General features: G+C 35.7%; 10 protein-coding genes and 1 long non-coding RNA gene across 17 annotated transcripts; 5 read left to right on the top strand and 6 right to left on the bottom strand.

Moving 5' to 3' along the window:
• Positions 1 to 4,321: 4,321 nt before the first annotated feature.
• LOC110782658 (ubiquitin-conjugating enzyme E2 36) lies at positions 4,322 to 10,484 on the top strand. Its single transcript, XM_021986849.2, has 8 exons — positions 4,322 to 4,501; positions 4,607 to 4,634; positions 4,753 to 4,839; positions 6,271 to 6,329; positions 8,542 to 8,583; positions 8,662 to 8,735; positions 9,267 to 9,364; positions 9,978 to 10,484. Exons 1-8 carry the CDS (start codon positions 4,466 to 4,468, stop codon positions 10,013 to 10,015), a joined length of 462 nt encoding a protein of 153 aa, XP_021842541.1. The 5' UTR covers positions 4,322 to 4,465; the 3' UTR covers positions 10,016 to 10,484.
• A 660-nt stretch (positions 10,485 to 11,144) lies between these two features.
• LOC110782598 (uncharacterized) lies at positions 11,145 to 13,143 on the bottom strand. 2 transcript variants are annotated; one of them, XM_021986763.2, is made up of 3 exons: positions 12,780 to 13,143; positions 11,987 to 12,034; positions 11,145 to 11,877 (listed from the first exon to the last, which is right to left on the bottom strand). In XM_021986763.2, exons 1-3 carry the CDS (start codon positions 12,966 to 12,968, stop codon positions 11,323 to 11,325), a joined length of 792 nt encoding a protein of 263 aa, XP_021842455.1. In that variant the 5' UTR covers positions 12,969 to 13,143; the 3' UTR covers positions 11,145 to 11,322. The 2 variants fall into 2 exon arrangements, with proteins under 2 accessions (XP_021842455.1, XP_021842456.1); XM_021986764.2 differs by having other exon boundaries at positions 11,987 to 12,028; positions 12,780 to 13,127.
• Positions 13,144 to 19,671: 6,528 nt separating this feature from the next.
• LOC110782657 (ketol-acid reductoisomerase, chloroplastic-like) lies at positions 19,672 to 24,504 on the bottom strand. Its single transcript, NM_001426342.1, has 10 exons — positions 23,970 to 24,504; positions 23,786 to 23,878; positions 22,892 to 22,957; positions 22,632 to 22,772; positions 22,234 to 22,461; positions 21,967 to 22,084; positions 21,740 to 21,879; positions 21,490 to 21,657; positions 21,034 to 21,189; positions 19,672 to 20,218 (listed from the first exon to the last, which is right to left on the bottom strand). Exons 1-10 carry the CDS (start codon positions 24,282 to 24,284, stop codon positions 19,856 to 19,858), a joined length of 1,788 nt encoding a protein of 595 aa, NP_001413271.1. The 5' UTR covers positions 24,285 to 24,504; the 3' UTR covers positions 19,672 to 19,855.
• Positions 24,505 to 28,670: 4,166 nt separating this feature from the next.
• Positions 28,671 to 40,808, top strand: LOC110782656 (uncharacterized). 2 transcript variants are annotated; one of them, XM_021986846.2, is made up of 4 exons: positions 28,676 to 28,830; positions 35,086 to 35,249; positions 35,355 to 35,588; positions 40,190 to 40,808. In XM_021986846.2, the coding sequence occupies exons 3-4, from the start codon at positions 35,406 to 35,408 to the stop codon at positions 40,445 to 40,447; spliced, it is 441 nt and encodes a 146-aa protein (XP_021842538.1). In that variant the 5' UTR covers positions 28,676 to 28,830; positions 35,086 to 35,249; positions 35,355 to 35,405; the 3' UTR covers positions 40,448 to 40,808. The 2 variants fall into 2 exon arrangements, with proteins under 2 accessions (XP_021842537.1, XP_021842538.1); XM_021986845.2 differs by lacking the exon at positions 35,086 to 35,249 and having other exon boundaries at positions 28,671 to 28,830.
• A 1,277-nt stretch (positions 40,809 to 42,085) lies between these two features.
• Positions 42,086 to 47,227, top strand: LOC110782655 (uncharacterized). Its single transcript, XR_002531963.2, has 3 exons — positions 42,086 to 42,374; positions 42,623 to 42,713; positions 45,956 to 47,227. It is a non-coding gene; the product is annotated as an uncharacterized lncRNA (long non-coding RNA).
• On the bottom strand, positions 43,570 to 47,129 carry LOC110782653 (G-type lectin S-receptor-like serine/threonine-protein kinase At1g11330). Its single transcript, XM_021986843.2, has 7 exons — positions 45,761 to 47,129; positions 45,559 to 45,669; positions 45,319 to 45,473; positions 45,011 to 45,221; positions 44,583 to 44,820; positions 44,356 to 44,503; positions 43,570 to 44,109 (listed from the first exon to the last, which is right to left on the bottom strand). The coding sequence occupies exons 1-7, from the start codon at positions 47,031 to 47,033 to the stop codon at positions 43,804 to 43,806; spliced, it is 2,442 nt and encodes an 813-aa protein (XP_021842535.2). The 5' UTR covers positions 47,034 to 47,129; the 3' UTR covers positions 43,570 to 43,803.
• Positions 47,228 to 57,064: 9,837 nt separating the features above from the next.
• Positions 57,065 to 63,298, bottom strand: LOC110782654 (MDIS1-interacting receptor like kinase 2). Its single transcript, XM_021986844.2, has 3 exons — positions 63,073 to 63,298; positions 61,494 to 61,583; positions 57,065 to 57,981 (listed from the first exon to the last, which is right to left on the bottom strand). The coding sequence occupies exons 1-3, from the start codon at positions 63,296 to 63,298 to the stop codon at positions 57,065 to 57,067; spliced, it is 1,233 nt and encodes a 410-aa protein (XP_021842536.2).
• A 1,167-nt stretch (positions 63,299 to 64,465) lies between these two features.
• On the top strand, positions 64,466 to 85,722 carry LOC110782652 (uncharacterized). Its single transcript, XM_021986842.2, has 15 exons — positions 64,466 to 64,805; positions 65,309 to 65,421; positions 65,732 to 65,781; positions 67,078 to 67,311; positions 67,405 to 67,557; positions 68,092 to 68,187; positions 68,283 to 68,315; positions 74,606 to 74,710; positions 77,189 to 77,220; positions 83,541 to 83,641; positions 83,790 to 83,862; positions 83,964 to 83,995; positions 84,435 to 84,525; positions 84,711 to 84,822; positions 84,921 to 85,722. Exons 1-15 carry the CDS (start codon positions 64,534 to 64,536, stop codon positions 85,218 to 85,220), a joined length of 1,797 nt encoding a protein of 598 aa, XP_021842534.1. The 5' UTR covers positions 64,466 to 64,533; the 3' UTR covers positions 85,221 to 85,722.
• A 5,071-nt stretch (positions 85,723 to 90,793) lies between these two features.
• On the top strand, positions 90,794 to 96,083 carry LOC110782651 (uncharacterized). The gene is made up of 6 exons (XM_021986841.2): positions 90,794 to 91,030; positions 92,661 to 92,832; positions 93,101 to 93,812; positions 94,043 to 94,135; positions 95,353 to 95,525; positions 95,709 to 96,083. Exons 2-6 carry the CDS (start codon positions 92,737 to 92,739, stop codon positions 95,853 to 95,855), a joined length of 1,221 nt encoding a protein of 406 aa, XP_021842533.1. The 5' UTR covers positions 90,794 to 91,030; positions 92,661 to 92,736; the 3' UTR covers positions 95,856 to 96,083.
• Positions 95,961 to 99,043, bottom strand: LOC110782650 (protein trichome birefringence-like 40). 2 transcript variants are annotated; one of them, XM_021986838.2, is made up of 4 exons: positions 98,486 to 99,043; positions 97,548 to 97,731; positions 96,674 to 96,858; positions 95,961 to 96,565 (listed from the first exon to the last, which is right to left on the bottom strand). In XM_021986838.2, the coding sequence occupies exons 1-4, from the start codon at positions 98,977 to 98,979 to the stop codon at positions 96,094 to 96,096; spliced, it is 1,335 nt and encodes a 444-aa protein (XP_021842530.1). In that variant the 5' UTR covers positions 98,980 to 99,043; the 3' UTR covers positions 95,961 to 96,093. The 2 variants fall into 2 exon arrangements, with proteins under 2 accessions (XP_021842530.1, XP_021842531.1); XM_021986839.2 differs by having other exon boundaries at positions 95,961 to 96,553.
• A 10,348-nt stretch (positions 99,044 to 109,391) lies between these two features.
• On the bottom strand, positions 109,392 to 116,516 carry LOC110782648 (protein trichome birefringence-like 42). 4 transcript variants are annotated; one of them, XM_056843332.1, is made up of 5 exons: positions 115,851 to 116,515; positions 115,459 to 115,817; positions 114,289 to 114,472; positions 113,543 to 113,727; positions 109,392 to 110,038 (listed from the first exon to the last, which is right to left on the bottom strand). In XM_056843332.1, the coding sequence occupies exons 1-5, from the start codon at positions 116,352 to 116,354 to the stop codon at positions 109,528 to 109,530; spliced, it is 1,743 nt and encodes a 580-aa protein (XP_056699310.1). In that variant the 5' UTR covers positions 116,355 to 116,515; the 3' UTR covers positions 109,392 to 109,527. The 4 variants fall into 4 exon arrangements, with proteins under 4 accessions (XP_056699310.1, XP_056699309.1, XP_056699312.1 ...); XM_056843331.1 differs by having other exon boundaries at positions 115,459 to 115,787; positions 115,818 to 116,514; XM_056843334.1 differs by having other exon boundaries at positions 115,875 to 116,514.
• Positions 116,517 to 116,662: the final 146 nt, after the last annotated feature.

The raw sequence follows: 116,662 nt of genomic DNA, 5'->3' as shown, positions 1-116,662 counted from the left end.
TAACATATATGGAAATTAACTAGTCGTTTAACCCGTGCAAGACAAGGGCTAGTTTTTGAATATAGGATATCTTATATGTGTTTTTTTTTAATATTTTAACTGATATTCCAATCAATATATGATCTATAAATAACTTTTTTGTGCGTACTTTTATCATCCATCTCCGATGTATACATGATGTGATTTGGTTCGTAATACTCTCCGTAGTAATACTAATACGACCATTAAACTTAAATAATTTCACTTATAATTTGCCTACGAAAAATTTATTGAGTATGGTTCAATAAAGTAGATGCCCCAAAAGTATAATTGTGAAAAAAAACAACCTGAAATTGTTTGAATATGTATGTAAATTGTTTTATTCAAATGTTGAAACATCACTTCTTATAAAGAAAAAAGCTAGAAGGTGAACTACTAGCATCAATATAAATCTTGCTGAACTTTCCCCACTTTCTTCCACTGTTTATTGACCCATGTTTCCGTTGATATCTATCTCGACAAAGCCAAGGCAAGATGATGATCGACTCGTATTTTTTTAGCCAATAGTAGTCTTGTACTCTTGTAAATCCGCCTGTGAGTGTCGCGTATGCGGCATTCACTGCCGGTCCCAAGCCCGGATAAAGGAGGAGGGTGCGGTAGGTTGGTGGCGGATCTTGACATGAATCGACAATGGAATATCGTGGGGGCGTCCCCTTCTCAGCGACGCGCTACACCTCTTAAGCCCGGGTATAGTGAAAAATATGTGAGGGTTTCTAGGTCGTCGCCCAGAAGCGTCGCGCCACCCCTACACCTGGGGGTGGTGTCAAATATGCAAGGGTGCGCTACACTTCCTAGGCCCGGGTGTAGTGAAAAATATGCAAGGGTTGCTAGGCCGTCGCCCGGAAGCGGCGCGCCATCCGAGGGTGGTGTTAACTATCCAAGGTTTCATGGTAAGGGCAAGGGTAAGGGTAAGGGTAGTAGGATGCGTTTTGGGACTTGGAAGATTGGCTCTTTGACAGGGAGATCAGTCGAAGTAGTAGAGGTTATGAGAAGGAGGAGAACTAACATATTATGTTTGCAGGAGACTAAGTGGGTTGGAAACAAGGCAAGAGAAATAGCTCCATGGGGTTATAACCCTTTGGTATTTGGGGAAAGCTAGTGGTAGGTATCCTTATTGACCGAGAATATATTGATGATGTAGTGGACGTGTCCCGAAAGAGTGATCGAATTATGAGTATTAAGCTTGTGATAGGGGATGAAGTTGTAACTATTGTGAGTGCCTATGCACCAAAAGCAGGACTAGATGCTTCAAATAGACAAGAATTTTGGGAGGATTTAGAACAAGTGGTGCAACGTGTCCCTACAAGTGAGAAACTGATCATTGGTGGGGATCTCAACGGACATGTAGGCTCGAGTCGCGATGGATTTGAAAGCATTCATGGTGGTTTTGGGTATGGGGATCGGTATTTTGGATTTTGCATTGGCATGTGACTTGGGTATAATGAACACTTGGTTTGAGAAAAGAGACTCTCACTTAGTAACCTATAGGAGTGGAGATAATACGAGTCAGATTGACTTCTTTTTAGTAAGGAATGCTTTGAGACATTGCTACACCAATTGTAAGGTGATTCCGGGTGAGAGTACAACAACCCAACATAGACTTGTGGTACTTGATTTTTGAGGTAAAAGTTATATAAGGAGGAGAAGAACACTAGTGGAGCCTAGGATCAAGTGGTGGAACTTCAAAGGAAGCAACAACTAAAATTCGTGGAAAAGGTGGCAAGTGAAGGTATTTGGGCCGGGGATATGGATTTGGATATAGACTCATTATGGACAAGAATGAAGCACACCATACAGGGAGTGGCGAAAGAGGTCCTAGGGGAATCTAAAGGAATCATGCCACCAAGTAAGGACACATCTTGGTGGAACGAAGTTGTGCAACAAGGTATAAAGAGCAAACGAGAATGCAATAAAGAGTTGGGAAAATGTAGAAGTGATGAGAACTACGAGAAGTACAAGGAGGCTAAAAGGGGAGCAAAGAAGGCCGTAAAAGAGGTTAGAGCAAAGGTGAATCAAGATCTTTACGCAAGATTGGATATAAAAGAAGGGGAAAAGACATCTATAGACTTGCTCGAATGAGAGATAGAAAGACGCGAGACATCGGGAGGATTAAATGTGTGAAAGATGTTGATCAAAACGTTTTGGTGGGAGATAAGGAAATCAAGGATAGATGGAGGTGAAGGAATAATGCCCTTGGTCCAAGTATGCATTCAATGCTAAGTCCAATGAGTTGATCGAATCAATGTCAGGCCTGAAGGTTGGTTCTCATAACAGATGTTTTAAAGTCCAAGAAACACATGTTCAGGTCCTTCGCACTAAACAAAGGGTTGGTGTTCCACTAAGGTTTCATGTAGATTTTATGCTTTCATTATTTGGACGCTTAAGTCTACTAGGATCACCAATAAGCGAAAGGATGGTAGTCTCAATCTTACTCAATTCACTCCATAGTGGGTTTGGTCGCTTTAAGCAACTATACATGAGTGAACCAAGAGAAGAAACAGTTGAAGAGTTTGTTCACCTAGTCAAAAAGGCTGAGATAATACTCGACTGTGAAGCCAAGGATTTACTCAAGGCTAAAGGGAGACCCTTCAAGAAAGGTGGAAAGTCCAAGGGCAATGCTGAGTCAGTTCCCAGAAAGAAGACAAAGCAGGACAAGTCCACATCAAGTTGTCTTTATTGTGATGGAATTGGCCATTACAAGAGAGAATTTTAACGGTTTGGATTAAAACAATTTTTTTTCTTTTCAGACTTCTGTTTCTCTATCCCAATTCCTCTCTCTTTCTCTCTCCTCACTTCCTCTTCTATATTCAGATTTTCTCTCTCCACCACCAACGGTCGCCTCTCGTATCGTCGCCGCCGCTAGCCGCCGCCGATGCTTGCCTCTCGTCGTCGCTTCTGCTCTCCTCTCGCCGCCGCTTCTTCTCCCTCTCGCCGCCGCTTCTGCTCTCCTCAAGCCGCTCGCCGCTGCTCGCAGAAATTCCATCGCCGATCGCGGTGGTTGTGGTTCGCGAATCAGATTTCGAACCAAATATGCTGGTGACCGGGGTTGTGGTCCGCGAAACAGGTTGCGAATAACTGCTGGTGATTCGATTTCGATTTCTTCGATTTCTTCGATTTCGATTTCTGTAAGATTTCTTTGATATCTTCGATTTCGGTTTCTTCGATTTTAAAATCAATCGATTTCGTTTTTCAGAGATTCTAAAATCAATTGATTTCTTTGATTCTAATATCAATCGATTCTTAAATCAATCGATTTCTCAATTCAAAAATAAAAATCGATTTCAATTTTGGTGGTCGCGGATCAGATCTCGTTTGAGCGTATATCAGGATTTAGAACACTGTTGGATGAACATGTTTGAATAAAATTTGAACACGCTTGAATAAATTTAGAACATATTTTATTAACGTTAGAACATGCTTGAATAAAGTTAGAACATGCTTGTATAAAGTTAAAACAATGTTAAATAAATTTAGAACATGCTTGAATAAATTTAGAACATGCTTGAATAAATTTAGAACATGGTTGAACAAATTTAGAACATCGTTGAATAAATTTAGAACAAGCTTGAATAAATTTAGAACACGAGCTTGAAAATTTAGAACATGGTTAATAAATTTAGAACATGGTTGAACAAATTTAGAACATGCTTAAATAATTTTAGAACATGGTTGAACAAATTTAGAACATTTTTGAATAATTTTTGAACATGGTTAACAAAATTTAGAACATGCTTGAATAAATTTAGAACATAGAGAGTGTGAAAGTGTTCTTACCGTAAGAAGTGTTCTTACCGTAAGAAGTGTTCTTACCGGATCCCCCTGTATATATATATAAATCTTAACAACTTATGTAATTATGTTTTGAAATGGATACTATTAAAACTTCATAGTAGAATGAAACATTGCCCTTTTTTCCATTGAATTCTTCTTTCAGTTATTTTGATCCGTTAGAATTAGTAAAATGAAAATGGTACAAATAGTGCTTATCTTTTTTTTTTACTCGAATTATGTATTTACATTTTAAAATAGGGCCCTTGCATATTGTTTGGTCTAAAGAGTAAGGCCCCAAATTGTCAGGACCGTCACTGCTTATTTGCGCAAAATAATAAAACGACGAAGGTGATCAACCATATATTTGAGTTATACATACAATATATAAATACGACTTGAACTATATTCAACCGCGTCATTCAACGTGTACCGGTGTATTCCGTCTGTGCCTGTCCGACCGTCCCATATCCGTCTCGGCCCGGTGACCAAGCCAACTCGACCTAGTGGACCTAGTGGTCAGCTGGTCACGGAAAGACTACTTTAAAGCATAAGGCCCTCCCTCTAGTACCATTACCATTTTTCCATCTCCGATTCCAATCTCTCCCATTTCTCTCTCCTGATCTACCACCCCACCCCCCTCTTTTCTCCTCTCAGAATGGCAAACAGCAATCTTCCCCGAAGAATCATCAAGGTATTATCTTCAATCACTTTTTGGATTTTTGTTGATTAATCTTTACAATTCTCATGCTTGTTAATAATGGCGGCTCCCCTTTAATTTGTTTGGTAAATTGAACAGGAAACTCAGCGCCTTCTTAGTGAGCCAGGTTTTCTCCTTTTCTTTCCCTCAATTTTAGTGATTTGATGTTCAATTCCAGTTCTAATTTGGAGATAAGTTTACTTGTGATTTTTTGTTCAAATTATAATTTTTAACTTTTGATGTAGCTCCTGGAATTAGTGCTTCTCCCTCAGAAGAGAATATGCGCTACTTTAATGTTATGGTTCTGGGACCTTCTCAATCTCCTTATGAAGGTTAAATCTTTCAACCCTTTTTAATTTATGTTGTTTAAGTTATTATCTTTGCTGTTTATTACTTGTTCTTGTTGGTGTTGTGTGTATAGTTTGTGCTATTCATGGCTTCATAGTTCATTTAATTTTCTGATGTTCGAACTCGATGAGATTAGGCAATTGTTAAATTTGTTTCTGTATTTAGTACTCCGTACTTCATTGTGGATCGAATGGATGTGACGAGCTTCGTCATCGCAACATCATCTTTTCGGGACTTTGTGATGCTTGGAGCTTTACTTTCATTTTCTCTTATGTGGATCACTGTATAAGTAAATATCTGAAAGGGCTTGTGTTATTCTTATTATTCACCCTTTTGAAAAATTATTTCACAAGAGGTGTCAACTGAGTGAAAGTTCGGTGTTGTTTCGTTATACATTTAGAGAGAACATTATAAAAGTTAATTGGTTGTTAAAATCCATCTTACCATTCTGATGGTGATATTGAATTTAGCAAGCATTATTAAGAGGAATTCATCAAAGAATTATGAGTACATCTTCTTAAATTTTCTTCTTTCTTTGACTTCTAAACTCTGCACTATTTGTTTAGATTTTAAACTAAAAGTCTAAAACACACCTTCGTTTCAAGTATTTTTCACATTGTCCAAACCTCAAGAGTCAAGTGTCCACTATGGTTTCGCCTAATACTCTTTGTAAGAACTGTTCCCACCCCATTCTCTTACCACCATTCATTTCAGTGGGTTATATTTGAAATTTATAAATATTTGTATTTTTATTTTAGTTCAGGAAATCTTAGAACTTCGACATCAATCTGTAGTTATCCAGAAGGAGGGAGTAATATTTACTTTCTATAGAAAAATAGTCAAGAGAAACCTGGTAATCATACAGTCATGCATAATATTAAACAATGCTTTTGACTCTGCAAAAAAAATTAGGCTTGAAATTGTAAGAGTATTCAATAATAAAGAAACCAAACCAAATCTTTTAAGTCCCCAAGTAGCTTGTCAACAGTCAAAGAAAAAAGGAGAGGTCCCAAATTCTTTGCTAAAGCCAACCCTTTCTTTTCCTTTTCACTATCCCCAAATGCTACATGTCTCTGGTATCACTTATATATATTTCTCGACTGGAACCCACTAATTCTCCATGTTCCTCCACCTTTATGAACTTTTCTTGTGTATCTATCATAATGCTTTCCTGGGGAAAGTAAACACAACATGATATGTAGACCCATAATTGCTGTTATGGACCTACTTTTGACATATCAGCATGATAATTGTGAATTTGTGAGGATATAGGTGAAGAGTTCAATGTATCATTATCAGCAGTCAGCATTATTCTTTTTCATATTATTTCACATATTTTGTAACCCTTTCGACATCAGTTGTCCACTTGTTTTACTTGGTTCTTATTTTAACTTTAGAATTTGTCTCATGTATAGGGGGTGTCTTTAAGTTGGAGTTGTTTCTACCAGAAGAGTACCCAATGGCACCTCCAAAGGTATTACAAATCTCATGATTTTTTCGGTGTTCGATAAATTGGCTTACAATTATAATGGTTACTCCGTACTTCTTGTTGTATATTGAATCAACCACTTTCCACAGGGAGAGATGGGGGTGGAAGGAAGAAGATTGACTGTTGGTAATGTGAAATTTGATTATATGCTGTCAAGGACTGTGATACTTTTAAGAACTCATATACAGATATAATCCATAAGTTAATGATTAGTCTTCTCATCATTGATGAATTCAGTTAATGTCATTTATGTCTTGTTCCCCGCCCTCTTCCTTGCGCTTCTCATCTTGCCAATGCTTATGAGTTGTGAGTGACGATCTTTCCCTTGCATTTTCTGACCAAGAATCTTTGTTTGCTATCTCAAAAAGTCCAAGGTGATGGCTGAATGGCAGCTAGGTCCTCATTTTTTCTTTGTTTTTGCATTATGGCCTTTCATTTTGACGGATCATGAGAACTGTAGTTATCTCTTTTAAACCATAGAAACTCATTTTAAAAATTGTATGGAGAGGTAAAATGTCACTAAAGTTGTTACTGTTTGATAATCCGACTTCTTTCTCATATGGGCCCCAGAAAGCGAAGGTAAAAGGAAATGATTGGTCAGTGATTAAAATATGTAATTTCAAACATTTGTGACGGAAGTCATGTGGGGAACTGACTCTGAGAAAGACTATTTCAACTCAACTAGTCTTGAAATTTCCTTTCTGCTTTGCTATAGAACTAGAGCCTATGAGTAAACTATTATGTTTTCAAATTGACAGTTTTGAGTTGACTAAATGTTGTAACTATGTGAAATAGCTATATCGATTTCCAGATTTTTTTTTTCCCTCCAGTCTATGTCCAGTTGTCTTTACTGCATATAAAATCTTGGTTTGAATTATTTTCTTTCCTTGGAAAGAGTAAAGGATACTTTACCGAATTAGTAATTTATGCCAAAGTGGTGGTTCTAGCTCAACCAGATAAATAGTTCAAGTGAAAAGGTTTCCCATCTGGCTATCTGCTCATCCTAGCTGACCGCGAAACCAAGTCTTGACAGTAGTTGGTAAGATTAATAGACTGAAAGCTAAAACTAAAAATCTAGAGTACCACACCATTGAAATATTAGTTTCTCAGTTACTTGTCTGGTTGACATTGCATATTTTCCTGTTATTTTCTCAGTTATGAGTCATGACTGTTTATTGATACCATTTTACTGGTTCAAGGAAGTCCTTTCTATTGTAGATTCCCTGTGTTTGCTCTACCTGCATCTGTTTTTTTTTTTTGTCTCACATAAGCTTCATGCAAACCTTTTCATCTAATGATTGCTACATTATTGGTGAAAGGAACGGCAAGACAACGAACTCATGTTATTGCTGCTTAGTGCTTACATCCATTTGTTAAAATACAATTTACCTCAGTAATACTGTTTGGATCTGCATGCCATGGTACCTGCAGTTATCATTAGCTTAATACTCCGTATTAATGTTATATTGTTATGACGGTTCTTCAAATTTTGAAAAGTTGGGGACAAAAGATGGGACATGAAATGGAATATATGATCTCAACTCCCTCTTTTTTTTTTGTTGCTGCTTTATCTTTATATATCTGTTGTGTATCCCTTGGGGTTTAGATATCCTCTCCTATGATGTTTGAGCATATTACATGGACCCGGGTGCACCGTGCACCCTCTCAAATTTTCTCCTTACATGTGAGTAGAAAATGTGGTAGGGACCACCGATGGGCATAAAAATACCCTTGGGTGCACCTAATAATTTTCACTATGCTGCGGTATCTTGTTGTACTTGTATATCTCTTTCTTCCTGGTTACATCATCGGTTGGTATTATGTACACCAGACTTAACCTATAGTGAGCTTGATGTGACTTTCAATTGGTATAGTACTGCCTAAATTTTGGCGACAGGAAAGGCTGTAGATGGTGTAAAGATTGGGTTTCAGTTGCTGCACTATTCTCCTAGGATAGTTCTTTAGTGCTTAGTCTTCTATGGCAAATTGAAGTTATTGTTGTTCTACGTTTGTTCATTTTATCCATAGACTGTTGGACTTGTATGTGATGTAAGATATAACAAATTGAAAGTTGTGATGTAAGCTAATATTGCTGTTCAATTTCAAGCTATAAAGTTTACTGCTGAACAAATTGATTTTCTTTCCCATACATAATGGCGTTCTCATTTTTCTTATGATCCATTTTATTTTGGAACAGGTCCGTTTCTTGACTAAGATTTATCATCCGAATATTGATAAGGTGTGAACCTACTCTTCTGACTCAGGACGTGCTACAGTTTGATTCCATGCAAGCTAATATGAGAATTTATTTGTGCAGCTTGGAAGGATATGCTTAGACATCCTTAAAGATAAATGGAGCCCAGCCCTGCAGATCCGAACAGTATTACTAAGGTAAATTTTTCATAATCCGAGACATGATGATTTTATGTATTGATGTATTCAGTAGGAAAAAAAATTTAAACAGCTAATACTAGTTATTTAACAACAGTTTGGAGAGAGTGGGCGTTGTTTAAAAATGGAAGAAAGAATGTGAAAGCAAGGAAAACTCTGGCTTTTAATAATGTGTTTGTAACTAACTTATATTTGTTTTGTGAGGGTGTGGGGGTTACGGTGGGGAAAGATTTGATTGAATTAAATAAAGCATTTGGAAACTAATAACATTGTAGAAGTCCAAGCTTTATGTCTTCTGACCAGATTTTGTGAAGTTTTGCCTCCCTCTGTGAAGTGCGACAAATTTTCATTTTATAACAAGAATTATTTGCTGGTCTTTATCTGTTCCTGATTGTCTTTAAATCCATCTGTATACATCACTGGAATGATGATTTTCTGAAACTTTTATTGTAGTGTGCTTGATTCAGTTATCACTTCTGAAAGAATTCTTGTTTGTAAATTATTCGAAAAGTTAAAATTTTCTTTAATCAGTATCCAGGCTCTTTTGAGTGCTCCCAATCCAGATGATCCACTTTCAGAGAACGTTGCGAAGCACTGGAAGAGTAATGAAGTTGAAGCTGTGGAAACAGGTTTGCTATAACCCTTCCCTCTTAACACTACTTGGACCTTAGATACCGCGTGCATATATTCAATCTCAATTGTCATTATTTTGCACTTGCTTTCTTTTTCCTAGTTTTGAAGTTTAAGGTAAAAAGTTAATCATGAACATCTGTTAGCAAATTGCCATTTGCTTTCTCCATCCGGAATCAATACACATACTATTTCAGGATGTCTTTAGAACGTTGTCACATTTCCTATTATACTTTGGAGTGACTGAATCTCCTTAAGTGACGAGGAGGGGATAAAAATGACGCAACTATTATGAATGCTAATTTCGTAAAATTATGTCAATTCCTCCATTGAATTAGTGTAATAACATAGTAAAAAGTTGGCAATTCATTTGGGACAGAGGGAGTAATATAAGTGTATTAATATGAGTAATATTAAATATACCGATGCAATAAACCTATGAGTAATATAAATATACCGATGCAATAAACCTATGAGTAATATAAATATACTGATGCAATAAACCTATGAGTAATATAAATATACCGATGCAATAAACCTATGAGTAATACTTGGTATAAATTATAAGATTGATTGGTGGACTAATACTTGTTCGGAACACTCATGTTGCAGCAAAGGAATGGACGCGCTTATATGCAACAGGTGCTTGACAGTGGGAGCTTATCACACAATTGGATATCCCCATTGTAATTTAAAACCAAATTACAATTACTACTGGATTTTTCATGGAAATGGAAAGTGATGGTGTTTTGATGATTAGTATGATAACCCGAAGGCCTCCAATTGCTGGTTGTAGATGAATCTCATCATAAAACTGCTTCAATCATGCATTGTCGATTTGTTGTCAACATTTGTAATTCTTATTTCGTACACTTACAATCGTGTTATTTTGGCATGTTTTTATCGGGTGTTTAAGAGGGGCTTGGAAGGTTCACAATGGTTGCAAATTATTCCATGGGGCTGTAGATGATATATGTCTATATCGGGTCTTCAGTCATCCGCTTCCATTGCATTTAATCAAGCTTCTAATGCTATTTTTGTCAAATTTGCTCCTTGTTATGACTTGGTGAATCTACCCAAACGTTTTTCAATATTATCTTACATTCAGATTGTATATAAGTCATACGCATCCAATTTCTCCAATAGGTCCCTTTTTCTTCTGTTTCATTACTGTCTAAGGCCCTGTTCTGTTCACCTTATTTCCACTTATTTCAGGAAAAATAAGTTAAGTTAAGTTAAGTTAAGTTAAGTTCAGATAAGATAAGTTCAGGAAAAATAAGGGTTGGCCAAGTACAATTTATAACTAAAATAAGTTTTGATAAGTTCTAATAAGTTCAGATAAGTTCAGTTAAGTTCAGGAAAAATAAGTGGAAATCAGGTGAATAGAACGCAGCCTAAAAGAAAAGTTTTGGTGCAAGTTGACTCGGCAGTGTCACTTGTGCAAATTCTAGTTAGAACTTAGTAGTTACTTTCCATTCATCTAATACACAGTAAGAGGGTCGATAAGGAATTATAACTTCCAGAAAACACGATTCTAACTATTCAGCAAAACTACACATAATTTCAACAACATAATGATAAGGAATTATAACTTCCAATAATTTCTTCAAAAAATCCAAAATAAAAGTCTGATGCATATAATAAAAAAGAAATGAAATGCATAAAATCTAAATCACTGAAATTAAACAAAATGAACGCATATAATCAAAATCACTGAAATTAAACAAAATGAATGCATTAATCAAAATCACTGAAATTAAACAAAATGAATGCATATAATCAAAATCAAAATGCGTATAGAATTACTGAAATTAAACAAAATGAAATGCATATAATCAAAATCAAGTACCATATATTCCCTCCAAAATTCAAATCCGCCATTAAGAAACTAGTTACTGTGATTAGTAACACTAAAATCACCATATATAGCTTCAAATGAAAACTCAAACAACCACGGCTAAGTAGCCGCTGGACCTAGACAGACAATGGAATGAAGCCTTTTCTTTCCACCACCATTCTTTCCTCTGGCGACAAACGAGGACGATGAAGCATCACCTGAACCGCCACTGTCGGCGTTGGTCGGACCACTGCAGGAGCTCTCTGTCAAGGATGATAGCTTACGCCGCTTTATCGTTTTCTGCATTTTGGTGGCTGCTGTGGAGGGGAAAACAGGGGCATCAGAATTACCGCTGTTGTTCGGACCGTTACCGATGCTCAGCAACGAAGCTAACTTAGACTTCTTTACCGCCTCCAGAGATTTCGGCTGCTGCACAGCCTTCACAGATTTCGACTTCGTGGATGTCGTGGAGGGAGAAACGAGGACGATTTTGTCATTCTCTGGTTTGAGTAATTTGATCGAAGTTATGGAGCACTCTTGCCAATTGAGAATCTTAAGATCCTTGATTGCTTCAGTGAAACCAATGGTTGCTTTGATTGACGATGAAATGTCTTCCCTCAGAGTTGATCGCGCAGGATCTATTGGCTCAATTGCTTTCACTGCTTCTTCAGCTTTCTGTGATCAATTTCGTCAGTCAAAACATAACTAGAGAGATGAAAAGAGAGACGCGAAGAGAGGGATGAAAAGAGAGACGCGAAGAGAGAGAAGAAGAAGAGTCCAGAACCTTCCGCTGATTAGGCTTCTTGAAACCATGGATTGAAACTATCTGCATCTTTCAGAGAAAAAAAAGGCAAAATCAGAACGATTTATTCGTTGCTTCTCTCCAGACAACGATTTTTCAGATCGGCCAAGAATTAATGGAGAGAGATAATTAATATACACAGAAATGTTATACTCTTTACGAGTATAAATTGAAAATTTTCATCGGAGTTTAGCGTAAACGAGATCGGAATAAAAATCAGAAGGACTGAGATTTTTTCTTTTGGAAAATTCTTTGTGAAATGGATTTGATTCACAACAATTTTCAGCTCAACCAGTAACCAAAGGAAAAATATGAAATTAAATCAAAATGTCTCATCAGAAATTAGAAAATACGAGTTTGAAATTAAAATCACGACTGATGTTTAATACACAACAAGTTCCAGTAATAATTGAGAGAGAAAAGATTAACAAATTACGAAATGAGGTTAAAATATAGCGGAAACAAGTTACGACTATGAAATCAAAATTACAACAACCGAGATGAAAATTTTGAGAAATTATTCGGAAAACCAGGTTTCAGTCGCAACATTCTCCAGTTCAACCAGCAATTAGTCGACAGACATTTGATTCACAAAAGCAGGAAAGTAAACCAAAAATTTCTAATCGGAGATTAGGGAAATGTGTTCGAAACTCCAATCAACGTTCAAAAAACAGGGAGAATTAGGTTTAAGTCAGGATTTGAACAAATTAGCCACAAAAACACTCCCCCCAATAACCTAAAAATCAAGAGAAAATCGAAGAGAGAGAGAGAGGACCTGATTGATTTCACCGACGGTGAACTTGGAGAAATCGCGAGATTGAAGATAGTCAAGGTAGTTCTCGAGAGAAAGCTGTTTCTTCTCTTTGAGCTTGCAATTCATCACTTGCTCTGTTATAAGCATACGCTGCTGATGATGCTGATGAATCTGCTCTTCAACTGGACTCGCCATCGCTGGACACGCCATTCTTTCTCTCTCTAACTGTATTTCTCTCTCCAACTCTCTTCTCTCTCTAGCTGATACTGAGAGTTGGTTACAAGAGAAGGCGTTGGTATTTAACTATTTAGGGTATATTTATAGGAGAAGTTGATTTGAATTTGGGGATGGACATATTTTCGCGGGCATTCTTACTCTTACGATATCTGAATTTTACGGGTACTTCTTCTTATCTACCGTAACTGAATTGTGTTTGGTAGAGTTTGTTTAAGACGTTACTAGATAAATAAACAATCAATTTTGGACCATGAAATTAATTAGGTGAAGCCTTTCTAAACGATATTTCCCTCTTTTTTAAGTTTTTAAATTTAAGGGCAAATAGCGAATAAATTTCACTTATATGACACTGTATAATATTCTAATAAAATTAAATTCAAAGATTGTGTTAAATGATGAGATATATCTACTAAATAATCAATTGCATTTTGCGTGTCTTATTCCTAGAGTTGGCAATGGGTTGGGTCGGAATCAGGTCGACCATGAATAAACGGTTTGAGATTTTTGCAACCCAACCCGACATGTTTACTTAAACAAGTTGAGATTCTCAACCCAACCCAATCCGTTAATAAACCGGTCCACCCAAGGTTGACCCATTAAAAAAATTTCCCCCTTTAAATGTAATTCGACTTGACGTTAAAACTAAAGGGGTAATTTTTGTGAGGCAAATCTTGTAGTAATAATTAATACTCCAATATGTATTTGCCAGGAATCAAAACCACAAAAAAGAATTCAACGTTGAAGGAAAAAGTAAGAAATAAAATCTTTAAAATAACATTCTACGGATGTATACTAATCCTTGCTTGAATCTTGAATAGATGGTTAATTAATTCAGCATAATTTGTAATCTATCTATACTAATATATTAAAAGGTATCTCTGATAGTGTATGTGTGTCACATAGAACTCTCTAATCAAACATGCCACGTGATCTTCTTAGCAAGGAATAATATGTACCGCATATAACATATGTCAAAATTTTCTTACAATAAGATTCGAACACGAGACTTGTCACATGAAAAGTAGACATCTTGTCATCTTAGCCAACCATTAGATGTGATCTTCATTGCACATAAATACATATAACTTGGAACATGATATACACCAACTTTTTACGTAATGCACACTACATGTATGATGTTCAAAATAGTAACATCGCTCGGGCCAAACACTAGTAAGTGAATGAAAAAAAGTCAGACGAATAAGCGACACTCATAGGCTAAGAAGGAGTTCATTATTTACCTTTTCATCTCGTCTTTCTTCATTCTTATTTAGGAAATGACCAAATTTCTGATGCTTTATTTGTTTATGTAGAGACTAAAGATTACTCACATATAGAATAAATAAATCCAGGTGAAGAATTTTTGGCATGAGGTAGAGAAGATAGATATTGAGAGTGAAGAGTAGGTATTCTCGATTGCTAGGTGGCACTAATACTACAAGGTACTCTCGATTGCTAGGTAGTGAAGATAGATATTGAGAGAAATGAGTAGGTACTCTCGATCAGTAGGTGGTATTGGGTCAATATCAATCCTCATAGTATTAGTAATTAATTAATATAAATATCTACGTGGCACTCGACTTTTTTACTCCAAAAATAATTCCGAAATCTTATTTTTCATTGCACAAAACCATTAAATTTCCTTCTTAGCTCTCTAATATTGGATCATTGTTTGCTTTGGATTGAATTTTATTTGAGATTAGTGTTCGATTTCAAATTAAATTTAATATTGGATTTATTTTTTAATTATTAGAGTGTTTGATTTTGAATGGAGTTGTATATATTAGTAATTAATTAATTAAAATATATACATATCACCTAATTATTTATCTACGTGGCACTCGATTTTTTTTTAATTCACATAAATCTTATTTTTTATTGCTCAAAACCATTAGATTCCCTACGCCTCTCTAATAGCACAGTAAATATGTCTGCTTTAATTATATAAATATATTAGATTATCAGGTCACGATAAGTGGGTGCCTTGCTAACTTGAAGTTAAAACATTGAATAGTCTTTTGAGTATTGACCATCCTTTAGAACTACTATGATCCTATCTTAGCATCCCCATTCGGCCGCCCTTTATTATTCCAAATTTGGGACGATAACTGGTCGGTTTGGATCGGACTTTACAAGTTCTACATCAAATACAATTTTTTTAAAGTCAGATACGATATCTGGTTTTATTTATCAGATTCATGTCGGATTATTTTGTCCTGGATCAGGTTAGATTCAGACTCATACTCTATTTTATTTATTAGATTTATGTCAGATTATTTTGCCTCACATAGGGGCGAATTGAGTCAAATTTGATTTATTTTATCACCTAAAGTCACAAACGTATTGTAATACCCTATATTTTTAAGTAATTATGAATATACTTTATTATATTTATAAGCATATTTTTTTAGATTTTATAAATTAAAGTCGCATTTAAATATTTATTTAAATGTATTTATTAATTAAGAATATTTATTACTTTTAAATTGGGTTTTGAATCATCAAAAAGATTTTAAACATACTAGCCCAATCCAATTTCAATTATTAGCCCAAACAAACCAAGCAAGCCCAATCTCGTTTAATGAAGCCCGTCTTGAGTTTCCTAAGCCTAGCCCATCGAGGGAATCAAAACCTATAAATACTTCTTTCATGTTTCATAAATCCCCACATTCATAATTTCATTAAACCTTCATAAACTCTCCCTCACTTTCTCTCTCCTTCACTCAACCCTCTCTCTCTTCCTTGTGTTGAGCACCCCGCACGCAACAGCATGCCCATCAGCACACCCCGATGCTCGCCTTCCGCTGCCCTCTCCCCCTGCCTTCGCCCAACGCCAGCAAGCGTGTAGCCCCGCACAAGAGCAACAGCAACACGCGGCCAGCGCTGCTGCACCGCACTCCCTCTCCTCTTTTCTCGTGTCCGGTTGTCCGACCACCACCATCATTGTTGTCGTGCTAATTTACCAGCCATTATGATTTATCTTCTTCCTAATCTATCTCTATTTAAATTATCGTTTTTAAATTAAGATTATTTATTTTGATTGATGATTTGTATTATTTTTGGGATTGGTTATGAAAACCAAATTATGGCCTTTTGATGTTATTGGTGTTGAATTTGATTATAGAGTTTGTAATTTTAAGATTTAAATTATATAGTAAAACTTTGATTTTTATGAGTTTAATTGATTTTAATGATGAATTAGGGTTAGGGTTTTAATTAAACTTATATGATAAATAGATTAGAATAATTAGATGTTAATTTTGATTATGATAATCAATATGAATTTTCAGATTCGTTTATGATCATTAAAGTGTCAATTTTTAAGGGTTTTATGCATGAAATTAAGCAAATTTCATGCTAGGGTTTTAAACGATTAATTAGAATTATTATTTTAATTAAAAACGATTAATTTCTAGCGATTTAAAATTCAATAACGTTGCTGGAAATTTAATGAAGATGAAGAATAATTAAGTTTTATTTATTTCATATAGGAGGTTGATGTGGCATAAATTATTCTCCATCTAGGACCAACCGTGTCATGACATGTGGAAATGAGGAATAAGATATATGTCCAACCAAGACCAACGCAGTCTTGACACACGTGAAACGATAGAGAAGAAATCGCTTCAGCCATAGTCATGGGCAAAACGCCAAATGAATGAGCCCAAAGGCCAACAGTGACCCAAAATATGGAGGCCCATTAGGTCCTCTAGATAAATGACACATGTCCTCATATGAAAAGCTAACTAACTAGCTATCTAGGTTTTGAGGAACAATTTCCAAAATCCTAGTCCTATAAATAGTCCAATTCCCAATGTAAAAGGACATTCAATACATTCTTACCTAACATTCTCATTCTACTCTACCTTCTCTCTAGACACTTTCTCTCTCTAGCAAATACTTACTTAACCGTCGGAGGAAATATTCTTATTTTGCAGGTTGGAAGAAGATCGGGCCAGCGCATTCTTGATACCTCCGTGGAAAGGTGACACATCAACACCATAAAAAAGTCCCACATCATTTGGCGTCGCCTGTTGGGAGGTACGATAACATGGCAGATTTCCAATCTGATCGATACAGACAAGCCTGGCAATGACTCTAGAGAGAGGCATCCACGGGAAAGGATCCCGTCACGAAACAACCTTCATGTTGATCCAGAAGAAACTAATCGTCTTGCCAATGCTAGGCACACACCACACCGCATCTTGGAAGTCGAAGTAATTAGTGAAGAGGATCCAGACGTTGCACTACCTTCTCATGGGGGACACCTCAGTCCAAGTGTCAGGGATGCAGTGTTAGATGAGAACCTGAACCTGTATTTCCTATTTGTTTTGGCTTGACCCTGTTCACCCTTTTGGTGAGCAGTTTTTAGGAACTGAATGTGATGATGTGGCATGCTTACATACAGGATTAATAGAGAGTTTCACCTAGTTAGGACTTTGTTTAAGTTGGTTTTATTTAAGGATTTCACTTATTGAAGTTTTAATTTCAAATTTATTTAAGAAATACATTATTATTGTTATTTCAATTATTATTACATATTTTCCTACATAAGGAAAATTCGGTAATATTAATCCAACCTTTTGCCGATTTTCTTTTATTAAGCCCACCTACGACATATTTTTTAATAATCCCACCTTTACCACCCAACGTCTTTTATTGGGCCCAACACGTCATAAACCTATTGTCGGCGGTAATATATCCCTACGTGGAAGTACTCTCTCTAGATGTATTCAGTCATCATCATCAATTCATCACCATCTCGATGATTTTTTCACCAGTTATCGGTCACTTAAGCCCAATAAAAGTCGTTGGGTAGTAAAGTTGGGATTATTAAAAAATATGTCGTAGGTGGGATTAATAAAAGAAAACCGGCCAAAGGTTGGATTAATATTACCAAATTTTCCTACATAATAAAGAGAAGTACTTTGATTTATCACAAATTCTTATTTATAAGTGGTGTACAATAAATATTGTACACCGGAGTAAAAGTTAACTCAAAATGCTTAAAAGTTACATTTATATATGTAAAAGTTATCTATCTTAATGATAAATTTTTCCTTTGAATACAAATTATTTCTTATAAATCACTAATAATGTATAAATTAATCATTTAACCCTTTTAAAATATTTATCTATCAATTTTTTATTTTTATAATATAAACGTTACAAAAAAAATAGGTTAAAGTTACAAAAAAACTGCATAAAAGTTATCTTGATGTACAATAAATTTATTGTACACCTTGTGCACGCAAGACCTTTTGTTCATTTATTCTGATGCATTAGTTGAGTTAGTTAGCCTTTAACGTAATCACGTGGCTGTAATACTCCTAAGTTTCTCTCAAGGTTGGTTTTATTTAATTAAATATTGGTTTTTAAAGAGAGAAATTTGGGGGTGTTACAAAGTTACATTACAGAGTGTAAAGATGGTGATTAAAGAGTTAATGACAAATTGGTCGAATTCGTACTTGGATTTCATAAATTTTTGATATTTATTACAGAGTAATATTTTCTATTACTCCCTCCGTCCCTTAATACTCGACCTGTTTTGACTTTTTGCACTATTCACATAATTCACTTTGACCCTATTTTATTTCTATTATATGAAAACAAATGTTAGTATATAATATATTGTTGGCTTCATCTTAATATATATATTCAAAATATTAATATTTTTAATGTTTTTATAATATGTAGTTAAAGAAATTGGTGGTCAAAGTTGTGCAAGCGTGTCCGGTCAAAACAGGTCGAGTATTAAGGGACAGAGGGAGTATTCGATAACATAAAAACATAATGATTAATATAAGAACTAAATAATAATTGCTTTATTCATTTATATTTTATTAATATTTACAATCAACAATTATCAATATTCTAATGGTCAAAAATTTAGTAATAAAAATAACCAATAAGGTCTTATAAAGTCTATATGGTCTTATAAGTTCTTATACGTTCAGATAAGTTCAAATAAGATAAGTTGAAGTCTTACAAATGGAAGGGAACACACCCGTAATCTTTCTCTTACGCCACCTAAAGGCCCTGTTCGACAAAATTAGCGGTAGCGGGTAGCGGTTAGCGGTTGAGTAGCGGGTAGCGGTTAAAGTAGCGAGTAGCGGTGAATAGTAGCGGGTAACGGTTAGCTGTCAAAGTAGCGGTAACTACTATGAATGTTCGGTAAAAGTAGCGGTTGATATTATAAAAATAAAAATAAAAGCAAGAATATTATTTAAAACTTTATTATAAATTTGTCAAACGCTACCCGCTACCTTAAACGCTACTAATTTTAACATTTGACAAAAGCTACCCAACCGCTACCTCAACCGCTAACCGCTACCTCAACCGCTACTTTACCAAACACTTACAAATTTTACAAGTAGCGTCTTGACTAGGTCAAAACGCTACCCGCTAGCTCAAACGCTACTGCCGAACACGCCCAAAGTCCAACTTTAAATAAGAGTAATCCCAAAAATAGTGAAAATATACTAGCTCTTAACACTAGCTTTTATTTTCTCTTACCCTCTTTTATATTTATTTTTATGCAAAAAAAATTTGAACCATTTGCAATAACAAGCAGACAATGTAAGAACTAAGACTGGTATATGACAAGCATGCATTTTGCAGAACTGTGTGAGGGGAGATTTTTATTTCCTAGAGCACCACATGAACCAAGAACAGCTGATAAGATGGGCCATTGCAGCCACATATTATAACATTACAACATACGAGTTAGACAAACCACTCTTCCAAGTCCCAAATCAAACACAAAACTCTAGCCAAAACTTGAAGAAAATATCAAGCATCTCGGACAGGACAAGCTAAAATTACAATAACCTTGGAGTTAATATCTCCATGCCTAATACTTATGCCTGGCGCAACTCTGGGCGAACAAAATCAGCATCAGCAGTCACGGAGATATCAACAGATGGTCTGAGCTGTGCGCAAACTCCAATAGCTTCATGAACAGGATCTGACAAGAAGTTGCTGATCAAATCTTGGTTGATTGGAGCACCATTGTCAACAGCTACCAAAGCTTGTTGGCTTAGGATGTAATCGAAACGAGGGGCCCATTTTCTTGATCCAAGCCTTGCTGTGGTTGAGCAGTTGTCAACCATAAATGAGACACCCCGGGCATGCATGAAGGGGTTCAAGGAATCCACTGCTTCAATCACACTCTCGTTGATGATCTCCGAGTACGAGTGACCCTTCTTCCTCAAGATCTCTATCTGATAACATTAAATCAAGTGTTAAAGAGTATGCAATCACCAACAGATGTGCCAAAACAAACACTAAGGAATATTCTCTACTCCGTTCAAGATTTGACTTACGCCAATCCTGACAAACGTCATTTTAACAACAAACAAGACTATGCTTTCCTCAATTGAATTGCAACATTGATAACTAAAATGTGAGAAATATGCTAACAAGGCAACAGGGAACTTGTAATTGGCAATAGTTAAGCACAAGACTACGTTTATACACAAACCCTCACAGAGCTTTTTGTAAACAAGTGGGTTCATTTCATATTACTTCGCATTAATAGTGTATTAAAAAAAATTACATTTCTACTGCTAGTTCGCATGACATCAGTGATGGCACAACAAACAAGCCAGCAGAGAAACTTGGTAAGGCATTGACAAAATGACAACAGTTTCATAGACTAAATATTATACCCATACACTTCAGGACATCCAATAAAAAGATGGTATATTGCTTGCTATAAGTGGTATTTAACAGATTCAAAACATCAAACTTTACAAGCTTGATGTAAATTGCGCAAAAACAAGAGGAGCCAGAAGCCAACAGAAGCTACAATAAGAATAGAGAAACATGACAGGTTATACCGTATTAGGTAGAAAAATAACCACCCTTGAGAAGGAAAGGCAGGCTTTCAACTTAAAGTATCTTTGTATGCATGTTTTGGGGATTACAAAGAACAATGTGATTATATTAAGCAGAAAGAAAAATTAATAATAATTTGAGTCTCTGATACATGTGAAGCAGTCATAAAAACTTGTGAGCCATGAGCAAACAGTCTTACCTGGGCCATCATTAGAGCAACATAGACACCAGCAGTGAATGGATATAATGGGCCCAAGTCACCTGCAGGTCTGACTGATCTGACCTTCTCACCCACCTTCCACATTCTGGTTTGATCAATTTTACCCATTGGAAAAGCTGGGAGGCCTTCCTTCTCCTGCAATGAGAAGCATAGAGGGTCAACTTGCATATTTATATTTATAAACGATGAAACTTGGCAGAACTGCAACCAGCATCCTTCCACAATAAGCATGCCTCGGGAGTGGACTAAAAAACATAAAATACTAATATAGAAATGAATCACGCCTTGGAAAGAACAGTTATGTAAAAATGTAATTCAACAATGACACATGGAAATTTGTTTAGAGAATTGAATTTCAACATCAAAAATCTCAATCTTACAAAACATTCTAAATAAAGGTATAGAAAATTTTATAGAGGGGTAAGAACGACATACATAGAAGCGCCGTCCAGCCAAAACAACACTTCGGATCTCACTACCACTAGCAACATCTTCATAGCACTCGTACAAAATGTCCATTGAAGGGTAGTATGAGGCGCTGTAAGCAGCTTGGAAGTCCTTTTTGCCTTCTTCTGACAAAGAATTGTACAAGGCAAGCATTCCCTGACATGATCAAAGCATATCAGTAGCCATCCACTACACCTTAAAGCAAAAATTTGACAAATAATTGCTCAAAATAGTCAACCTTTGTTGATATGGTCTTTGATATGACACCAGTGATGCACTCAACAGTGTTCTTGTAGGCTAAATCTTCGCTCATTCCGCTTTCTGTGTACCTTCTGAACAGGCACTCGACAATTCCGTGAACAGCACCAAGCAAGATACCTACAAAGTAGGCAGCAAAATTTCTTATTGTCTCAAAAACCAATAAGGTGGTAATACAAGAATTATAAAAAAAAAAGCTATATCTACCTCGCTCCCCAAAGATGTCACTCTTATATTCCTGCTCAAGAGTAGTAGCAAATGTGAAAGGAGATCCAAGAGCAATTGACCAGCCAAGTGCTACATCTGTAGCCCTACCATCAACATCCTACAAGCAAAAATTGACAAAATTGAAATAAATACGGGGTAAATTCAACCTTAAAACGGATACAAGCAAACAAGAAAATTTAAAAAAAAATAAAAAATAAAGTATGCCGCCAACATTGCATGTACAAGAATTATAGAAAAGTGCTAGACCTGGTGAACAGCAAAGCTAGAGTTGATTCCAGCGCCATTGACTTCTTTACCTTGAACATACAACCTTCTAACAGAAGGCCCCATTCCCTTGGGGCATACAGCAATCACGCTAATGTTCTTGGGGAAGTCCTGCCCCAAAGATTGCAGGTGCCCCAAAAGAAATCCATGTGACAACCCAAGAATGCTGTTTGGTTTCATGTGGGAGAATACCTTTTCGTAATTGTCAGCCTGAAATATGGACGAAGAAAAGGTGAATATAATTCAACAGCAAATAACATTCAGTTGATAGGTACTCTATGTAAATACAAATCCATAACTAACAGAACTAATGTAGGTACATGTTTAAAACATGTGGAAAAGAAAGTTCCGTGCTAGAGCAAGTTTGCAGATATATAAACCTGAGCAGAATCAGAAATCAGCAGCAGAACAAGGTCACTTCCAGAAATGGTCTCCCACATATCACCTAAAGTGCCATTCTCTTCACTGAAACCAGCAGCACGTGCCTCGGCAAAAGAGTTAGATCCTTTGCGAAGACCAATCTGCATTATGCAAGCCAAAAAAAGAACTAAATAAATAAACTTGAAATCCCCCATTATCATTGCATACTGACAGAAGTTTAGTGAAAAGTTACTTATTAGAAATATAGTTTCCAATTAACCTTGACAACAACATCAGACTTTGCCTCTGTCAGAGAATCCTTCAAGTTCTGAGCTTGAGCTGGGGCCTAGAAACAACCGAGCATGATTAATATGAATCAAAAGCAAAGTTTAAGCTGCTAAAATCTGTGGAGTAATATCTAAAAAGCTTCAACAAAACCGCTTCATGATAATCTCTACGCATGGTTTTGTCCTAGGTGCCAGACGGGCTCGTAACCACTTCAATCACTTTATTAAGCACAAACCGGTGAACATAAAATGAAGTATGAAAACAATCACAAGTAAATCACATGATATAGTATCCACCGTCATCGCTTGAAAAAAAAGCAGGCCTAGTCACATTCTATTACTCCTCCTCCATCATTCATCAGTATGAGAAAATTGCAGAAAGACAATTAATTAGCAGGAAAATAAAGGGAAATGTTGTTTATAACCACCTCATACATTACACTTGTTAAAATTAAGTATCTTCTATTTTTGTTTTTACAACAAATTAACTAACTTATATATTTGCTTTTACAAGAAATTAAGTACCTTCTATAAACATTTCTTATTACAACTACTTTTTCTGTTTTTCATGAATTTTTTCTCCAGCCACCATTACAATAAAATTTATAAATGACCTTCCATCAATTGCTGTTAACCTTATCGGTCAATTCATAGCAGGACGCTGTTGTATTAAGAATATAAGAGTGAAATCAGGTCATTCTTCATAAAAATAAATATAATTTCAATTGGAAAAAAACCTCATTTGCTAAAAGGAAATGATCAATTTACCGAATAAGCGACCATTAAAACCCTAGAATTGGTGAATGGAAAAGGGTAAAATAAACATTGTAATTCATTTCGTGGAATTTACCAACAATACAACCGAAACCTTGCAAATAAATCATCACCTGAGAACCCCATCCGATAACACCAATCTGCTTAATACCCTTAAAAGCATCCGGCAACAATGGAAACAAATTCCTCCCTCCTCTCACAATGTACTGCCAAAACAACACAAACACAATGCATCAAACATTCAATCTTTTCACAAATTGAACAAAAAAATAACTGATGAGAGAGAAAGAGATATACCTCGTCGTGACCGGAGAGAGTAACCTTCTCTTTCTTGAAAACAGAGCTATCAAAGTCAAAGGTGGTAGCAGATGGAGTGTTGATAGACGGCGCCGAAACCATTTGAGCAGAAAGCGCCGATCCTCCACCGTTAGCGCCGCTAGGAAGAACACGAGCAGCCTTGAGAGACCTACATGCTTTGATTGTAGAAGAAGAGCCGAGAAACCCTAAGTTCAACGCGGAGGGTTTAGGAGACTGTTTCAAGGCTTTAGATGCAGCGGCGGAAGTGGAGGAGGAGGATGAGAGAGAAAATGTTGTCGCTGCTGTGGCCGCCATTGATGGATGGTGGTTAGGTGAGAGGAATAGCAGAGGGGGAGGACAGAGAGGGGTGGCGGAGGGTTAGAAGAGTGGGTTTTATAGTGAGGGGATTTCAGTGAGGAATCCGAATGAGGATGGCTTTTGTGGAATACGAAAACGTAGATATGAATCACATGAATTCAGACGTTAGCCACTTGATAATATTTTAACTTTGGAGAGAGCGAAGTTTGTGTCATACTCCGTATCAGACTTAGGAAGTACTCCCTCCGTCTCTTAATACTCGCACCGGTTGAGTTTAAAACATGTGAATTGACTTATCAATTTAATGGATATTAGTTGATAGTAGGGTATTTTTTTAATATAGTTAGTGGGAAATGTGTAAGGGGTGGGAAGTAGTGAGTGGGGGTGTGGATTTTTAAATGATTTTTTGTAGGGAGTAGGTAAGTGTGAGAAATAATATAACATTGGTAAAGATTTCCATGTATAGAAACGGTGCAAGTATTAAGGGACGGCCCGAAAAGGAAAGCGGTGCGAGTATTAAGGGACGGAGGGAGTACCTCATTTCGAAATAATATGGACAATTTGACACTATTTATAAATTTTAATTTGACTATCATTTATGATTTATGGGCGTGTGGGGTCTTATTTGATTCGTCTCGATATGTACTTTCGGAATATCAACTTTTTATAATTTTTACGACACAAAATTAGAGATATTAATGTTCAAACATTTATATCGACAAGCGTGAAAAGATAAATTGTCCCCATTATTTCGAAACGGAGGGAGTACTAATTTTGCTCAAATAATTGTATGTTTTTTTTGTTTTTTTGAAAGGGAAAAGTAAGCTAGTTGATTAATTTGGGGATAAAGTGTCCATGAGTACATAAGGAACAACTTGTTGGGGAAAGTGGTATTCCCAAATCTCTTCTACTCCGAACGGAACTAGCTTAGCAAGGTGATGGGCCACAAAGTTCCTTTTAACATTAGACCAACTAACTGAATTAAAATGCGTACATAAAGAGAAAATATCGCCTAGAATATAGTCAAAATCGGCAAGATATGTAGCACCCTTCGTGAGACGGTTGATCAACACTTGAGAATCGAATTCCATAATAACATCCTTCACTCCATACCTCTTTCCAAGTCGCATGGCCATAGCCTACTTCAGCAATTTCCGGGAGCCAATAGGCTCGTGTTCTTCGCATAGCTGCAAAGATCACTCGCCCCTCCTTGTCTCAAGCCACCACCAAGACTCACACGACCTTCACCCGTCAGGGAGGCATCTGCATTATCTTAATCATACCTGTCAGGGGGCTTTCCATTGCTTCGAACTACGGCATGTGGTCGAGCATTGTACCTGTCGTGTTCCTCTACTAACCTTTGCACACGCCCAACAATTACAACATTGGGGGTTAACTTGTTTTAAAAAACATAGTGGTTCCTTTCTCTCCAAATACACCACACAAGAAACACCCTCTTTTGCCTTGTGTGCGCATCAAGGTATGTCTAACTTACCACCAGATCCCACATAGTGCATGCAACCCTCCAACCTATCATCGATACGCAACCACAATCCTCCCAAGGATCCTTAACTCGTAAATAATCAAAGAGTCATGGCCTACCGTTTCTTCCTCCGCACGACACCACGGACAAGTCGCTTCATCCACCATGTGACGTGCATGTAGCAGCCCCTTGACTGGTAGAGTACTTGTGCAATGTCTCCAAAGAAAGTGGCGAACCTCCGGGCTCGCCTCCATCTTCCAAATCTCAACAAAGGCTCTGTGAAAAGCATCCATATTACAGCTCTTTCCCAACATGTACAACGTTTTCACCACATAGTTATCGTCATTAGAGTAAGCCCATGTGAGCTCATCGCTTTGTGCACGCCAGCTTAAGGGAATAGCTAGTATGCATCGGCGGTTGCACGCATTAGAGTTCTTCTCTACCACGTCAAGTTTCCAATCCATGCTACCATATCAATTAAATAACTTACATAGTTAAGGTCCCCCTCCGTGTTGCTCGTGATATACCTCCCTTCTTCATCTGCTAGCAAAGGATCACTCCATAAGTTAATGCTCGACCCGTTGCCCACCCTCCATATGATGCCTTCCTTAACAAGAGATTTTGAACTCCATACTCCTTTCCAAGAAAAACTACACGAATAGCCCAGGGCAGCCTCCAGAAAAGTACAATTTGGGTAGTAACTAGTGTAGGGGGCTAATTTTTCTCGTACCTTGTACATTTGTATATTTGGATTTTGTAATTTTGAGCATTTATGGATCCCATTTAGGAACCACAAAAAACTCAAACTTGGCCGATTTATCAAGAAGCACGACCAATAGGTTTGGCTTGATTTTTGACAATCCAACCCCCAAGGGAGAGCGAAAGCCTAAGTTCGCGCTAATGACATTAATCAGTTTGAACATTGTAAATTCGAAGTTTAACCATGCAAAATGCGTAAAAATTTCCCTACGTCTTAGAACGTTGAATTTCGATGGAGTCGCCACCAAACAAATATAAGGTTCCGGTTTGGAAAGAATATGACTCGGGATAAGGCATTATATAGGAATTGAAACTGAATAGAGATTCGGGTAAGGGAACGAGACACTTATTTAGAAAGATTATTGAGTCTGGTTTATTCAAGACAAGGATCGTTTTCGTAGGACAAGGATCGTTTTCGTATGAGAAAATCCTATCAAGAAATCTCTCATACACTGCCAGAATGCAACTAATCAATTATGTTTTGCGCAGTTTGCATATGTATTGGGCTCAGATCTATGTCATTCCTAAAACTGTTCTGCAGGACATTGTGAAGATATGCAGAGCATTTCTATGGAGTGGAAAAGCATTCAGCCAAAAACCAAGCAATATAGCTTGGGATAAAGTTTATTGTGACAAGCAGCATGGTGGCCTGGGTTTTAGGGATGTTGTTTTGTGGAACATTGCTTTCATGGGAAAATATGTTTGGACTCTTGTTAAAAAGCATGACAATATATGGATCATATGGATTACTTCAGTCTACCTCAAAGATGGGGAATGGTGGGATTACCAACCTAGCTCTTCTGCTAGTTGGTATTGGAGGCAAATTTGTATCACTAAGGAGAAATTCAAGAAGTACTTTACTCTGGCAGATCTGGAGGGCATGGCTCATTATTTAGTGAAGCAAGTTTATGAGAAATTTTTGGGTGTGAAACCTAGCTAGAGTGCCTTGGGATAGATTGGTTAGGAATAGATTGATCACCCCTAAGCACAGATTCATCCGCTGGCTTGCTGTTCAGTGCAGGCTTCAGACCACAACTAAACTGGCTAGAATTGGCATTAGCCAATCTGCTCTATGCTTGATTTAAACTTCTAATACACTCAATCAATGATAAAGAGAAAAAGGGAGATGAGAAAAACTATATTGATAAAGATGAAGAAAACTACGGAGTATATGGCATATGCTAGGATTATTATAAAGGGAAAAAAAAACTAATCTAGAAATTACATAAACAATATCAAAAACAAAAAAAACAAACTGAGTGCAATCGTAAGAAAACCAGACAAGGACGTAATCACAATAGATGAACAAAATTGACCTCCGCCACATACTATACTTTTTATAAAGATTCAAATCATATTCAAGCTATAAATATAGTTACATATTCCGTACTTATTAATAATCTATTGGATAAATTAATATCTACGTACGCTTTAAATTAGTATAGACATACCTGCGGAGACTAGCATCAAATTGGTTTTATTTTAATGAAGCAGGATGGTAGAGCATTGGTGCTGATAACGTGTTGTGAAATAAAGAGAAGATAAGAGAAATGGGAGAGAACGACTGTGTGTTTTATTCCATGAACAATATGGTATATATATATATATATATATATATATATATATATATATATATATATATATATATATATATATATATATATACACACACACACAATAGAATAAGGTTTGCTTGGAGAACAATAAACCATAGATGTAGAATATTCCAGAAAGATATTAGGGGTATAATGGACATCTACATAATATTCAATGTTCAAAAATAGAAAGTAGACATTTATAAGAGAACGCCATTTATAGAAAAACGACATTTTTTTAGGAACGGAGAAAGTACTTCCTCCGTTCCACAATAGATGCATCATTTCTCATTGCACGTATGCCAACGCGCTTATTTGAACATTAATATCTCTAAATGCGTATAAGTAAAAATTATAAAAAGTTGATATTTGAAATCCTTGCATTAATACAAATTTAACAAGATCCTCACTTGACTATGTTTTTTTCTTACACAACAGTGAAAGAAATGTTGTCAAAGTTGATTGATGAATAGTGCACAAATGAGAAATGATGCATCTATTGTGGAATGGAGAAAGTAACAAATTAACTTACCTTTGGAAAAAAAACAAAACAAATTACCTTACCTTGCTTTTCCTTCATTTTCGCACAACAGAGGTTTTTCCCTCAACTTCATTTCCGTCCCCACCGCCCCCACATCTCCGCCGCCCCACATATCCGTTGCGGCGTCACTACCGTCATCTTCTCCAGCACCGTGCTTGCGCCCAAGTAAGTCTAAATTGCCCACTTTACTGAATTTCGTAGTTTAGGGTTTGGAAGTAAAAATTGAGTTATTTTTATGCAAGTGTTGGAGTGAATTAGAGTCGTCCTAGCGTGAATTTGGGGGCCGGTAGTTTGGAATTAGACACAAGAACTTTGAATTTAGAGAATTTAATTAGCAGCCGACTGCAGTGAAGGATCGTTGATAAACTGAAAAGGGTTAGTAAAAACAGTTGCAGAAAATTAAGTGTACATGTTACCATCCCCATATACCTCTTTTAGCAGAGTTCGGGTAACATTTATTTTTACATTTGTATTCTGGTTATAAACACCATCTTGACTACATAGAGCTTTTCAAATTTGGCAGCGGGTTAGTTGAGTAGATTTCTGGGTATTAAGGCAAATATGACTCGTATTTTAGTTGGTAGTGGCTTTGTTTATGCATTTTATCACCTTACTAAAGTGGTGACTTCAATCATTTAGGTATTGTATAAGGTTGATTAGGTATGATTTACTCATGTACAGGCATCCTAGTTCAAGAATCCCCAATCAAATTGTGAAGGATATATAAACCAAGTCAAAACAAGCTGGTGTACTACTCTGTATTGAATTACTGATCTTGGGTAAAAGAAGTACTCCCTCCGTCCCATAATTATCTTCCTGTTTGACCAAAAACACGGATTTTAAGAAAAGTGAAATGTAGTACATGAAAATGTGGAATAAAGTACAAATGATGATTGAGTTGTATGGAAAAGTGGAATAAAGAACATGTGAAAGAGAATATAGTAAATGGGAAAAGTGGAATATAGTACATGGGTGGGGTTTTCAATTCAATTTTAATTAATATAGTACATGAGAAAGTGGGGACCTTAATAGCCAAAATTAGAAACAGGAAGATAATTTTGGGATGCTCGTTTAGAAAAGCAGGAAGATAATTTTGGGACGGAGGGAGTATCTGTCTAGGGTGGAGTGTGTATTTTCCAAATTTCTCAACTGGGCATCAAAAGAAACTTCTGAAGCTCAGTGAGTATAACCAGGTGCATCAGTTTAGTGTCAGTGTCTTATTATCTTTGATTAGCTTAGTGGTATGTCCTTCAATTTTCCGGATCTCGGACACTTCAAAAGCTCCAATTCTTTTGTTGTAATATTATCTTGAATAATTCTGTTCTTATCAAGCCATAGAGGTCAGGATGAACAAGTAAATACTGATAGGGTTGAAACTGGAAGCTACTACTTCCCCATCGGGCCATCCCCAATTATAAAACAAAATGATAAATATCTCAAAGGTATTAGACACAATGTATAAAAAGGCTCAAGGCGCAACAAGGCGATTTGGGGTTCCCAGCGCCTTAGGTGCGCCTCGGTGCGCCTCATTGAAGTGAGGCGCCCTAATAAAAAGTTAAAAAAAAAAGTGAAAAAATGGTGTGTGCCTTGGTAGGTGCGCCTTTTTTGCGCCTCAAAGTGCGCCTTAGGTGCGCCTCATCGAAATCGCCTCGCCTAGACAATAAAAGGCGCTGGCTCCAATCGCCTAGCGCCTCAGAGCCAAGGCGCGCCTTTTTATACACTGATTAGACAATAAACTATTTTGTTTCACACCACCTTATTTGCTAATTGCAAAGTTTATGCCTGCATGTGCATCAGCATACATGATCAACAACTTATCGTGTGAAGTTGAAGACGAAGGATACTACTAAGGGATGTTGCAATTTTTTCCATAAATTCATACAGTAACCTGAAAAGGGTTAGTAAAAACAGTTGCAGAAAATTAAAACACAAAACAAACTCAAATTAGCCGGGGAAATGTGTGCTTCTATTTCAAAAGAGAAGGCAAATGAAGTAAAGTAGCTTATCCTACAGCAAAATATAGCTGTATAAATCCCAAAATAACAGCAAGTTAACTTCTGTTCATACAACCATTTTCCAAAAATATCCATTGTAAAAGTTAAAACTTTCAATCAAGCTCAAAATAGTAAAATTGTTCAAACTCTAATCATTTAGAAATCTAATAATGTACTTTGTATGTATTTTAACCAACTCTAATCATTAGTATATGGAAATTACATGTACTTGGATGCATATGTGTTGTTGTTGCATGTATTTCTATACGTTGGTGTTAGCTTGTTGTTGGCTTCATTTTATTAGGTAGTTCATATACTGATGTTGTCAAGCTGGTTTCATATATGATTATATGCCCACTTTAGTTTATTAATTTCTTGTCTATGTAGCTTTACTACTTGATTTTGTATTTTTGGAATGGAAATCATCTTATATGTAAGACTTATACTCCTTCCGTCCCAAATTACTCGTTACACTTACCTTTGCACCAAGTTTTAGGTGATAAGTGGTTGTTTGGTTATCAATTGTAATTTTATTGAAAAAGTAAATGTGATAGGAGTTAGTGGAGTATTTTTTTTAATTGAATGAGAGAGGGTGTGAGGACAAAAAAAAATTTAGTGGGAAGGGACAGACAATATAATAATTGTGGGGTCATTCCTAATTTAGAAGTGTAACAACTAATCTTGGATGGACGAAAGAGGAAAGTGTAACAAGTAATCTGGGACATAGGGAGTACTTTATAGTAGTAATTTTACAACTTTTATAATATACTCGTTTTTACTTAAAAGAACAAGTCAAGTTTTTTTTGTTTTTATTTAAATTTAAGCTAGTAGTTCATAATTAAATATATACATGTTTTTTAAAATTTAATTAGTTAATGGGATGGTCTAGATTTGATTTCTATCTTGTAATTGGTGGAAACTATCAAGCTAATTTATATATTAACAATATACTACTTCTAAGGGAAAATGTCATATTATGTTTTATAATTTATTATGTCATTTTAGAGTCATGGAGAGGTTGGATAGAAAATGGATGTATGAGAGACGTAAAGGTCGATTACTAAGAAAAGAGTTCATAGATGGCGTGCGAGGGTTTATTGAGTTTGCTAAGCAACACCGTGATTTTCAAGAATCTTCAAAGATTAGATGCCCATGTTCTAAGTGTAGAAACATTGCATTTTTAGATCTTGATGGTGCTAGACAACATTTGTATAAAAATGGATTCTTGAGTAACTACTTTGAATGGGTTTGCACGTGGAGGATTTCGCTTCTTTAAAACCATCTTATGAGGCACCTAATCCTTACGTTGACATGGTCCAGATCAAATTGATGGTAATGCATTTCCCGAAGATCTACATAATGTTGAAGAAGAACCCAATCCTCAGGCTAAAAACTTTTTGAGTTGTTAAGGGCCGCAAAAGAACCATTGTACGAAAGAAGTCTATTATCTCTTTTAGAGATGGCTTCAAGGATCACAACCCTAAAATGTGAGTACAACTTGCTCCATAGATGTGTTGATGGGTTTTCATCTCTCATTAGGGAAGTAATTCCTGATGAGAATTCAATGAGGAAAACATACTCCGAACTCGAAAAGGTGGTTAAAGGCCTGGAACTTCCTCATGAGAAGGTACATGCATGCCCCAAAGGGTGCATGTTATTCTGCATGTTATTCTGAAAGGATAAGGCACACCTTGAGAAATGTTTAAAATGTGGCAGAGAGCGTTATAAGATGACTTCTCGTGGAAAACGTGTTCTGGTTAAAGTGTTGACCTACTTTCCAATCACACCAAGGTTGCAAAGATTATATGCGACCAAAAACCTTGCAGATGAGATGACATGCAGTGGCATTCAAAAAATCCTAGAGTCAGCGGAATACTAGCTCATCCAAGTGACGATGAAGCTTGGAAACATCTAGATGACGCATATGAGGATTTTGCTAATGAGCCACGTAATGTTAGGTTAGGCTTATGCACGGATGGGTTTGCACCACATGGAAAATCCGGGGCAGTACTCTTGTTGGCTGTTATCATTACGCCATACAACTTGCCTCCATGGTTGTGTATGAAGAAGTCGTTTATGTTTTTATCCTTACTCATTCCCGTTCCTAAAAATCCTAAAGGGAATCTCGAAGTATACATGCAACGTTTGATCGATGAATTAAAATCCTTATGGGAAGTGGGTGCAATGACATTTGACGTGTCAAAAAAGCAAAATTTTAAGATGTGGGCTGCCCTTTTGTGGACCATTAGTGACTTTCCAGCTTATGGGATGTTATTTGGTTGGTCTACTTCAGGAAAGTTGGCTTGTCCGTATTGCATGGACAAGACTAGGACTTTTTGGCTCGACAACGGCTCCATCCAAAATCTAGTCGCTTCAGTCGCAATTTAATTTTTGCGACGGAATATAGGGATTCTGCGGCTACTTTTGTCAGTCACAAAAACTCAATTTTCTTGTAGTGCCGGGGTGGCCTTGCACAAGTTGTGGAACAAAAAAAGAAGAATATTTGTGCAAATGTAAGCAACCCTATTTTCTTTCTCTACGTCCGGAGAATTAGATAAGGAGGATTTGGGCACGCTTTCACATATCAAGTCTCTCTATGAGTCACTCTAACAATGTTATGAGTGGGTGCATTTATCTTTCACATATTCACTATTTAACAACAACAACAACAACAACAACAACAACAAACATTTTACATGTAATTAACTTACGAGACATATTTATGAAAAGTGATGAAAAGTGGCAGTAGGTTAACCGCTTTTCTACCAGCCGCTTTCTCATCCTCTCCCCCTCTCTTCTTTTTTAGGGTTTATTTTCTTGGTCGTCGTAGACCGGAAATAGTCTAAGAAATTAGACTATTTTCAACCCTTTGATTTCCTTTAATTCAGTTATTGTCTCTTATATTCAATAAATTTTCACCATATGGGCGAAGTTCGTTCTTGTTCGTTAGTCTCCTTATGGTGGAGTTAGTTTTAGTATGTTTGGTTTGTCGTTCACTCGTAGTGGATTTATGTAGAATTGATTCGTTGATAAAGTTTTATGCGGGATCGCAACAAATATCAAATTTCCGAGTACATTCAGATGAATCAAGTGGAAATCATCTTCGCGGGTACAACAAACCGTTAGACCCTCTCTCTGAAAATGCTGCATGTTCAGCGTTATGTACGGGAGACGTCCTATAGTGCAAGATATATTCAACGATCGTAGTTTTGATGAAGAAAACATTTATTTGACTCAATTTGTCATGTACTTGTTAGATCTATATTTTTCTTGTAGATGTCGTATGCCTCTTTATTAATGAATTAGTTTTCCTTTCAAAAAAAAACTTATGAGACATGATTGTAACTTATCTGAATTTATAAGAACTTATTGGAACTTATCTTAACTTATCTGAACTTATTGGATCTGAAACTTATTTTTTTTAAAGGTGAACTTATTGGATCTGAAACTTATTACCTCATAAGTTTAGATAAGTTACAATCAGGTCTAATAAGTTAAATAAGTTACAATCAGGTCTAATAAGTTTCAATATTATCATAATATTATTAATAGTAATTGTTTATTATTATTATTACTATTATTTAATATTGTTATTATTATTAATTATTATTATTGTTATTAATAATAATAATAATTATAATAATAATTAATTATTATCATTATTATTAATATTATTAGGATCCAAAAGGTAAATCAGGTTTGATCAGCTCTAATAAGTTCAGATAATTTCCAATAAATTAAGATAAGTTCAAATTAGATAAGTTATGGTAAGTAAGTCGAATATAACGCACCCTAAACGAAAAGGCACGAACGAAGAAAAGAAAAAAAAAAGAAAAAAAAAGGCAGCTGGAAAGGTTTGAACTGGTTTGAACTGTCGACTAGGACCACACACTCACACAAAAGACGCCGAAGCTCCAAAACGGTAAAACCCCAAATGAAATTCCCGTCTCCTCAAACTCCAACCCACGACCACGCCAAAGCTACTCTTCATCTCCTCCCTCCTCTCTCCTCCTTAAACCCCCATGCAAAACACCATTTCTGGTTGTATCACCACCTCCAGTAGGCGGCGCCTCTGCCATTATGGATTTTCTACCTCTCTTTCTCTGCCGTTGTTATTCTCGTTATATTCTACCATCTCTTATGCATTTTCTTTACTTTTCTATTTTTTTTTTGTGTGGATTTTTTGTTGATTTTATTTGTATTTTTATATATAAAAAATGGGTTTAGACGCATGTGGGGATGATATTTTGCCTGATATGATGTCTCAGGCGATGAAATCTTGTTGTTAAATATATTCTGTTGAGTATTTTGTTGGCCTTGTTCTGGTGGTGTTTTTTGTTTAATTAGTCTATACCCTGTTCATAATTGTAGTTGAAAATCATGTTATTCTTTTTTCAATTTGCTTTTGATTTGTTTTTTTTTGAAGAGGAAGCAGAGTAGAAAAGAGAAATGATTGAAGGGCATCAGGAATTTTTTGAGTTTGATTGAATTCAAATAGCAATTTTTTTTAACAAACTTTTAATTTGAATTCTTGAGCTTGAGGAAATGTAGGCCGGTGGTGGTTTTGTTCATGAGAAGATAATGTATTAGGTTAGATTCGATCCCCTGATGCCTTAGAGTTTGATGATTAACAAGGCCTCAATACCATTTGTTTTGACCGCAATTGATTTGGATTTTTATTATGTACTTGTGCAGATTGGAAGTATTTCAGTAGTGACTGAGGATAATTACATCAAGTAATTAAAGATGCCACTCTATGACTGTGTGCTATTACTGAAACCTCATGTGAAGCGGGAATCCTTGATGGACTTGGTTGCTAGGGTGGGGAAACACGTTTATGCTCGAAATGGTGTGCTGGCGGAGATAAAGACCTTTGGAACTGTTCATCTGGGTTATGGTATTAAGAAGCTTGATGGAAGATACTTTCAGGTAATGACATGGACTGTCCGTTTTCTTTCTATTTGTATTTCAATCTGAAACTGTTGACTATAATTTTATGTATCAGTTTGTCGAGTGATCACACTGCCGTAAGCTTTTAATCATCTTTATATGCTTTATATGCTTTATCTGTTGCTGGAACACCTGCCCACTTCTCAGCTTTCAGATCAATGATTTTTTGTTTACTTGTTGCCGTGTTGGGGCTAATATGGGACAGTTGCGTTTCTCTTTTGAGTAGAAAATTTCTGTCATTACTCATTGAACTGAGGGCAAAATTTCCAGGAGTGAATATAACAAATGGTAAGAAAAATTCATGCTTTTGTCCAGTTCTTGTTGGACTATAGGATTGACCTAGAATCATTTATTTGGTTAGAATATCAAGGAAGCTGAAACCTGAAGGTGGAACTGTGGAAGTATCTGCTTTTCTCCTTTCATGAATATTGCCTTAATTTTGCATACTATTCTGTGAGCTAACTTCTCACATGAAAGGTTATTATATAACGGCAATATGAGGATCACAACTATTAAAGGAGGGTATTTGTTAAAGAAAGAGAACAGGAGAAGCGATTAGAATCAAACTGGGAAGGTTAATTATAAGAGGGGTGCACCTCACAACCTTATTGTTCTCCACTGAGTTCAGATCTCCAGGATTGTCCTAAGGAAACAAGATTGTCACTTTGCTACTGCACAGTGACATCGTGTCATTAATCAAAGGAAGACAAAATGTGTATTCTTGTTAGGAAGAATTCTAGGCGCTTAATTTGTGTTTTGTTTCTCCGCTTCTATCTCTTGTTCGTATCCATCGTGAACATTTTTTTCCTCGTTCTTGAAGTTTTTTCTGGGGGAGGGGAAGTGTTGTGGGTAGTGGGAGTTATTCCACAGAAGATTTCCATTTTAGGAAGATTGCTCATGAGTTAGATCAAGTGTATTAGGATAGCTTTTCAATAATCTGGGTTTATTACCTTGAAAGATACTGAAGACAAAACCATATGGTTAGCTGATGATATTTTGTCTTGACATTTTTCCTATAGCTTTTTAAAAAGCCCCTTAATTTACAGCTTTCCCTATTTCCGACTTTGTTGGGAAGGCCTCTTTTACTCTTTCGGTTCTTGTGCTTTATTATTTGCGAACTTGTAGGCACTCTAGGCAGTTGTAGGTTTCAAGTTAAGGATATAAAAGGAGTGTGTTTTTCCTCCCCTTTTGGGTAGTAAGGTTATCTGCATTTTACCTCTCCTTCACTCCTTGTCCTACGTGGAAATGTGGGAGCCTCATTTGAGACACTAGGTAATGATCATGATTAAGGATTTAGGGTGTATGTGTATATTGGGACCTGAATGGGAAGACCTTTTGGAGTTTGTTTTCTTTGTCTCTAGAATTTGCACAGGAACGTCGTTTGTATTTGGCAGTTCATATACCTCCTTCACGAGCCATGAGTTACTGGTACTGTGGAAGGAATTGACTATTTGTTACTACAGTTCTGGATTGACAGATGAAGTTTCTGGGCAATGCTGTGCTTGAATCCCATTTCTCTGTTGATTTTCTGTTTAAAAGATTTGTGTTGATACTACTCAGTAATAAGATCTTCTTCGAGGTAATCTTTATTGTTGAAAATTCTGCCACCTTTAAGGTTGCTGCTGCTATTATCATTTAAGGTTTTTGTATGCTGTTTTTGCTGCACAAGTTTTTGCATTCACATAGGGGGTGAATAGAATGCAAGAGTGATGTGGATCTAAAGGAAGAGAAAGAGAGGGAAAGGAAGAGAGCAAGAGTGATGGGGATCTAAAGAATTTTTTACATCTTAAGAGACACTTAGATAAGAATCAAGCTCTAAGCAATGAATATATGACAAAGGTTTAGTTTCAAAGACTCAATTAGAATATTTAGTACTAATGATGAATAGATATAAGTGTTTAATTTTGTGGATAGGATGAATACTCCCTCCGTCCCGGAATACTCGACCCGGTTTGACCGGCACAGAGTTTAAGGGACTTGAATTGACTTATTTAATTTAATAGGTAGTAGTTGATAGTGGGTATTATTTTAATGTAGTTAGTGGGAAATGTGTAAAGGGGTGGGGTTGGGGGAGAGTAGGGGTTGAATTTTTAATTATTTTTTGTATGGAGTAAGGGGTAGGTGGGTTAATAGGGATGGAGTGAAAAATAATATAATATTGTTAGAATATTTCCATTTTTAGAAACAGGTCAAGTATTAAGGGACGGCCCGATAAGGAAAACAGGTCAAGTATTCCGGGACGGAGGGAGTAGATCTCAAATCTCGCAAATTTAAGGGTCTCTTTCTATTCGCAACCATTAAGATCTACACAAGTCACAACAGGTGGTGATAAAACTGAATTCAAGCCAAAAGCTCTCAATTACATTATTCAAATTACATCTGTAACAATTAGTATCCCTTAGGCTTTTTTATAAATATAAGACCCTAAAATCTCCCGCTAGCTTTCCCATTAGGAAACATCTTTATGCTATATTCTTGCCCAAAAAAAAAAGCTAGAAACTTGATTCTAGATCTTTTGAAAGCCAGTCAATGCATTCTATGGTTCTCCTATTTCAGATGTGACGAAGTTCACATAATGTTACCATATCTTCACTCTTTCTTCAGCATCTCCGTTAGCAAAGACATTAATGTGTTTGGTGTAGCTACACATAGTTTGTGTTCCATTTTTGCTCAATCCCACGAGCATCTATTTTTTCAATGTCCTTTCGGTTCTCAGTGTTTGCAAAGCATCAAGGATTGGATTAACATCCCGGGGCAATGGGTTTCTTTACCCGAAGCTTATATGGTACATAGAAGAAAGGCTAGCCAATTCCGAAAGGGAGTGTGGTTGGCTGCTGTTGCTGCTGTAGTGTACACAGTGTGGAAAGTAAGAAATGCAGTGGAATCATAAGGTCAGCATCAGAACAGTCCAGAATGCAGTGCAGGAAATTAAAGGGGATATTAAGGGTAGGATGACCTATATCATGCCTAGGAAAGTTTCTGATCTCGATGGTTTGGTTTGCTAAATTGTAAATTTTTTGTGGTGTTAATGTTTTGTTCAGGCTTTTTGGACTTAGTTAGTTTCTTTGCTTGTTTGGAGGACATGTCTTCCTTTAAAGCTTAGGATGTAAACAGTTCTTGAGAGAAATGATATAATTAATAGCTTAATTACCCCAAAAAAAAAAGACATTAATGTGGCTCTTGATGCATATTCAGCAATGTATAGCATGCAAGTAACTGACAATTTGACTAAAGAAGAGAGAAATGCTGCAGCTCAAGAACAAACAAACGTGATAGAAACTTTGTTATTTGGGTTTGATGCTTCAATTAGCTTAATTTAACACACACGAGACATAATTTGAAGAATTTTGATGCCCAGCAGTTCAGGATTGGAATTGAGCACATTCCAGTATTAATTTGAAAGTTCAAATGCATTTGGTCTAACAAGCATATTAAAGTCCTTTAGTTGAATTGGAAACATGAAGCGGAGTGAAATTCATTTTTAGGCCTATCAAGTGCTCAACCTATTTTGCAGCTAACCCCATTAATGACCCGTCATATTGACAGTTAGTATAGATTTATATGGATTCTTGATCTGTATGTATTATCATTAGAAATAAGTTCATTAAGCATATCAAGATGTGTCTGGTAGCACATAGCTAAAATTAAGTATGTTCAGATCTTTAATTAATGATTTTGCAAGATTCAAGATTCAAGGGTCAATGAAGTAAGGCTTGATGGACAGGTAGGCTCATATACTTGTTGCAAACTTATGGCATGGCTAGTAGATATCTCCCCGAGTCTAATTTTTTATAGATGTATTGCACTCTGAACAGAGCTAGACTAGCGCACTCTGAACAGAGCTAGACTAGGTTTTGTTTGAGCAGTATCCTAGCGAATCCATTCCTTATCTTCTTAAATTTACGTCTGACCTAGAAACTTAATAAAGGGGCGTTTGGTTCGCAGTTGTTTGGTATGAGTATGAGTTTGGAATGGGCAAAACCCATACCTTGTGTTTGGTTTATAAAATTTCATTTTCTAAACCCATACCTCAAACCCACAAGGTATGGGGTTTAGAAACCCAAGGGGGGAGGTGGGTATGGCTCATACCAAACCTTTAGGTATCAAATAAAAGAAAATATGCGTTCCAGGATATAATCAAACACATGGTATTAGGAATCAAGTTCCATACCCATACCACCATGGTTTCATTCCTAATTCCAGACCCACCTAAAATTGATCTGGTTTGTTAACCAATTTTGTAGCATAGCTTTCTTTGGCTATTTAAAACCTCAAAGTGAATCATAATGTTTGAGTATGTACATATCCTCCATCATAAGGCCAAATAAGGTTAGACTCGTTAAGTTGTTAGAGGGCCTATCACTGAAGCTCAGAAACACTCTCTCTCTTCCCACCGAGGTTGTAGCCTTGGAGGGTATATCTTGTTCATGTGCTACTTGTTTGTTTGGAAGATGGTTAATTAAGTTCAATCCCATAAATATAATGTTCAGATATTTTCTATTTATAGCTGTTGTGCTATATGCAGGAAATATGGGCTTCTCCGCAAACAAAGACAATGCATAATTTTGTTTTTATTGTAGGGACAACTAATGCAGATGACCATGATGGCAACACCCAATATAAACAAGGAGCTTCATTACTTGAACAAAGAAGACCGACTTTTACGATGGCTCATTGTGAAACATCGAAACACAAGGTTTGGGCTTGACAGCATGGATGATGAATATTTAAGAAGTGAACTAAAGAAATTCGATGAGCGTAGCATATATGATTTAAATAAAGATGAAGACAAAGATGATGACGAGTATGATGACGAGGCCGAGAAGCAAGATGGTTGAGGATCATGGGATATTGCAAATCATATGCAACTCTCTACTGATGTTCTTTTAGGTAGATTTGCTGCTGTTTTAAACATTTGTACCTTTTTTTTTTGCTTTTTAATCTAAAGACTATCTACTTCATCTGTCCGAAATAAGTCATATACTCGGATTATCTCATTTTCCTCAATTTTTTAGGATTTTGTGGGGTTTTGTTAGAATGCCTTTAGAACTTAATTGCTGTCAACTATTCTCATCCAAATTGCAGTCATGTGCTTGTTGAAACCTTCAATTATGTACAGCTAGATGACCTGGAGGTATCTCTTAACTATCATTTGTCAGTATATATAAAAGTGTACCGTTATTCGGCCCTTCTTTACTACTCCCTCCGTTCCATAATGTTCCTCACTTTTCCATTATGTGCGGTCTCCAATGCACTACTTTGACCGTTAATAATTTTAATTTTGTGTTAGTAAAAATTATAAAAAATTGATATTTAGAAAATTATATTGAAACGAATCTAATGACATCCCACAAGTTAACATTTATACTCTTAATCATACAATTAATCATGGTCAAAGTTTTTAAACTTTGACCATATGAATAGTAAACATGAGAAACATTATGGAACAGAGGGAGTATTCTGTATTAAACGCCCTCAAATGTGAGTTAAAATACTGTTTTTACCCTTTTAACATAGTGAGAAGCTCACTCTTTCTCACCCATCTTCATCGTACCCACCACTGGCCAACCACGATCCGGCAACCATTATCAACCACCACCACACCACCATCACCCTCACAACCATCTCCCTCGCCATCATCAACCACCACCACTACATGGGAAATCATCAACCGTTAAACAATTCTTTAAAAAAATTCCAAAAACAAATTCAAAATATACCTGGTGTCCGCACAGATATCACGGGGACGACATGGAGGCCGCGAACATGAATTGCGCCGGTGACATGGCGGCGGCACACATCTTGTATCAAATATTTAAAATATTTAAAATTTTAAACATTTTAAATTCAAATATTTAAAATTTTAAACATTTTAAATTTTGAACTTTTTAAATTCAAAAAGTCTTGCGCGCACAAGGTGTACAATAAATTTATTATACACCAAGATAACTTTTACGCAGTTTGTTGTAACTTTAACCTTTTTTTTTTGTAACTTTATATTATAAAAATATAAAGTTGATAGATAAACATTTTAAAGGATTAAGTGATTAATTTTACACATTATTAGTGATATCGAAAAAATAATTGTTATTAAAATAAAAAAATTATCACTAAAAAAAAAAAGATAACTTTTACATATTTAAAGGTAACTTTTGAGCGTTTTTGGTGAACTTTTATTCGGGTGTACAATATTTATTGTACACCCATTATAAATAAGAACTAGTATGTAACCCGGGCGTTGCCCCGGGTTTTGACTTTTATTCGGGTTTTTTAAAAAAACATGTGCACGTAGAGAAAGTGTCATCATCAAATTACGGTGGTAACATAAGATTAGTGGCCGATCAACAACCTCCCCGATTAAACCCCACATCCAAAAATATAAACAAAGTCGGACCATTTTCTTCAAAGTAATAATTGTACATTTATGAATTAAGTAATCATTTATTTTTTTTGCATTCAATTTTATTCAATGTATAGTTTATTGTAAAAAGAATATATAGGTTTATATGGATTTGTGTTTTCAATTTTGTTTCTAAACTTTACAGAATATTAGTTGGAAAATTCTCATAATGTCAAGTTTGAGTAATTTGCAAAATACGAGATCACTTTAGAAAATCAAAATTTGTTTTTTCTCTCCTTTGTAGAATTTTTGCGAAACATGTCCGACTATGGCTTTGTTGTTGTTGTATAAGAATAAGAACATGCAAAACTGCTTTATTTCCTTTTGATCGATCATTGTCAAACAAGAATGTAATCAAAAGAACGGTAGGTTTAATTTGCCCACCATCTTTAATTTGTGGGTTAAAATTCCTCAGATCTTTTACTGTTTATATCATTGAGTTGGTTAATTTTCCATTGATGCACATCAACTGTTCGACGAATTGCCAAAGAGAGGAATTCATGCTTTGTTTTTCCTCTTAATTCAGCTCATATCAGTTGTGAAACGAATGAAGAAAAATACATGAACAACTCTGAACTATTTGTTTTTAATATTTTTCTGTTAATGTTTGCAGGACAGTTTCTATGTTGACCCTCAGCAATATCTACATTGTCTTGTAAACCTGTAGGATACCCCCATTTGCTCGTTCTCGGTTATTACTTCAGGTCAGCTTCTATATCCCAGAAATTGCCATTTTCTCTTTCAAAGCCTATGTGCAGAGAGTCCATCATGTTTGATTGTTTGTATTGAGCGATCAAATAATGATATTTTCTAGGAAATCTTTAGCCTACTGTTGGTTAAAGCACGTGTAGTTTTGTACAGTATCTATCTGCAAGACTGTGAGTAGCTGTGTGATTTTGGAATTAGGATGAAAATGGATTGTCTTATTTCTGTTGCTTTCCATCATACTCCGTACCAAAGATTATTTCATGTCATATTCATCTCAACTGCCAAAAAGGTGCTTGTATACACGCTTGGATGTCGGATCTTTAAAACCTTGTTCGTAATGAGAGGACATAAAAAAGTGTTGGGACTTACCATTCTTCATACTTCGTATATGCATGTTTTTGGTAGAAATGAAGGGTACTGTTAAGTGTCTACAGCTCGTCTGAATGGTAAAGTATAAGATAGAATGATCAATTATTTATTTTATGTTTAAATGACACATCCAAACCCAATTTTTTGCAATCTAGTTTGAACAAATGCTTAACTTAACGAGTTAACGATGTACCTTCATCACTTCCATGAGTTCCATCCTTGTTAAATGTATTTCAGCATTCTCACTTTCCTCTAGCTACTGAGTCTTATTAGATTGAGTATCTTGTATTCATGAGGAGGGCTTAGTGAAGTTTAATCTAGTTTTCCTTTTTTAAGTTCCAGAACACATTTGCTCGAGCCTAATGGTGATTGATGAGTAAACAGTTAACCTTCGGCCTCTCTGTCAGAGTTGTCATTCTTGTTATGCTTTACTTTAAGAGGGTGCAAGAGAAATTACTTCCTTATTCAAATGAAGAAAAAATGTCTAAAGTTGAACCATCTGTGGTTATTTATACTTACAAAAGCGTAATATGTAACAAACACCAATGTCGAATCCAATTCATAATGGGAGAAAATGCACATGTATAGTTTCATTTTTATTGTTTTATACCGGAATTGATTTCACTTCAAAAAGATGATACTTTGAACTATGCTAGACTTACAAAGAGGAGAGGCCATCACACTTTACCTCTGTCTCCTATATGCCGAGAGGTCATATTACCGACCCTGAATAATTGTAGTGGAATAAGTGTTAGTGGAGCTGCTGAGGAGTGAACTGCTTTGCTGATCCTCTGAAGAAATATCCCATTCTGTGAATGGGGGTTTGTTGGGATGTGGTAGGTGTTCTGCATCAGTATCGAGCATGGATATAACAGTTGAGATGTTTGGCCTATCTTTAGAAAGTTCCTGGACGCACAATAGTCCAATCTGTATGCACTTTAAAATGCTTCTCTGAAAACATGGCTCTAGAATAGTAGGATCAATGAATGAAATCATATCCCCCTCATTCCACAATTTCCATGCCTGAAATCATAACACACTTCGTTAGACTGTGACTACAAGGTGTACAATCTATGTCACTCGTACCCTTCATTATTTCGTGTCAAGTACTTAAACCTTGAAACTCCAGTACCGGCTATTTCATTTTGGGCTAAATTCATCACAAAATAATGCAGTCGGAATATGGACTATAATACATTATTTTTATCTTTTATACAAGAAAGGTTTAGGCATAACCAATGTAAAGATTTTTTAGATTTTGTCACTTACAAATCCCATTAGTGTAAGAGACTTCTCATCGCGGTGGAATGTGGAGTTTCTTCTGCCACTGACAATTTCTAATAGTATGACTCCAAAGCTGTAGACATCAGATTTTTCAGAGAAGTGCCCCATTGTGTATTCAGGAGACATGTAACCGCTGCCATACAAAACAGTCAGGCAAGTTGTTAGAATAATTGGCCTCAGTTTCTTTGAACAAAACAAATGCCTTTACTTACTAGGTTCCGACCACTCTTCTAGTGTTTGCTTGATCTTGGTTACCCCCAAATATCCTTGCCATGCCAAAATCAGAAATTTTAGGGTTAAGATCTTCATCCAACAAAATATTACTTGGTTTTAGATCCCTATGAACAATCCTTAATCTTGAATCCCGGTGAAGGTAGAGGAGACCACGACATATGCCCTCAATAACACTGAACCGTTTCTCCCATGATAGATGTTCTTGACGCTGAGAATCTATTTAAATGCAATATTCAGGTCAGGTATTGCAAAGCTAGTGTTAATTATGTCTAAAACTGTCTCTTTATGTGTGTGTGCCGGGGGCGGGGTGGAAAGATAGGTTTTAAAAAAATCTTTAACATTAGAGAAAAAGGCATAATATTGTACAAGCAGTGCAAGAAATGAAGCAACATAACACAATACTTACTGAAGAGAAAAGCATCTAAGCTTTTATTAGGCATGTATTCATAAACTAACATTTTCTCCTCTCCCTCTATGCAGCAGCCAAGAAGTCTGACAAGATTTCTATGCTGAAGTTTAGAGATCACCTTCACTTCTGTCATGAACTCTTCCAGGCCTTGTCCGGAAGATTTTGAAAGTCTTTTCACTGCTATTTCCTGTCCACTTTCCAATATCCCCTGAAATAGATATAGAACATGAAAATAAATTAATAAAAAACGTTCTTTGGTGGTGTCACATTCCAGATTGATTTCCATATGATCAAACAAACATTACCTTATAAACTGGACCAAAGCCACCTTCTCCAAGTTTGTTACTTTCGTCAAAATTATTTGTAGCAATTCTCAGCAAATCATATGTATAAAGTGGTGGCTCGTGTAGTTCAAGTTGGCCAACTTCGAACTTGTATCTATTTGACTGCTCTCTCTTTCCTAATTGATTCGAGTCAATATGAGAAAATCTGACATGCTAATATAACTGATGTTAGTGAAAGGTGTTTAGCAGCATATAGATTACCTCTCTGCATCATCTGCCTTCTTATAAAGTATATGGAAATAGCAGCTACTACTGCACCTGTGATAGCTACTGATGTTATAATTGCAACCTTTACATGACTTTTACTTTGCCCTGAAAGTAAAGTTTACCTCAATTATCATCATTATCATGTTTATGTAAAAATCAATGGGGGGGGATGCTTGTTTTATGTTTTATTTTTTACCTAGCTCTGATGCTGCTAGACGGATGTAAAGATCCACTCCACCAGCGGAAAAACTCTGAGTGTCGATCAAGTCTTGATACCATATCATACATCCAATATTCAAATGATATGCATAAGCTAAACACGAACAGTTGGTCACACACTTGGTTTTACAACCATCTGAACTAAATGCTGATATCTGCAACGGATTGTCAGGTACTTTGATAGTCTGCAGCCTCAAAAAGTTGTCTTGATTGCCTCCTTGGATGCCACACCGAAGTTTTGTCCGTCTTACACACCCACTGCTGGTGTTTCCCTTTCTCCATTCCTGATCAAATTTGGGTTTAAAACCTGGCAAGCATTTGCAAGTCGCAGAGTCATGAATACAAGAACCAAAAGGCCCACACTTTCCATAAATCTCACACGCAGATGATGGAGCTACCCACCCTGGTATCCAGGTTTGATCATTCCAATACTGTTCTATGATAGTACCGTTAGTAGTTACAAGATAGTTGAACAAGAGAGATGCTTCTTCTGGCTCAAATGACATGTCATATGTTCCATTTCCATCATTTTCCTGGAGAACAAATCCGTCCTTCAAAGTATTGTCGACATTTGGAAGTCCTATGAAGTTGTTTCCATCGAATGGACCACTTCGCCAGTAGTTGATACCGTCTTTCCACGTGAATATTTGTGGAAGCCCATTTGGAGTGCCAATACCAACTGAGATGCTCCCCACAGAGGGATCCGATGGGGTTTTCCATGATTGGAAAATTATGTTTTTCTTATTAGAAGTTTTTGGAACTGTAGGTTCCATACCAGGTAAGAATGTATTTGTGGGATGATCAAAGCTTTGCCATACTTTTCTTGGTGTATCAGTGGAGTTAGACTGCTGTAAAATCAGGTTCCCTGTATCCAGAAGTTGAGCAGTGGAATTCTCAGCAGCTAAACTTGTCACATTTGTAGACCAAATAATCACTTTCTGCCCGTTAATCAACTGCAGATTTCCGTTGTCAGAAATCTGCAGTACACCGGATGAATCATCCAGAGGGTTATTACGGTTGGCTACCCATACGACGGTCATACCAGGAACTTGGTTGAACCATATGCCAACATAACGCTTTGCGGAGTTTGGTGGGCTGAAAAAACCCAGCTTGAAAGTAGCATTTCTTGAAACTATAGATTGAGAATCCAGTAGGAATTGAGTTGTCGTGATGCTGTTGCTGTCAATGGCGAAACAAAGCTGACTGCAAAAGTAATGCAGAAAGAATACAAGGCAGTACAGAAGAGCCATAGACAGATGCTTTTGGTAGCTCAATTCTTCACCTAATTTATGGATTTGTATGAATTTTATGAATATCCCATTCCTTAATTTGGTCTCATTGATTGATTATGACGTTGACAACAGGTACATTCTTTATTAGGAAGTATTATTATTATTACCTTTATTGGAGTCAATAATGAAGTTGATGGCCGGCTAAATGAACACATTCATCTTGTATCCGGGTATGTTTAGGGGTGTAGGTGGGGTTAGTAAGTAAGTGTGAGAAATAATAATAATATTGTTTTTTCCGACCGTGTTTATTTAAGAGATACACTTTTCATTTTTAGTAACTTATCAACCCCACCCTCAAATTAAATAATACATCTAGTTTACTCTATGATCCACCATCCTATTAAACAAATAATTTTAGAAACCCATTCCACCTCCCAACCCCCTAAAATGACATGTTATTTACTTACTCCCTCCGTCCCTTAATACTCGCACTGGTTTGACCGGTGTGGAGTTTAAGACATTTGAATTGACTTATTAATTTAATGAGTGTTAGTTGATAGTGGGGTATTTTTATAATATAGTTAGTGGGAAATGTGTAAGAGGTGGGGAGTGGTGAGTGGGAGTGTGAATATTTAAATGATTTTTTGTAGGAAATAGGGGTGTAGGTGGGGTTAGTAAGTAAGTGTGGGAAATAATATCATATTGGTATAAATTTCCATTTATAGAAGCGGTGCAAGTATTAAGGGACGGCACGAAAAGGAAAGCGGTGCGAGTATTAAGGGACGGAGGGAGTATTAAAATATCTATCTAACCTCATTTGCTTTATTATTTTATTTCATTCAATTTTTTCTTCTTAATACCCGTGCTAGGTCAAGTGTATCTCTTAAATAAATACAGAGGAAGTATTTGTATGTAAGAGTTCTTTTTACTCATTTGAAACATCATTTTTTATGAAAATATACACCTACAAGTAGGGGTGTGCAAAAATGGTCCGGACCGAAAAATAGACCGGACCAAACCGACCCAGATCGAACCGGACCGGAACGAAGGCAATCGGTCCGGTCTTCGGGTCGAGAAATATCAATTTTCGGTCTTCGGTCTGGTCTGGTCCGGTCCGGTTAAAAACCCGATTTTGGACCGGGTCGATTTTTTCCTTAATAAAATAAAATGTAATTCTCTCCTTTAATATGTTGTAAATATTACTATATTGTTATATATTTTATTTTAGCTTCCGAAAAAGGTCTTAAACAATTGCCTTTTTATATATATTTTTTTCTTTTTTACCATAATTTTTAGAAAAAATAAAAAAATATATAGAAATAGGTCTACAACCGGTCCAAATCGGTCTTGTTCGGGTTTTGGACCGATTTTTTCGGTCTGGTCCGGGTTCGGTCCTAGCATAATCGATCTGGTCTTCGGGTCTTGAATTATCAAAATTCGGTCTTCGATCCGGTCCAGATCGGTTCGGTCCGGTCCAGGTTTGGACCAATGAACACCCCTACCTACAAGTGATGTGATTGGACTTTCTTGCTTAATTTTGTAGAAAACGCTATAAAGACTTGTTTATATTAAGTGGAAAACGCTAGTTATAGACTTATAGCCTTTAAGTCTCATTCTAGAAACATAGGAAAATTTTGTATACGTTAATTAATATTTATCCTAAATAATGGTTTTAGACTTTAAGTTGCATCAGAATTGTTCAAATGCGATCTTTAGTACCCGATTAGTGTCCAACTAATGTTAATGTAATTGTTTTTTAGTCGAAATGATTTAGTAGAACATTACAAAATATAAATAAAAGGATCAAAGACTCGAACTTGTAATATACTTCTTGCAATTTTTAATAATTGTAACGTTGGTAACTTTCATGCATGCTTATGTAAAACTTTGATCATTAATATCTTTAATTATCTTTAAGCAAAAATTATAAAAAGTTAATATTTTGAAAATACAAATTGAGACGAATTTAACAAAATCCTACATAATTATGTTTTATCTTACGTATAGATCACCAACAATAGTCAAAATAGAATATGTGAATAGTATAAAATACACAAACGTTCCGAATATTAAAAATCGGATTGTATTGTACACACCTTATACGTAGTACTCCGTAGCATTTACCAGCCGTCCAAGAATTCATTTGTCTTTTTTCGTACTCCCTTCGTCCCTTAATACTCGACCTGTTTTGACCGGACACGCTTGCCAATGCACAACTTTGACCACCAATTTCTTTAACTACATATTATAAAAACTTATAAAATTATTAATATTTTGTAAATATATATTAAGATGAAGCCAACAATATATTATACACTAACATTTATTTTCATATAATAGAAATAAAATAGGAGTGAATTATGTGAATAGTGCTAAAAATCAAAACGGATCGAGTATTAAGGTGCGGAGGGAGTAATATCCTATTAATGTCATTGTGCTAACCTGAGTTTTGAAATTTTTTCTAGTTTTCACTTCACCTTCGTTATTCCAAGACTACGTGTGGACCCAGGAACACTCAAATCACGATTTTTTTTAGTTTTTCTTTTCCTTTTAAACAAAAAAAATCAAGTTAATTGCAATATGTCAGCAACTTTGTTTGAATGCATATAGATGTGTGTATTCGCCTCATAAGTCAGATTCAAAGCCACCTTTTCCCCAATCTAGTGGCATAAATAAGTGGGGGTTGTTATTAGAGATTATTTTTTATACCGTCACACTATATTAATACTTGCATATAAAATTTGTATAATTTGTATAAAGTGTGGAGTAATTATAAATTAATACTTTTTTCGTTTTTATTTAGTTGACATAATTTGATTTTAGCACAATTCATACTCCGTTATTAAATAAGTGCCCACTCTTCTATTTCGGATGTTCCTTATTAGGTATCTTGTTTTTATTTTTGGACATTCACTTTTCACACTCATCATGATTGTTTTTCTTACACATTCTACAATTTTCCTACTCTTCCATAAATCATAATTGTTTTTCTTACGCATTCTACACTTTTTCTTCTTTTCCGAAAAAGGCTAAGAGTACATATAGTGTACAAGAGTATATTATATACACACCACTCATTTTTTTTACACCTCGCAAAACCCACTAAAAATTGAGAAGGAAAACACATTATGAATACTGAGTTTGGGCGGATTTTTTTTCCACATGATTGCGCTTCTTTGAGAGGTGGGCAAGTGAAATTGTAAATGGATTTCATCTTCTTTCATCTCCACTCATCTTTTCCATTGTTAATCAAAGAAACCTTTAAAGATAAACTCTATTATTAATTAAAAAAATCACAAAATAAATTTTTTGTCATTTTATTTCATCATCATTTACAACAATTATTTCGACTCTCCCTCAATACCTCCATTCCTCCATTAATAACAAAGAAAGTTAGCACCATATTAAAAACCTAAAATTCTCCTCCATTTTTTCCGTATTTTGTTAAAATTGATTAAAACAATATTTTCAGGCAAAATTCACTATTTTCGGCGTACGCTTCAGATTTTCATTGATGGGTGAGTTTGGATTCTCCGTAATATATATTTTTTGCATTGAAGGAGGATTGTAACTGCACACAAGGTGTTTGACAAAATGTTTCAATAAAAATGTCTTTAATTTATTTTGGTTGTTCAACCATTACTATCGTTTTTTGTTTTGGTTTCGATTTTGGGTTATGGAATTTGCATTGGAAGTTGCTTTGAACGCTCCCTTACTCATTGATGTTGTCAGAAGGACACTTGTTTTACTTGGTATGAACTAACATTATACCTTCTACATAACGTTGCAGGACACGGGGTGAGGTATTTCTTAGCAATGCTACTCCTATTTAATTTGTGGATTTACTTAGTGAACTCCATCCAAGGTATTTCCCTCGACAATGATCTTCATTCGCCCCTCTGAAGGTTTCGATTCCCTGTTCTGACTTTTGAGGACACTAACTGTATGTTGAGGCTGATTCAGTATTTTGCATACTCTCTCAATATTATTTTTGGAACACATTGTACATTCTACATTCTACATTCTACTAAAGCCGAGTAGGAGAATAGAAAGAAAGTTGCACCTATAGTTAAAGAAGTAGAGACCAAGGTGGATGCAAAAGGGCGTGAAAAGCGTGTCCTATCTGCTCCTAAAAGAAGTAAGAAATCGGGAATAGGTGTTCTTCTAGATCATACACAGGTTTGTTGGGTCTTTCATAACGGGGCATTTCTAAGCCACTTGTTAAGGGACCTCTATTGGATGTTCATTCCCAATGAAAGCTATAATACCTTCTGGTGTGCTATAAATTCTAAGAACACTCACATGTGAGGTGAGTGTTGAAGCCCTATGGTGTCCACATGTGAGTTATCTTACATTGGAGAAAGATGAGAGAAAATACCACCTTATAAGCTTATAGGGTCACTCCCACTATTACTTGTTGGTTTTAGGATGAAAACACGTGAGGCTTATATACGGCCAATCTCTTCTCATGTACATGCTTGTATTCGGCCAGATGAGTTTATCATGGTATCAGAGCCAAATTCCTGGGCCAAAGTCAACACACAAGTAGGAAGGGTCCAGTGAATTGAAGAATGGAAGATGTCGAGGATTTGAATATCTGTTAGGAGCAGAAAACCCAATAAACCGATTGCCCCAAGTAGGGGCCATTTGACCTCATGTTGGAAGACCAAAGAAGGCCCAACGAGGAAGTAGTGACCTAATCCAAATTGCAAAAATATAAGATGGGCTCACATGTGTGGGGGAGTGTTGAGAAGATTAACTCACACGTGAGTTGGGACTAGTTGTCCCACATGGAAAAATAGAGTTAGATTGACTATAAGACTGGTGGACTACTTCATCTATCACCAATTGGTTTTAGGATAGAATCCCGTCATGTTTATATTAGTCAATCTCTTCTCTTGTACGAGCTTGTGTTAGGCCCGATGATGAGTTTATCAAATTTGACCTAAAATTTACATGACCTCTAATATTATACAACAGCAACAACGAGGTTTCTTTCTATCTATCACCAACTTGTCTATGCTCATGCTGAAGAAATCCGTCTCACCAATTAAAAACATGATTGGCGGTATGTGTTAGGTTATGAATAATACAACAATATAATTCATGCGGAAAAACCATAAAGCCATAATCCAAATTAATTGTCACATAGTCAATTAGCATAATTTAGGTGTCATACAATGTGATGCGTGTCTTCCCTACCTGCTCCCGAACCGAACAAGAACAAGTCTTTAGGGCCCCAAACGTTGCCCCTCCGTAGAAAGGCCACAACACGTTCGGATCCGCCTTAGGTTCAACCAACTAGGATTTTACTTAAGGTTTTATGTATTCGGGTAGGCTTGTATTATGTTCTCCCTTGAACACAATGGGAATAAAGAATATGTTTTCAATTCAATTGATGTGTATAATTATGAGGCCATAGCCTTATATTTATAGTGTAGGAAATAAGCATTTGAGTTTTACTAGGAATAGAATTACCAAACCTACCAGGATTGAAATTCTTATTCAATTAGAATTGCAACTATAATTAAACTCTTAATTATTTGAATTCTAGTAAAACTAGGAATACTTAATCCAAGGTTACTTGGGAATTAAGCAATCAGATATTTCTTGGAGCCCAAGACGAACAACCCAACGCAGCCACAAGGGCCCACGTGGGTTGCTCGAGCTGCCTCGGCCCACGGCGCTGCGGCCCATGCCTCGCAGGCCTCGCAGCTGCTGCACGCAAGCTGGGTGCAGCCCATGTGCTGCTGCCTTGCCGCATGCTTGGCGCGGCCTATGAGCTGCTGCCTTGCTTGTAGCTTGGCGCGGCCCATGGGGCTGCTGCCTTGCTTGTAGCTTGGCGCGGCCTCATGGCTGCGGCCTAAAAATACTACTCATGGTCTCTAACCATTTTGTGGATCTTGGGCTCGTCATAGCTTACTTGTAGGTTTTCAGCAATATCTATTATGAGAGCTTCTAAGTTTTCAATCAAGAGGACACCTGTCCATCTGTCCGGCTGAACCTTAGTTCTATGTGACTTACGAGGGGCAACAACGTCTTGAGGAACTACTCCCACTTGCTTTTCTGAAGGCCTTGGAGGTTCTTCACCTTGAATTTCTTCTAAAGAGTTCTTGGTTCGTTGTTCGTCTCGAATCTCTTTGAGGTCTATTATTCTCCCACTTGTCAATTTGAAAATGTGATTTCTTTCAAAAAGACATCGTCACGAGCAACGAATACTTTGTTCTCTGACTGATGGGCCTTCCGTGCTTGCGCGCTTGGCTCGTCGGGCTGGCAGCGTTGCCTTCTCGTATTTGCGTCCAATGCCTTACGACGATTTATTTATCGTATAGTGCTTGACGATCCAATGTCGTGCGTATACGATTATTCGTTTCGCCTAGCTTACGAATATACGCAATACGATATACGATTCCGATCCAACGTCATGTCGTATATTTATGTTTTTTCGAACTATATTCCCGAAAATCGATTAAATGAATTTCCGGTGATCCGTTACATGCTAATGGTGTGACCTTATCGTATAGTGCTTGACGATCCAATGTCGTGCGTATACGATTATTCGTTTCGCCTAGCTTACGAATATACGCAATACGATATACGATTCCGATCCAACGTCATGTCGTATATTTATGTTTTTTCGAACTATATTCCCGAAAATCGATTAAATGAATTTCCGGTGATCCGTTACATGCTAATGGTGTGACCTTATAGGTTCAGTCAAGAGTAAGCTGTGAGCCTAATATAGATTAGAACTCACTGGTCGGAAGCATTGCTCCAGCCAGTTGTTTCGATCACTTGATCTCAGTGAATTAATTGTTCGTAATTAATCTGAACCTTGGTATTAGACTAATGCACATTGAGGGAAGGACATATTTCCTTCAGCCGGTACCACCACTTCAGTGGCACCTATTGCTGATGAAACACAAGCTATACTCCTTGTATTTCATGGATCAATGTGAGGCAGTGGACATGGGTGACTATTATTTCTGATTGTAAAGTACAGTTGATAGCTTAAATGATGAAGAAACAACAACAACATGTCTTTCTAATATTTATGGAAAATGCAGGGAATTGCTAAGAAGCCAAGGAAGCCTTTGTTTGAAGTCAAGAAGAATAGAACAACTGAAGGATGTGGATCATGTGACAAAGAAAGCCAAGACCCAACTAACTCTGTTGCGTCAATGAGTTAATCTTATCCCCCCCCTGCAAAACTACCATCATCTCATCCTGTAATGACATTTAATTTTTGGAAACATTATCTTTAAGCAGTGCTTGTGCCTTTGATGGCTGTAATTTTGTTCCACATGGAGTGGAAGCTAATGATATTAGCACAAACTAGTTGTTGTATATTCTGATGGTTTATTTTAAGTAATGCATTTACTCATTTTGACCCAAAAAAGGTGATGATAAAGGTTGCAAGTTGCAACAACTAATATGTGTCGCAAACCTATATGTCGCGCTTTAATGGTATCACATAGTTTCCATGTATGTCACGACCCATCAAATTATTTTTCCTATCAACATTATATTTTTTTACTATGAGCATATGTAAATAAGATAGACAATAAAATAAGGGAAAAAAATATTTATTATATTCTTATAATGTAATAATTTATTTAGTGAAATTAAAATAAATACATTAATATTTTTGTGTAATTTAAAAATCATTAATTTGATGCATTAATTTAAAAATCATTAATGTAAATACATTAATTTATACTACATTAATTTATAATACTTTTTGTGTAAAAAAATTAATTAATCAATACACCCTCCGTCCCTTAATACTCGCTCCGCTTTTCTTATAAAGTCGTCCCTTAATACTCGTTCCGTTTCTATAAATGTCATACTTTTACTAATATTATATCATTTCTCTCACCTACCATGGACTCACATATATTCTTACTTCCTAAAAAAAACATTTAAAAATTCATCCCACCCCCAACACTTTCCCTTTATTTGACACATTTCTCACTAACTATAATAAAAAAAAAAATCCTACTATCAACTACTCCCTCCGTCTCTTTTTGTTCTTTACGTTTGGTATTTTTCACGCGTTTTAACGAATAATTAATTTGCATTGAGATTCCTCAAATTTTTTATTTAAACAAGATAAATTACGTTTATTTATAATGTTTTCACTTTTATCAAAATTCTGATATTGGGAAATGAGAAAATTTTAATGTCCCACTGGAAAAGTGTGAGAGATTAAATAACCCAATTAATTTAATTGGTTAAAATAATAATTGGACACAAAATTTGATAGAATACTTAGTTATTTATGTGATAATATAAAAGGAAATGTAAAGAAAATTTTGAAATACCCAAAAAGGAAAACATAAAAAACAAAAAGAGACGGAGGGAGTACCACCTAATAAATTAATAAGTCAATGAAATTGCCTAAAACTCTGTTCTGGTCAAAATGGGGCGATTATTAAGAAACGGTGGGAGTAATATAAATGACAATGGCTATATACAGGCGAATCAATTGAACTAAAAAAAACAGGCCCGTCCTAGGGGCAGGGCATAAGGGTCGCCGCCCTTGGCCCCAAGGAAAAAGGCTCAATGTCTATTAAGTCAATGGAAGTAAGACACAAATAAATTATTGTGGAAATATGTTAGCAATAAGTGATACTTCGTACTTCGTATAGCCTAGTGGTTTGGTTTCGTGTAGAGCTGATCAACGATGGCCCGGCCTGAAAAATACCGGTTTTGGACAGACTTTTTCGGCTCGGTTTTCGGGCCTGGCCAGGCCCGACCCGAACTTTTTAAAAAAATTACGGGTTTTGAATAACGTAAAACAACAATTTTAGTTATAAATTAGGCCCGACCCGAAAATGGCCCGAAATAGCGGGTTTTGGGCACAAAAAAAATCGGCCCGAAGTTTGCCCCGGCACGACATAATGGGCAGATTTTTATAGCCCCGGCCCGACCCGCCTTTTAATCAGGTCTAGTTTCGTGTCAAACAACCTGCTAGCGCGAGTTCGATTCCACACGATGTTATTTCCTAACTTGTTTTTTACTTTTCCTGCATAGCCACGGACAATCCTATTGTTTTCTTCTTCTTCTTTAGGAGATCCTATTGTTTTCTTCTTCTTCTATTAATATAATCTCATTAGCTTCTTGTTTTAATTTGAAATTTAGAAAAAATAATTGAATTGAAATAGGAAATCCTATTGTTTTCTTCTTCTTCTTCCATTAATATAATCATATTAGCTTCTTGTTTCAATTTGGAATTTAGAAAAAATAATTGGTACTAAAAATCTAGGTAGTACTCCAATATTTTATAAGTTTTTATAATATATAATTAAAGATATTGATGGTCAAAGTTGAGGATTTGCAAGTGTGTCTAGTCAAACCGTTGCGAGTATTCCGGAACAGAGGGAGTAATTTAGAAAAAAAAGTTCAATTATAAATATATAGTGTCAAAATTTTAAATTGGAACGTTATTGCTGGATAGAGGGAGTAAATTTTACGTTTTTCCTTGAACAACATTGATCAACAACCTTCGTTATCATAAGTAAAAGGAAAAAATAAAAATAGATTCTTTGAATATATAAATCGAAAATATTCATACAATGTACTCCCTCCGTCCCGGAATACTCGACCCGGTTTGACCGGCACAGAGTTTAAGGGACTTGAATTGACTTATTTAATTTAATAGGTAGTAGTTGATAGTGGGGTATTATTTTAATGTAGTTAGTGGGAAATGTGTAAAGGGGTGGGGGTTGGGGGAGAGTAGGGGTTGAATTTTTAATTATTTTCTGTATGGAGTAGGGGGTAGGTGGGTTAATAGGGGTGGAGTAAGAAATGATATAATATTGTTAGAATATTTCCATTTTAGAAACAGGTCAAGTATTAAGGGACGGCCCGATAAGGAAAACAGGTCAAGTATTCCGGGACGGAGGGGAGTATTAATTATTCCGTACATGGGTATTATTTTGCTACATAATGGGATAAACAGAGAGTGATCAATATCGTAAAAATTCAAGTATGTATTATTTATGGATCGGAGTTGATACTAGGATTTAGTTGATAAAATTCAGAAATCAACGCTTACAAGGAGGGAGTGGAGAATCACAAAGGGCAACATTACCCGAAAATGCTGAAGCAGGAAAACTTGAACTGTGAGGAGGAATTCTTCCACTAAGCTGATTATTTGACACATCGAAAACAATCAACTTCTTCAAATTCAACACCATTGGCGGAATACTTCCAGTGAGTTTATTATGATCGAGTTTTAAAGTATCTAATTGGGAAAGTTCGCTTAACGAATCCGGTATCTTCCCTGTAAACTTGTTATACGACAATTGAATAGATGTGAGGTTCTTTAATTTGCCAATACTAATTGGAATTTCACTGGAGAATGAATTATTGGTGAGGTCAAGTCCCCCGAGAGAAATCAGATTTACAATCGAAGACGGTATTGAACCCGATAGCTTATTTTGTTCTAAATATAAATTCGAGAGTGACTTCATGGACTGAAAAAGAAGGTAAGGAATTGTACCGGACAATCTATTATAGCTAAGGTTGAGAGTTTTTAGGCGACGGAGATTAGCAAATGAAGCGGGTATTGAACCAATAAGCACGTTTTGAGCTACAGAAAGGTAGGTTAACTGTGATAATTTACCTATTTGGGGTGGTATTGGACCTCGAATTCCAGCCGGATTATCAAGGTAAAATTGTTGAAAATGACCAAGGTCAAGTTCTGTTAGAGAAGTAAGATTGCCTAGAAAAGGGGAAATTGTACCATTTACGAAGATAGAGATATCGAGATCCATAGGGTTTGAAGGGCGGAATGGGGCGATTTTAACTACTCTTCCGGTATTAGCATCACAATTGACATTGTTCCAACTTGTACAACAATCGGTGTTTGGATTCCATGTGGTTAGTTGCCCACTGCTATCGTACTCGATCCCGCGCTTGAATTGAAGTAACGCCTCTTTGTCGACGGCGTTGCATGATTCTACAAATGTAGAACTCAATATGATTGTATCAGCCAATATTATGAGGAAAATGAGGGTAAGGTTATGTTTTATAAAACTTTCCATTATTGGAGAAATGTGAGGTTTAATTACCGTGATTCCGTCAACTTCTATATATACAGTTTGTTGATATTCCCTCCGTCCCTTAATACTCGCACCGCCTTCCTTTTCGGACCGTCCCTTAATACTTGTACCGCTTCTATAAATGAAAATTTATACCAATATTATATTATTTCTCACACTTACTTACTAACCCCACCTACATCCCTATTCCCTACAAAAAATCATTTAAAAATTCACACCTCCACTCACCACTCTTCACCTCCTACACATTTTCCACTAACTATATTAAAAAAAAAATAGCCCACTATCAACTAACACTTATTAAATTAATAAGTCAATTTAAATGTCTTAAAATCCGCACCGGTCAAACCGGTGCGAGTATTAAGGGACGGAGGGAGTAATATTTTCAGCTATGGATAAGTTTAGTAATGGATCTTGCAATTAAGACTGTGTGAGGTGTTATCATATTATTGGACCATACCATTCCAATTTAATAAGTTGTTCAAAGTTGGTGAGAGTGTGAGACGTCAAGATTGAATATGGCATGTCCATTGAATTAAGAGAAGGCAAAATCTAACACGATACTATTGTTGGAGTGTGTTCCTTCAAAAGAAGGAAAACTTAATTGTCCCCATTGATAAAAAAACCCCACATGCTTCCTTATTTAAATATCTCATTATCCTTTAATAATTTGTTAGAAGATTAGAGAGGTGGGTTTAGTAGCCACACGCGCGCGCACGCGCGCCGGGGGAGGGCGAGTGGCGCGTTCGCGGGTGGGGGCACCTTTAGCTTAACCGTTATTATTTTTGGTCATGTAATCTTTGCAAGATTGACGTAACGGTTAATTGATTTCTTTGACGATTTGATTTCCGTCGAAGATATTATTCCGATTTATTGCTTCAGTTACGGAATCAATCAAGGACTAATTGATTGTGCTTCTGTTTTTAGCTGAACCGTTTTGGCTATAAAACACGACATTCCCTTCCAGAAAAATACACACAGAAAAATAATCTCTTCCTCTTCTCCGAAATGAAAACACAAAACCACCATTGTTCTGGGCATTGCTTAAGGGTGTTCTCAATCTAGTTTTTCGTTGTACACCGAAGGATTGGAGTCGTGTATCCCTGGGGGTCGGTTGCTACGAGTCCGCGTGTACTTAGCGGGGCAAATTTGACTTTAGGGCAGTGATGGGTGTCACGCCACGACATTGTTACAGATAAGCTTGTTCTAATTATTGTTCTTATTAGTCATAGTTCCTACAACTATAACCCCACACCAAAAAAATCGGGTAAGTGTCAAGATTTATGATCCGTTTAATTAAAATGGTCAATCATATACGACACGTTTAATTAAATGAGTAGGTTAGTGTTGCGATTTTCAACACGAAACTGACACCACCTAAACCGTTTAAAAAAAACAACCAATAATTTAATATATTGGGATATATACGTTATAATGGAACCAAATTTATTGAACAAACGTGACAACACCACATAAACCGAACACGAAAAAAACAGGTATAGTGTCAAGAGCTTCCGACACGATTAGTTAACGGGTCAACACGACATGACACGTTTATTAAATAAGTCGGGTTAATGTCGAGGTTTTTCAACCCATTTATATTCGACACAAACACGATCCGATATGACACGTTTACCGGCTCTAATTGATCTACTAAATATCCGTATCATTTTTTGTGCAAACTACATTTTAAATTTAACCTGCCCACGGTCCCGAGGTCCCCGTCGATTAACCTGCCGCTATAGCCTGATTTTAGAGAAGAATATTTGCTTAAACTCCACTCCTGCCCACGGCCATATTCCCATGATCCTTGCCATGCTATAGCCTATATAGGCTGATTTAGAAAAGATATGGTATATGTGATATTTTATTTAGATTAATTCTCACGAGTGCTTTCTAAATATCAAAAAATTTTACAATTTTTTACATATTGATAATGTATGATATTATTCTATCAAGTTTTTAAAGTTAATTATGTATTGACATACATGAAAATACACAAAAAACGCATAAAGTTAAATTAGGCATCGCATATAAATGGTCGTGGATCATCCTAAAATGCGCGCATTTTAATAATTTGGGGGATATTGTTGATTTCTAAGATAAATTCAGGAACAATGCGGACCCAGGTCGCAAACCATTTTAAAGTCAAATCATTCATATTACATTGACATATTAAGGTTCTCTAAGACACTCATTTTCCCAAATAACTTATCAGGTGTAATAAATACGGAGTATATGGCCAAATCCATATTACTTTTAACAATTAATTTCTTTTTAGTTTTAATGTAAGAGTATGATTATTAAGAGTATGTCATCGATTTAACTTACACCTTTACGTTAAAAACATTTTCATCTCAATAATTTGTGTTGGATTTTAATTTGGAAATTTTGTGTTTTACCACCTAAAAAAAATCCGAATATGTGTTTTACCACCTAAAATTCTCAAACTTTTAGATTACCACCTAAAAATATAAATAAAAATTCATTTTACCACCTTTTAACGACAAAGTTAACGACAATGTTCGTGAAGCCCACAAATTAAGTTTCTCTTTACCCAAATTATGTGATTATCTTTTTTACTCTTTCTCATTCAATTTTTCACCTTCTTATTTACTGTTCTTAAATTCTCACCACCCATTTTTGCACTTTAAATCTCCAAATTAATCAAAATACAAACTTATATTATACAACATGCTCAAAACATAGTGGAATTTTATAAGGGATATGCTATACTAACCGTTGAAGTGGGTTCAATAACGATTTCGTTAACTTTACTATTAAAAGGTGGTAAAACGAATATTTTTAACTTTTTTTAGGTGGTAAAATAAAAGTTTGAGATTTTTAGGTGGTAAAACACAAATTTGGATTTTTTATAGGTGGTAAATCACAAAATATCCTTTTAATTTTGTAATATATAATTAAAAAATTAGGCTTTTTTTTTTCCAGATTTGGTTTTTGAAATTTGGTTTGGTTTGGATTGGTTCAAGACCCGGGTCGGTTGGGAATCAGTTTGAAAAAAGCAAAACCAAATTTTTTCAGTTTGGATTCGGTTTAGGGCATAATTCAAACCGAATACCGAACTTTCCCCCCTAATTATAACGGCAAGACAATTTAAACAAAACTTATGGAAGATAGCTTGTACTCTTCAGAGTATCCATTATAATTTTGGTACAGGTCACAAAAGTATTCATCTTCATAATGTAGTGTTGTACTCATGCTCATAAAGCGAGTCAATAAGATATGAACAAATATTTGTACCAAATCCACCATCGTTGTACTATAATCTTGATCATATACTACTACTTCTTCTGTCCCAAATTACTCGTTACACTTACCTTTGTACAAAGTTTTAGGTGATAAATGGTTGTTTGGCTATCAATTGTTATTCGGATTTTTCATGAAATACCCAGAAGTTTGACTTTATTCACCAAATACCCTCGTAGTTTCAGGTGTTCACCATATACCCCTGAGGTTTCTTTTCTTGCATGACGTGACCCTGCAGTTAAATGATCGTTAAGTTACTGTTAGAAACTTTCATTTTTCCACCATATGCCCCTCTGATATCTAAAACATTCACCATATACCCCTGTTAATTAAGCAACGACTAGTTTTTCCAAAAAAAAATAATCTTTAGCCAATATTTTGAAATATTTCTATAACTTTTGAGGGTCTTAAACACTAGATATATTTTTATATTTTTATAATATTGAAAAGTCCTGGGGGCCTTGAAACTCAGGTAAATATTGCTTTTCGCTTATGTTACAAGAGGGAGGGGAGGGGGGCATATAATACCAATGGCTTACTATATTCATCCTAAAAAAAAGACAGAGTACTTGTCTTTTCAAGGAGTCTTGCTCTTTTTCACACTTAATTAATCTCTCTCCATCTCTACACTTTCTCTTATGTTTATCTCTCTACTCAATATTCTTAATCTTTCTGCCAACCCTAGTATGAAAACTAATTAAGAATAGGAGTATCTGTAAACATCCGTAGATTACATTTGATGCATACATATAGAAAGACGAATAGAAAACCTCGAGAGAAGAAGATATTTAATTTTTCAGTATTATAAAAATATAAAAATATATCTAGTGCTTAAGACCCTCAAAAGTCGTAGAAATATTTTAGAAATATTGGCTAAAGATTTTTATTTTTGGAAAAACTAGTCTTTGCTTAACAGGGGTATATGGTGAAAGTTTTAGATTTCAGAGGGGTATATGGTGAAAAAATGAAAGTTTCTAACAGTCGATTAACGGCCACTTAACGGCAAGGTCACGTCATGCAAGAAAATGAAATAACAGGGTATATGGTGAATACCTGAAACTACGAGGGTATTTGGTGAATAAAGTTAAAGTATTTTATGAAAAATCCGATTGTTATTTTATTGAAAAATTAGATCTGATAAGAGTTAATGGAGTATTTTTTTTAACGGTTTTTTCATGAAATGCCCCTGAGGTTTGCAATAATGCACCAAATACCCCTGCGCGTTTCAAAATTCATATAATACCCCTATTTTTTCCGTACTGTTCACCAAATACCCCTATTATGATTTTCCGTTAGTCCTCCATTAAGTCATGTTTATAATTCATTCAATACACCTACATATAAAGTTTTTGCATATTATACACTTATTTATAAAGTTTTTTGCACCAAATACCCAATCTTGGAAGAAGATGCTCCATTCCTTCGTTATGGCTATTTGTCTGTTGAGAATTCTGTTGTAGTAAGACAAGAGGTGATTAAGCTCTGCAGTGCGTCCTCACACCCTTGCATTGGTCAGTTCTTTCGGCATACCAGATGCGTTCCTGAGTCCTATTGCGTTTGATTGGATAGATGCAAATTCATGGTCCTCGGTTCAACAGTGGTTCAACTACTCAATAATGATTTCAGTTGGTTACAAATGTTAGTCTGCATTATGTATCTTTTCAATTAGATTGAAGGTCGTTCATTCAATTTGATCCATGCCTCCCTCGCGATGCAATTACAGCAGCATACAATTAGGTAGACAGTAACTGCAGAAACCTCCTCATTCTTTCCTTGAAAAACTGTTGTCAAGTAATTGTACATCTCTACAAGAAACTTATTCCCAATAAGAGAATTATCAAAACACAGGCTAATAACCAGACTAGCATTTACAGCGTTCTTCTCTACCTCAATTTTTTCCCTACCAAGCAACTCCATCCACACTTCAGGGCTCACAAATGCACCCATGTTCAACATCTTTTGAATTAGTAATTGAGCCTCAGAGCCATTGATTTCACGCCCACCTTTGCCTTCCTCCACAACACACTCACGTAACTTCCTTCCTATCACCAAGGCCTCACATATGTCAACACAAACATGCCCAAACTCATCAAAGAAAACGCAAGACAAACCCAAACAACCACAAACAAAGCCCAACTTATTTCGTGTCGTTTATCAACATTCATCCAACTAACAATACTCATAATTTTGCCCATATAGCTGTACTCCAACAATTTATCATTCAAACTCAAACTGTCCGATTTTAACAAGACCCACCACCTGATTTTCGACTAAACGACACCGCATAATTGCGGACGGCAAACTCAAATCCATAAAAGTTGAACCAATTCTAATCGTACTAGTAGTAGTAACCAATCCATCCTCCGTCGAAACCGCACCATCGGGCAGAATCCAGTCCTTCCCAGAAGCATAGAGCTCCTCCGACCATATTCGCGGCGAAAAACGATGTATGAGAGAGGAATTGACATTGAGTAGCGGGATGTTGGCATTTTCATTTAGGGGTTTTGAGTTGGGGTCTTGTTGTTGAAGGAGGAGAGAGAAACGGAGAAGGTCGATGTTCTTGGGGAGAGCAGTGGGGCCATGCGCATGGGGGTACTTGACGAGCTGAGTGCAAGATGGGCAACGCAGGGTGTTCGGAAGGGTAGAAGGGCGGAGTCGAGTACGCGTGAATTGCAGAGTCGCCGTCGTAGGATTGCAAGCAAACTAGACATTCCGGTGGCTCTATTGCCGGTGGCGAGGTTGAAGAACAGGGCAGAGGAGAGAGAAAGAGGAGAAGTTGGGATTTTTTTTTTGGAATTTCTGTCACAATTGTTGCCTAAGTCGCACCAAATAAGAATTAAGGGCAAATTGGTAAAACACAACTAACGGCAAGCTAACGTCCGTTAAATCCAGGGGTATTTAATGAACAGTACGAAATTATAGGGGTATTTTATGAATTTTGAAACGCGCAGGGGTATTTGGTGCATTATTGCAAACCTCAGGGGCATTTCATGAAAAAACCGTTGAATGAGAGAGGGTTTGCGGACAAACAGAACCTTACTAAAAAAAAAAAAAAAAAACCGTTGGAAGTGACGTAAGAAAACACTGGTGCACCCTTACACGGTGGCATATGACTTGGCATAAACCAAGCCTCTCCTTTCCTTTCATCTCTTCCCAATCACCTCTCTTTCTCTCTCTCAACAATGGCGCTGTGTTCCAGAACTCTGACATCCACATCCCTCTACTGCAACGGCAATGGCAGCTCAATTACAAACCACAAAACATCAAAAAGAGAAGCTCGTCATTCACTCAGCATTCACATGATGGCTTCAACCATGGAGTCTTACGAAGAGGGTAACCTCGAAAGACCCAAATGGAGTGGCGAAACCCCTCTTTCTCGTCTCGTTGGCACTCTCATTTCCTTCAAACCCCTCTATGCTGTCATGAAGTTTGGTGCTAGACAAGCCCTTATCAGGTGGTGTACCCTTCTCTTCCTACTCTATTCAATTTTGATTTTTTTTGGGATTTATTAAAATGGGTTTTCGAATTATTTTGCTCATTTTGAAGTATAAATGTTTCTGTATTGTTGTAGAATTGTACAGGAATGATATTGTGGGATTTTATTTTTATTGCTTATAGTGTATGAACTATAGTTTTGAAAAAAATCGATAATTGAGAGCTGGTGAGGGAATTTTTTTTATGCAGAAAAGTGTAGGAACAATTCAATATTTTCTGGATATATCATGATAAATTATAGTTTTGGGAAAATACAATACTCCAGGTTATTGATTAAATATTGAATATGTTCACATCATGATTTAGGCCATTAACCAACTAAGTTTTTTGACACCCGCTATTAGAAATTGTTGTTTAATTGGTTTTGTTTACTGTTTGATTTTTGTTATTTAAACATAAACATAAACATTTGGGGATTTCTGTTGAAGATGACCGAATTTGAAGTTGTGGGATATGAAACAGTACAGCTGAGAAAACAAATATACCATGGAGGGAGATGACTAAGGAGATATTGGAATCGGAGGTCTACAAGGAGATGGAGAGCGTTCGAAACCCTGCCATTTTATACCCAGATTGTAATTTCTCTTTTCTCTTTCATCTATAGGGCTTTACATTTTACAATGAGGTTATTTTCGTATTTGGTGTAGTTTAGGTTCGAATATTAGGCAGTGTTATTGAAACTTGGAATCGTAGGAGTTAATCAGAAACTTGTGTTATTGAAACTTGGAATCGTAGGAGTTAATCAGAAACTTGTGGCAGGAAAGTTGGGAATCAAAATCTTGGAATCCATTTAAAGATCAAAGATGTTGTCAGGGGATTTTCTTTATTTTTCTCTTTTGAGAAATTAAGGATGATAATGATGTTACTATTATATTGCCAATGCAGATTATCTGAATCCCTTCCATGCCTACGATGAAGGAAACCTTTCATGGCTGGTAATTGCTTATTCCTGTTACAATTTCTAGTTGAAATTAGCCTTCTTGATTGTTGTGCTTTTTTCTGTTGTGGAAAATATATTGGCAGTGATGTGAAAGATTTAGAAGTGTGAAAACCACGCAAAAACCATGGATACGTATTAGATTTCTTGTAAATTGGATTTGAACAAGTGTTATGAGGACCCATTTGGCTAATGGTTTCATTACTGTCATATGCCTCTAGAGAAACTACAGACAATGGAGTAGATATGTAAGCTTGAAATCATGATTTTATAGGAAGATAAAGGACACTTGAAGAATTTTTGGAGTTATTGAATTGTTCTATTCGACAATTTGAGTTATGTATTTAACAGTTCCATCAGGGAAGCCACAAAGCTGTATTTGGAGCCTTCTCATCACTAGCTCTAGTGTCAATTATCCAAGATTTGCATCGAATTCCCTGTTAGAAGAACAAGCATCAGAGATTGAAGTTATACCGTCAAAGTTCACATTGGATTGGAAACTGTTTGACAGATTAGAACTCTCTGCATCATCTTCATCACTCCCTTGCAAACAGCTTATCTTTATTCATATCTTCATTCATGGAATTTTAGTTAGTTACAATGAATTTAAGAAGTATTACGGACATTTACAGCCATTATTTTGACTCCTTTGCCTTTTAGATTAGAATACCACTCGGGATATCCTACCAACTTGAAACATTGATCCTTGTTGTGTCCGACTCCTTTCATTCTTGTAGTTATAGAAAAGAATCAAAACTTTCCTTGTTGTAATCTCTTCTCTGAGCATCTTGCTGGGATGGTTGAGGTTTGGATATTTGAGGATTCTTTGAAGTCTTCGAAGCATTCTCCTCAACGGGCTGAGCAGAACTAGTAGGAGAATGAATTGTCTTTCAATTTGCTGTAATAATTGATGAGCTCTGAGCACAATAGGTAAAGGGTTCATAGCTTAGAAGATTCACCTTGACCTGATCATAATTTTTGCTCAAACCAGCGAGAAACTACTCTCCTCATCCCAATTTAGTGTGTCACTTATAATGACATAGTTTTAGGAGATAGGTTGATGTTTGTTTATCAAATGTTATTTTTATAAAAAAAAAGTGCATGTGATGAGAGTAGTAGGAGATTGTTTTTATTGAATGAGATAGAGTGCTTGATGTAAATGAATAAGAAGAGCAGCAATATAATATGAGACGAGAAGTCAAACATGGTATGGTAATTATGTACAATCTTTTGTTCTAATGTGAATCACTCCAAGATCAGTAAAATTCGTTAGAGATTGTATGTATTGATGTAGGCTGCAGCAGAAGCAGAGCCTGCGACTATGTCAATTACTAGAAGAGCTATACCTGATGCGTCTTCCCTGGATGAGGCAATTGATATAGTACGTGGGAATTGGCTTCGAGCAATTGAGCAACATCATCAACAATACTCTGTTAACTCCACTGTTGAAGATATCTTAGATATAGGATGCTCGGTTGGTTGGAGCACAAGATTTCTGGCCAACACATTCCCTTCTGCTAATGTTATTGTGAGAATCTGTTCCTATTCCCTTAGTATATCATCAGGCATATTTCATCAAGTTATTCTGGTACTAAGATGGTTGAGAAATTTACTGCTACAGGGGCTGGACTTGTCACCTTATTTTTTGGCTGTTGCTCAATATAAAGAAAAGAATATACCTTCAAACAGCAACTGCATAAAATGGGTGCATGCAAATGGTGAAGATACGGGCTTGCCAGCCAAGTCATTTGACGTTGTTTCAATCGCTTATGTCGTATGTGTCACTTGAACTTCTTACTCAAATTATGTGGTAATATGAGTCTGACATTGGATGCCTTTGATAACTGCATAAAAACTTCTGTCCATTCATTACATTTATTTGTGTTTTTTTCTCAAATTACGGAAATTTACAAATCAAATATGAGTTGTCTATGCCGCTCACATTGCTTGTTTTCTAGTGTCCCGTCCTTCTCTAGATAGGCTGTACCTTTTAGTCATTTCTTCAGTCGACAATGCGCTGAAGATGTAAAGAAATAGGTTACTCAACAGCTGCATGTTTTACAGTTGGTCAGTTGTTTTAAAATAAGAAGGACATCGTCAATTTTTCATTGGATCAATTTCTGAAGACTGATACTACAATGACATGGAAGTCCATAACTGGGTAATTCTGCAATGGAACTAGTTAAATGACAGCAACACTGTCAGTACTATAACTTCATGATTAGTTTGTTGCTCTCTGGTTGATTTAAGTTGAATGGTACCTTTGTAATATAGTACGCCTTAGCTGACTATCTGCTCATATGCCCAGCTGCATGAATGTCCAGCAAAAGCGACAGTTAATTTGGTGAAAGAAGCATTCAGGCTTCTTAGACCAGGTGGTACCCTTGCCATCACAGATAATTCGGTATGTGATACATTAATTACTCTCTTATCAGTCCAAAATTTGTTGCCACTATATGACTTTGGGATACTAACATTGATGATTCTTTCCTTGTGCAGCCCAAGTCAAAGATCCTTCAGGTAAAACATCTAGCCTGCTACTAGTTTGTGGCTAATGTGTGTTTAGAGTCTTAGTTAAGATCCTCAACAGATCAGATCAGATCAGATCATGGTTGTTGCTGCTGTTATAGTTTTTATAGAATTACAATGAGACTGGCCTAGAACTAGAACAAGTGAGGTTGTTCTAAAGTGGAGTATTTTATTTTTAGAATATTGAGGCATATTGCTGTATCTTACTTCTGACATGCTTCCTAAATCCTCCCATTATTTCCTTTTCTCTTAAAATGTTGCCTCGTTGAATACCCAATCCGCTGAACTTAAACTGATGTAAATTTTCATCTCTGTGCATGCAGTTGAATGATACCTTTGGTTTGGAGAATCATGAGTAATTGTTATGCAATTTTAATTTCAATAAGTTGGGAAAACTCAGTCGCAATTTGCGTTTAAATGTTTCAGTGTGTGTGGGTTTCATTTCAGGAACTGTCTCCAGTACTATTTACATTAATGAAGAGCACAGAACCATTTCTTGATGAATACTACCTGCTAGATTTGGAAGCCGCACTACAAGAAGCTGGATTTGATCACGTTCAGACGATTCTTACAGATCCCAGACATAGGACAGTCACAGCAACAGTTCCACACTAAGCTTTCACAATGAAGGTATAATCGGTTGCATGTTTTTTGTGTAATCGTTACATATATTTTGTGCCATTGACATTCAAAAAATTGAATACGAGTAATATGGAAAAAAGATAAATATTTTTCAAAAAAGTAATGTGTCTTCATCCTAGTGCTCAGAAATGGCATTACAAGAGGAAATAGGCCTGCCCTGATTTGGTCTTTATTATTTATTATTTTTTGCCTCAACTGCAAAATTGTAGTAATTTTCTTCCACAATCATTTTGGCATTGTGCTGAATTGTCATTTCATCTAAAACAGAAGAGCAGAGTGGAATAAATTTTATAAGTTGTAACTCGCAGACCGACCCTGAGATACCAACGAGCTTTACATTTCTAAGGCGGTGAAGGATGTCTTTGCTGCATAGTCTACTTACAGTTGCATAGAATCAATATCACCAACAGAAACTAGTACATGTTCAGCAGATCATTTTATTTACAGTACAAAAAGTCCCGTAGATAGGTATACTACCTCCGTTTCAAAAAGATCTTTACACTTACTATTTGTACGGACTCCGGTACAATATTTGACCATTAATATATCCAATTTCGTATGGAAAAAAATTATAAAAAGTTGATATTTAGAAAATGCATTTCGAGATGAATCTAACAAGATATTTCATGATAATTTTTGATAGATATATAATAGTGAGAATTTATGGTCAAAGTTTTGATTTTTGGATACATTTTTCAAAGCGTAAAGATCTTTTTAAAACGGAGGTAGTACGTAGTAGAGCATTTGGAATTCAGAAATCAACAAATCTGGATTGAACTTCCAAAATCTCTTAGAAAATTTATATGTGGGATGTGTGTGAAAATCCGAATGAAAAAAGCGGACTAAATGGATAAATTGATGTTAAGTGAATCATATGTAGGGGTGTTCATTACCGGGTACCCGGCTAAACGGGTATCCGAAAATGCGGGTACCCGGACTTCCGGATAGTGAAATTTTCGGCCCATGACCCGACCCGGAATAACCGGGTACCCGCATTTTCGGGTACCCGTTTAGCCCATGTACCCGACCCGGAATACTCCATCCGTATTTAAATATGAGATACGCTTAACATTTTCCAGGGCCGGCTAAAGGGAGGTCCAGTCGGACCTACATCACCGGGCCAAAAAATTTGGGGGCCCAAAAAAAAAGTTATGTTGGTTAAACCCCCAAGAACAAATATTATATATTTAACAACTGCTTTATTATACATTATATAATCTTTATCCCAGTTGGTAAGGACTCATAAGTATGATAGTTGAGACCAAGGTTCAATTCTTCACTACCTTTTTTATTTGCTTTTTTCATCTCCATCAAATATTTTCATCAATTTTCTCAAACCATCACACATAAAACATTAAACCATATTATTAATTTGACTCTATATTTTGTATAAATAAAATAATATTAATATAATAATTATGTGATTTACATTAAATAATTGCCCGTAAAAATTTGTAGGGGCCCAATAATTGTATTTAGCACAGGGCCTCTGAATTGCCGGAGACATCTCTGCCATTTCCGGCCGTATTTAAATAAGAGATACACTTGCCATTTTTAATAATTTTTCAACCCCACCATCTAGTTAAGTCATATACTCCCTCTGTATTTATTTAAGGGATATACTTGTCTTTTTCGGACCGTATTTATTTAAGAGATACACTTGCCATTTTTAGTAACTTATCAACCCACCATCTAATTAAATAATCTATCTAATATCCTATGTCCCACCACTCTATTAAACAAATAATTTCAGAACTACACCCCACCCCCACCCCTCTAAAATGACATGATCTCCACTTATTTTACTTATTAAAATATCTACCCTAACCCCACTTGTTTTATTACTTTATTTCATTCAATTCTTCTTCTTAATACCCGTGTCCGGCCAAGTGTATCCATTAAATAAATACGGAGGGAGTATCTAATTTACCCTATGACCTACTACCACATTAAACAATTAATTTCATAAACTTCACACCCCTCCAAAATTTAATGGTCTCCACTTATTTATTTGATTAAAATACTTACCCAACCCCACTTGCTTTATTATTTTATTTCATAAATTTCATTCAAATATTCTTCCTTAATATCCGTGTCCGGCCAAGTGTATCTCCCATTTAAATACAGAGAGAGTACAAGAAAGTGTCGGCTAGCAGTAGCACGGAGTGGATCCTTTCCCCTAAAAGTCTAAAACAAATTGATTAAGACCCTGTTCTTTTGGATTTTATTGCAGTTTCATTCAGTTGAGTTCAATTCAATTCAGTTCAGTTCAGCTCCATTCAGTCCAGTTCAGTTCAGTTCAGCTCCATTCAATTCAGTTCAGTTCAGCTTCATTCAATTCAGTTCAAAAGAACTAATTCATCTTTCTTTGTAATTTTTTTATTCTTGATATTGCAATTAAAATTTACGATTATTACTTATATATATATATATATATATAAATTATTATTATCGTTATTATTACTTAAATATTACTATTATTATGTTAATATTATATATAATTATTGTTATTAATAAATAATTATGATTATTGTAGTTTTTTTTTTTGAGGGAATGATTATTGTAGTTTTTATTTATTATTATGAGTATTGTTATAAATATTAACATTTTATTTATTATTTATTATTACTTATATATATAAATTATTATTATCGTTATTATTACTTAAATATTACTATTATTATTTTAATATTATATGCAATTATTGTTATTAATAAATAATTATGATTATTGTAGTTATTATTTATTATTATGAGTATTGTTATAAATATTAACATTATATTTATTATTTATTATTTATTAGTAGTTATTAATTATTAATTATTTACTATTTACTATTTATTATTTCAGTTCCATTCAGTTTGGTTTAGTTTAATTCAGTTCAGTTCAGTTTAGTTCAGTTCAGCCAAACAAAGTTCAGAAGAACAGGGCTAAGAGGATAAGTAAGGATTAAAGGATTTCTTTCGCATTTATTAGACCCGGTCAACTTGAGTCCAACCCGCTAGCTCGGGTCGATCTGATCCGAAAATTATCTAGTTTTGGGCAGAATTTTTAAGCCCGTTTTATGGTTAGGCTCGATTTTTAAAATTTAAACAAGTATTGGCAACGTAAAACTACACTTTTAGGTATGAATTTAGCACGATCTGAAAACAGCTTAAAATAGCGGGTTTTGGTCACACAAAATCGACCCATAACTTGGTCCGATCCGACCCAACATAATTGGCTGATTTTTAGGTTGCGACCCACTCGAACCCGACACAATCCACCTTTTAATCTAGTCTAATATTTACCAATTATTTTTAAAAAATAGTTATAAGGTTATAATGGGGATAAGTGTTAAAATCATTACTCAATTAGTTATGGAAGATTATAATAGTTGATTTTAACATTTTGGAGTGGAGTAATCTCGCACGAAAATAATTAAGAAGATTAGGGAAGAGATTACCGCTTCGCAGATTATTCGACGCCGAGAACTTGAAACCGATGTTAGAATAGGATTGTGATGGAGGAATAAATCATGGGTATGAGGTGTTTTGATAAGGATTCTAATTATGTCGATCCTTGGTAATACATTATATTGTGTATTTCAGTTTATGTAATTCTAATTTTATTCTAAACTATCTTTATGGGATGACAAAGTATCATTATCCACCTTTTATTCATTTATTTCCTAGCGGGGTACAATGATATATTATCCGAGCTCGACTAATTCGTAATTATGACTTTAGTTCAGTCTGAGATTTTAATTTTTTTGTTGTGATAAGTTAGTTGTAACAACACAATTTTAATTTTTTTTTTAATACTTTTACACGCATCGCGTGTATATTACGGGGATGAGATTCAAGCCTAACTATTATGGAATCGAGGTATGGGGATTAAATATATGGATAATGCATAAACACTACATAAGTTAGATGTGGACTATCAATGAATTAATTTGTTCAAAAAATAAAAATGGATATGAAATATTGACTAACACATAACTTCCAATCTTTTATATAAATTCAAATTAGGGTAGAAAAAATAAGGGCTCGTTCGATATCATTGCAAGTTTCCAGTTTTTAGTTGTTCCAGTGTTGAAACAATGGGTTTCGGATTGAAGGCCCTTTCGTTGATGTGGAAGATCTTGCTTGATGGATTGTGTGTAGTCTAAATATACTTTCACAATGACAAAGTTACTGGCCTCGGGGGTGTTTTCGAAGAAGCCCCTTCGATTCCTGAGTAAGCACTTGGTTCGGATATAGAGAGAGTTCTCTAGAGGACTGTAAATGTTAAGGTAATAAATTGGGCGTACCTTGATATATTCGCTTTGACGGCATATATATAGTGTTTGCGTAATGAATGGAACTAGAGCATTTATTGTTATTGGGCCATGGGCCGCTGGAATAAGGCATGGAGCCTTTGTTGGGTTTGAGTTGTATGTTGTGTTTTAGCCAAGTTAGCTTTTGGGCGGCAGACCCAATTATGAGTCAATTGGGCACCCAAATATTAGTTTTTTGGTTTTGAAAGTTATATGATACAGATTAAACATGAACTAAAAATAAATAGATTTAAAAGCTGACAACAAAAAAGTGAAAACCACTTTGTATGATGTCCATATTTTGGTTTTTAATTTTATAAAAAACAGAAAATAAAAAACGATATCAAATGGACTCTTCTCAACATTTCGATTTTCAAGCCCGCCAGACCAAACATCACGCAGTGACGCCTTGACCCGACAAAACTGACCCGATTGATCCAATGTGTAATCCAAAATTGATCTGAAACAACAACCCGAAATTAACCCGAAAACCAAATAGAACCGACGCGAAATCGAAACCGCCTCGAAAGTGATTTGACCTGAAATGACCCGATACCCGAATGACCCGAACCTATTTTCACCTGAAATCGGACTAACCTGAACCGAAAATAACTGTAAAATTAAATCAACCCGAACCGATCCGAACCGAAGAGCAACTCGAATTTACCAATTAGTTTTAAATAATTTTTTTTAACTTTTCATATTATTATTATTGTTATTATTTTCTTTTTTATTAATTATACTCTTTTGTGTTATAGGAAAAAGTTTTGATAATATTATGATAGTGACCACCAAATCTAAAGAGAAATAACCTAGTCAAAACTCGAAACCCGAGATATATGATCCAACTCGAAAAACTCGATCTAACCCGAAAAACCCGAAAAATCCGATCCGATATGAACCGATCTGATAAGTACTGATTCGATATGACCCGAACTGACTTTCACCCAAAACCTTAACCCAAACCAGACCCGACCTAATTATAAAGAAACCAAAGTTACCCAAAACCCAAATGAACCCGACCAACCTAAAAGAAAATAACCCGACCCGATCCGAATTCGATCCAAACGACCCGTTTGCCAGTTCCACTGACGCCTAACTTCACCAACTCGAGTCAATGACCCCCGAGCTAACTTCAATCTTCATCGACATTTCCCAAGCGAAAACCAGAACACCCCCAATAGTCCAAAAACCGAAACTTTCAGCGACTTTCCCAAGTCCTAACCATAACCACCACCTGAATCCTCAGCAACCACCTCACCGGAAAAACCCATTACAAAAAGTTTCTATTTAGAACTTTGAATCACTCTCATTTTCTCTCTCTCAACTGAAGAAAACAATGGAGACAGAGAAAATCCCATCAAATTCAAATGGCGAAGAGAAAATTGATGAAACCGAAGATGACGACGCAATTCAGCTTGTCCTCTTTCAAGTTCCTGAATGCTATGTCTACATCGTAATTTCCCTTCCTTTTCTTCAATCTCTCTGAATTTTGTTTCAGTTTTATTTGATTTAGACGCTAGGAGTATTATTCAGTATATCGAATTTGATGTTTTTGGTACTATCTTTGATGAAGCATATATTACTTAGAATCTGGAATGCTAATGTAAATGTTGTGGTAGAAGAATGAACAGTTGATTAATTCTTATTGCTGTCTTGACTGATTATAGAATAGTGGGGTTTTCAATTTCAGTGTCAATATTTGGGCTATGATCTTTGACCTTTAGGTGTGTCATTTGATTTTGTAGGGTTTATTTGCTGATTTATGAGCTGTGTAATTGTTTGGGTGCTTTGAATTAGCTTGTCTTTAGCATACTGTGGATTTAGCTTGGTTTTGTCGATCTTGGGTTTATGATATTTGTTAGAGACCTGAGATGCTAGTACGCATCAGAGCCCCCATTTTTTGAAATAATCAAGATTTAAAGAGGCTTTCTGGGGATTTGCTTGTCATCTTTGTTTTAGCTTCGCTAGCTTTCCCTTTTCAACTCGAAAGCACTTTGCCTTTCCAATAGCGTAAGTTGATCCAGCTGATGCGAGAGTTCCAGCTCAAGTATTACTTTTGTACTTCATTCAATTCAAATATCAGATAGTGATTGCGACAATTCTTTCATTAAAGAAAGGTTTTTGCTTGAGATATTAGAGATATAGGAAAATATAACCTAAAACCCCTCTTACCTCCCTCCCTCCTTTATCCCTTGCCCTCTTTCTCTTCCCTAAAAACCGCCCCAGAAAATCAAATCCGAACCCCTCCTCCCTTCTCGACCTCTCGAAGATGTGTGACCTTTTGAAAACGATGTTGATAATACCTACGAAATTCTTGACGATTTTGTTCGTGTTGTCAATAAAGCCGCTGACGTTGCCGGTACTGTGGTGAAGAAGTTCTTTGGAAAACCTCAATTGATCCAAACCTTTGATAAGTGTGACGAAGATGGGCGCATTGTTGAGCAAGACACAACTGCTGACCTAGCTGCCGAGGCTGCTTTGATTTCTGTGATTTTATAGAGTTTCCCAGATCATTGAGTTTTTGGCGAGGTAAGGGGTTGGTTTCTGGAAATGAGGGATGCTAATTATGTCTGGGTTCTAGACCCGATTGATGGGACTACCAGCTTCAAAAATGGAGTTCCTTTGTTTGGCACGCTCATCGCTCTTCTATATAAGAGCAAGCCGATTTTGGGAATCATTGACCAGCCAATACTGTGCAAAAGATGGGTCGGAGTGCAGGGAAGAAGAACTACAATGGATGGTATGCCTGTTCAGACCGTCCTTGTCAGCAGCTTTTGCGAATAACACTATACACATCTAGCCCATAGCATGTTAGTGATGAAGAATGAGAGGCCTTCCACCGTGTCACAGAAAAGGTTCAAGAACCATATGATGCTGAGTGCTTTACTTATGGACTCTTAGCTTCTGGGTTTATCGATGTGATTTGTTTTCTTGGTCCATATGATTTTCTGCTTTTATACCATTCATAAAAGGTGCTGGAGGTATTATAACTGATTGGGCTAGTCAGAAACTTAAGTGGAAAGCTTCTCCAATTCCACAGGTCCAACTTATTATCGCATAATTGCGGCCGAAGACGACCAGGTCCTCCAGGTTGCTTTGGAATACCTTACAAACGCATGAGTCGGAGCTAGAGTTTATTAGGATATGCACCGGTCATGTTTAAGATTTTCTCGTTAACTTCCTCTATCACAAATAATCGTTACATTTTCCTCTTATAGAAGTTTACTATTAGTTTCTACATACCCATTTTAGTAACTTTTATCTAACTTTTGACATGGTATTGGAACCATCCGTAATTTTGGATTGATCATACGCTTCAACATAAATTTTTCACAGTCGGTGGGTGTCAATGAAAAACCCACCAGCCAGATGTAAGCTTGTGTTTGTCTTATTTGGTGTGCTTTAGATTGACGCGTTGAGCTATATTTCGGCCGGACCGCCGGACCTCGCCTAAGGTATCCGTACCGGAACAGAGCTTACCATTAAGTTGGGATCGATTGGTGTGGTTCCTTATTTGATGCGTCATAACCTGAAATTTTGTTGTTGTTCTCTCTGGAAACACAAGCTTCCTTATTTTTGAGTCGAAGATTCTGCTTGATGTGAAATGCTATGTGATAGTGTAAACTTTGATCAAATTTTTTTTGGCTATCACATAGTGTAAACTTGCTATTTGATCAAAGTCACCGAGATATTAGATCAAAGTCACGGTTGATTTGGCTATCACATAGCAGAATTTTTTTTCTTTTTTTCTTTTTTTCTTTTCCGAGATATTACATGCAGATTTGATCAAAGTCACGGTTAATTTGGCTATCATGTGAGCAATGTCATGTGAAATGTGATAACTATTCACAAAAGCACAAAATTGCGTTAAGATGTCTTTCATTGTTTTTTTTTTTTTTTTGCCTTCTTATTGTGCATTTGTGTTCTACAGATACCCCCAAGGAAAAGTGCTGCTTCATACAGGTACTTTTGCTAGTACCTTCAATTTTTGAATTCAATTAAATTATTAAGATTTCCGCCTTCAGTCTTCTTCTAGAACCATGCCATGCACATTTTTTCATTGTACCCAAGTTTTGGTTTACTTAACTGTTGAAAATGTTAAAGCGAGAAGACCAATACTTAGAATTCCATAGGTGCTTATCTCCAAAAAAAATTGTTCAATAGGAACCCTTCAGCTCTTGTTGAAATCTCTACTGTTATAAAAAAATCACGACAGCAAGAATTGCATATTGTCATGACTCATGGCCTTTAGTACAATAGTAATATCCTAGATCTCGTTGTAGAGAGTAGTTTGTGGGTTTAAATTAACGCCACAATGTTATTTTTGAGGGAAATTAATGCCCACAATGTTTTTAATTCGAAGGTTTGAGAACTTTTGTATATTGCTGAACACACGAGGAATAAATGCATATAGGTTTATTTACGTCCACTGCATTGCGCATTTGCGCATATGTAACTACACCTGAGATTCATATATATTAGGTTAGGATGTTCATGTGGAGGGTTTAGCTCCTTCTCCGATGCTCGCTGACACAGCCATTTATTCCTTTCATTGATGCTTAAAGGCATTAGAGCTGGTGAAGTATTTTCTTCTGCTGGCCATACTTGTTGCTTACGTAAAGATCTAGAAAGTATACAAATAGCTGAAGAATGTTAGTCTCTAATCCAGCTAACTTGCTGTTCACATACCTTGAGATTGTAGGTGATAAGTCTAGACTGGTTGTGAATCCCTTAAACTAATACAGAGGCTACTTACACTTAAGCATGCACCTTGTCTTATACAAGCATGTGGTAGACAGAGTATCTGAGAAAAGTCAGATGATAATTTTATTTACGCTCACATAACAAAATCCTGTATTGTAAGAGAGATGAAGATATATCTATTGATACAGAACAGGGTGTCGTAGTTGTTTCTTGAATTTCTAAAATTTTGTGTTATCATTCCTTTGTGAGCTTCTCAATGTTTATCAACCCACTCTTTTTCTCATTAGGCTGATTTGCCCTATCCACCATTGCAAGGGAACTTTTCCGTGGAAGTATGGAGTACTTCCACTTTGGCAGTGTAAATTCGTTGTCGTTGTGTCAGTGTATTGGGATGACATTTTTATCACTGCATTTGGCAGTTATTTCGGTGCTCTCAAATGGGAAAATACACCTGGAGTAACTAGGATAGATTTCTCACATCCGAATATTACTAGTTTGCCTCCTAACATAGCGTTATCTCTCTTGTGCTATACTATGATTTGACATACTCTTGTTTTACAAATTAGTCCCCGATATGGTATGCAAGACCGTGATTGGTTCCTCTTTTGGAGAACTTCATTTTTGGTCTTTGCTTGAGATAACAACCCATTAACCTCACTGTAAATGTGCCACTTGACCTTGTTAATGTAATATAAATTGGGCTTCTTATCTAGTGCGCTGTAATATAACTTGAGCAATGAAGAATATTGTAGTTCTTCAATTCCAGACTCTGCCAGGTTGAAATCATATTCTCATTGAGCGAGATTATCTGATCCTTCTTTCTGGTTGTTATCTTTACTTAAAGCAATCTAGCTGCTTTTCATATGCACCTTAGAAGAGATTCGGGGCTACTTTTTGTGATTGTGATACTCAAGCTTCTATACGGAAGAGAATGTTTATCATCCTTGCACATTGAATATTTGATTCAAATACTTGGATTAAGTTTCTTTCAGTTGTCATTGTAGTCTGGAATGTTCTGGTTAGCATAATCTTGCATTAAAGTTTAAAAAGACGGGGGTAGATTTCAGTAGCACTTTCCTTGCAAATGTTTCTGACTATCTTGGTTGTGTCACACCAAGTAAGCCTGCTTTGTGGGCTAAGTGGCAGGTTTACTTATATTGTAAATAGATCGATGAAGTAGAGGTGGATAGTCTAGAGACAAGTAAGGTCCTTGTTTACCGACTAGGGCTTGTGAAAATTGCTAGTATATTCGTCACTTTTTTGTTCTGCAACTGAATGTTGTGATAAACATTAACATGTAGAAAGTACAAAACAAGAAGAAATTTTTGCTGATTGCTTGAATCTTTTCATGATTCTTTTTTGGAAATTTTATCAGAAACCACAGTTTAAAAGTCCAACTTCGTGAGAAACCACCTTATATGATTTTTTTAGCAAAAAGAAACCTGATTGTATTTTTTTTGCAAAAGACCACTTTATGCCGGACTCTGACCATTAAGTTTTTTTTCCGGCATTGACCATCCATGTGCGTGGCACATGACCATCTAGAATACCCATTTCCTCTCCTCCTTCCGCTCAGACTACCGTTACCTGATTTGTGGCACCCCCCAAACCGCCAATTGGTTCGTTCATACCAATTCGTGGTACGACGACGATCCAATTCGTGGTGTTCGCGATCTGAATCGCTGTCATCGGCGTACCGAATCTGTAACCCTAAATCAAGTAATTGAAGGCCGGGGAAGGCGAGAATAGAAAAATTAAGTTGGGGCTTTTTTTTGGGCAGGAAATCCGAGATAATACACTATATAATTTTTTTTTCCTTGGTAAAAGAAAAACTCAGCCATGGCTGCTGTGGAAGTTCTTCTTTCAGACATTTCTTTCGCTCTTGTGCTGTCTTCGGTCCAAATTACGACAAAGCCTTCTGTTATTTTTTATTTATTTAAAAGAAGCCTTTCATTGTTTTATTGTTTTTATTGTTTCAATTGGGTTGTCTCCTTTTTTTTGTCTTTTGAAAATTGGGCTTTGTCTGCTGTAGTATTTTGTTAGAGTAAATTGAAAATGGTTACGTACTATGACCAAGAACAAACTTTGACAATTTGATAATTTAGTTGGACCAAATATTACAATACTCCCTCCGTCCCTTAATACTCGCCCCATTTCTATAAATGGCATACTTCTATTAATATAATTTCTCTCATTTACCATGTACCCACATATATTTCTACTTTCCAAAAAAACATTAAAAATTTTCATCCACCCCCACGCCCACCCCTTTATTTGACAAATTTCCCACTAACTATATTAAAAAAATACCTCATTATGAACTACCACCTAATAAATTAATAAGTCAATTAAATTGTCTAAAACTCTTTGCCGGTCAAACCGGGGCGAGTATTAAGGGACGGAGGGAGTAATTCGAACCATCATACAAAAAATTGTACCAGAAAGTACCCAACGATCCTGAAATCAACTCACTCGCGAACCGCGAACCCGATCCCGAACCAGTACGATGTACCGAAGCAAACCGAGAATTAGGTTATTCTGGCTCAGACAATCACTCCTCTTTCAATTCCGACAAACTCTCCTCCTCCCTTCCGTTGACTTCTCCGTCCTCGACTCTAGTCCTCAAGCCCTCAACGACAACAACTCCCTCACCCCATCAACCACCCCTTGAACCTAAAAACGAGATGCAAGGATGAAGAAACAACAATAACACTTTGATTCTTTGTTGCTACCTTTAATTTTCTACCAAAAAAAATAAGAATTCTTATTCAACTTATGGGTTTTGTTTAGAATAATTTGGCAAATACAACCTAATAAAGTTTTATATTTTTCAATTACAACCTCAAACTTCTAAGTTTGTCAATTACAACCTTAAACTTATACATTAATTTTAAATTACAACCCGAAATTATTTTCTGGCAAAAATCACCGGAAGATGATGTCATAATGTTATTAAAAACACAATTACTTAATTTCTATCATTATCATTACCCCATTGCCTCAAAGAGGCTCCCACAAAAAGCGGGGTAAGGGGGTCAGGTGTACCCAACCTTACCCCTGCAATTGCAGAGAGGTTGTTTCCAATTGACCCAAAAGCGATAACGGGACGACAACGGGACGATCATCTCCTACTTCATGGAAAGCAAGCGAATAGGTATTAAGAGTCATTTTGATTTAGTTCATTACATCAAACAGCCAAAAGAATAAATGAATCTTTGGCTCCATCGGAAATGGACATAATTACATATTTCTATATATAAAAAAAGTTAAATCGAAAAATAATAAAACAAAATAAATTAAAAAACAAGAATTATAAAAAAGCGAAAAGTAATTTTTTTAATGAATATTATGTAACTGTTTTTTTTATAACATTATGGCATCATCTTTCGGTAATCTTTACCAGAAAATGACATCGGGTTGTAATTTAAAATGAATGTATAAGTTTAAGGATGTAATTGACAAAATTAGAAGTTTGAGGTTGTAATTGGCAAATAGGGAACTTTATTAGGTTGTATTTGCCAAATTTTCCTTTTGTTTATTGCTACAAATTTCATTTGGATTTTGATTTTGGTGTGGATTTAATTTAGTTTCTAAATACAATCCATATGGCTGTTTTGGTATTTAATTGAATGATTGATTTGGGTTTATTATCCAAGCTCTCTAACTCTACAGTCTACCCTTGCCGCCGATAAATGCCCATCAGAGATCTTAAGGTCTCTTCGAAGAAGCCGAGGAGAAAAATCTGGAATGCCACCCCTCCTGATGCTGTTATTGTACATTTTTGTTCGAGGTGAGGAGTTGAAGAAGTTGTTTCGGTGGTGGCTATGTCGTGAAGATGAGAAAATAGGAATTTTCATGGTGGGGATTTAAGAAAGAGAAATCTGAAAGTTAAATTGGCTTTTGAATTTTCATGGTGGAGGAAAGCTAAGAGGCGGTAGCACAGCCATGGCCTTGAGAGAGAATGGAAATTGAGGGGTGGTCAATGCCGGAAAGCAAGTCAATGGTCTGAATCCAGCATAAGGTGGTCTTTCGCTAAAAAATTACAATCAGGTTTCTTTTTGCCAAAAAATTTATATAAGGTGGTTTTTCACAAAGTCGGACTTTTTTATAAGGTGGTTTCTCACAAACTCGACTTTTAAAAGCTGGTTTCTGAAAAAAATTCTTCTTTTTTCTTTTTGTTGAAAAACAAGAGTGTAGTGTATGAATTAGCCTTTAACCTTGACCACCGGGTCAAAGCCTCCACCACAAGTTCAACTTTACTCACTTGCACTTTCACTGACACTCTAGTCTTATTTCTAATCACCTCTATGTAAGTCTTGACTAGTTAGGGACTTAGGGTTAACTTTGTGTACGCCTTAATCTCATTAGACCCTTTTGGTGGCTGGATCTATGCTCGGTGATGCTGCTTAAATAGTAGCATTCTGTTGTCATTTATTATTACTTTAGCATATGGATAGTAGCAATTGGCAAAGTACAGATTTCACATGTGCTCTGGAATATGAAGAGGTTGACAGTGACTTATGTCTACCGCCTAAAACCATGAACTACCCATTATCCTATAGACTTTTTTTTTTGATAATTGTCCTATAGTCTTCTGCACAAGTTATAACTAATATTGATCTCTCCTCCCATTACCTTGTAAAAAATTCTGGGGCTTGTTTAAGGGCAGATTACAGCTTCTTTAATAGATAGGGCTGTCCGCTGGCGATTTAAGAGAAATGGAAAGAGAATCAGAGTCCTAAATGAGAAATAGCTATTCTTTCTCTCTTAATCTAGCTGCTGCTAACCTATTCTACCCAATAAATGTCTTTAATTGCTCTTTCGCATTATTTCCGCATTGCCGATCCATCTGCAATAGCATTTGACTTTGCTTTGTTTTGGATTTCACAAAGTGGAAGCTTGTGATGTGCATCCGTACCTGATTTATGACAATTTAAACAACCATAACCTTTTTTCAAAAATCATTTTAACAGTATTCTTCATATCAACTGAGTAGTTACTGTCAATCAATTACAAATTGTTGCTCTGAACTGTTCAATATATGACCAATTGCAGCTTTGATTTATGACCCCGCGCCAGTTGGAGCAACATCCATTGGCCAAGTACTGACATGCAAAACTTTAGAGCAGCTGCTGCTAAAGCCTTGTAGTTTTTTGTTCCGTGATGACCTGGTCGGCACGGATCTCGACATCTCCTGACTATCTATATCCGTCAAATTTTATAACATCCTCGTTGCTCTCTGGTCTGTTAGTTTGATGAGAGCCATCAGGTGTTAGTTTAGAGGTTAATAATGCGTAAATAGGAGTACATTTTTTCCCCAAGATTTTTCAAAACTATATATATAGAAAGTTTAGTTTAGTTTCATGAAAGATGCAGATAACCTGGTTAATTTTTGAGGTGTATGTTAGACCACTGATTCAATTCTATATTCTCTCATACATTTTTCAAAACATGCTTCCGTAAACGACGATCTCATTATTTTGATGTTAATTCCATGAATTCGTTGCTCGTCAGTTTTGCTGAGGAAGTTTTATCTATGGTCAGTGATGGTTTTGAAATTGCCTTGTGTTTAATTGTAGAGCTGATGAATGGGATGTAAATAAATGGGCATGGGAGGGAGTCTTGAAAGTTATTAGCAAGGGAGAAGAGTGCATAATCAGACTTGAGGATAAGTCAACAGGTAAAACTATATATATATATTCAGCAGTAGTTGTAGTGGATAATCTATGGAGTATTATTGTAAATTAAGACTTGGGAGAGGTTAGTAAGGGAATATTTTTGTTACCTTTTGTTCAACATTTCATATTTCTTTGGGTGAATTGGTTCAGGTGAACTCTATGCTCGGGCTTTTTTGAGAAAAGGAGAGCCACATCCTGTGGAAACTGTAATTGATAGTAGCAGGTTTGCTACTTTGCTGTCTTTACTTAGGAATAACCTTCTTTTAATATTTTGTTTCCAGTTAAGACCTTGTGTAGCTTCTAAGTTTATGTTCCCTTATGCAGATACTTTGTGCTTCGAATAGAAGAGAACATAGGTGAGTTACAAGTTTTTCTCTGATTGAATTTTAAATATTTGTATTAACATTTTCATCTCTTGTCCCATTGCTTGATCAAGATGTAGCTGATTGATTTTCATGTCCTTTGTGAATTTGTGCCAAAGTTATCATCCTTTGTTGGTCACCTGTTTCTTAGTATGATCCACATTTCCTGAATTTGTCCCAAATTGTTTTTCACATTTCTTTTTTCAGATAAAAAACCCTACCTTATGAGCACAAAACTCGAATGATGCCTTTATGTTCCCCCCCTAATAACGGCATGCGTTCCACCACCCATCTTTAAGAAAATTAAACTATCACATGCTATTCCTCATTTATATCTCTTTATAAGAATTATGTGCAAAAACCACGAACAACTATTAATTTATTCATCCCTTGCTTTGAAATTGCAGTTGAATTCTAATATGAAATTGTCCAGGTGGTCGTCTTCGACATGCTTTTGTTGGGATAGGGTTTCGTGAGAGAACTGAAGCTTATGACTTCCAAGCTGCTCTGCATGACCATATGAAGTATCTCCCTGCTTATCTTTTCTGCAATTAGAATTTCTTTCTGTGTTAGATGCAACAAGTAAACATATAAACAGTAGTTTTCTGCTTCATCAACAATTTTCAGATGCATGTTGTCTTCAAACAATTACCTGAAAGAACTGAGGCATTGAATAACTGTGTGTTTGATTTTCAAATTTCTAATTTAGGTATCTTGATAAGAAGAAAACTGCTGAAGAAATGGAACAACAATTCCAGAATTCTTCAGCAATTGATTATAGTTTGAAAGATGGAGAGACCCTTGTTCTTCAGTTGAAAAAAGTAAGCTCGTTATTTGTTTGTTTCCTCACTGATTAAATAATTTGCTACTCGAATGAATGATAATCTGTTTATGCTCAACATTTTATTGTCATTGTCAGAAACCTGGTGGCAATATAAAGCTGAAATCCATTGATGAGGGTGTGAACAACCTATCAATAACGGATAAAAGTAAAGCTAAAGAGCCCTTACTTTCTATCAGACCACCTCCTCCTCCGCCACCAACCCTCTCACCAACTTCTTCTCCTAAAACTCCTAGATCTCCAAGTTCTAATCCTAACAAAACATTCGAAGAGGAGAAAGAAGATCCCAGTAAAGAGCCTGATTTTAATTTTAAGGAAAATCAAAGTTCAGAAGATACAGCAGATGAGGACTTTGGGGATTTTCAAGCAGCTGGCTGATTTGTTATCATGTATAAATAAATTTCTGTTCATAAATGAAATTTCTTTCGAACAAGGCTCGTGAACCGTGTACATGGTGGGTTTAAGTTACCTGTTTCCGAAATACTCTCGTAAGCAGGTCCAGGAACAGGAACAGGAACAGGAACGGAAGTGAAATGTTCGAGAATCAGTACAAAGTTGTCTTCTCTTGTTGATAAAGGCTGTTTGGGTCCTTGTGTGATACCGTGGTGAGTAAGACATTTTATTTGGAATTCAGGATTTCGTTTTGGATGTTTCTTTAAAACCTTCTTTCCTTTATGGGAATTTCTTTCCTCGTTTGTTAAAGACAAAAGGAAAGGTTAAGTGTAGTAGTGGTTGATGCCTTTAAGCTACATACATAGCTCCATTACCTTGCTTCATCAATTATTAAAAGTTTGTCAATTATTAATTGGGTTGTAAAAAGTACGGTTACTTGATTTATTTTGGACTATTGAGATAGATAAACAAGCAAAATTATCCGAGAGATTGATTTTATTAAGGAAGCGAGATGGGTAATAATTAGGGGTGCAAACGAGCCGAACCGAGCCGAGCCGAGCTTTATCCTGTTCATGCTCATGTTCATTTAACTTATGCGAGCCCGAGCTCGAGCCCAAGCTTTTAATCGAGCTCAAAAATTTGTTCAATCTCGGTTCATTTAAAAGATTTTGTGTTCGCGAACTGTTCGTGAACGACTCATTTATTAATCGAGCCGAGTTTATAAACGAGCTTTTTCATGAACGAGCTTTCTTAAACGAGCTTTAGAGTATAACCACTTGAAAATCTAACAAATTATAATCATATCTAATAATAAAGATTAAAGTACATTACTTTATTTGATAAACAAACCAATAATTTAGAAAGAGTCAAAAAGCACTAATTTAGCAATTTATTTTATTTCAAAATATTCTTATTCTACTATAGATTTCAAAAGTCAAAAACATGATTTTTATTTATATTTGAAAAACGTAAATATGGTAAAATATGATACATAACATAACTAGACGAACTTGTACACGAACATAAATGAACGAGGTGTTCATGAACATAAATGAACGAGTTGTTCATGAACTTAAATGAACGAGCATACCTATGTTCATGTTCAAGCTCGTTTATTAAGCGAGCTTCAAAAGTTGTTCAAGCTCGGCTCGTTTAATAAATAAACGAACATGAAGGAGCTTTAAACGAGCCCGAACCTGAGTAGTTTATTGACCGGATCGGCTCATTTGCACCCCTAGTAATAATACCTCTTCAACACACTCTTGGAATTAAGGAGGTGGAGGGCTGATTAGAGCCTCTAATTTAGAGGGCATAGAGGCGAACTTCATGTGGCCTTTGCTCTGAACGGCGAACTTCATGTGGCCTTTGCTCTGAACTAAAGCCGAGCTACTAATGAGAGAAAGATACAAGAAAGAGAGAGAAAGGAGCAGTAATGAGAGAGGATAGATGAAGAGAGTAATGTATAGAGAGGGAAAGAACAATTGCATGTGGTATTTCTTAGTCCTTGCGAGTACTTCTTGTCAGCCCTCAGTCGACATTTTTGTTTTTATCAACTTAGTGCCGTCAGTTATATTGACTGTACCTCGGTTCTCAGGCCGTAAGATTGGAACTTCTGGATATGGTTGCTTAACATAGTTGACCACCATATTCAGAAGTTCCAACCTTACGGCCCAAGAACCGAGGTACCGTCAATATAACTGACGACACTAAGTTGATAAAAAAAAATGCCGACTGAGCGCGGACAAGAAAAGTATAAATTAAAGAGTAAGTTCAAACATAAAGCATGAGGGTTTACCTTGAAAAATGCTGGAGCAGATGACTACGAAACTGGGAGGCGGAAAAATGAACCGAACGGCTGTGAGAAGGGCCTTCGTCCTCCTTGTTGACTGCAAACCTAGGGAAACACATATTTCTCTCTAGAAATTTCTCTCTAAAGATGGGGAAGTAAAAAACGTAAAAGTGAAAAACTTTTTACCCCCTCTATATATAGGGAAGGGAAACAAGGACAAAAGTGACCACATGGCCCACTAAAAATGCACCGGAAATCATGCATGGGAATCAAACGGTCAAGAATGAGCAATAATGATGATTTTACACTATTACCCTTCTTGAGGGGCAAATGATGTGGGTAATTTCACCCGACCTACGTGGCCCAATCAAGACCCGCCACGTGGCATTGCTCAGACATGTAATTAAGCCACATGGTAACTATAACTTTCTCTTAATGACTAAAATATTAGGTAATGAGTGTTTTATTCTTTATGGCCCATGAACCAAGAAAGGAACGTCTTGACAAGGACACATGTCTTCTCATTATAAACCAACCAATCAGATACTTTTCTCTTAGGGTTTCCCCTAAAGAGCCAAATAGTATAAATACATCCCTTTCCAAGAAAAGGGGACACAAGTTTCAAGGCATTGAATACATCACTATTCATGACATTAATCTCTCTCTTTTCTCTCTCTACATTAAGCATTTCTTCTCTCTATTAAAAACCCTAATCTTACTTAGGCATCGGAGGAAATATTCCTACGGGAATGTTCTTATTTTGCAGGTGACGTTACCAGTCGAAACTCGGACTAGGCGCTACGTGGAATCGAATACCTGCTCGTCATCATCTATTGGAAAAATTCCCACAACAGTCATCAATTATTATCATTACCCCATTGCCTCAAAAAAAGTCCCGCAAGAAACGGGGTAAGGGGATTCGAACGTACGCAACCTAAAAATTCCCACAACAGTTATTATGAAAATATCCTATTTTTAATATCCTTTCAGAAAAACTCAAAGAATTTTGCTCAAAGATATGTCAATTTACATCCTTGATATGCTTAGTCATTTTTTTTTCTTTATATTGTTTTTGAAGTTATCATAAAGATTATATTATTCCTCTCCTTTTATTCAATCAACGAAAACTGTAGTTATGAATAATAAAATTTCAGTACGGAGTAGTCATTTTCCCAAGAATAAGTCCTAACCTAGCTAGATATATGCCTAATTGCCCGCCCCAACAATTAACTAAACACAACAAATAGAGCTGTCAATTCTCAACCCGAATCGTTGAATCTGTTGGGTTAATCCGATCGTTAAGAACCCGAATCGTTAATAACCCGTGTCTTGGAACCCCGGAACCCGATCCGATCCGATAATATTCAACCCGAACCCATCTCGAAATATTGACCCGATTAAGACTTGAAACCCGATAACAAACCGCCATGTGGCAACCCGAACCGTTTCTACCCGAACTGAATGGATTCGAAAACCATTAATGACCCAATTTGTTTCAATCCGAGCCGTTTCAACCCGGGAAAACCCGTTTACAACCCGGACCGTTTCCAACCCGAATTGTTTCAACCCGAACCGTTTACAATCCGAACTACTTCAACACAGACCATTTATTATCCGAACTGTTTCAACCCGAGCCGTTTACAACCAACAACCTGTTTACAACCCATTTAATCCAACCCGTTTATAACAAAAGATATAATTCAATGTACGTTGTTCAACCGCGTATTCGTACAATTGTTTATCATCCGAGTAAGTAGCCAAACATGTTATCATCTAAACTTATTTAACATATTGTGTTTTATCAGATGTATTTCCAATGGAGCTATATTACTGTATAATTATAGTCTTGTAAAATTAGATAGATGTAAACCGATCTATAATCTCATAAAATTATATAGAATTAGATAGTTGTAAACTAATAATCTCACAAAGTTATATACTTATATAATTACACAATTATGTTGTTATACATTTATATCCTTATATAGTTATAGTTAGTGTAGGGTTTTAGTTTAAACTAGTTATGCTCATCAATTCATCAGTTATTAGCTTATTAGAGTAATCAAATGTAGAATGTTATATTTGTTAATTGTTGACAATGTTATAAAACTTATGAATTTGTATTATTTTATTAGTCTTGCACTCTTTTATTGACTCATATACAACTGATTAATCGATTACTACACTAAATTGATTTACTTCAATACGTTACAATCTTATTATAAGTTATAACCAACGAACTAATCGAAAAACTATGGTGTTTTAACTGAATCGACTTAATTCATTAACAATTGAACTTGTTTGTCTCGTTTCGTTGTTGAAAAAGTTAGTCTCGTTGTTGTTTAAACCAATATGAATATATGATAAACTTATACTTATATTTACAAACTTTACAAATTCATTACATATTGATTCATCATTATTGATTATTGATTACTACGTTATTAGTATTGATTCATAAATTATAAATGTTTCATGAATACGAAGTGATAAGTTCTATTAGTCATTAGAGATAACTAAGTCATATACTATATAGTATATACTCACTAACTCTACTGTTCTTAAATTGTTAACACTTTTAAAAGTTAGTTACCTACTCACTAACTCTAATGTTCTTAAATTGTTAACACTTTTAATATTTAGTTACCGCCATTGTCTCCTAATTTAAGACATCAATATAATTTGTATCCGGATTGACCTGACCCGACATGAACCCGACCCGATATGAACATGACCCGATATTAACCCGACCCGATATGATATGAACCTGTTACAACCCGTCTAACCCAGTTTACAACCCGATGTCTTCCAACCCGAACCGACCTGACCCGACTATAATCCGACCCGACCCGACTATAACCCGACTCGTTATGAATCCGACCCGACATGATCCGACTATAACCCGTTTACAACCTGGTCCAATATGACCCGACCCGATTATACCCTGACCCGATATTAACCCGACCCGACATGAATCTAACCCGATATGAACCCGTGTCAACCAACCCGAATCGGAACCGAACCATTATTTTTTCAATTGACCCGAAATCCAAACGAAATGTTTCAACCCTAACCGATAAATCCGACCCAAACCCAATCTGTTTGTCCGAATTGACACCTCTGTAAAAAAAAAAGCATTTAAACTATATTGGATAAATACTAGGTTAATTGAATAATTCAACAAAATAAAAAAATATATATATTTATAATTACATTAATTAATTATACATTATTTTTTTTGGTGAATATTACTCCCTCCGTTTATTTTTGTTCTTTACATTTTCCTTTTTTGGTGTCCTAAAATATTATTTACATTTCCTTTTATATTATCACATAAATGCTTTAGTATTCTATCAAATTAAATTTATGTCAAATTATTATTAAACCAATTAAATTCATTGAATCATTTAGTGTATCACACTTTTCCATAGGGAAATTAAAATTTTCTCATTTTCCTAATATCAAAATTTTGATAAAAGTGAAAACATTATAAATAAACATATTGTGCCTTATTTAAATAAAAAATAGAAGAATCTTAATGCATATTAATTAATCATTAAAACGTGCGCAATGTACCAAATATAAAGAATAAAAAGTAACGGAGAGAGTAAGTAATAACTACTCCAAAGTTTTTATTGACATTTTGCTTGGATTCTCTACATCCTCCCAGTTACCCTAGGTTACACACACGAGCAATAATTTGCACACGTGTAGGAGACTTGGAGTCGAGAAAATTAAGGTAAAGTTTCAACTCTATGTTTTCCTTTTGCCGTTCCCCTACTCAACAAACAAATCACTTATTTGCTTTTTCTCCCCCTATATATTTTCCGTCACTTTTTTGCTCTTAATTATTCGTTAAACCTTAATTTTGTTGTACTTATTCTTAAAAATTCACCCTTTTCTTTTTCTCTATCCTCGTTTCTTTTCTGGGTTTTGCTCCTTTGAATTAGTTCCGTATTGGGTTTATCATAATTATTGATTTTCTCGACGCTTTGTTTTCAAGCAGGTATGAACCCCTTAAGCTTTAATATTGTGTTTGATCATCATATAATTTATTTAAAATTTTCAAATTTCTGGGTTTTACATAATGAGCAATATTTCTAAGGGTTTTGGGTGTTGATCAATTTTGTTCTTTTCCAAAATTGGGAATTTGTCATGTGCTAATTTTGTTTGATTAATGGAAGTTTATGATGAATAAGGTAATTGGTGATCATATAATAGAGTATACAGTACAATTCTGTTTTGTTTTGAAAATTTCTCAATTGTTTGCTTTGCGGATATAATTGATTGTGATTGGCACGTTTATGGGTATCTGTTTTTGTTTTTATGTTTTTGGATAATTGGTTAGCTACTTTATGGATAATGTATGAGGTTTTAAACTTCTACTGGTTATATGTGTTGATTGCGATTATATGATTTCCGACCTTCCTTTCGACTTCAACATTGTAGTCTGCAATAGTGGGGAGGGGGGAGGTTTTATGGACTTGAGTTTGTGACTATTGAAAAGTTTTAAACCTCTCTTAGCTTGGTCTATTAAGCGAACAAAATTATTGATGGGGTTGAATGTGTTTTAATGTGTTGGGCATAATGGTTTGAGAAATTTCAAAACAATCCCGCATTTTCGTAATTACAATAAACAAATATACAATCTAGAAATTGCAATGTACAACATATTTGATATTTAAAAAAATTAAAAATAAAAGAAAATAATTTTAATAAAAAAAGATATTGTACACTTAAATATGTAGATTGTATATTTTGATAATTTATTTACGAACATACCCTTTGATATGTTTATTTGCCAATCAAGGGTATTGACTGGTTGGAGCTCTAATGGTTTTGACATGACTGTTCTGTGTCAAAACCATTATCGTAAGGATTTTTTAGTTGATGATGGGATAATTCTCATTACTGCTTACAGTGCCTTCTCTGGTCGATGGGAATTGGGAAGTTTCAGATTTCCATTCCATCTTCCTTTGGCTCAGGTTGTATATTTGTCAATGTCTCCCATAGGGAAAGTGGAGAAAAGGAGGCCTGAAAGTTGATTAGAAAGATATGAGAAAGGATTTTTAATGCGAATATGGATTTAGAGAAAAGTAATACTCCGTACTAAGTATAGGAAATTAAAGAGAAAGAAGAAGGAAGGGCAGATACAGGACAAAAAAGGAGGGTTGCGGGAAGGAATTAAGGAGGAAATAATCCACTATGTTGTGATTGGAAGAGATATCAGCATATTTTCCATAAATTGATCTCGACCTAGTGTCACAGCTCTGTAGAATAGGTTAGGTGTAAACTGTGAAAGTAAGAATCCGAGAGGAAATTATATCTCTTGCTGTTAGACTGTTGAAATCATCAGTGATCCCAGATTTCGTAATTTGAGCATCTTCGTTTTTCTTTGGTTTTTCCATTACTTGAAATAGTTGTTAAGTAAACAGTTTCTGATAATCAAAGCAGAATACAGCATTAAGGCGATCTAGCCTTGCCTTTGTCCTGCTCAAGCTTATTGACCGAAACATTCAGGCTTTCGCCTGAAGTGTTGATTATCCATGTTTTTATTTTCTACATCTCCATCTCCATCTCTATCATCAGCATACTTAATGAGTAAAGTTTCATAATAACTTGTTATTTATTTGCAGATGAAAGTATAGCACAGTCAGAGACCGATAAAGATAAACCTTATAATAACAATTGTAAGGTGATTGTTGATCACTTATGACCATGATGAATCTCAAAGGTGGATCTTGGGTTGGTGAATTGTATCAAAAGTTTGAGGCCATGTGTGCCGAAGTGGAGGAAGTTATTTGTGAGGTACTTTTCAAGATCCAAATTTTGATTTTTATTGTTATGTAAAGTTTTCGCGCTTGGTAGTGCTCATCAATCTTTTAATCTGTTATTGAGGAAGAGACCAACAAAAAAAAGGGTTCTCTTGCCTTTTGATCAATTCAAAAACAAAAATTTAAATCTGGATTTTACAAGATCTCTCTGTTGGACTTTGTCCTACCTTCCTCTCTCTTCTATCCATCTATGTCTTAAAGTTTTGTTTTTGGAAAACTGAAATTTCCCTTCTGCTGGACAGGATACTCCCAAATATGTCGAGAATCAGGTGCGGACTGTTGGAGTAACTGTTCAGAAATTCTATGCAGATGTCATGCAAGATTTGCAGCATCCATCATCATTGAATTCAGTAAAATCTGGGGACACCGTTTTGAGTGTTGTCCCCGATGGTGATGGTAAAATATGTACGAACCCAAAAGTAGACGGTACAACTAATCTTGTTGATGTTGCATCTGAGAAAACGGTCAAAGATTTTAATTGCGGTGCTGCTTGTGATGACAGTATAAAATATGTGTCTTGTGATTCCGCAATCTGCAGTGTAATTAAGCCATGTAAACCAACATACAATAACTCTGCTGGAGATAAGGGTACTAAAGTAAGCTATGAGAGCCATGGCACTTCACAGGCTATATCAAATCAATCTACATATGTGGCAGAAAATCTGGACAGTACAAAAGATTCTCAGAACAAGTGTCTCTCTAATTTTCCAAGAATAAATGCCACTGTAACAAATAATTCTGATGAAGTCACATTTATTGCACCCCATGACGAAAGTGATGAACCTTCATCTGTACATAGGAATGTCATTTCAAAGGAAGCTTCTGAAGTAAGTGTCAATGAAGATGATGTAGGAACCTCCTGGGAGATGACAGATAGCCATGAAGTCGGAAATGCTGTCAAAGAAAAGAAGACAAGGTTGTTGGCTGGTGGGATCTTGTCACCTAACTTAGACAGTAAGTTTCTTTCTTTGTTACATGAACTGGTTTTCTGTATATATAAGCACCCATTTGTGACTGTTGGTATACAACATGACCTCTGGACACAAGTGGTATAGTTGAGTAGAATGAAAACTCCCCTAGCCCAGTCAGAGTGTGATAGCTGCCTTGGGGTCTATATACTGGATTATACTTTTTTCCAATTCCTAAAATATAGCCTAATTATATCTCTGCTACTATATTGTCAGCGTCGTTAGTGAAGGCTGATGAGAGCACCGCGGTCACCAGCAATGCGAAGAATTCCTTAGAAGCTGACAAGGAGCTCCCTATGGATGATAGAGGTAATGGGCCCTGACTGTTTATAAATTCATAGTATAATATAATATGTCAGAAAAAATAGACTGTAGTGTGTATCTGTCATTTTTAGCATGAGCAGATCCTCTTCAGTGAAATCGATGATTTGCAGATAAGGGAGAGGGAGACTATAATGTGACAAACCATGGATGAATCTCTGAACTTATAGCAGAGGGACTAAAATTTGGCAGAGAGAAGCTTGGGGGGGGGGGGGGGGGGGGGGGGAGGGAAGGGAAGGGAAGGGGTAGGTAGGGAGACAGGGAGAGGGAGACTACAATGGGGAAAAGCATGGATGAATCTCTGTACTTTTAGCGGATGGATCGGTGGTTTAGTTTATCTGAGCTTTAGGGGCTTTTGAAGTCCAGCTCCAGCTACGTTCTGGGCATCTGGTACTTCTGCATCAATTGTGCACGCTTCTTTGTTTGTCTCTGCTATTTGTATATTGCAAACATAATTAGGTTTTTCGGGAGGTTTTTATACCAATGCTGTGTTGTTGTAGTATACTCTCTGTTGATTATTTTGGGGAGAGGGGGTACTGGGGAAGGAGGGGGGCGTTGTGGGTGCAGTTTCTTCTATGAGATGAATTTACTAATTTACTATGTTATGGCGGTCCTGGATCAAGAGTCCTGGGCTCCTGGCTTGTGATCAGCTAGACCAAATATCATAGCTGTTGCCTCTCTTCAAAAAAAACTTTTGTGAAAGGATTGGATATAGAGGAAACATTGTTGGCCACTAGAAATAGGTAAAATTGGCTAGCATTGACTGTAAGTTTTGGACTAAACTAGGATGTAGAAAGTAGGAACTGTCCAATTCCCCTTGCTTCCTGAGTCCTGACGTATGCTAGAAGAAGGAAGTAAGGTAGCTTGGACATTACTCATGAAAGTTTTTTATAAAAAGTATTTTGTCCAATTCTCTTGTTAAAAAAAGAAGGAAATTGGAACAAGAATTTTGAGATGCTAACAGCAGATGCATGATGGCCGAGAAGGGCGAGAACAACCTGTATGTAGTTTCCATTTGATATTGTACTATTTTTCTTTAAACAGATTAGATTGTTTGGTATGTGTTGTTTCATTTTGACATTTTGCGTTCTCACTGTGCTGTATCCTAGAGTAGTTTATTCCGCTGTTGCTTCCCAGTAGAAGTAAAATTTAGTTGAGTTGAGTTTATTTAATATATTTAACCTGATATTGACTGTATCCTGCAGGACCATTAATTCCTGTAGTTGCCTATGAATTCAAAAGACGTTATGCTGATAAACAAGAAGTTGTCGTCAGTAAACAGGTGACTGAGGTCAAGCTTGGTGAATCTTGTGTTCTGGTGGAGAAAAATGATCATTCTTTTAAATCAGACGTTGGACACGTACAAAAATCTTATAAGGTAACTCAATTCTAAGCCCCTCTTCAGAGTCTCCCCCAAAACCTTACAATTAGATAAAGAGGCAACAGTATGATTCAAAGATGAAAACTTTGTAATTGACAACAGTATATCTGAGTGTTTGTTAATAACAGTAATTTAGATAATTGCAAATCTGCATCATGTTTCTCCTCTCCTTTTCTCCAGAAGAAAATCCAAGATGTGTTCTCCCCAAAGAGATGGTCAAAAAGCAAGCGAGATCAAGAGCAAATTGCTATTTGGTACGAAGAGCAAAGTAGAAACAAGTTGTTGTCTACTTCAGAGTCCTTTGAATCAGATTGGGAACTTCTTTAGGACTGTCAAATTGATGATGATCGCCCCTTTTCTAAAGGATTGCGGTGGTGTTCAAATTAATAATAATGTCAACAATTGCAGTGTTCTGCTATCAAGGTATGGATATTTATGAAACAAAAGCTGTGGCCATTGAATTATACTAAAAGTATGATAGTCTCAATTATACTGTTATTTTTACTTACGATGACTTAAGCGTATTTATAACATACATGATACATTGCATCTGAATTGTTATCAATTAAGTAAAAAACAGAGAAGCATACAATAATCGATTCCAAGTATCTGGCAATCCAGGAAGGCACCAATGACTACAATCAGCATATTGTGTAGGAAAAATCTTCCACTTTTTGTTCCTATAAATGGAAGGATGTGCATCATTCCTATATTTAGAAAGCTTAGTGATGTTCAAGTAGTTCACCTTTGGTTTGTTCATCTTAGTTATCAAGCTTTCTATAACATTAGCCATTAATTTGGGGAAGGCATTTTCGTATAACTCGTCCGTGACGGGGCGGGTGGAGTTGTAGCACCAACCCTTGCCAACATTGTGGTTTGTTGAAATGCTCCTAAAGAAGACGGTTGTTTTCACCGGGTCTACGTTTTCTTGGATCCATTTTGCCCAAGTTTTCATGCCCTTATCATATGCACGGTGTGTGGCCATCTTCTCCATTAATTGTCCTTTGTATTGGAATAAATCCCACCTGCATGATTTTCTGGAATTGAAATTTATGGACAAATAAATGCTACTAAATATATTTGTTAAACAAGTACGAAATTGAAGTTTTAGGTAGCATGATGTGCAGATTGAAAGAAGGATTTACGTTCTGAATTTTCCTTTGTGAGTCCACCAATGTCCTGAGTTGAATACCATAACATCAGCCCCTTTCCACAGCTTAGAATTCGATGAAAGCTTATCCAACACCAAAACTTTCTTTCCACTTTTATGATTTTCGTCGAATTTGATTAGGAGTGGACTCCAATGAAACTCCACTGTGGTGTTATAGTCCTTCAAAATAAAGTAACATAAGTAATAATTGGAAGGCAAGTTTGTCAAAAAGGACCTTTTATAACACAAATTTTGCGAGAAAGGATCTTATATTTTTTTTTTGTGAAATCACACTTTAATGTAAATTTTTTTTGCGAGAAAGGACCTAAGGGAAGTTTCCGGCATTGACTAAGCTTTTTCAACCATTGACTTGCACGTAAACAACACGTGTGGCTTAAGTTGGCTAAAGACACTGATTTTGTCGAGTCTAGAATTTTCAAACTTGATTTTATTTCGATTTTTTTTTTTCAACTTTAGGTTTTAAAGCTTAGAATTTTGGAGGAAAATTGGGTGTGGTTAGCAAAATAAAGCCACACGTGCTTTTCACGTGCAAATCAATGGCCGGAAAAACTCAGTCAATGCCGGAAACTTACTTTTGGTTGTCTTTCGCAAAAAAAAAATTACATTAAGGTGTGATTTCACAAAAAAAAAATTATATAAGGTCCTTTCTCGCAACATTTTTTTACATTAAGGTGTGATTTCACAAAAAAAATTATATAAGGTCCTTTCTCGCAAAATTTCGGTTATAAAAAGTCCTTTTTAGCAAATTTGTCTAATCGCAAATCTATTTCGACACACAGTTAAGATGTTGCAAAATCATTACACTTTTTAAATGAATGTTACATATTCATTCTTGACTCTTTGCATACCTTTGCTTTGAGCACCTTGTAGTCACGAAATTTAGAATGAACTTGAATTCTCATCCTTCTAGAGCGAGGTACTGATGTGTACAAAAGGCAAGATAGAGATTCCCACATATTTCTGTTCAGTGAATCGCCGACTATTATCACCCTCTTGTTTCTAAGCCTCTTTAACATTTCTCTTCCATTAAACCTAGCAATAAACACATAATCAACTTCAATAATTCAATTCAGATAAACGCATACGAGTTGCTTTTTGTTTTTTTGCGCGAATGAGCCACGACCACGAGGTAATATAAATTACAAATAGAGATCATGGATATTCGAACTTGAGACATATCGGGGATATTTTGTTGTTTAGTACCAAGTAATTATAAAAGATATGCATTGCATATGTTTATTCATGTAATTATATTCCCTCTGTGTCATGTAAATAAGAATTGAGGAAGTAATATTTAATGAGACGACCACAACTTTAATCTCATACAAAAAATTAGTTGTAGTCTTATTCTCAAGACAAATTTGATTATGAACCATACTACGTATCATTAATGATTAAGCTAAAATCATTGCAGTTAAAAAAAGTCCAAACAAATAAAATTCCAAGCAATAATAAAACAAAAAAATTAGACCTGATCAAGACTAGCCCGGCCCCGCCCGAATTTTTTACGGGTTTGGGCAGAATTTTCCGGCCCGGCCCATCGCGAATTTTTTATTTTTTGGGGCGGGTTTGGGAAACACAAAAATACACTTTTTAGTTATAAATTTGGCCCGCCCGAAAATGGCCTGAAAAGCCCGGTATTTTAGGCCCGAAAATAGCTGGTTTGGGCACAAAATTTTGGCCCAACATACGGGCTGACTTTTTATGTCCAAGCCCGGCCCGAACCCGAACCAGCCCGCCGTTTGATCAGGTCTAAAAAAAATAGTGAAAATAAAAAAAATCTTACAATGGAATGTGGCAATGATTAGGTTCCCATCTCCACTTCTCATAGTCCAAATCCGGCCGGCCATTCTTTCGGCAGCTCATCTTCTCCTCAATGAATGGACACTTAATGTGATCATACTTACCAAATTCTTCCGGCTTGTAAACCCATTTCCCATCAAACATATCACATTTCTTGTTTTCACCGACATTATCTTTTCCGGGTTTATATACACTAACATTCGGGTTCGCCACCCTGACACGGTTAATTGGATTCAAATATGGTGGTGGTGGAGTAAATGTGGATAAGATAGATGGTTTTGGAGGGGCCAAAATCATGCTAGAAATTGGTGATTTTTTTGTTTGGTTTAATGGGGTGAACACTATAATTGTGTTTTTTGTAGCTGAGATCTTTAGATTTTGGTTATTTTGGTAAAGAAATAAGAGGATTATGCAGCAAAATATGGTCCCTATTCTCATAGATTTGCATTTGCTGTTAATGGCGGAACTCAATTTCATGGTTTTGGAGCTTTAATTAATTCGAAGCTGGTCCAGCAAAAAGTTGTTCATTTTATTGCATGATAGATTAAAAAGTCCTCCTTCTGTACTCCCTCCGTCCCTTAATACTTACTCCGCTTTTCTTTTTGGGCCGTCCCTTAATACTTGCACCACTTTTATAAATGGAAATTTATACCTATATTATATTATTTCTCACACTTACTTACTAACCCCACCTACACCCTTATTCTCTACAAAAAAATCATTTAAAAATTCACACCCCCACTCACCACTCTCCGCCTCTTACACATTTCCCACTAACTATATTAAAAAATACTCCACTATCAACTTATACCCATTAAATTAATAAGTCAATTTAAATGTCTTAAACTCTGCACCGGTCAAACCGGTGCGAGTATTAAGGGACGGAGGAAATACTTATTTAAGAGATACACTTACCTTCCTTTTATATACTTGTGATTCTTATATTTCGTTTTCCATGGTCTTTTCTATACAACTTAAACAAATTAACTTTCACTAACCGATTTTACATCCCTTGGGAGATTGCACACGCTAGCGCGTGGTCCAATAGCCATGGTCCAATAACTAATATTAGAAAAAAAGGAAGACCATTTTTATGGTATGCCGTAGTTCTACTTATCTCACTATTACTCTACTCAGACTGGAAAAGAGAAAGTATTTTCGTTATTTTTAATAAGTGCATCGCTTTTTATTATCGGCTGTTTTTTTAATAAGTGCATCATTTCGGGCATATTTTGAAAATTTTCTAACATTATTTAAATATTTCTCTACTATCCTATTTTCCGCTCCCTATTAAGTTAATTTTTCTTTTTCTTTTTCAAAAGGTCTTGCGCGCAAAAGGTGTACAATAAATTTATTATACACCAAGATAACTTAACCCTTTTTTTTGTAACTTTAACCTAATTTTGATTAATTTTTATATTAGTAAAAAATGATAGATAAATATTTTAAAGGGTTAAATGATTAATTTTATACATTATTAGTTATTTTGAAGAAATAAGTTTTACTAAAATGAAAAAATTTATCACTGAAAAATAGATAACTTTTACATATATATGCATAACTTTTAAGCATTTAAAGTTAACTTTTACTCTGGTGTACAATATTTATTATACACCCATTGTAAATAAGAATTTGTGTTTCCTTTTTGGTCATACCACATACTCACACCATCAATTTATTACAACATTTATTTTTCCATTATCATTTTCCTAAAGAATTCACGCATCTACTTACTTGGGAGAAGATAATCCTTGGGGCCATTTAAAGCCCAACCTCTAATTCAAGCCCAAAAAGTTTTTAGCTTAGAAGCCTTTTTAATCCTTTTTATTGACTAGAGAGGTTTAGAAGGCCCATTAAAGAGCATAGTACATGCAACACTGCTAATTTTAAATAGACTGCTCTCTTTTGCACTCCCCCACACTGCACGCATTGCACATCTGACAATTCCCTCCCTCTCTGTTTAGCCAAAGTGACATACCATACGTTTAGACAATTAACCCGCAATTAGAACTGTCAATTGTCAACCTGAACCGTTGAACTCGCAAGTCAACATCTAGTATCCATCAAGATGAGAAGTTTGAAATAGGAGCTAGAGGAAGAAAGAAGGCAGGATGTGGCATCGGAAAGAAGGTTACGCGGAACCATGTGGCTAAGAGGAACAACACTACTGTATCTCAAACTCACTCTTTTTTATGCAGGATCAAAGGAGAAAAGAAGAGAAAGGTTGTTGCCCCGCCATCTGATTATATACAACGTCCAAGGGAGAAGTTTCCATATGCGTTTCTTTGCAATAGTGTCGAGTCTTGTGTCAGTAGTGTCGAGTCTTGTACTAGCATTGCAGAGTCTTGTAATAGTAAGTTCATAGGTGTGTCCCATGACATGGTCAGTGGCCAAGAGTAATGGGTGTATTTGGTGTCTTTTGCCCATTCGTTATAGCTGCCAAAAAAAAATATTAAAAATTAAAAAATATAGAGTTATATAGTTGTAATTAATCTTCAATTAAGAAAATCAACCTCAAACGTAGCACATGGGTTAGCATCTCTATGGTAAAAAGTCTTATTAGTTTTGATTGAAAATATGTCGGCCACTTCGACGAGTATAGTTGCTGTTAATTTAACAAAAACAAATCACGGTCGAGAATACTGAGTAGATACTTCTCCATCTCTAAAATATTGCCCCGTGTATTATACTTATTCCGTTCATTTTTATTCGTAATGTTTGTTACTTTCATGCATGTCAACGCATAACTTTGATCAATAATATCTTTAATTCTCTTTAAATAAAAATTATAAAAGTTAATGTTTTGAAAATACACATTAAGATTAATCTATCATGCAAGATCCAATATGACTATATTTTATCTTACGTATAAATCACCAACAATAATCAAAGTATAATATATGAATAGTGTAGAAATCACAAACGTTGCAACTATTAAAATTCGGAGGAAGTATATATATGTCACTACAAAAATTTGTATCTTTAACGACAACCTAATTACGACGGGTCAAAAATCCCGTCGCAAATGTCTTTTACGACGGTTTAACGACGACCACTTTTATGACGGGTTCGGGACAGGAAATTCCGTCATTAATCAATGATTATTGGCCTTTAGCGACGAGATTTTCCGTCGTTAATGGTACAATTTTTTGTAGTGCATGTGTATATCACTGTTTGTTTGTCCCATGTTTTTATTGGTTTGTAATCTTCAGTCACATATCTCTCATCACACATTATTATTTAATCTAATTAAAAGATAAATACACCTACCCATAACCAATTCTTAATCTTCCCTCAAAAAAAAAAAAAATCTTAATCAAGTGTATAAAAATAATTACATGAATCTTTTAGACGAGGGAGTACGTTAGTATATATCTCATCAGGACATCAGGTAAATAGAGTAGTAGTTTAAGAAAATCTCCTTTGAGATGTCCAATTAGGGGCTCAAAAAGAAAGAAAAGAGAAAGCACTTATTAGCTCTCTTAATTTAGACCGGAGAGAGTAATTAGACAACGAATTATATTTTCATTTTTAATGATTATCGGAGGAATAAATTAAAAAAAACACGTATTTCTTTCGTTTACTTTTAATTGTAACGTTTTAGAGTAAAAATTGCGACGTTTTAGAGTAAACATTTATGCATTTTTCCCGGACTAGATTTAACTTGATTTGCACTCCATTAATTTCTTTTAAAAAAATCCTACTAGTAATAAATTAGTAAGACACTCTATTGCGTATGTCTCAGTCGTATTACCATTAACGATCGGAAAATGTTTGGTTGACTCTAAGGGTTGGCAACCCCTAAGATACATATAACATAAAATAATATATAAACATAATTAATTGGAGAGAGAAAGTGTTGTATGTAAAGTTTCAATGCATTTGTAACCAATCAAAAATCAATATTGAAAGGGTTACCAACCCTTAGGGTTACTCTATCATTCTCCTTAACGATCACTAGCTAATCCTAGTTTTTCGGGCATCAGCATATTTATTGGGTAAGATTTAATTTAATGCAGAGTACTCCATAATTTAAGTTAGAGGGTGATGATAAAGGTCGCAAGTTGCGACAACATTTGGTTGACGCAATCTTACGTGTTGGAATTTAATTGGTACATATAGGCGCCACGTAGGTTTGCGTCATCACAATATTTTTACTATCAATACAATATTTTTACTATGAAAATATGTAAATAAGGTAATCGATATAGAGAAGGAAACAAATTAGAATATTAAGATTTTCCTACCTTTTTTGAAATATATATAATAGGTTATATAATTTAAATATTTTAGTTTCCAATTTAAATCACGACACATAAGCATGACATGTCATCATTGTGACATTGCTTAAAGGTCGCATGTTGCGACCTTTAATCATTTTCGTTTAAGTTAAAGTTATATATAAATAGATATGGGCGCTGGTTCATCTTCTTACCACATCTATATCCTTGATAGTAAGAGTAGTAACTGTTACTTTTCTCCAATGATGGTAACCTTCAAAAATAATTATGTTACACTCATTTTCCTGATAATCTTGGCTAATTGTACCTTTCATCTTCACCTAGTAGAATCCTGTAATCCTATCGATGAAGAGGCATTGCTTGAATTCAGACGTGGTGTCGAGTATGGGTCGCAGTAGCGGACCTTGAACGGTTTTATGAGGGGGGCCGGTAGAGAAAATTAAGCATTATACTATGTAATTATACAATTATACACAAATTTTAGGGGGGGCCGTAACTAAAAATACACTACAAAATTTTTCGGCACCCCAGCCATCACAAAGATCCGCCACTGATGGGGCGGAGTCCGAACTAGCAACTTGGGTCCCTAAAACCAATTGTTGTGCAACATGGTACGGCGTCGAATGTGATGCTTCAAACGGAAGGGTTGTTCAAGTCTCTCCATTCCGGCCTCGAAATCCCATGGATATTGACATTACCGTCTTTGTAAATGGTACTCTCTCCCCTTTCCTTGGCAATCTTACCTTTCGTAGAATACTCGACCTTTACCATTTTCAAGAGTTTTATGATATTAACCCGGATGGGTTTAGAGGTCATATTCCACCTCAACTAGGCCGACTATCACATTTAACTGAGCTTACGTTGAATGGTAATTTGTTAAATGGTTCAATACCTAATACGTTTGTAAACCTCCATAAGCTAGTATATCTCTATCTTGGTTACAATAGACTCTCAGGAACCATACCCGACGTTTTTAGATCAATGAGGTCATTATCGTCCTTAAGTTTAGGTGGAAATTATTTTAGTGGCTTAATACCATCTTCCATTACAAATTTAATCTCACTTGATAATCTCGTACTAAACGACAATTTTCTATCTGGGGGAAATTCCAGCTAGTATTGGAAAACTTAAGAAACTTAGATTTGTGGATTTGTCAAATAATCATATTACAGGGTTGATACCTGTTTCCCTATGTCTACTAGACCTGGTTATCGGGCGGGGAGGGTCAGGGTCGGTGCGGGTCAAAAGAGGGTCGGATATTGAAAGGGTCATTTTTAGCGGGTCGATAATGGGCGGGTCAAAAGCGGGTCGCGGGTCAATAGCGGGTCATTAGTGGGCGGGTCAATAAACGAGCAATGAAAAATGAAAAACAAAAGTGCCATGTAGGCTCTGTCCAATAAGAGCCCTGCCCAATAAAAGCCCTATTAACTTGACCCTAACCCTATATCTATTGGACTACCCTGTCCAATAACCAGGTCTAATGTCAACTCTTTCAGTTGGAACATATAATGTTTGATAATAATACACTTACCGGACCCATACCGCATTATGTAGGAAAACTCTCCCAATTGATGTCTATGCATATTAGCCACAATAAACTCATTGGACCCATACCCGTCTCAATAGGTAAACTCTCTAAGTTTTTTTTTTTTTTGACGGGGAAGAACAATATCCATTAATAATAAGCCATACGGCATCTATAATGATAAAAAGTATCTGCATACCACAGATTCAAAAAAAATACATAACTGTTACAATCAAAACAATTACTATTCTGCATCCTAAAGCACATCTCGTACTCCACCGCTTCTAACTTGACGCGAGCAGTGATTTTCGATGATTTCACATCTTTCCAAGTAGAGCCCTTCGCAATCTGCACACGAATTGTTCTGATTGACGAGTTGATGATAAACCCTAAACCTGTATGAATCCAAATCTCCTTCCCAATTATTGAAACCCTAAAAAAATTCTCATCCATGAATGAGAATCAAGAACCTAGAAAACTCCAGGAAAAACCCAAATAAATTGAGAACAACCCAATAATAAATTGGGAACAAATCAACAGAAAAGAAACCAAAAACAAGAAAAAACATAAAAAGAAAACAATGAAAAGCAAGAAAAAGGGTCGGAAATAGTCTAATTTCCGAAGAAATTAGACTACTTCCGACCTAAACGGCCAAGAAAATTAAAACCCTAAAAGATGAGAGAGAAGAGAGAAAAAGGAGAGGGAGAGAGGAGCGGCGTTCATTATTAAACTCTCTAAGTTACAAACGTTATTCCTCAATAATAATAAAATCAATGGACCTATTCCTTCTTCAATTGGAGCCCTTGTTTCTTTAATATTTTTGGATTTTAGTCATAATAAATTGGGTTTTGGATCCTTTAGAGTTCTAAAATAACTCTACAAGGTAGAGTTTGAGCATATCAACCATTGATTGAAAAATCAATGGTTCATATATTATCTTTCTAAAATTCTCCCTATTTTTTCTCATCAATATGAGCCATATATTGATTTTAAAATGTATGATTTAGATACAACTCTACCTTGTAGAGTTTTATTAAAACTCTAGAAGATTCGGGCTCAATAAATTGACCGGTGTTTTACCAGGTTCCATAGGTAATCTAACCAAACTCTTGAATATTATCTTATATAGCAATATGATTACGGGAAATCTACCCTCAACATTAGGAAAACTTACCACAATATCTACAATATTATTGTCAAATAACCGATTTGTAGGTCAAATACCTTCTAGTTTCGACAACTTTAAAGAGCTACATACATTAAATTTGTCAACCAATCAACTCACTGGCGTCTTACCTCCTCAACTTGCTTATGCAAAGATACGCAACATTGATTTATCAAGAAATCAACTTACAGGAAAGTTGCCTTCAACCATAGGAAACATGATATATTTAGAGTATCTATTGAGGATAAGGCAGTTATCCTATATGATAGAATATCGAATATAGTAGAGTTATGTTATAACTAGGCTATATGATATAAGATAGAAGTCTATATGAATTAGGAAACCTATGAAGAGTAGGAGATCTAGTTTGTATTATAAATAGAGGCGTATGCCCACGTATAACAGAACACAATACAAAACACAATATTATATTTTCCCTATCAATAATACTTCCTCCGTCTTTTAATACTCGCAACGTTTGGACTTTTGCCACTATTCATATAATCTAGTGCTTTTTATATAAAATAAAACATAGTCATGTGGGATCTTGTTATATTCGTCTCAATGTGTATTTTAAAAATATCAACTTTTTATAATTTTTGCATAAAGAGAATTTAGGATATAAATGATCAAAGTTGTGCATTGGCATGCGTGAAACTAACAAACGTTGCGAGTATTAAAAGACGGAGGAAGTATATTTTAACAGTATCTTAACTTATCCAATAATAAATTTTACTCGACCACCCCGTTGATGTTTAAGAATCTTTCTCAACTTCATACACTTGATTTCTATGGGACATTGGAAACGTTATTTAGTAAAACTGGATCTTACTACTCCATTGACGTGTCTTACAATAAGTTTAGTGGTGGAATCCATGAAGTATTCCGAAGAATCTGTTAAACTTGAAGGACCTGCAAGTGTTTGATGTCTCTAGAAATCAACTTAGTGGAAAAATTCCACCCCACAATTTGAATATTCCTGCTTCTGCATTTTCGCGAAATCTAGACCTTTGTGACGCTCCGCTCCCTCCTTGTAAAAATTTGTAATAATTGTAATAACTTAAAAATTGTTATCACGCCAATGAAAAACTTTGTCAAAGTAGTGAAGTACCGTACCATTCTCTTGAATGTACGAGTATTTAAAATGTCTTTTAATTGAAGATATGTTTCCTCTCCCTCGGTTCTTTAATACTTGTGACGTGTGCCTCGAATTCTCCTACTACTACAAAAATGGATAAAGAGACCCTTTAAAAAAGACCCCTTGGTCGACATAACGGCTCTCTATAATATAAGAGATCTATTATTATAGATAACGGCTCTCTTATGTGTCAAATGTTCCACTTAGAAAAAAAAAGAGACTCGTTATCTGATTTAACGGGTCTCTAGTGCATAAATAGGACCTTTTATTTTCCGCACAAAATAAAATAAAAGAAACAACATAGAGACCGTTATTGATAGTTCAGTAGGAACACTTGACAAGAGGGGGGTGAATTGTTTCTTGGGAACTTGAGTAAGTTTCTTGCGGAATTTAAACAATAAAGAGACTGAGAGTAACGAGCAAATAAAGATATAAAACCGAGGAACCTTCTTGATCCTAATCAAGAAAAAAACCTCACAACTCTTTTGTATTAATGCAATAACTCTATTACAAATACACTCTTTAACTCGATCGAGTTACTCTCGAACACGAGTTCCCCACAGCAATCCTCGTCGATTACTGTGCTCCTCTTTCTCTCTCTGACTTAACTTTAAGTCACTATTTTTCTCTTTGACTTAACTCTAAGTCGCTCTTTTTCTCTTTGACTTAACTCTAAGTCACTCAAGGATCACTCAACCCTTAAACCCAAAATACAATTTGATAGATAGACTCTAGTACATAATAAAGCTTATAGCAATAAGGAACTCAAGGAACACTTTATTTTGCAAACTGATTCTTTTAAAATGTTTAAGCTCTTTAAGATATATTTTGTAGAAATCAGTTGTGTTTTGAAAAGCAAAAACTCTTTTCCTTTTATAGAGGAGTTTTACCTAAGGTTGAATACCCATGTTCTCCTCAACTACCCACTAACCGTTACTGCTCAGTAACATGGGCATAGTTGGAGAGAAACAGGGGAGACCAAATCAAAACAATAATTGCACGTTTAAACAGAAATATGTGGGAGAGTTTCAAGGATCATGGAAAATCGTTTGCTTGAGAAACAAGGAGAATGAAAACAGAATCCTATGTTTACATTTATTAATTAAATTCATTTTATTTATTAAAAAGATTTTCTATTTTAAAACTCTTTTATAATTACAGTTAATATATTTCAATTTAAAACGTACCAAAATACTTAGGTTCCTTTCGTTCCAAATTACGTATAAACATTATTAAATACTTACATAAATCCTAAACATAATCTCATATGTTGTAGTTTTCATGTTGCACCTGTAGGAAGCTTCACTCGAAGTCTTCACAGTTTTTTCCTTCTCTGGAACATCGAGGATCCACATAATATATGAGGATCTCGCCTTAGGAACTCGCCTAAGGATCTCGCCTTTGTAAACTTGCTTAATGATTATTTCTTCAATGTAGTGTCTAACATGGATCAATTACTTGCTTATATTCCACGTTGCTTAGTTTATCCAACTCAGGATCTCCTTAACTTAGCATTATCCATCTAAGGATCTCGGAACCTATTATGCAACATAACTTAACCAATAGTCAAGAGTTTGCTTTGTCATCATCAAAACTTTAGGGTCAACAGTTATGTTACTTAACAGATCTCTTATGTATCAAGGACTCACCACTCTTTCATAAAAAATAAAAGTAAAATAACAAAAGACCCGTCATTTAACATAAACGGGTCTCTTTTTTCATTCCTGGCGCCAAATTTCCGCAAAACCCGATTTCACCCCGGCTTTTGTTTTTACGACGGGTCAAAAATCTCTTTTGCGACGGGGCTAACAACCAAACAAAGACGGGAATAACCGTCGCAAATGTTTTTTACGACGGGTTAACGACGGGAATTTCCATTAACGACGGCCCTCTTTTATAATGGGTTCACGACCGGAAATCCCGTCATTCAACAACGATTATTCGCCTCTAGCGACGGGATTTCCCGTCGTTAATGGTATAATTTCTTGTAGTGATGTCTTCCTTTGGTTTTTAACTCTCTGTTAAACTCTTTTAATTTATTAATCTAATGATTGCCCATCCGTTTACTAAAAAGAAAAAAAGAATTTGAAATTTTTCCGTGCACACTAAACTTCTCATATTCGAGTTGATTTATAATTAAAGTAAAGATATGCGGCATAACATTTCCATCGTTCTATATATAGAAGAGAAACTAGTGTGTAGCCCGGGCGATGCCCCGGTTGCTACTTTGAATAATTTAAAATTCGATTTTTTTTTTCAACTCAATATTTGACTAAGATACATGTAGACCATAAAAGTGAAAAGATTCATTAAGTTCATCATCTACACATGTACATTACCTTAATCATGCAAAGTAATTTTTCTAATATTTTAATTGTTTAATTCACGGCTTTCCTAATATTGTAATTTTTTTTATTCTAATATAGCCCATACGAAATAAGAAGTAACATAAAAATTTAGTTGTTTTAGACTTCATGTTAACATGTATTATAAATTAACGTGCATGGATAAACAACAATTAGTGGTTGGTTAAGATGGTAATGAAACTTAACTTCTACACATGAGGTCTTGTGTTCAAATCTCATTGCATTAGTTTTGGTTGTCTATGACATGGCATAACACTTGGTGAGTGGATGATGTGGCGTAAAGGAGAGAGTACTATGTGGTACATATACATTTTTCACAACGCCTTTTAATATATTATATAGATAGAATATTGATTAATAGAAACACAAAACACATGAACAAAAAGTACTAGAAACAACGTCGACAAGTAATTCTAAAAAATAATTATTTTTTTTTGTGTGACATAGGCTCAACTTACGATATTTGAAGTAAAATTTACAAACATAAGGTACGAGTGTATACATTCATTACAACAACAAAAACAAAAAAGGAATTAATATTTTTAATTACAATTCATCAAATAGGTCTATAAACATTTTGAATCTAGAACCTAAGAACTAGATACATCCCCATAGTTATCAAAAAACAAAGAAGCATATACCAATCTATTCCAAGTATCAGGTACTCCAGGAAGACACCAATGACCACAATCAGGAATAATTGGTGGATAAAGTTTGTTATTTTTAATACGAATCTTCCAATCATTAAACCTATAAATAGAAGGATGTGCATCTATCCTATATTCAGTCAATTTAGTAATGTTCAAGTATTTTACCTGTGATTTTTTCATCCCTTTGACGACGTTTTCGGCAACACGAACTAAAGTCCTAGGAAAAATAAATTTATAAGACTCATCCATGAAGGGTTCTGTTCTAGTTTCGCAACTTTGTTTATGAAAGGAAGATATGTGTTCGACGGAGAGGCTTCTAAAGAAAACGGTTGTTTTCTTTGGGTCTGTTTTTGTTTCCACCCAACTTGCCCATGTTCTCATGGCTCGTGTAAATGCTTGGTGTAGTGGCATCTTTTCTATAAGCTTCCCTTTGTATTCGAATATGTCCCACCTGTAAAAGTGTGGCAAATCATTATTCATTAGTCTCATCTAGACCTGTCAAACGGGTCGGTCGGGTCGGGTTGTAAATAATTATTTCCGGGTTCTCGGTCAATTTCGGGTTTACAAATGCTTGTTCAAGACCCAGAACTTTCGGGTTCGGGTCGACCCAACGGGTTGAGAGATTTTAAAACGCGCATTATATTTTCATTCATTTAGGTGATAAATATACAAAATATGAGCAGAAATTAACAAATTTTCCTACACAAGTTTATATTTAGTCAAATTCAACCATAAAATGACGTATAATTCAATTTTAATTCATATTACACACAACAATAGTAAAAACAACGTGTTTATTATGCTTAAATTTTCTCATAATCTCATTTTTTTTTAGTATAAATACAATGATTTTCAATCGGTCGGGTCCAAAACGGGTTCGGTCGGATTTTGACCCATTACTTTTCGGGTTGCTCGGGTTCGGATAAATCGGGTTACGGGTCACAAAATCTTGTTCATGACCCAGAACTTTCGGGTCGGGTTCGGGTCGATTTTCGGGTCAGGTCGATTTTTGACAGGTCTAGTCTCATTGAAATTATACTAGTACCATTCGTTCGTCGTCTAGTAATGTACGATATATATCGCATACCGTAAACGTTTTGTGCAATAGCAGATCTTGAACACTTTAGCCGTATTGTATAGTAGAAAACCAGAAATTATAGGCAATTAGTGTGGACTTAAATCTTTAACCACATTTAAGGGGTCCAAATAAAAGACCTCATAGCTAAAACTGCATGTTATACCCAAAATACACCATCAATTATGGAATCAAGGGAATCAAAATTATCAACTTACTATTGAGTTTCATGGAAATTACTTCCATTACAATTCTCGACCCTATCTATATGAACTCCTTAAACTCTAACCAATAAAATTAAAATCAATTGACCTATGTAAAATTAATTCTCTGACTTTTTCTATAAATTATGTTCCCAAACTTAGGGTATCAATTAATACCCACCTACATTGCAAATATAATGGTGGATATATTTAACGTGTGTGTGTCATAAACTGATGATGCAAGTAATCAAGACGAGGGTACTACGAAGTACTCACTCTGTCCCTTAATATTCGCACCGTTTTGACTTTTTGCACTATTCACGTAATTCACTTTGACCCTAATTAATTTATAGTATATGAAAATAAATGTTAGTATATAATATATTGTTGGCTTCATCATAATATATATTTTCAAAATATTAATATTTTATAAGTTTTTATAATATGTATTTAAAGATATTGGTGGTCAAAGTTGTGCATTGGCAAGCGTATCCAGTCAAAACGGTGCGAGTATTAAGGGACGGAGGGAGTAATAGTATGTGGTACTCCGTATTGACCGACACCGTTTTGCTAGTCCGTCCACTATCGAAAAGTAATCAACTACTCCGTATGCCGTACAAGTTACAACTCTGCTTTTCTGGCTATTTGTTTTTCCCATGCATTTGTCAATATCAATTATGCTTTTTACAGTACGACAAAGTTAATTGAATTTCACTCATTTTTAATTCAACCACCCACAAATTTCCAAAATTCACCCACTAGGCCACTAACCTTTATCCTCACCCCTGTTTTCCCTTTGCAATTACTCCGTATCCTTCTGCAGTTATTTATTCATAAGACGGTGGGTTTCCCTTAATTATCTTCGTTAAAGGCCAATAATTTTGTACTTCACCGTTACTTGTTATATTTATCGTTGCATAAAATTTTAGATGATACTTCCTCCATATTTTAAAAAAACAATTTTCTTAGGAGTACTATGAATTATTCCCTCTGTATTTTATTAGGAGTCACATGTTAACTGTCACGCATATTAAGAAAAGTAGTTAAATCTAATAAAAATAATAATGCAAGTGGGGGAAGGAGTAATAAACAAATAGAAAAAATATAATGGAAAGTATTTAATCAAATTAGAAAGGGAGTTTATTGTAATAGTAGTCCTTCAAAAATTAGACATATTAAATGATAAGAAGGCGAGGTCGAAAAATAACTAATATAAAAGTATGACTCCTAATAAAATACGGCCGAAAATGGTAAGTGTGACTCGTAAAAAATACACAGATAACATAAGACTTTCACATTTACTCTCATTTGGTCACTATAACTTACCCATTTACAATACTTTAATATTAATTTTCATCAACTTACATTGTTGGACAATTTATAATCACTCATTTTCCATTTATTACACCACCATCACATGTTCACCAGAATTTCTTAATTACCATACAAATAATAAAAGTAAAAGATTATTTAGAAATACAAACCAGAGACTTTTACCCAAATGTAATAGTCCGTATCATAATACATGAAGTTTGTAAATTAAATAATGCATTTATGCCAAAACAGGAAAGCATTAGTGTGGGCCCCAATGGCCGTGTGGGTGAGTTTTGTACACACTGACACAAATTATGCTGCTGTTGTATTTTGTGACAGACACCATTATTGCTTCCTCCGTATTTTAAAAAGAGATATTATCTCCGTCCATTAATATTCACACCGTTTTAACTGTACACGTTTATCAATGTACAACTTTAACAACCAATATCTTTAACTACATATTATAACTACATATTAAGAATAATGTGTTCAATTTAGTTAATGAGTGTTCCGTTCAGTTTAGGAAAAACCTTTTCATTTTTGTTATAGTATTGTTGGCATATTTTCACACAATCTTACAACTAAAATATTTTGTGAAACAATTACATACGGAGTACATATTACTCCCTCTGTATTTATTTAAGAGATACATTTGGTCGGGCACGGATATTAAGAAAAATAATTGAATGAAATAAAGTAATAAAACAAGTGGGGTTGGGTAGATATTTTAATAAGTAAAACAAGTGGGGCCCATGTCATTTTAGGGGATGGGGGGTGGGGATGGAATATAGATAGATTATTTAATTAGATGGTGGGGTTGATAAGTTACTAAAAATGGCAAGTGTATCTCTTAAATAAGTACGGCCGGAAAAGGCAAATGTATCTCTTAAATAAATACGGAGGGAGTAGTCAATAATAAAAGCCAAATTATTACTCCCTCCGTTCCTTAATACTCGCACCGCTTTCCTTTTCGGGGCGTCCCTTAATACTTGCACCGATTCTATAAATGAAAATTTATAATAATATTATATTATTTCTCACACTTACTTTCTAACCACACCTACACCCTATTCCCTACAAAAAATCATTTAAAAATTCACATCCCCACTCATCACTCCCCACCTCTTACACATTTTCCACTAACTATATTAAAAAAATACCCCACTATCAACTAACACTAATTAAACTAATTAATCAATTCAAATGTCTTAAACTCCGCACCGGTCAAATCGGTACGAGTATTAAGGGACGGAGGGAGTACGATGTACTCCGTACTCCGTACTATATTAAACAAAACATGACCGTATAGTTTTATAATTTTATATAACAAATAATTAAACAGAGGCAATTGATGACTTACGCTCTTTTGGGGGGTACTTGAGTCCAATGGTGGCCTGAGTTGAATATCAGAATATCAGCATTTAGCCATTGCTCGGGATTGGCCAGTCTATCGAGCACGAGAACTTTTTTGCCACTTTCATGATTTTTGTTGATTTCAACAAGAAATGGGCTCCAAAAGAATTCTACAGTGAAGTTATAGTCCTCCTAAAAAGGAACCTTTTTATTAATAGTAAAAGGATGACAGCTATTTAAATTTACCGGTTGCTATTTATTACTCCCTCCGTTCCTAAATAAGTGTCACATTTTTATTTTTGGCGTTCCCTTATAAGTGTCACATTTCTATTTTTGAACATGTACTTTTCCCACTTTTCCATACACTTTTCACACTTTTTCATACACTTTTCCCACTTTTCTATAAATCATAATTACTTTTACTTACACATTCTACACTTTTCCACTTTTCAATCCCCACATACACTTTTATTTGTACTTTATTCAATTAAACAATTATCTACTTTATCCTTTCCCAAAAAAAACATTCTCAATCATTAACTCTTACACACTTTACAAATTTATTAATTACCGTGCCCGAGCCCATATGTGTCACTTATTTAGGAACGGAGGGAGTAACCTAATTTTATATTCAAAACTAAAAAGATAGTGACAACGTATCAGTATTTCTTATACAAGTCGTGGGATAGAAAATTTGAACTTGTTTAGATGCATAATACTCAGAATAAGAAAATAACGATGAATTAAGTATACCTTTGCCTTCATGAAGGTCCTAACATGTAGGTCTTCATATAGGATTTGAGCTTTTAAAGAAGGATAAGGAATGTTGGAATACAAAGTACAAGCAAGAGATTCCCACATATTTCTGTTGAGTGAGTCCCCTACTAACACAATTCTCTTGTTTCTAAATCTTTCCACCAAATCTGTTCCATTAAGCCTAAAAAATACAAACCGACATATTCATGTTAAATTTTGCAATTATTGAACAATAAACTTTATAATATCTTTAATGATTCTATATTTGTTTAACTTTAATAGTAATGACAAATATATCAAGTATTTTATTATACAAGTTTTATCTTGCTATACTAAGTATTTAATATTGTTAAAACAACCAAAAGTAGGCTCATCATTTATGCAATTATGCATTGTTCTTTTACCTTATGCTTCGTACCCCATTATTTATGTGTTACTTTGAGGCCAACGTATTAAAATAATAATCATTAAACAAAAATTTAAACCAATAAACCTATTACTTTATTACTCCCTCCGTTCCGGAATATTTGCACCGCTTTTCTTATAAAGTCGTCCTGAATTACTTGTATCGTTTCTATAAATGGTAAACTTTTATTAATGTTATATCAACTATCCTTTCACATGTCATTTTGTGGTCTCATGCACCCTCCTCTACCCCTTATCTCCTTTAAAAAGTTGACACATATCCTATCTATATTAAATAATACCCCATTATCAACTACTCCGTAACATCTAATTCAATAATAAGTCAATTATTTGGTATTAAACTATGTGTCGGTCAAATCGATTCAAGTATTCTGGGACGGAGGGAGTATTAAATAGGTTGTGTTTCACTAAAACAAAATATTGTTGTTATTGGTAAAAGTGAAAATTATAAATCACGGGTACTAAAAGAGTTGTAATCATTAACTAAAAGTAAACTTTATTTGGGAAACATTAATCATCATTTAGAACAAGATTATTACTCCTAGTAAAAAATCAAATCACAATTATTACCTACTCCGTACTTGGTACTCCGTAGTATTTAATTTTCGAAAATATTTGTTGATTATGGAAAAGTAGGGAGTATTAATTAACGAATTAGTAGTGTGTTATTTTGAAACGTAAGGAGTATTAATTAATTAACGAATTATATCCAATTATGGAAACAACATAAGGAATACTTACATAGGAATGTCACAATCTCTTGGTTGCCAAACCCACTTTTCATACTCCAAATCTGGTCTCCCATTCTTCTTACAACTCATCTTCTCCTCAACGAATGGACACTTCAACGGGCAATATGTAGGTTCTGCATCCGCCTTGTAAACCCATCTCCCATCATAGATATCACACTTCTTGTTTACAGGTTTCTTTTCTGCTTTGTCTAACCCACTAACATTTGGTTTCTGAATGTCATCAACTAGATTTAAGTTGGGTTTCTCAACAGGATGATTAGCAATCATGCTACCGAAAGATGGTTGGCTATAAGTGGTAAAAATTGAAGGCTCCGGAGCCTGAACAGAAGAAGGCTCCGGAGCCTGAACCTGAACAGAAGAAGGCTCCGGAGCCGCCTGAACAGAAGAAGGCTCCGGAGCCTGAACAGAAGAAGGCTCCGGAGCCTTAACAATGTTGCTAGGTAAAGGTGGTGGAATAGAAGTAGGAAAAATAGAAGGCTCCGGAGCCTGAACAGAAGAAGGCTCCGGAGCCTTAACAATGTTGCTAGGTAAAGGCTCCGGAGCCATAAAAATCATGCTCGGCGGAGTGAGTGCAGAAGGCTCCGGAGCCATAACAACAATGCTAGGTAACGGTGGTAGAATGGAGGCAGTAGTAAAAATGGAAGGCTCCATATCGTTTGCAACTATGCTGCTAGATTCCGATTCACCGGAAAGCGGCGGTGGGAAATTCCCCACCGCCGTAATTCTAGCATGGGTAGGAAAACTTGTATTTTGGTCATTTTCATGGAGAAGGAGGAGGAGCATTAAGCAACTAATAATGGCTCCAATTATGAAGACTTTCCATGTATCCTTAACGGCGGAAATTAACTCCATAACTCTGTGGAAATGTTGCTCTAATGTTTTCATCGGAAGATGGCTTAAATTTGGTGTTTTATTTTCGGAGTTTAGTGTTTAATACTCCGTACTTGGTTAGGTTGGGGAAAGAAAGTCTTGGAGTAGTTAATAGATTATTTATGTAGATATGAAATGCATGGGTAGAGTAATTTATTGTTGTTTTTCATTTTTAGTAGTGATGAACAACTTTGTACTAGTCAATGTCAGAAATATATAATATCAATTGTCTGTTGGTTAGTGATGATTGATGTTGAACTTGGTAGTCAGGATTCCGTATACGGTCGTCCTCAACAATAATTGGGAGGTGACTAAAAAATGTC

The sequence above is a fragment of the Spinacia oleracea genome, chromosome 4 (assembly GCF_020520425.1).
Source record: "Spinacia oleracea cultivar Varoflay chromosome 4, BTI_SOV_V1, whole genome shotgun sequence".
NCBI lineage: Eukaryota > Viridiplantae > Streptophyta > Magnoliopsida > Caryophyllales > Amaranthaceae > Spinacia > Spinacia oleracea.
Note: the sequence above shows the minus strand (reverse complement) of the source record. Positions and strands in the feature narration are given on the sequence as shown.

What these genes read in the sequence shown, in the direction of transcription:
- LOC110782658 (XM_021986849.2), top strand. Translation starts at nt 4,466, where the DNA reads ATGGCAAACAGCAATCTTCCCCGAAGAATCATCAAG. An exon ending in TTCTCAATCTCCTTATGAAG is followed by an intron (nt 4,840 to 6,270) that starts GTTAAATCTTTC and finishes TCTCATGTATAG; the next exon opens with GGGGTGTCTTTAAGTTGGAG. An exon ending in ACCCAATGGCACCTCCAAAG is followed by an intron (nt 6,330 to 8,541) that starts GTATTACAAATC and finishes ATTTTGGAACAG; the next exon opens with GTCCGTTTCTTGACTAAGAT.
- LOC110782598 (XM_021986763.2), bottom strand. Translation starts at nt 12,968, where the DNA reads ATGGCGTGTCCAGCGATGGCGAGTCCAGTTGAAGAGCAGATTCATCAG. An exon ending in CCGTCGGTGAAATCAATCAG is followed by an intron (nt 12,035 to 12,779) that starts GTCCTCTCTCTC and finishes TTTCTCTGAAAG; the next exon opens with ATGCAGATAGTTTCAATCCA. An exon ending in AGAAGCCTAATCAGCGGAAG is followed by an intron (nt 11,878 to 11,986) that starts GTTCTGGACTCT and finishes AATTGATCACAG; the next exon opens with AAAGCTGAAGAAGCAGTGAA.
- LOC110782657 (NM_001426342.1), bottom strand. Translation starts at nt 24,284, where the DNA reads ATGGCGGCCACAGCAGCGACAACATTTTCTCTCTCATCCTCCTCCTCC. An exon ending in CTCTCTCCGGTCACGACGAG is followed by an intron (nt 23,879 to 23,969) that starts GTATATCTCTTT and finishes TTGTTTTGGCAG; the next exon opens with TACATTGTGAGAGGAGGGAG. An exon ending in TGACATCTTTGGGGAGCGAG is followed by an intron (nt 21,880 to 21,966) that starts GTAGATATAGCT and finishes CCTACTTTGTAG; the next exon opens with GTATCTTGCTTGGTGCTGTT.
- LOC110782656 (XM_021986845.2), top strand. Translation starts at nt 35,406, where the DNA reads ATGCCACTCTATGACTGTGTGCTATTACTGAAACCTCATGTGAAGCGG. An exon ending in TTGATGGAAGATACTTTCAG is followed by an intron (nt 35,589 to 40,189) that starts GTAATGACATGG and finishes TTTTTATTGTAG; the next exon opens with GGACAACTAATGCAGATGAC.
- LOC110782653 (XM_021986843.2), bottom strand. Translation starts at nt 47,033, where the DNA reads ATGGCTCTTCTGTACTGCCTTGTATTCTTTCTGCATTACTTTTGCAGT. An exon ending in TCTAGCAGCATCAGAGCTAG is followed by an intron (nt 45,670 to 45,760) that starts GTAAAAAATAAA and finishes CTTTACTTTCAG; the next exon opens with GGCAAAGTAAAAGTCATGTA. An exon ending in GCTTTGGTCCAGTTTATAAG is followed by an intron (nt 45,222 to 45,318) that starts GTAATGTTTGTT and finishes TATCTATTTCAG; the next exon opens with GGGATATTGGAAAGTGGACA.
- LOC110782654 (XM_021986844.2), bottom strand. Translation starts at nt 63,298, where the DNA reads ATGGGTGCATTTGTGAGCCCTGAAGTGTGGATGGAGTTGCTTGGTAGG. An exon ending in CTACCTAATTGTATGCTGCT is followed by an intron (nt 61,584 to 63,072) that starts GTAATTGCATCG and finishes ATTTAACTGCAG; the next exon opens with GGTCACGTCATGCAAGAAAA. An exon ending in GAATAAAGTCAAACTTCTGG is followed by an intron (nt 57,982 to 61,493) that starts GTATTTCATGAA and finishes CTACATTTGTAG; the next exon opens with AATCATGCAACGCCGTCGAC.
- LOC110782652 (XM_021986842.2), top strand. Translation starts at nt 64,534, where the DNA reads ATGGCGCTGTGTTCCAGAACTCTGACATCCACATCCCTCTACTGCAAC. An exon ending in AAAAGTGCTGCTTCATACAG is followed by an intron (nt 77,221 to 83,540) that starts GTACTTTTGCTA and finishes GTTTAATTGTAG; the next exon opens with AGCTGATGAATGGGATGTAA. An exon ending in TTGTTCTTCAGTTGAAAAAA is followed by an intron (nt 84,823 to 84,920) that starts GTAAGCTCGTTA and finishes TGTCATTGTCAG; the next exon opens with AAACCTGGTGGCAATATAAA.
- LOC110782651 (XM_021986841.2), top strand. Translation starts at nt 92,737, where the DNA reads ATGACCATGATGAATCTCAAAGGTGGATCTTGGGTTGGTGAATTGTAT. An exon ending in TGGAGGAAGTTATTTGTGAG is followed by an intron (nt 92,833 to 93,100) that starts GTACTTTTCAAG and finishes TCTGCTGGACAG; the next exon opens with GATACTCCCAAATATGTCGA. An exon ending in GCTCCCTATGGATGATAGAG is followed by an intron (nt 94,136 to 95,352) that starts GTAATGGGCCCT and finishes TGTATCCTGCAG; the next exon opens with GACCATTAATTCCTGTAGTT.
- LOC110782650 (XM_021986838.2), bottom strand. Translation starts at nt 98,979, where the DNA reads ATGAAATTGAGTTCCGCCATTAACAGCAAATGCAAATCTATGAGAATA. An exon ending in ACAAGGTGCTCAAAGCAAAG is followed by an intron (nt 96,859 to 97,547) that starts GTATGCAAAGAG and finishes TTTATTTTGAAG; the next exon opens with GACTATAACACCACAGTGGA. An exon ending in CACAAAGGAAAATTCAGAAC is followed by an intron (nt 96,566 to 96,673) that starts GTAAATCCTTCT and finishes TTTCAATTCCAG; the next exon opens with AAAATCATGCAGGTGGGATT.
- LOC110782648 (XM_021986832.2), bottom strand. Translation starts at nt 116,354, where the DNA reads ATGAAAACATTAGAGCAACATTTCCACAGAGTTATGGAGTTAATTTCC. An exon ending in AGAGATTGTGACATTCCTAT is followed by an intron (nt 114,473 to 115,458) that starts GTAAGTATTCCT and finishes TGTATTTTTTAG; the next exon opens with GCTTAATGGAACAGATTTGG. An exon ending in CAAGTACCCCCCAAAAGAGC is followed by an intron (nt 110,039 to 113,542) that starts GTAAGTCATCAA and finishes ACACTTTTACAG; the next exon opens with GTGGGACATATTCGAATACA.